The following is a 144179-nucleotide window of genomic DNA, read 5'->3' as shown; positions in this document are numbered from 1 at the left end:
TGAACCCAGTCAAACATCTCTCGAGAGACCTGAAAATAGCAGTGGCGCTCCCCATCCAACCTGACAGTGCTTGAGAGGATTTGCAGAGAAAAATGGGAGAAACTCCCCAAATACAGGTGTGCCAAATTTGCTGCGTCATAGCCAAGACAACTCGAAGCTCTAACCGCTGCCAAAGGTGTTTCAACAAAGTACTGAGTAAAATGTCTGAATACTTATGCAAATGTGATATTTAAATGTTTTATTGTGTATATATTAACTCACATAATTTAATTTATAAGTATGCAATAAGGGGTCTGTAATAGAATAAAAGTGTCAAAAACAAATGTAGACATTAATAAATGCATTTCTATAGCTCCAAAATATGTTTTACAACGGTGGGGAAGTGCCAAGACGTAGCTTCAAATAAGCACCCCCTCTGAAGGTCATCTAGTGTAAATATAAGTCATTGCTGCAGACTCAGGCCAGAGCCATGCCCCATCCAGTAGTGCAGTGGTTCCTGGAGAATTTGGAATATAAATCTTGCGAAAAAGTTCTGGCCCGCCTGGAGAAGGAAAGGTGCCCTGTCCAAAAAATTCTATGAGAAACAGTGACATACACTCGGAATTATATAAAATTATACATCTCATATTGGTCTTTCACAGTCAGGTCATCCCAAGCTGTATTGTGCAAGTAGGCTAATAGTAGGCCAACCATTGAAACCAATACATGAGGCTGTTAACTGAGTCAGAAATTCACAGGTTTTTGATTTTATTATATTCGTTCAGGTTTTTGCTCTCAAAGTCACAATTTTAAATAGAAAAACAATGGAATTTGATGTTCTAAGTCCTAAAAATGCTTTAACCACATAATGAGACCACTTTGATGTCTGGAAATAATCTAAGAAATGTCGATATTTGACTGTAGTTACCATTTAATTTAAGTGCACAGGCACTGTTTGGTTAGCAGTGTTTGTGTAGCACATGATATATAGTTTGCAAAACAAATGGCCACTGGATTGATGCAAATAATCATAACATCATTCTGCCAGGTAGGAATAGAAATTGTTGCCCTCCAATACCCCAGTAAATCTAGAAAATTCCAAGTAGGCGAAAAACTTTGAAAATGATCTAAAATACCTTTTTTTCAGATGTTGAAATCAGGTTAATTTTCGGGCTCTGAATAAAAGTTGAAAGTACGTTTTTTATAGATGTCTGTTTTTGGACCAAATCAAGGCCAGTCCAGACTGGACCAAATCTGAACCAAACAAAGACGTCTATGCCTAAACATCTGCCTCGGATTCCAAAGGTTGCAAATTCTAATCCAACCATTGAAAGTTGTTTTTAGATTTTAGATTTTTGTTTTAAACCTATGCCAAACCTTAACCCTTACCTAAACCATTCGGAGTTAATATTTAACCTTAACATTTCTGGGGGTTAACGACTAAACTTATCCCGAACCTTAAGAATTCTGAGTTAATGCCTAAATGTAATCTTAAACACATCACAATGTGACGTTTGAGATACATGGCTGAATGTCTAATTCGGACCTGAGACTGTGAGAGCTTTTTGTGTTGTGTAAAATAGGCAGTTGCATTGCCTTTATTAATCCTGATCCCTGTGACTATTTGGCCAGGTCAATGTGTCTATTTAAGCTCTTAATATCAGCTACCCAACGTTATGAGGAGTTATCCTGAGCCTATTGTCAATGGGAATCGATGTGTTAACACAGTGGGAAATGCAGAAGTCTTTTTTATTTCGTTCTGATCAGCTCGTCAAAAATAGACTGATACACTCTTGAAACCACTGATCTTGACAGTTTAGCACAAGGGGTAAAACTCATGGACAGCAGTTGTGAGAAGCCTCCATTCGATATTGGCCATTTTACTTTAACCTGTGCTGTTTTTAGGACATGACACTAATTATAAGATGTCAGAGCATTTTATATTTGATTGGGCGCCATTGAGTTTAGGCTATTTGATTGGAGAAACGTGCATGATATAAAAAGTGTCCTTCTGATTACATTGTCATTCATTTTATCTCCAGCCTGTAGGCTACAGAAAATACCATATTCTTCTAGCATAGGGTATATCTGCTACATGATTTATGTTATAATATTTTTTGCTGGAATATTGGTGGAGCGCTGCAGTGATGCGTCTCTCCAGTTCTCTGGAGAACTGTGCTGGGAATGGACAAGCAAAAATATTTTGCACCCCTGCCTTTGAGCGCTCAACTAAAATGTCCATATGCCACTGGTTGAGAGAAATTGTCATTGTTTCAGGCAAAATTCTGTGAGATGTTATGTGTTGTTGGAGGTGCGTTTTGGTCAGTTACACTTGAAAATGCGGCCCTAATCCATCTGCCTAATCTTGCCTAATGTCCGGGCCAATCCATTTTTGTCTACGAAACCGCTTGCATGTGAGGCGCGCATTTTAGAACGGTGTGTTCCTGCAAATTGCATTTTGGAACATTCGCACGTACCACCATGAGCACATTGCTGCCCTAAAACGTGAATAAATAATTGTTTATCAACATTTTAAGCTATACATTCTTATCTGCTCCAAATGCCTTATTAATGATGGTGTATATGCTGTACACCTCCACTACACTACACTACACTACTTTGATGCGCATGGTGGGGATTAAGACGTGAGTATATTCAATGCCCACTGAAAAATAAGTGGGTATAAAGTGTGTACCTGCGTACACCCTTCACTACACCACTGGCCCCATCTAAAAGAGAAAGGGAAAGGGGGATACCTAGTCAGTTGTACAACTGAATGCATTCAACTGAAATGTGTCTTCCGCATTTAATCTAAGACCCTACTTCTGACTCTCTCTTTCGAGCCGTGGCTCAGAAGAAATTTGTGTTTAATCCTGACATTTGATTAAGGATTAGTTAAAGAGACAGATGATTTGTTTGATGTCCTTGCATGGCCCGATCCGCCCATGCCTCCATGCTCCATGCCCTCAGTGACTGTGGGATGTTGTCTGTGACTCCAGCTGAGTATGCTGCTCGGGCTAATGTGTCCCCATGCCATTCGTGATCCCATTACAACATATTGCATTTGTACGTTTTTGTTAGATAGGGTATGATTTCAAAGGGGAGGGCTGTTGAAAATTGATACAGAAGGTATGTGCAATTTAGATATTCAACAAAGATAATCTCTTACAGCAGGTGTCAAAACAAACTGTAGAAGTTTAGAGGCACAATATTTTTAAGACAACTTTTTCAATTCCAACCACAAAAGAGTTAGGCTAACTACAGTACATTTGAATTTGTTTTCAAGAAATATCATGTCTTTTCTTATTTGTATTTTATGTGCATTTTTAAGTGTTCGTACTCAGACCATGTCTAGGTTTAGTAGGCTACTTTCCGGAAGAGTCTGTAAAAAAACATCCAGCCCGCAAAGATAGCAGTGTCATGATTGATGTAACCTCCTCCCCAGGCTCGAATTAAATGACCCATAGACCAACACATAGACAGAGAGAGACCCGGCTGGTGGGCGAGATTATGATAGATGTGACAGAGACAGAAAGTTCGTCGTGCACAGTCAGATGTGAGGCACTAACTTCCTCGTATACAACTAGTACGCACCCTTCAGCTCATTCTATCTGAACTTTAATCCCGGGATGGAAGAGCCGATATAAAAGAAAAAGGAGCGTTTTTCTAAAGAATACAAATAATTCAGCGTTGAGGACCAAATAGCAGAACATACGTGGAATATACAGCTGGTTGGAACGAGGTAACTCCCTCTAATTTGTTATTCTAGACCACTAACCTATACTACAAGGGGAACATGTATACCCACTGATATTCATACCATAGGCAATAAGCATTTCTTAATGAATAAAAGCAGATGACGAACGGATGGGTGTTGTCTTATTAAAGCATTTCCCACCTGTGTAATTCAGTCAGTGCGCTTTAACTAACAGGGTTAACCCTGCATTTAACCATTCGGAATGAATGCCTAAAGGTAAGGTTTTAACCCTATCCCAAACCTTAACGGTGACCTTAACCACTCGGATTGAAAGCCTTAACGTAATGTTTTAACCATATACAAAACCGTAACCCTTAAACCAATGAGTCCTACTATAACGCCAGCGTGTTTGGGACTTCTAACTCCATTTAAAAACCATGTGTTTGAGCTACAGACTTCTAGATTATGCTATTGGTTTGTAAAACAAGGGCGGATCCCGAATCGATCCGGGCATGGTCTTTTATATCGAAATGTCTGTAGATTCTGAATGGTTTAAGATACAGCTATCTATGAAAAGCTGAGACTGTCACGAACACGCACATGTCATCTGTTTTGCTCTAAGACACTCACAAACTATACAGGAGTTGTTAGATCCCTTTCATTTTTTCAAATTTTGTTACGTTAGCCTTATTCTAAAATGTACTGAATTTAAAAAAACATCAGAAATCTACACACAATACCCCATAATGACAAAGCGAAAACAGGTTGACATTTTTTGCAAATGTACTAAACATTTAAAACAGAAATACCTTACTTACATAAGTATTCAGACCCTTTGCGATTAGACGTGAAATTAAGCTCAGGTGCATCCTGCTTCCATTGGTCATCCTTGAGATGTTTCCACAACTTGATTGGAGTCCACCTGTGGTATATTCAATTGATTGGACATGATTTGGAAAGGCACACACCTGTCTATATAAGGTCCCACAGTGCATGTCAGAGCAAAAACCAAGCAATGAGGTCCAAGGAATTGTCCTTAGAGGACCGACAAAGGTTTGTGTTGAGGCACAGATCTGGGGAAGGGTACCAAAAAATGCCTACAGCAGTGGTTCCCAAAGGTTTTATAGTCCCGTACCCCTCCAAACATTCAACCTCCAGCAGCGTACCACCTCTAGCACCAGGGTCAGCACACTCTCAAATGTTGTTTTTTACCATCATTGTAAGCCTGCCACACACACCAGAAGATACATTTATTAAATATAAGAATGAGTGTGAGTTTTTGTCACTTCCCACGAGCCGGGGTTGTGACAAAGAGCTCTTATAGGACCAGGGCACAAATTATAATATAATAATAATCAATCATTTTGCTCATTATTTAGCCATCTTACATATTAAACCTTATTTGTTCATCAAAAATTGTGAATAACTCACCACTGGTTAATGAGAAGGATGTGCTTGAAAGGATGCACATAACTCTGCAATGTTGGGTTAAATTGGAGAGAGTCTCAGTCTTAAATAATTTTCCTCACACAGTCTGTGCCTGTATTTAGTTTTTATGCTAGTGAGGGCCGAGAATCCACATAGGTACGTGGTTGCAAAGGGCATCAGTGTCTTAATAGCGCCATTTGCCAAGGCAGGATACTCTGAGCGCAGCCCCATCCAGAAATCTGGCAGTAGCTCCTGATAAAATTAAATTTTGCACTCGCGTTACCACTCCACTATGTCTTCCTGTCATGGCTTTTGCGCCATCAGTACAGATACCAACACATCTTGACCACCAAAGTCCATTTGACGTCACAAAGCTGTCCAGCACTTTAAAAATATCCTCTCCTGTTGTCCTGGTTTCCAGTTGTTTTCAGAAGAGGGTGTCTTCCTTAATTGACCCCCCATAAACGTAACAGACATATACCAGGAGCTGTGCCAGGCCCGCCACGTCTGTTGACTCATCCAGCTGTAACGCATAGAATTCACTGGCTTGTATGCAAAGCAGTAATTGTTTCAAAACATCTCCTGCAATGTCACTAATGCGTCGTGAAACAGTGTTGTTTGATGAAGGCATTGTCTGTCTTTTTTTGTTTGCATTTTCCCCCAGCATTGTCCCAGCCATGACAGCAGGAAGTATTAAGTCCTCCACAATAGTATGGGGCTTGCCTGTCCTAGCCACTCGGTAGCTCACCATACAAGACGCTTCTAGAGCCTTCTTATTTTAAAGGAACCTATTGGTTTGATACATGTCTTACTAAAAAACTCCTGTGGCTTATTTTTCAAAACGGCATGTTTAGTTTCTAAATGTCTGCGCAAGAGTGAAAGTTTCATTGAGTTGTGAGATAGTACTTTTGCACATATAACACACTGTGGCTGGGGAAAGGCACTACTCCCAATATAAGTGAACCCCAAATCAATGTAGTTCATCATATTTGCGCCTTATCGATGGTCCAACATCTCTGTCTGTTGTTCGGGGCTTTCCCAGGTAAGGGGGTAAAAGCTATTGGGCTGCAAAGCCCCGTTGGAAAATCTAAATGGACTATTTGAAAATGTGAACCACACGCAATGTTTAGGAATAGCCAGTTTGGGAATAGCCAGTTTGGGAATAGCCAGTCTATAGCATTGAAGGTCCCCAAAAACACAGTGGCCTCCATCATTCTGGAAGAAGTTTGAAACCACCAAGACTCTTAATAGAGCTGACCTCCTGGCCAAACTGAGCAATTGGGGGAGAAGGGCCTTGGTCAGGGAGGTGACCAAGAACCTGATGATCACTCTGACCGATCTCTAGAGTTCCTCTGTGTAGATTGGAGAACCTTTCAGAAGGACAACCATATTTGCAGCACTCCACCAGTGGCCAGACAGAAGCCACTCCTCAATAAAAGGCACATGACAGCCTGTTTGGAGTTTGCCAAAAGGCACCCAAAGGACTCTTAGACCATGAGAAACAAGATTCTCTGGTCTGATGAAACCAAGATATAACTCTTTGGCCTGAATGACAAGTGTCACGTCTGGAGGAAATCTGTCACCATCCCTATGGTGATGCATGGTGGTGGCAGCATCATGCTGTGAGGATGTTTTTCAGCAGCAGGGACTGGGAGACTAGTCAGAATCGAGGCAAAAATGAATGGCGCAAAGTACAGAGAGATCCTTGATGAAAATCTGCTCCAGAGCACTCAGGACCTCAGACTGGGGCGAAGGTTCACCTTTCCAAAGGACAATGACCCTAAGTACACAGCCAAGACAACACAGGAGTGGCTTCGGAAAAGTCTCTGAATGTTCTTGAGTGACCCAGACAGAGCCCGGACTTGAACCCAAACAAACATCTCTGGAGAGACCTGAAAATAGCTGTGCAGCAATGCTCTCCATCCAACCTGACAGAGCTTGAGAGGATCTGCAGAGAAGAATGGGAGAAACTCCCCAAATACAGGGGTGCCAAGCTTGTAGCATCATACCCAAGAAGACTTGAGGCTGTTATCGCTGCCTAAGGTGCTTCAACAAAGTACTGAGTAAAGGGTCTGAATACTTACAGTATGTAAATTTGATACTTCAGTTTTAAATTTTTAATACAGTTGCTAACATTTCTAAAAACCTGTTTTTGCTTTGTCATTATGGGGTATTGTGTGTAGAATGATGAGGGGGAAAAACAATTTAATACGTTTTAGAATAAGGCTGTAACGTAACAAAATGTGGAAAAAGTTAATGGGTCTGAATACTTTTCGAATGCACTGTAGATGCAATGCCTCTTCATGGCTTGTAATCTATATTTTGATGGAAACCAGGGGTTTGAACCGGTTCAGGGAACAGAACCGGTTCAAGCCAAGCCCCTTCCATGTCCACCCCTCTCTCTCACTCGCTCCCAATTGTGAAATTTCAGTAGTATCTTGAGCAATAGCACTCTGACCAAAAACATGGACTTACCACCTGCACTGACTCTCTACACCTTAGCACGCGCACGCACACACACACACACATCACAACTGCTGCCACTAGATTCTTATTTATTATTGCTAAATACTGCACAGCTTAAACACTTGACCTTGACATCCCTCTTCCCCAAAACGTGTAAATATTGTACAATAAATTGTGCATTCTCGTATTATACTTATGCTACAATGTTTATTCTATTATTATTTATTATTATTTATTTATTTAACTAGGCAAGTCAGTTAAGAACAAATTCTTATTTTCAATGACGGCCTAGGAACAGTGCCTGTTCAGGGGCAGAACGACAGATTTGTACCTTGTCAGCTCAGGGGTTTGAACTTGCAACCTTCCGGTTACTAGTCCAACGCTCTAACCACTAGGCTACCCTGCCGCCCCGGGTTGTTGTTGCATAATCAAGAAGGAACCTGAAAGTGAGAATTTATTTGGACGGAGTACATCTGTATCCTAAACAACTATTACTCATTCCATAACAAGCTTCTCTATCCGTGCTAATTGGTAGAGTAAATTAATGAGCTATTTTGTCAAAACCGTCGATTTCACAGGCTTTTAAAAAAAATAAGGAAAAGGAACTATATGAATTGTTAGCTCTTTTTTTTTACCGGTTAAGAACACTGCAACGGAACAAAATAAATAGGGATTCTGTTCAGAATGTAAGTTCTAAGCCCTGATTGGAAAGTAGTAATTGTGGATTTTGTAAAAAGAAAAAAAAACATCACACCCAAAACTTGCTTCCATAAGTTTAACATGTTATGTGTGTGTATGGTGCCTGGTTCCATGGCATGGCAGTTTGTGAGAGTACTAGCAGAGGAGGTTTAGCAGTGATGTTTTTCACATGGTGTACACTCCCAGTCCCAGCCGCCCTCCGCCTGCCCTGCAGCAGATGCAATGATAGCGGTTAGTGCCAGAGGCACACATGGCACAGGGCTCTCACAGCTAACTAGATTTGCATCTGTGGGTAATATGATGGGTTACAGGCAGGCAGGCAGGCAGGCAGGCAGGCAGGCAGGCAGGCAGGCAGGCAGGCAGGCAGGCAGGCAGACACAGACAGACAGACAGACAGACAGACAGACAGACAGACAGACAGACAGACAGACAGAGAGACAGAGAGACAGAGAGACAGAGACAGATGGAGGAGGATGGTTGGGGAGTTATTAGGGGCTGATTGGATCAAGTGACGTGGATAGAAAGATGGATGGAGACGATAAGGATGAGGGGGCACTTTCTAAAGAGCAGGGTAGTTCTCTGCGTCTATGGTCTGATCATCACCTCCAGTTAACTTCCTCTGTACAGGAAGTACATGCCATGTGTGTCATGGTTTGATGAGATTAATGGACGATGTGAGTGGTTGATAAGAGGCTGAGGAGGTTTGTAAATGGATGAGAAAGGTTTGGCCAACCACCAGAGACAATTTTTCAAGATACAACACTTGATGGTTTGGAAGAAGCATCTTCTTCTGAGAACCGGAGAGAGAGGTGGGGGGGGGGGGTTCCTATATCTGTAGCCTGGCATACTGGCATGGAGAAGCATAATATGATGGATTGGAAAAGGTTCAATCACAATAACCATTTAGCCTTAAATAGTTTTGCTGCAAGTTCAACTTTAACTGTTAAAAAGAAACTGACCCTGCTGTGACAAAGAGGAATACAGTTTAAATGGAAAGGTAAGTGAATATTTACTCATTTAATTCTGTTAGGTTAGAGTAAGGGTATCTCTCAGAATGATAAACATCACTTCTTCCCTTCATCTCTCTTTCTCTCTCTCTTTCACGCTGACACGTCTCAGTTAAAGGCATTCAGTTGTACAACAGACTAGGCATCCCCCTTTCCCTTTCCTTTCCCTTTCCCTTTCTTTCCCTTTCCCTTTCCTTTCCTTTCCTTTCCTTTCCTTTCCTTTCCTTTCCTTTCCTTTCCTTTCCTTTCCCTTTCCTTTCCTTTCCCTTTCCTTTCCTTTCCTTTCCTTTCCTTTCCCTTTCCTTTCCTTTCATTTCCTTTCCTTTCCTTTCCTTTCCCTTTCCTTTCCTTTCATTTCCTTTCCTTTCCTTTCTTTTCCTTTCCCTTTCCTTTCCCTTTCCCTTTCCCTTTCATTCCTTTCTTTCCTTTCCTTTCCCTTTCTTTCCTTTCCTTTCCCCTTCCTTTCCCTTTCCTTTCCTTTCCCTTTCCATTTCCTTTCCTTTCCCTTTCCCTTTCCTTTCCCTTTCATTCCTTTCTTTCCTTTCTTTCCTTTCTTTCCTTTCCTTTCCCTTTCCTTTCCCTTTCCTTTCCCTTTCCTTTCCCTTTCATTTCCTTTCCTTTCCCTTTCTTTCCTTTCCTTTCCCTTTTGTTTCTTTCCTTTCTTTCCTTTCCTTTCCCTTTCCCTTTCCTTTCCCTTTCATTCCTTTCTTTCCTTTCTTTCCTTTCTTTCCTTTCATTTCCCTTTCCTTTCCATTTCCTTTCCCTTTCCTTTCCCTTTCCTTTTAATACTGCAGCTCATCTGTTTATTTCAACAGAGATGAATAATAAAATGACAGGTCCTATCTCTCTCACACAGACATAGACTCTATTCAATCATAAGAATTACCCCTGTCTAATTTCTCTCTTGTAAATATTTTACACAGACCATATGACTGGTTTAAGTTGAAAAGAAAAAGCTCTTCATGTCACCAATCACCATTAGCAAATGTTTTAACCTGCTGGCCCAAGGGCGGGGCTGCGTGTTTCTAGTTGGGTGTCACTCTGGTGATTATGACTTTGAGCATTTTGTAGCTTTTAAACAGCTGTGTAACAGCACTGTAGGCTTGTATGGGAAATATTACAGTAAACGGTCACCCTCAGAGCATAAGGCAAGTATATCCATACAGTATCTTGTAGTAAACACTTCATAATACATTGACTTAGCACTGCTATGGTGCCATTTTTACACTCTCTCCACCTTGCGTTACCAGTCCAAATGTAGTGAACAGACATTGTATTCTGACTGATATTTTTGAAATAACACATTTTTAGGTTCTTCTACTATGGGCTGTGTGGGGTCCAAGGAGCAGCAGGATCCCAGCAGCAAAGGTGTGGTCAATGATGACTCTCTGAACCAGACTCAGACAACTCACTACGTCAAAGACCCCACCACAGGGACCAAGGCTGTGAGTGAACACCGGGGGGGTATTATTATTACTGCTAGACTCTATTCTGTTGCCAAGAGCAAGATACTGATCTGTAAGTAGGTTTCCTTTGGTGTCTGGGGTGGTCATTACTTCATGTGTGTTAATTGTAAACCCAGCTATCACATCTAGTTCCTTGGAAGTTGTGGGAACAAATGTTTGTAACATGTTGTGTTGCTACCATGCTGTGTTGTCATGTGTTGCTGCCTTGCAATGTTGTTGTCTTAGGTCTCTCTTTATGTAGTGTTGTGTTGTCTCTCTCGTCGTGATGTGTGTTTTGTCCTATAGATATATTTTATTTATGTTTAATTCCAGCCCCCGTCCCAGCGGGGGAGGCCTTTTGTCTTTTGTTAGGCCGTCATTGTAAATAAGAATTTGTTCTTAACTGACTTGCTTAGACAAATAAAGGTTGTTTTTTTTAATGGAAAAATAAATGCCATATGAAAATAAGTAAACATTTAGCCTGTCGGGGAACGTTTAAATTTAGTTCGCATGGAGGTTCTGAGAACATTTTACCCTGGTTCCTTGAAAGTCTTCCTGGGAGGCCTTATTAACATCCTGAGAATGAAAATTGTGGCTTATTTGGAGGTTTTTGAATGACTTCCTTAAAACTTCTTTTAATAACTCTGATAGCTTATTTGGGGTAAACTTTCTTGAACTCCAAGCACAGATAAGACGCATGGACATTACTTGGGCGTTCATCATGCAAACACATTTATTTTTATTGTGACATGGCATCAGTGAGATTCAAACCTATAATCTTCTGTTCTCTATCCATGGAATTAATCCACCAGCGTGGAGCTAGCATGCCATGTTTTTTTAAGCATTCAAAGCTGTTAATTTTAGTCTATTCAAACAAACCCTATTTCAAAGGGAAAAGCACTCAATAAGATCAGGTTTGGCCAATTAGTGGGCGCAGCCAACACACCTGAACACACTTAACAAAATAGAGGATACAGAGAGTTTTGTTGATGCTGAGAATGGAATGTATATTTCTTGTGTTTTTTTATGGAAAGTTTTCTTAACGTTCTCAGAACAATTTGATAACATGACTTTAAATAGAACCGTTATGCTGAAGTACTTGATATTCCCACAGAATAATATTATTTTTTTGTAACATTCTCTGAACTATTTGAGAACATTCCCAATGTCAAACCGATTAGATAATGTTCCTAGAACATTACCAAAGTTGAAATGAAATGTAACCATGTTTAAACTTTTGGGAAATGTTCTGTTAAAGTAATGAAATACTAAGAAAATTTCTGTCAAGTTCCTTAAATGTGCTGAAAATGTTCCAAAGCCAAGCAACTATCCTGCACCAATCCCAGACATTTGTGGGAAGGTTGTATGCAAAATAACTTTAGGACAACCAGGCTCTCTCTAAACTCTAAGAAACATCTGGTTCTCAGAACATTATGTGCTACAGTAGCAGGGATGTGACTCAGGGCTGTTATTTAGAATGAGGAAGAGGAAGTAGCACAACAAACAAGCGCAGAAATGTGTTTGCGATCATTGAACAGACATTTAGTGACTGAATTGAAAGGTCTCTCCTCTATTTCTGTTTTACTTACATTCCTATTTTCTGTCAGTCTATCTCACTCTTGCTTAGACTGTCATTGACCACACATCTCCTTCTCTGTCTCATTCACTTTCTCCCAACCATACTATACTACAACTATAATATACTATGTTCCATACTACATTTCTCATGGTTCTCCTCAAAACTCTAATCTCATATTGTCTTTACAGAACAGAACCATCTCCGTGGCCCCTCCAGTCCTCTCTAATGGTGAGTATAACGCAGAAAAGTTACAGTACTCACATTGCTTACTTGAGTCTGTGATGGAGGAACTATTACTGTATCGCACTGTATTTTGAGCAGCACACTACACACTGTGTGTCTAAAATGGATTACCGTTTGTTGTCATGTAATGAGGCCACATAATGTATGAGGGTGAAAGGAGTGAGCTTGTGTGGGTTGAAATAGACCACTCAGAGCCTGATCACACGGGACAGCAGAGATGATCTCTCCACTGCTATAACAGTAAAGCAGTCAGACATGAAGTGACCCAGGCAAGGCATTGTTGTTGTATTAACAATGTAAAGTTGCACACAATGTCACCCACAAGTCTTTCTTTGTCATATGTGTGCATGCGTACACACACACACACGCACACGCACACACCCACACACTTATGTTCTCTGCCCCCTCCAGGTACTGAGAGCATTGCCATTGCACTGTATGACTATGAGGGTGTAAATGATGGAGACCTGGACTTCAAGAAGGGAGACAAGCTTAAAATCTTACAGGAGTGAGTGTACCTGATATTTACACACAAACAAGATACATCATTGCCCACACAAAGCAATGTATAGCTTACCTATACCCACATCTCTCTCTCTCGCTCTCTCTCTCGCTCTCTCTCTCTCGCTCTCTCTCTCTCTCTCTCTCTCTCTCTCTCTCTCTCTCTCTCTCTCTCTCTCTCTCTAGATCTGGAGAATGGTGGAGAGCACAGTTAATTAGCACAGGCAAGGAAGGCTACATCCCCAATAACTATGTAGCCATAGACAGACTTGAAACCGAAGAGTAAGTGTTTTATCAGTGCACTGTGTGAATAGTTTATTAGTAGAGCTGCTCAAAGGAATCAGTGTGAAATAAATGTACCATCATCCAGGTGGTTCTATAAAGGAGTGAGCAGGAAAGATGCAGAGAGGCAGCTGCTAGCATCAGCAAACAAAACGGGATCGTTCATGATCCGTGACAGTGAGACCACCAAGGGTGAGCAAGTTAAAAAGCTCTTATACATACACACATACAAACAAACGTGTACACATTTAGCAAGCTAACACCCTCTCTCCGTCCTACTACAGGCAGCTACTCCTTATCCGTAAGGGACAGTGATTCCCAATCAGGAGACACAGTCAAGCATTACAAGATCCGTACACTGGATAACGGTGGCTTCTACATCTCTCCACGCATCACCTTCAACAACCTGCAGGAACTGGTCAGCCACTATAAAAGTGAGTGCCAACAGCATGGCTAGACCACCATAATACACAGGGATACACCCATAGAGATAGATAGCCCTCTATAGCCCCACAGTGGAGGTGTCATAATGCACATAATACTGAGAAAACCTTGAGGTCAAACAGGGAAATGGTTCCAATCCTTTTTCCACCATAAATGTTTCCCAAAGGGAATTTTACAAACACTTCAAAATAAGGGCTGTTTGTGTAGGCTTACCCCGGCGTGACGTTTTGATAATCATGTAAATCTCTCTCAGACAATGTGACTTTTATCAATGTACTCTATTTACTCTCAGATTCAAAATGGCTAATTAGCGTCAAAGTAGACATCATGTAAGACTACAAATCCCTGCAAGCTCCTGAACGTCATCTCTAGTTGCCACCTTTGCTAAAATGTATTGTGTAAAAAACTTGCACAAAACAGTTCACAGAATTGTCCATTTAAATACATTTTGACAATTTATTAATTTCTAAATTTAGCTAACATTAGGTAGGTAATCCAGAGATTCTTACCTTTGCCTCGATTCGGCAGTCTCATCCAGATCATGGCATTTGTAGTCCTTTATGATAGCCACATTAGCAGCTAATTAGCATTTCATCTTGGGGGGTAAGTACAGGCAAATATATTGGTAAAAATCACCTTGACCTAGGAAGATTTAGACGGTTATCAAAACTTCACGCCAGGGTAAGCCTACACGAAACACAGCCCTTATTTTAAGTGTTCATAATATCCACTATGGGAAAAATGAATGGTAGAAAAAGGATTGGAACCATTTCCTTTTTCGACCGCTAGGTTATATGGATATTATGACTCATACTGTGGTACTCTATGGCAATGTCCATGCAAAAATCCAACTAGAGCTCTCTATCTATCTCTATGGATTTTATTTTTTTATTTTATTTCACCTTTATTTAACCAGGTAGGCTAGTTGAGAACAAGTTTTCGTTTACAACTGCGACCTGGCCAAGATAAAGCACAGCAGTGTGAACAGACAACAACACAGAGTTACACATGGAGTAAACAATAAACAAGTCAATAACACAGTAGGAAAAAAAAAGAGTCTATATACATTGTGTGCAAAAGGCATGAGGAGGTAGGCGAATAATTACAATTTTGCAGATTAACACTGGAGTGATAAATGATCAGATGGTCATGTGCAGGTAGAGATACTGGTGTGCAAAAGTAAATAAATAAAAGCAGTATGGGGATGAGGTAGGTCAATTGGGTGGGCTATTTACCGATGGACTATGTACAGCTGCAGCTATCGGTTAGCTGCTCAGATAGCAGATGTTTAAAGTTGGTGAGGGAGATAAAAGTCTCCAACTTCAGCGATTTTTGCAATTCGTTCCAGTCACAGGCAGCAGAGAACTGGAAGGAAAGGCGGCCAAATGAGGTGTTGGCTTTAGGGATGATCAGTGAGATACACCTGCTGGAGCGCGTGCTACGGGTGGGTCTTGCCATCGTGACCAGTGAACTGAGATAAGGCGGAGCTTTACCTAGCATGGAATTGTAGATGACCTGGAGCCAGTGGGTCTCAAATCAAATCAAATTTTATTTGTCACATACACATGGTTAGCAGATGTTAATGCGAGTGTAGCGAAATGCTTGTGCTTCTAGTTCCGACAATGCAGTAATAACCAACACGTAATCTAGCTAACAATTCCAAAACTACTACCTTATAGACACAAGTGTAAGGGGATAAAGAATATGTACATGAAGATACATATAGATATGTATTGAGTGCAGTATATACATATGAGATGAGTATGTAAACAAAGTGGCATAGTTAAAGTGGCTAGTGATACATGTATTACATAAAGATGCAGTAGATGATATAGAGTACAGTATATACGTATACATATGAGATGAATAATGTAGGGTATGTAAACATTATATTAGGTAGCATTGTTTAAAGTGGCTAGTGATATATTTTACATAATTTCCCATCAATTCCCATTATAAAAGTGGCTGGTGTTGAGTCAGTGTGTTGGCAGCAGCCACTCAATGTTAGTGGTGGCTGTTTAACAGTCTGATGGCCTTGAGATAGAAGCTGTTTTTCAGTCTCTCGGTCCCAGCTTTGATGCACCTGTACTGACCTCGCCTTCTGGATGATAGCGGGGTGAACAGGCAGTGGCTCGGATGGTTGATGTCCTTGATGATCTTTATGGCCTTCCTGTAACATCGGGTGGTGTAGGTGTCCTGGAGGGCAGGTAGTTTGCCCCCGGTGATGCGTTGTGCAGACCTCTACCCTCTGGAGAGCCTTACGGTTGTGGGCGGAGCAGTTGCCGTACCAGGCGGTGATACAGCCCGCCAGGATGCTCTCGATTGTGCATCTGTAGAAGTTTGTGAGTGCTTTTGGTGACAAGCCAAATTTCTTCAGCCTCCTGAGGTTGAAGAGGCGCTGCTGCGCCTTCTTCACGATGCTGTCTGTGTGGGTGGACCAATTCAGTTTGTCTGTGATGTGTACACCGAGGAACTTAAAACTTACTACCCTCTCCACTACTGTTCCATCGATGTGGATAGGGGGGTGTTCCCTCTGCTGTTTCCTGAAGTCCACAATCATCTCCTTAGTTTTGTTGACGTTGAGTGTGAGGTTATTTTCCTGACACCACACTCCGAGGGCCCTCACCTCCTCCCTGTAGGCCGTCTCGTCATTGTTGCTAATCAAGCCTACCACTGTTGTGTCGTCCGCAAACTTGATGATTGAGTTGGAGGCGTGCGTGGCCACCCAGTCGTGGGTGAACAGGGAGTACAGGAGAGGGCTCAGAACGCACCCTTGTGGGGCCCCAGTGTTGAGGATCAGCGGGGTGAAGATGTTGTTGCCTACCCTCACCACCTGGGGGCGGCCCGTCAGGAAGTTCAGTACCCAGTTGCACAGGGCGGGGTCGAGACCCAGGGTCTCGAGCTTGATGACGAGCTTGGAGGGCACTATGGTGTTAAATGCCGAGCTGTAGTCGATGAACAGTATTCTCACATAGGTATTCCTCTTGTCCAGATGGGTTAGGGCAGTGTGCAGTGTGGTTGAGATTGCATCGTCTGTGGACCTATTTGGGCGGTAAGCAAATTGGTCTGGCGACGAATATGTAGCGAGGGCCAGCCGACTAGAGCATACAGGTCGCAGTGGTGGGTGGTATAAGGTGCTTTAGTAACAAAACGGATGGCACTGTGATAAACTGCATCCAGTTTGCTGAGTAGAGTATTGGAAGCTATTTTGTAGATGACATCGCCGAAGTCGAGGATCGGTAGGATAGTCAGTTTTACTAGGGTAAGTTTGGCGGCGTGAGTGAAGGAGGGTTTGTTGCGGATTAGAAAGCAGACTCTAGATTTGATTTTAGATTGGAGATGTTTGATATGAGTCTGGAAGGAGAGTTTACAGTCTAGCCAGACACCTAGGTACTTATAGAGGTCCACATATTCTAGGTCGGAACCATCCAGGGTGGTGATGCTAATCGGGCGTGTGGGTGCAGGCAGCGAACGGTTGAAAAGCATGCATTTGGTTTTACTAGCGTTTAAGAGCAGTTGGAGGCCACGGAAGGAGTGTTGTATGGCATTGAAGCTCGTTTGGAGGTTAGATAGCACAGTGTCCAAGGAAGGGCTAGAAGTATACAGAATGGTGTCGTCTGCATAGAGGTGGATCAGGGAATCAACATCATTGATATATACAGAGAAAAGAGTCGGCCCGAGAATTGAACCCTGTGGCACCCCCATAGAGACTGCCAGAGGACCGGACAACATGCCCTCCGGTTTGACACACTAAACTCTGTCTGCGCAGCAAGAGCAACATCATTGATATATACAGAGAAAAGAGTCGGCCCGAGAATTGAACCCTGTGGCACCCCCATAGAGACTGCCAGAGGACCGGACAACATGCCCTCCGATTTGACACACTGAACTCTGTCTGCGATGTAGTTGGTGAACCAGGCAAGGCAGTCATTAGAAAAACCGAGGCTACTGAGTCTGCCGATAAGAATATGGTGATTGACAGAGGCGAAAGCCTTGGCCAGGTTGATGAAGACGGCTGCACAGTACTGTCTTTTATCGATGGCAGTTATGATATCGTTTAGTACCTTGAGCGTGGCTGAGGTGCACCCGTGACCGGCTCGGAAACCAGATTGCACAGCGGAGAAGGTACGGTGGGATTCGAGATGGTCAGTGATCTGTTTGTTGACTTGGCTTTCGAAGACCTTAGATAGGCAGGGCAGGATGGATATAGGTCTGTAACAGTTTGGGTCCAGGGTGTCTCCCCCTTTGAAGAGGGGGATGACTGTGGCAGCTTTCCAATCCTTGGGGATCTCAGACGATATGAAAGAGAGGTTGAACAGGCTGGGTTGCGACAATGGCGGCGGATAGTTTCAGAAATAGAGGGTCCAGATTGTCAAGCCAGCAGTCACTGTTACTAAAGCGGATGGTAACAGAGGTAAACAGCCCCCTCTGCTGGCTGCCTGTTCTGAATATGGGCACACGGTCTATATGGCCTCCAGCAGTGTTTACTTTCTATGTGTTTATTAATGTGTGTTAGGTACAGTTAAAAAATACATTCAGTTAATGTCCTGTTTGATTCAGAGCTTTGTGTGTGGATGTCTTACTCTCATTGGATGTGTTTGCTTCCTATAGAGCAGGGAGATGGTCTGTGCCAGGCCTTGACCAGCCCCTGCCTCAGTCCCAAGCCCCAGAAGCCCTGGGAGAAGGATGCCTGGGAGATTCCTCGGGAGTCCCTCAAACTTGATAGGAAGCTCGGGGCTGGCCAGTTCGGAGAGGTCTGGATGGGTGAGTTACTCAAACATTCTGAGAAGGTTATGCTTGGACCATTACTGGGAGATCAGAATAAGTTTTATGTATTCTGAAAAAATCTTGCTTTTTGCGAGCTGTGAACTGAGCATGGCTAATGTGGTTGTCTTTGTGTCTTTTATTGTAGCTACATACAACAAGCACACCAAGGTGGCAGTGAAGACCATGAAGCCTGGCACCATGTCGGTAGAGGCTTTCCTGGACGAGGCAAACCTGATGAAGGCCCTGCAGCATGACAAGCTGGTCCGTCTGAACGCTGTGGTTACAAAAGAGGAACCCATCTACATCATCACAGAGTTCATGGAAAAGGGTATGAACACTACAGTTTGACATTTTGTACACATTTACATTACCGTACTGTACATTTCCTGTCAGTGTATTTCTGTCATTGAATTCTGTTTGTGTGTATGTGTGTGCGTGTTTAGGCAGTTTGCTGGACTTCTTGAAGAGTGATGAGGGCAACCGTGTGCAGCTCCCCAAACTCATTGACTTCAGTGCACAGGTGAGATTCAGCTTCTGTATTTTTTTTCAATCACTGGTGCAATTTTCGCAAGTATGTGGTACATTTTTACAACTCTAAACACACAAAAAAACAAATTCACAAAGTCACTTGGTCACTGCACTAAATCACTCTTTCAATTTGGACAGATATTCAATCTACTGTAACTATCTGCTTTTCAAAATGAAATATTCAATTAACTATAAGATTTTCTTGTCTGCTGTCAAATTTCATATTTTTTTTACCTCAAATGTATCCTTTTACATCAACTTATGTTGGAAGGTAAAACCAAATAATTTATGGGGGTGGCTGTAAAAACATAATCATTCTTTATCAGTGCTACAATGTACTGCTGAAATACCTGGGTTGTGTACAGGATTGGGGAGTAACATATGGCATGTAATCTGTTATATGTAACTGATTACAAAAAACTAACTGTAATCCGTTACGTTACCAGCAAAAAAATTGTAACCAGCATAAAGATACTTTTGAAAAACTAGATGATTACTTCTAGGATTACTTTTAAATTCAGAAAAGATGTTTGCGTAATTAAAATACTTTATGACAACTTTTTGTTTTCTCAATGACATTCAAATCAGCATTGATAAAGGAACAAGTTTTAAGTTTGTTTCGCCTGATAGTCTGACCACTATGATGACACACCAAATGTGTTTGATGGATTGTGGGAAAAGCAGAGGAATAGGTTTCTGTAGGCTACAGTCCAATTTATTATTAGATTTTTTTTTTCAGGAACTCAGTCCAGCTTTCAACTTACTCTTGAAAGTTGATGTAGTACAATGTGTAATTTCGAAATTGGATAGTGAATCATCAGTTTTCCCCTGGTCATGTCAGTCATTGCAGACCTTAGAGAGCTATTTATAACTTGTCAGAAAAGTCCAGATCAACTAGCCCATGTCAGCTAATGTTTTTTAGCTTGGTTTTTTAGCCGATAGATTTTGTAGTAATGTCCGAGTCACTCAAATATCACATGAATACACATTAGACATGGCAAAATCTATAGAATTGTAAGAACATTTGCTATTAAACTGCAACATTTTCTCTGTGCCCTAATGAAAATTGTAGAATTGCAGGAAACAAGCTTTTAACCTGATAGATGTTCTCTCGACCAACAAGAGGGGTCTCGGCCAACAAGAGGGGTGTGAACAGTTCGTGTCATGAACAGTGCTTGTGCCCACAGAAATAGTGTGGCATGTGCGCGAGCAGGGGTGGTGTGGCTGAGCGGGATATTCCCCAATACAGCCTACGGGCGGTACAGATATCACTTAGGCCTATTATTGATATTTACATGTCAATTATATGAATCACACTGCTGCTCTCTCAATTATTCGCGCCTTACGGATTGTGCTTGTTGTGAATGGCCTTTCACAAATGTGTAGGTGTATTTAACCTCAATAATGGTTGAATTGAAGAAGGCTAGGCTAAGCTGCCTATCAGTCATTGTTTATGCGACCTGTGGACAGGCTGTGTAAAATGTGCTCTTGCCACAGCTGCATAGTAGTGCGGATCCTTGCCATGCAATAAAAGTGGTACTGTGCTCCAAACTGTCAAAAATCTCATTTGTGACGATAAAAAAACAGGTCACACTTTATTTGGATAATCCAGATTCTTCAACTGTAGATTCTCTGCAGATGATCATACTATCAACAAACTGTAGATAAGCAACTGCTTGCTAATGTTACAGTTAAAGCCAGGGGGGAATGTGTGAAACCCCAAAGAATGCATAATCAAAAGGTTTTGAACATAATATAGGGGGCTTATCAGTGTACTTAAGAGTTTAGAAAACATACCACGTCTGAAGAATGCGCCATTGATAAAAACCGTAACAATATATTCCACTCGTTATCTGAATTTCATTGATCTACTGTAAGTTGATGAGTTTGGTCAAGCTGGGAGAGAAAGGTTATGCTGTATCAGTTGCCAAGTCACATAGAAAAGGTGATCTTGAACAACAATGCTGCATGGGGTAGAAATGGCCTACACACACCGTGCTACACAAATACCTTTTTACTGTAGCCTACTGCCTTACAATACCCCCAGAATTCCCCTATTTCTGCTCATTTGTTCTACTTATGTACTCTATAAGGATAATGAAACTGTGACACATCCTACCATTAGATACAACAATATGGTTGAAAAAAACAAATGGTTAAAGTAATAGCTGAATACTGTATGGAAAAGTATATTTACCATCCGCTATTCCTTCTATTCAACACTTCAAAAACGACCGTTTGAAAAATGTATCGTGAATTTTTTGCTATTGGATGAAAGGTTAGTTGAATTGGCTAAATGGTGAGTGTATTGGTGACTAAACAAAATGTTATCATGGTATTTCACGTAAAACCAAAATGTGTTCAACACAAATGGATGCCCAAGCAAAGGTTCTGAACATAAGACAGCATTAAAAGTGTTATCAGTTTCGAGTTTTGTACTTAAGAGTTTTGAAAATGCACCACTTACATCTGAAAAATGCACCAAATCGATTGAAAAAACCCCGGTAAACTGTCAGTTCGGGTTTTGTTGAATTGTATGGTTTTATATTCTCCAAGTCTTCTACAGCAGTTCTTTTGCAGAAGGGAAATGAGATACAAAAACAGTGGGACTAATCCCATAACAAAACAAAGGGAGAATGCTTCGGTCTCATTATGTCCATTTACCGACATCATCAAGCCACTCATTTGTGGTCTCGTGCCGATCCTGCCTTTGTTCTGTGGCCCATGTTTCTCCTATTGTGGGTAGCCTTTCAATATTCAAATCTGTCTTTAGCTTGGCAGAAGAAGCTGTGTGGCAGCACATGTTTGTAATCGAATTCTTTATGCCAATGTTTGCCGTTGAACAATTGTTTGCTTTGAATATTTTAACAATATGTTTTACTATGATTATTGACACATTGTATTACAAGGAATAGATGGACACAGTTCAAAATATCAGTTTGAACCTGATCATACAGTATTTGCATTTTTACAACTGTTGCTGCAGATACACAAAGGCAATATAGGGGGCATACTTTTTATTTATTTATCAAATAAAAAGAGGACCTCAGAGAAAAATCAAACGTATAAACGTATGCTTATCTGTGATTATGTATGTTTATGCCATCTGTTGTATGTGGATTGTAGGTGAGAGGTTTGAAAAACTAGGAAGATCTCAAAATGGAATGGAGAGAGAGAAAGACTGAAAGAGCAGGGGAACAGGAAGACATTGTTGGATCAGTCTGTTCAGATTGAAATCTACCATGACAGATTTGGTTATGTTTGTTATATTATTAAGCTGAGATTGGTACACAGATTAGGTTTATCAAGTTCTATAACAGCATATGTCAGTCAATGTGTGTCTATATACATGTGTGTGTGTGTGTGTGTGTGTGTGTGTGTGTGTGTGTGTGTGTGTGTGTGTGTGTGTGTGTGTGTGTGTGTGTGTGTGTGTGTGTGTGTGTGTGTGTGTGTGTGTGTGTGTGTGTGTGTGTGTGTGTGAGAGAGTGGTGAAAAATAAAGCCTGCTGGTAGTTGTAATTTTAAAGGGAACCCAGATGATCCCAGTATGTTGGGAAGGAAATGTTGTCCCAGTTAAGTAGGTATTGGAGTAATCAGTGCTTGTAAATAACATCATTTGCTAATTGAAAGTCAATTATCTTTATTGATATCATTGTTTTTATGACTGCTTATTTTATCATCCTATAGGTGATCCTAAGGGGTAGGCAAAATCCTGTCTCGTAAGGGGAGGCTACTTACTTTGCAGCTTGAGATAGAAAAAAAAAATGAGACGTGAAAACAGCAGATACAGTGCATTCGGAAAGTATTCAGACCCCTCGACTTTTTCCACATTTTGTTACGTTACAGCCTTATTCTAAAATGGAGGGGGGGGGGGGGGGGGGGAATCCTTCATCAATCTACACACAATAACCCATAATGACAAAGCAAAAACAGTTGTAACTTAAAAAAAATTAAAAATAATTATAATTATAAAAAATATACATTTACATAAGTATCCATACCCTTTACTCAGTACTTTGTTGAAGCACCTTTGGCAGTGATTACGACATCGAGTCTTCTTGGGTATGACGCTACAAGCTTGGCACACCTGTATTTGGGGAGTTGCTCCAATTTTCCTTGCAGATCCCATCAAGCACTGTCAGGTTGGATGGGGAGTGTTGCTGCACAGCTATTTTCAGGTCTCTCCAGAGATGTCCGATCGGGTTCAAGTCTGGGCTCTGGATGGGCCACTCAAGGACATTCAGGGACTTGTCCCGAATCCACTCCTGCGTTGTCTTGGCTGTGTGCTTCGGGTCATTGTCCTGTGGGAAGGTGAACCTTCGCTCCAGTCGGAGGTCCTGAGCCCACCAGAGCAGGTTTTCATTAAGGATCTCGCTGTACTTTGCTCCATTCATCTTTCCCTCGATCCTGACTAGTCTCCCAGTCCCTGCCGCTGAAAACATCCCCACAGCATGATGCTGCCACCACCATGCTTCACCGTAGGGATGGTGCCAGGTTTCCTCCAGACGTCACGCTTGGCATTCAGGCCAAAGAGTTCAATATTGGTTTCATCAGACCAGAGAATCTTGTTTCTCAAGGTCTAAGAGTCCTTTAGATGCCTTTTGGCAAACTCCAAACAGGCTGTCATGTGCATTTTACTGAGGAGTGTCTTCCGTCTGGCCACTCTACCATAAAGGCCTGATTGGTGGAGTGCTGTAGACAAGGTTGTCCTTCTGTAAAGTTCTCCCATCTCCACAGAGGAACTGCTCTATCAGAGTGACCATTGGCCTCTTGGTCACCTCCCTGACCAAGGCTCTTCTCCCCCAATTGCTCAGTTTGGCCGGGCGGCCAGCTCTAGGAAGAGTCTTGGTGGTTCCAAACTTCTTCCAGAAATGCTTGGGTACCCTTACCCAGATCTGTGCATCGATACAATTCTGTCTGGGAGCTCTACGGACAATTTCTTCGACCTCATGGCTTGGTTTTTGCTCAGACTTGATTTGACATGGTCTGACAACTGTGGGACCTTATACTGTATAGACAGATGTGTGCCTTTCCAAATCATGTCCAATCAATTAAATTTACCACAGGTGGACTCCGAGTTGTAGAAACATCTCATGGATGACCGAATGGAAACAGGATGCACTTGAGCTTAATTTTGAGACTCATAGCAAAGGGTCTGAATACTTATGTAAATAAGGTATTTCTGTTTTATATTTGTAATTATGTGGCATTGTGTGTAGATTGATGGATTTTTTTTTTATTTCATCCATTTTAGAATAAGCCTGTAACGTGACAAAATGTGGAAAAAGGGGTCTGAATACTTTCATTATGATCCTTTGCCAAGTGAACAAACACAGAAGTATGTTTGGAGTGCCCCCTTTTCTATTGTCTTCTGACATCTAACCATGTCTTTGTCCGTAGATTGCAGAAGGAATGGCCTACATCGAGCAGAGGAACTATATTCACCGAGACCTGCGAGCCGCCAACATCCTGGTCTCGAAGGCTCTGGTGTGCAAGATTGCTGACTTTGGCCTCGCCCGAATCATCGAGGACAATGAGTACACAGCCAGGGAAGGTAAGCATTATCCCCTTGGGGAACATGTCTGTGCCATATAATGGTTCATTAATAACTGTAACATAACAGCTGATTTAGCTAATATTAGGACAGTTGTAGTAGAGAAAGGGAGCTTTTAGATGTGGGTGTGGTTTGGAATTCGAATTTGAGAGAGGGAAGTCAGGGAACAATGAAGAGATATATATATATCATTATGTCAGAGTGAGTTCTGTGGGACTGAATAAATAGCAGAGTTTGAATAGAAAAAGACAAGCTGTATTTTTTATCAGTGACAGCAGGGTGCAGCAGAAGGTAGAGTAAGAAAGCCTACTCTTGTTCCCTAAAAGGAGCAAAGTTCCCCATCAAATGGACGGCCCCAGAGGCAATCAACTTTGGCTCCTTCACCATCAAATCAGATGTCTGGTCCTTTGGCATCCTACTGACCGAGATCATCAGCTATGGACGCACACCATATCCAGGTCAGGACCTGAATGATAACATGTACTCTACTGTACTTGTACTGTATATTAATTGAATGATGAATTCAATTAATCTTTGTCCCCCCTGTAATGATGTGTTTCTGTGCTGGCTCTATCATCTAGGTATGACAAACCCAGAAGTGATTCGCTCTCTGGAGAGCGGCTACCGCATGCAGCGCACCGACAGTTGTCCGCAGGAGCTCTATGACGTCATGTTGGAGTGCTGGAAGAACAAGCCCGAGGACCGGCCCACCTTTGAGTATCTGCAGAGTGTCCTGGAGGACTTCTACACTGCAACAGAGAGCCAGTACCAGCAACAGCCATGATCCAGAATGATTCAGGCAGATACATAACCTACTCTCTCATACTCTTATACAAATGTACATGTGTACAGACAAACCTACAGAGAAAAAAAGGGGATCTGAACATGTTTCAGCTGGTTCCTTATGAAACATGGCATTTACTGTAACTTAGTGAAGTATGACCTAACAAATCTATTACAGTGATTCATGAAATGCCTGAGTGTAAGGCGTTTTCAACATTTGTATTTATTTATATTTAATTTGCATATCGTGTTGGGTGACTTTACCTTCCCTTTCCCTTTGTAGTTAGCTCTGCCAGTCCTGTTTGTTTGTTTGTTTGTTTGTTGTATGAATTAACTGTGCTCTAACTATGTATTTGAATTTGCTTTGCATACACGCCCAGAAAATGCACAAAATGAGAAATAAAAAAAGATTTGTACATTTCCTATGTATGCCCAGGGCATACAGTATATTGGAAAATGTTATTTTTATTCTGGCATATACCATTGAATCACTATAATTCACTGAACAAGCACTGGAGTACAACAGTATAATCTTTTAATTTACAAAACATGTTTCGTCTATTTGGTAAGGTGATTAATTTATTCAAGCCAAGAGTACCTGTCCATTCTCTATACTGAATGCACAATATATACACAAAAGTATGTGGACACCCCTTCAAATGAGTGGATTTGGCTATTTCAGCCACACCTGTATAAATCGGGCGTACAGTCATGCAATCTCCCTAGACAGACATAGGCAGTAAAATGGCCTTACTGAAGAGCTCAGTGAATTTCAACTTGGCACCGTCATAGTCAGTTGGTCAAATGTCTGCCCTGCTAGATCTGCCCCAGTCAACTGTAAGTGCTGTTATTGTGAAGTGGAAACGTCTAGGAGCAACAACAGCTCAGCCGCAAAGTGGTAGGCCACACAAGCTCACAGAACAGGACCGGTGAGTGCTGAAGCACGTAGCCCGTAAAAATCTTCTGTTCTCTGTTGCAAAATGTAGTTCTGTCCTTGAGCTGTTTTTGTCTGTTAATCTTCTGTATTACGTCATTTTTCATGTTCTGTGTGGACCCCAGAAAGAGTAGCTGCGGCTTTCAAAACCGCTATTAAGGATCTTAATAAAATACCAAATACTCACTACCGAGTTCCAAACTGCCTCTGGAAGCAATGTCAGCACAGTAACTGTTCGTCGGGAGCTTCATGAAATGGGTTTCCATGGCTGAGCATAGTGCCAACTGTAAAGTTTGGTGGAGGAGGAATAGTGGTCTGGGGCTGTTTTTCAAGGTTCGGGCTAGGCCCCTTAGTTCCAGTGAAGGGAAATCATAATGCTACAACATAGAATGACATTCTGGATGATTCTGTGCTTCCAACTTTGTGGCAACAGTTTGGGGAAGACCCTTTCCTGTTTCAGCATGACACAAAGCAAGGTCCATACAGAAATGCTGTGTTGAGATCGGTGTGGAAGAACTTGACTGGCCTGCACAGAGCCCTGACCTCAACCCCATCGAACACCTTTGGGATGAATCAGTGCCCAACCTCACTAATGCTCTTGTGGCTGAATGGAAGCAAGTCCCCTCAGCTATTTTCTAACATCTAGTGGAAAGCCTTCCCAGAAGAGTGGAGGCTGTTATAGCAGCACATGGGGGGACCAACTCCATATTAATGCCCATGTGTTTGGGACGAGATGTTCGACGAGCAGGTGTCCACATATTTTTGGTCATGTAGAGTATATACGGTGCCTTCGGAAAGTATTCAGACCCCTTGAATTTTTCCACATTTTGTTACATTACAGCCTTATTCTAAAATGTATTAAATAAATACTAAAATTCTCAGCAATCTACACACAATACCCCGTAATGACAAAGCAAAAACATTACAAAATATTGAAAAAGTCAATGGTTCAGAATACTTTCCAAGGGCACTGTATAGGCTACACAAGGGAATAATGTGAAATATTGTGAGGGACAATGTGACATTTTTAGAAAACGCGATTTTGTTATTTGCTCAGTTTTTTTAACACTTTTTTGTAGGCCACTGTTATCATTTGTTTAGCGTGGCTGAATAATTTGTGTATTGAGGTAGATGCCATAACAATTGACTGCACAGCCATTCAATGCTGGATAGGGGATGTTTTCAGATGAACAATGTTTTTTCTTAAACAAAATGCTTTTTGATATTTTGTTATAGATGCTTGTAAGTGCAATAAAGAAAATTAGTTGAAGCCAGACTCAGTCCTAAATAATCAAACTTTTTTTTCTTGTTTAATATTTCTCAAAATGGATATGTGAAAGCTTCATTTGCCACTTGTGTCTCCAAGTTTTTACGAGTTATACGTGCAGCAGCTACATTTACAAATTGCAGATCAGATTTCTCCAGGTAATTATGACGTATGATATTGAAAATTCTTCTAGCACACTTTGTAGGCCTACAGTCTATTACTCTGATCCATCCACAACTACAGCAACACAACAACATGACGAATAGGCCTATCTACAGGCCAAAATAAAGGAAACACCAACATCAAGTGTCTTAAAAGGGCATTGGGCCACCAAGAGCCAGAACAGCTTCAATGCACCTTGGCATAGATTCTACAAGTCTCTGGAACTCTATTGGAGGGATGCGACCAGTCCTCCACAAGATATTCCAGCATTTGATGGTGGTGGATAACGCTGTCTCAGGCGCCTCTCCTGAATCTCCCATAAGTGCTCAATTGGGCAGAGATCTGGTGACGGAGACAGCCATGGCATATGGTTTACGTCGTTTTCATGCTCATCAAACCATTCAACGACCTCTTGTGCCCTGTGGATGGGAGCATTTTCATCCTATGGGGGCATAGCCATGGTATCCAAAATAAGGGCCTGCCCAGCAATTTTATACATGACCCAAAGCATGATGGGATGTTAATGTTACTTAGTTAACTCAGGAACCACGCCTGTGTGGAAGCACCTGTTTTCAATACACTTTGTATCACTTATTTACTCAACTGTTTCCTTTACTTTGGCCGTTACCTTTATTTCGCTGTCATTATGAATTAGACTCATTATACATGAGAGTTAAGTGATACAGAATGCGTGTGGTAACGGTTCATATACTGTAATATTGGCTCCTGGATGTCAGTCCTTCTGTCCGTCTGTCTGTCTTTGCGACCGCTGATGATGCGCGGCAGTACAGATTTGAAAACACCGGCGGGTCTGATACTGAGTTGTTTTGATGGCGCTATCTTGAGTTCCTGAATGAAGTGGGAATTGGGAACATTTTCTACTTGCTATAGCTGGACCATGTTTTAGACTCACGACTAATGCCAGCATGCTGCTGTGGACAGTGCCAATGAAAGTCCCCAACGTAACCTGTTGTTCTGATGGCGAAATGTCAACCTCAGGATTATCATGTTAACCAATTTTCAATGTACACAAACCTTGTATAAAATATGTTGAATTTGTACCTTTGAAACAGCTTCAGATCTTTAACGCTATATCCATTATCAGAATAAACAATAGGCTAGACAGCACCTCCTACTGGAGAGTGGATCTATCTACAACCACCACTTTCATCTCCCATCCAGGGTTTTAACTAAGCCCTGCTTAGCTTTAATGTTTGTTGCTGACTATTACCAATATTCTGATGTGATTGTATAGGCATCTCCATTTCACTATTCACTGTTGCTATTTTTTAAACAATAGTAACCCTGCCTTTACAGGCAGTTCATCATTGAAAATGGATCATTTGATTCAATGCAATTCCCTGCCTCCTGCAAATCAAACATGTTTTTAGAAATCAGCTTTTTGATCTCTGCATATACCAATATTCTGTACTCTGGAGCAAAAAATCAGTGGGATCATGGCACTTGCTTTCTCCTTAAAATTCGATGTTGTGATAGGTCTACCCTGAACCAATTTTATCCATATATAGGCCTATTAAAAAACAGTATAGATATAGCCGAGGGAAGGCCTGAGGGAGATAGGCAAAGTTGGGGGTACTGGGGAGGAGTTGATCAAATATTTTGGTAGCTTAACTACAGACAGTTTAGATCTTCTCTTTTCAGAAGTAGGTTAGTCATCGTTTGCTTTCTCCCGTGATTGTATTTATGAAATATTGTAAAAAGGCCAGAATCTGAATCTGGATCTATCGCCTATGGGGGGAACATGTGTATGGCCATTGTTTTGGTTGAATTCCACTCATATCCATTCCACTTTACTGCTGTGGTGACAAATATTTTTACATCCTCCAGACCATAATGACCAAAAGTAGGCCCTGGGCATGCAGTGAAGATACATTTCCTGCACTTGAATAACCCTACTGAATAACCCTACTGAATAACCCTACCTAACTTACTACATTTTCTCATGAAGTAGGTCGATTTTAGATTCTTCAAAGTAGCCACCCTTTGCCTTGACGTAGGCTACATTAACTGCAACGTAGGCTATGTCACCTGGGCATAGCCTCGAAAGAACCACAACAAGCAGTTGCTTTTATGTTGGCAATGTTTTGTCTCGAGAAACAAGCATGGTGTTATTGCCGGCCATGTTTCTATTGGTCAGTCACTGGGATTGGCTCACTACACGATAAAGGCTAAATATTTCTGACACTGTCAGAACTTTGTCGGAGCTTGTTACTTAAATCGGCAGACCTAGACCCTGTCACATTGAACAAGCCAAGATGTCCGACAATTGTTTAGAACCTAAGAATTTGCTGACAAGGACCTCCCGAGTGGTGCAGCGGTCTAAAAAAAAATATTCAAAAAAAGGCACTGGATCACAGTGCTTGAGGCGTCATTACAGCCCCGGGTTCGATCCCAGGCTGTGTCACAGGCGGGCGTGACCGGGAGACCCATGAGGCAGCGCACAACTGGTCCAGCTGGGATTTCCTTGTTTCATTGCGCTCTAGCGACTCCTTGTGGTGGGCCGGGCACCTGCAAGCTGACTACGGTAGGCAGTTGTACAGTGTTTCTTCCGGCACATTGGTGCGGCTGGCTTCCGAGTTAAGTGGGCAGTGTGTCAAGAGGCAGTGCAGCTTGGCAGGGTTGCTTTTCGGAGGATACATTGCTCTCGACCTTCGCCTCTCCTGAGTACGTACGGGAGTTGCAGCGATGGGACAAAACTGTATCAATTGGATATTACGAAAAGGTGTAAAAGTACATTTGAAATATATATTCATATACAGTTGAAGTCAGAAGTTTACATATACCTTAGCCAAATACATTTAAACTCAATTTTTCACAATTCCTGGCATTTAATCCTAGTAAAAATTCCCTGTCTTAGGTCAGTTAGGATCACTACTTTATTTTAAGAATGTGAAATGTCAGAATAATAGTTGAGAGAATTATTTATTTAAGCTTTTTACAAATCTGTCTATTCCAGCAACAACAGTCATTTATAACATTAGCAATGTCTACAGTGTATTTCTGATCAATTCTGTTATTTTAAATGGACAAAAAAATAGCTTTTCTTTCAAAAACAAGGACATTTCTTAGTGACCCCAAACTTTTGAACAGTAGTGTATAATGTATATATATATATACATACTGTATATAAATATTTGCAGACAACGGGACATTTTGCTTGGGACGGCAAAATTGTGGCATGAGACGGCTTAAATATATTTATATATTTATATTTATATTGTCTGTGCGGGCCTTAAATCAAGGTTTGTGTCCTAACTGACACCCTATTCCACATTTAGTGCACTACTTTTGACCAGGGTCCTTAGGACAAAGACCCTAGATTTTTGTTGCTCCCAGAACAGTTGGTCACGTCAGTCTCTTTTGATAAGAGTTCTGCCAAGTGGGTTTCAATTATGTTAAATTTTGTTTGTTTGCTCTGGAGTTCAACTCATGTTTGTGTTGTTGGTTGGAGGGGGTCAACGTGACCACACTGGTCAATATTTTTTATACTGTCCCACTCCCACCATGCCTAATGGTTTTGTTGATATGTTTGCATCAACCAATGGCAGCACTACAGCCGTTTAACATTAGGTGAATGAGGTTATGTTTGGACTACAGCCAAGTGCAGTAGAGCAATATGAAGTGCGAGAGATAAGAAGTCATTCCGATGTATGCAGTGGGATATAGTCTGTTTTGGTAATGTATTGTTTTGAAAACGTGATAACCATTCTCATAGATATTGTCTTCCACTTCCAGCTTTGACATTGGGGAGCTCCTTCGAATGTTCTTGAATGTTTGAATGTTCTCTGAAGTTTGTCCCTACCAGCTGCTCTTACATACCTTATGAGAAGAAACTAGTGTGTACAGCTTTGAGACATACAGTAGTAGATGCACTGTTCATATTTCACACTATTGAGCCTGGAAAGCAGCATGCTAATCATATAACTCTTTCAACTCCAAATGGCCTATTTAAAATGCTTCGAATGATTTCACAATAAATACATTCTGTTACAACTTCTGTTTTTGTGTTCCCCTGTTGAACTGTGATTGCATATGATACAAGTAGAGTTGAGGAAGTACACACTGTTGTCAATTATTCCCTGTTCACAGGCATTTTTCCAGCTGCACTTAAAATGTCCTTAGTGTTTGAGTTTTTGCTTGTAAGCAGGAATCAGGAATATAGAGTTCTTGTCATACTTGCCAAATGGAGGGTGAGCTTTATATGCATTTCTGTGTGTGGAGTAAAGCTGATCTAGAGGTTTTTGTTCGCATCTAGTTGCGCAGGTGACATGCTGGTAAAAATGAGGTGAGGACAAATTTCAGTTTCTCTGCACTAAAATCACCGGCCAATAGGAGCACTGCCTCTGGATGTGTATTTTCTCGTTTGCTTATGGCCCTTTACAGCTTATTGAGCGTTGTCTTAGTGCCAGCATCAGTTTTTGGTGGTACATAGACAGCTACGAAAAATATAGATGAAAACTTGCTTGGTAAATAGCGTGATTTTTTGGGGCTCTCGAGTAGTGCATTGATCAACGTACAGCATCTACCAAATAAGATATTTCCCAATGATCCATGTTGATGTGACGTGGTGTGCCCAATGAGAAAGCATTACCCATTGTGACTCCCCTGTGGCTGTATTTTCTATTTCATCAACATTATGAAGATCTTTGTGTTTATCCATCCGATTCTGGTTTTCATAGACCAACAGGCATAACAAAAAAAACTTTAGAGTATGTGTTGTTCACTCCAGTTTTATCGTGACCCAAAATAGCCCCAGAGGTCTACAGCAAAACTTAATTTGACCTGGCAGCCTCCATATTTAAATGGTATAACTTATACCACTGGACCAAAATAGACTAATGACATCCAGCATGCATAGTTTCTGTCTAGGAATGCAAGGATACATCTACTTTACGTATAGCCTATACTCACTTAACCTCAAAGATCTCCACCAGATCAATATGCAGAACATTTGCAAAATCTATCAAAAATAAGGGGTCATGAATGAGTACATTACAAGTAGGCGCACATTTACTTAAAAAAAAAAATGTATGATGGACATGTATAAGGAAATTTACTAAACATTTTGTATGAGCCAAATAATTTAAAATGTAATTTTTTGGTGTTTCAAATTCATAATGAATTAATGTTGTACAGTATGTGTGCTCCCCCTCTACAGGGAATACAGTTAGAAGGCCTATAGGCACCAAGGCCTACTGGGAGTGGCAGAATGGAAGCACACACTAGTTTGACCATACCATGAAATGCTGACCTTTGTTTTTTTACATTTTAGTTACACCTTAAATCAGAACGTCTCTTTATTTATTGACATTTTTGTAAATGTATGATTTTTCAACTTAAATTCAACTCTGGACATATGTCAAGACGATCATTTCATCATTATGGCTAAAGGATTAGGATGGAAATTGTATTGGGACAATTATATTGGACAGTTTAGCCACTACAACTGCAGCAGTTTAAAGTCAGATGCACCGTCACTGCAGCCAGTTCAGATGCATAATAACTCGAGTTAAATGGAGTAAGTGACCAGTTTAAGGTTTCCGTGTTTAAATAAACCTTTTTGCATTTTCAAGAATGTTGGATATCTGGGACATCCTTTCTTCCAGCCTTAGTCTCTAGGTGATCTTGTACAGTACAGGGGCCTATTCACTGGAAACCAAATGGAAGCAGGCCAAAATGAGGAGGGACAAACCTGAACTTCTCCAATAAGACATGCACATTTTGTTGCAACTGGTTTTTTGTGGCAAAAGGTTTTACGATGGTGTGCACTAATGAATACACCCCAGTACTACATCTACATTTAGAATAATGAACTCTCTGCAGTCCCGTCTGTCTAAAGTTCAAGTCCCCAAAGGTTTAGCTGAGGTATGGGACCGGGAAGTATGACATAAGTATGAGGTAGCCCAATTGCAGCAGAGGGTGCTTCATCGCAAGAGGGGAGTTTTCTACACACAGTGTGAAAGAAGAGCCACGCTGACAGTTTTAGGGTTAGTACCTATAGGCTAGTATAGATCACATTTTGCAAACTCAGCATTGAACAACTGACACTCATAATTCATCCTTTACCAACTGACAACTCCAGGCTAGTATTGGCATGTTTAATGGGTTTCACTGAGTAATGGAAACTGGTGGAACAGACATTTCTTGTGTAATCTTTCCAGGAGACATCTGTCAGTGGGTTCACAGTGAGTTCATGCTTATGTAACATGGTTCCCGGGTTCCCCTCTCCACTATCATGTTCATCTGGTTTCCTAGTACCCTGGGGGGTGGGGTGGTGGTTACCATATAGGACTTGGTGCAGGTTTCAACATATTTCAAGCATGTGGCCTGCCCCATGCTTTTACACAGAGTGCAAATTATACCGTGACATTCAGGGGCCTCCATTTCTTCCATTGGACCTCCTCTGTGTGCATGTGAAAAGAATGTATGGGCCTAATAGTAGATGTCGTTTAACAGTCAAATGTTTTATTACCTTTTAATTTGTCATGAACACAACCAGTCATGATGTTCTTATTGTCAATCAAATCACTTCGAAAAGAAGGCTACCTACACCTGTTCTTCCACTCCAAAATAATTCCAGCATCCAGAAAGTGTACTGTGCAGTAGCACCATTTAATGTAAAGAGACATCTGTTACAAACCACCAAAAAGTTTAATGACATTCGGCAATTGTCATTGGGTCTACACTCTTGCAGCCTGAATTAAATGATACATCTTGCCGACAAAAGGACCTTTTCTGTAGAAATAAACATTTGGACACCAGAAAAGGGTTTGTAATACGGGACCAGAGACAGAAGAGGAAGTGAGATATCCCACTCAGTTTATTTCTAGTTCAATGAAAGTCAATGAACTAAGTAGACCAGACCCAGCCCGTAATGCATTGGTGTCTATGGAAGATACACCCAGTAAAACAGACCAGAACAATATATATTTTTTTCAATGGTAAAAGGCCTGAGTGAACCATCTTTGAGACTATCCAGGCATGACAAATGCAGCCATGGAGAAAATGTTTTTAAACAGTGCACATAGGTAGGGGTGTTTCATTTGTAATAAGCTTTTATTTTAAAAGAATTCTCACTAGCAGTACAAATAGCATAGATAGATAGATATCTATCTTAATTGCAGACTGGTTAAGTTAGAATTATTTGGAGACTCCCCCCAAAGTTAGATGTTGCATTTAGGGGGACTCTTGTCTCATTCAGGCGGTCTGAGACCCCCCTGGGCCCTCCATAAATCACATTAAGACAGACCCTTTTCCTTGCATGAAGGAATCTTAAGATTAGACCGAATGACTGAGCTTCAGAGTAAGGAGATATCCATTGCCAGACATAACTGACCTGAGACAGGCTTTCACTATCTAAAACCCAGGGGAAGACTCCTACTACCCCAGAACAGTTGGTCATGTCGGTCTCTTTTTGATAAGAGTTCAGCCAAGTAGGTTTCAATTCTGTTATTTTTAGTTTGTTGACTCTGGTGTGGACTCTTGTTTTTGACAGGAGGGGGTTGAATATTTGGATTCTGTGCCACCATGCCTAACAGGGTTCTATTGAAATCATGTTGGCATCTACCAATGGCAGCAATATGGCTTATATTTTAGTCATTTAGCAGACACTCTTTTCCAAAGTGACTTTTGGGAGAAATAAGGGCATATCGGCAGATTTTCCAACTTCTCGGTTACTGGTCCAACACTCTTAACCATTAAGCTACCTTCTGCCCCTCAGGTGAGGAATACAGTTGAAGTTTACATACACTTAGGTTGGAGTCATTAAAACTTGTTTTTCAACCACTCCACAAATTTCTTGTTGAAAAACTATAGGTTTTTGGCAAGTCAGTTAGGACATCTACTTTGTGCATGATACAAGTAATTTTTCCAACAATTGTTTACAGACAGATTATTTCACTTATAACTCACTATCACAATTCCAGTGGGTCAGAAGTTTACATACACTAAGATGACTGCCTTTAATGAGCTTGGAAAATTCCAGAAAATGATGTCATGGCTTTAGAAGCTTCTGATTGACTCAAATGATGTCAATTAGCCTATTGGAGGTGTACCTGTGGATGTAGTTCAAGGCCTACCTTCAAACTCAGTGCCTCTATGCTTGACATCATGGGAAAAATAAAAAGAAATCAGTCAAGACCTCAGAAAAACAATTGTAGACCTCCACAAGTCTGGTTCATCCTTGGGAGAAATTTCCAAAAAGCCTGAAGGTACCATTCATCTGTACAAACAATAGTACGCAAGTATAACACCATGGGACCACGCAGCCTTCATTACCGCTCAGGAAGGAGACGAGTTCTGTCCCCTAGAGATGAACGAACTTTGGTGCAAAAAGTGAAAATCAATCCCAGAACAACAGCAAAGGACCTTGTGAAGATGCTGGAGGAAATAGGTACAAAAGTATCTATATCCACAGTAAAATAAGTCCTAAAAATCGACATAACCTGAAAGGCCGCTCAGCAAGGAAGAAGCCACTGCTCCAAAACCACCATAAAAAAGCCAGACTACGGTTTGCAACTGCACATGGGGACAAATATCATACTTTTTGGAGAAATGTCCTCTGGTCTGATGAAACAAAAATAAAGCTGGTTTGGCCATAATGACCATCGTTATGTTTGGCGGAAAAAGGGGGAGGCTTGCAAGCCAAAGAAAACCATCCCAACCGTGAAGCACGGGGATGGCAGCATCATGTTGTGGGGGTGTTTTTCTGTAGGAGGGACTGGTGCACTTCACAAAATAAATGGCATCATGAGACCGGAAAATTATGTGGATATATTGAAGCAACATCAAGACATCAGTGAGGAAGTTAAAGCTTGGTCGCAAATGGGTCTTCCAAATGGACAATGACGCCAAGCAGACTTCCAAAGTTGTGGCAAAATGGAGGACAACAAAGTCAAGGTATTGAAGTGGCCATCACAAAGCCCTGACCTCAATCCTATAGAAAATTTGTGGGCAGAACTGAAAAAGCATGTGCGAGCAAGGCACACAGCAAGGAATAATCCACTGTTATTCTGAGACAGGGAATTTTTATAGGATTTAATGTACATTTAATCCTTTGGTAACTTAATGCTTAGACTCCAGGCAAGTGCAGTACATTTTATGTAGGTTATAGGCCAGCAGGCTCAAGAGATAAGTTGTTCCAATGTATGCAGTGGGATATGGTTTGACTTCACATCGGCCACAGGGGCAGTGATACATCTGTCTAGAAGGATCATCCAATCCCTTTCTGACAAGTCACAGGCTTATGTTCCAAGGGGAAATCCCTAATGTGTGCCATCAGGTGGTGAGATCCCATGGACTTTGTACTAACCGTTATCATGCAAAAAGGTATAGCTGAGTAAACCAGTGGCTCCCGCTCCGCAACCCCACACCAAAAAAAGTTGGTCAGTCTAGCTTTAAAAACTTACTCTTGAAAGTTATAATAGAATGCACGAGGTGCAATTACAAAATTGAGAGCCATTTATAACTAGCCCAGGTCAGTTGACGGTTTTAGAAGATTTTTGTTTGTTTTGCCGATAGTGATAAAAATGTGAACTCAAATATCACATGAATACACATTAGACATGGCAAAATGTATAGAAATGCAAGAAAACGTGCTTTAAAAACACAAAATATTATTTGCACCCAAGACAAAATGTATAGAATTGCAGTAAATAAGCTTCAAATGTGCTAAATGTTCTCCACCAACAAGAGTGGTATGAACAGTTTGTCTCCAGAACAGTGTTTGTGCCCATAGAAATAAAAATGGGGTGTGCGCACAAAGGGGGCACAGGATGTTCCCAATACTGGAAGGAGTGAAAAGGCTTGGGAACCCCTGGTGTAAACCACCATGTACACATCAGGGAGAAAACAATTAAATGAATCACACATTGTGCTGGTGGCAATTGAGCATTGCAACATGTAAAGTATGCTTGTTTTTTAATTGACGTTGCACAACGGTAATAAATATAAAACAGAGAAAGACAAAATATAAAAGCAGTGAGGTCACTGCTTAAATGCTTGTTAGTTAAGGCCTCAGGTGACATCTTAGCAGCAGCTCATAGTGTGTATTATTTTCAATTATTGTCTATGGCAGATTACAATGGTAATCACAAATCAAGTCTGTCGATGCTTGTGTGTTCTGGTAACCCTGACTCGTCAGGAGAAATATCCTTGTATTTCTCAATTTAAACTTTGGTTTAAAAGAGAGTTTAGTCTTATGAAATGCTCTAGTCTACAGCGCTTAAATTCACATAATGAATAACAGTTTCCAATATACCACCGTTCTCACCCTCAAGTACATACATGACCAAAAGCATGTGGACACCTGCTCATCGAACATCATTCCAAAATCATGGGCATTAATATGGTGTTGGTCCCCTCTTTGCTGCTATAACAGCCTCCTCTTCTGGGAAGGCTTTCCACTAGATGTTGGAACATTGCTGCAGGGACTTGCTTCCATTCAGCCACAAGAGCATTAGTGAGATTGGGCACTGATGTTGGTCGATTAGGCCTGGCGTGCAGTCGGCGTTCCAATTCATCCCAAAGGTGTTCGATGGGGTTGAGGTCAAGGCTCTGTGCAAGCAAGTTCTTCCACACAGATCGAGAAACCATTTCTGTATGGACCTCGCTTTGTGCATGGGGGCATTGTCACGTTGAAACAAAGTTGGATGCAAAGAATTGTCTAGAATGTCATTGTATACTGTAGCGTTAAGATTTCCCCTTCACTGGAACTAAGGGGCCTAACCAAACCATGAAAAACAGCCCCAGACAATTATTCCTCCACCAAACGTTACAGTTGGCACTATAGATTGGGGCACATAGCGTTCTCCTGGTATCCGCCAAACCCAGATTCGCCCGTTGGACTGCCAGATGGTGAAGTGTGATTTATCACTCCAGAGAACGTGTTTCCACTGCCCCAGTCCAATGGCGACAAGCCTTACACAACTCCAGCCAACACTTCACATTGCACAGGGTGATCTTAGGCATGTGTGCGACTGCTCGGCAATGGAAACCCATTTCATGAAGCTAGAAGTAGTTTGGAAAATGGTAGTGAGTGTTGCAACCGAGGATTGATGATTTCTACACGATATGTGCTTCAGCCCTCGGCAGTCGCGTTGTGTGAGCTTATGTGGCCTACCACTTCGCGACTGAGACATTGTTGCTCCGAGACGTTTCCATTGCAAAACAACAGCACTTACAGTTGACCGGGGCTGCTCTAGCAGGGTAGAAATTTGACAAAATGACTTGTTGGAAAGGTGGCATCCTATCACGATGCCACTTTGAAAGTCGCGGAGCTCATCGGTAAGGCCATTACAGTACTGCCAATGTTTGTCTAAGGAGAATGCTCGGCTGTTTGCTCCATTTTATACACATGTCAGCAAGGGGTGTGGCTGAACTAGCCAAATCAACTACTTTGAAGGTGTCCACATACGTTTCGATAGATACACCAAACACACAATTAAAATGGTTTAAAAATTACAAAACGTTTCCCTGTGTTACAATGCAGTCAGAAAGTATTCAGACCCCTTGATTTTCCCACATTGTTACAGCCTCATTCTAATTGATTAAATTGTTGTTTTTTTCCCATCAATCTACACACAATACCCCATAATGACAAAACATTTTATTTTTTTCAAAATTAAAAATGTATATAAGTTCAGACCCTTAATTCAGTATATTGTTGAAGTACCTTCGGCAGCGATTACAGCCTCGAGTCTTCTTGGGGATGACGCTACAAGCGTGACACACCTGTATTTGGGGAGTTTCTCCCATTCTTCTCTGCAGATCCTCTCAAGCTGTCAGGTTGGATGGGGTGCGCCGCTGCACAATCATTTTCAGGTCTCGCCAGAGATGTTTGATCGGGTTCAAGTCCGGGCTCCGGCTGGGCCACTCAAGGACATTCAAAGACTTGTCCTGAAGCCACTTCTGCATTGTCTTTGCTGTGTGCTTAAGGTCATTGTCCTGTTGTGAAGGTTCACCTTCATCCCAGTCTGAGGTCCTGAGCGCTCTGGACCAGGTTTTCATCAAGGATCTCGCTGTACTTCGCTCCGTTCATCTTTCCCACGACCCTGACTAGTCTACCAGTCCCTGCCACTGATAACCATCCCCACGGCATTAGGCTGTCACCATGCTTCACCGTAGGGATGGTGCCAGGTTTCCTCCAGACATGACGCTTGGCATTCAGGCCTAACAGTTCAATCTTGGTTTTATCAGACAATATAATCTTGTTTCTCATGGTCTGAGAGTCCTTTAGGTGCCTTCTGGCAAACTCCAATTGGGCTGTCATGTGCCTTTTACTGAGGAGTGTCTTCTGTTTGGCCACTCTACCATAAAGGTCTGATTGGTGGAGTGCTGCAGAGATGTTTGTCCTCCTGGAAGGTTCTCCAATTTCCAGAGGAACTCTGACAGAGTGACCGTCGGGTTCTTGGTCACCTCCCTGACCAAAGCCTTCTTCCCCAATTGCTCAGTTTGGCCAGACGCCCAGCCCTAGGAAGAGTCTTGGTGGTTCCAAACTTCTTCCATTTAAGAATGATGGAGGCCACTTGGGAACCTTCAATACTGCAGACATTTTTTTGGTACCATTCACCAGATCTGTGCATCGACACAATCCTGTCTCAGAGCTCTACGGACAATTCCTTCGACCTCATGGCCTGCTTTTTGCTCTGACATGCAGTCAACTGTTGGACCTTATTTAGATGGGTGTGCCTTTCCAAATCAAGTTGTAGAAACATCTCAGGGATGATAAATGGAAACAGGATGCACCAGAGGTCAATTTCAAGTCTCATCACAAAGGGTCTTATGTAAATAAGGTATTGCAGTTATTTTGTTTATAAATTTGCAAATATTTTTTAAATCATGTTTTTGCTTTGTCATTATGGGGTATTGTGTGTAGATTGATTAAATACAAAAAAGGATAATCCATTTTAGAATAATCCAATAACGTAACAAAATGTTGAAAAAGTGAAAGGGTCTGAATTGCTTTCCAAATGCACTGTATTCATTCACTGAAGTACCTCTTGATTAAGATCCATCCTCCAGATAATATATATATATATTTTTTTTACGTATATTTTTTAAAAGTATATACTGTATGGTATAATACTGTAGTTAAGTACTTTGTGGTGTTTGAGTGAAAAGTTATCGAAAGCAGGACCAAAGAAAAAAAAGTTGCTCAGTTGGTGGCTATCGCCATGGTTACTTTCCAGGTTGTTCCTTGTCGGATTGCTCATCGTTGGGTTGCTCTGCAGGTTGCTCCGCGGGTTGCTCCTCCGGGGGGTTGTCAAGCAGCTCAAACATATCATCGATGACCTGCCACAAGCAGTTGTCCAAAGGGAAGTCGTTGTCCACCAGGTTGACAAGGAAGTAGTTGTCGTGGATATACTTGATGATCATACGTGATGGGGACTCGTCTTCGTACAGCTTGGCCCACTGCTCGATCCACAGGGCAAAGGCCTCGTCCTATTAAAAGAAGGCGAGAACGATTAACTCAACACATTCCAGAAGGGGGGGGGTGTTCAGGCGTGGTGCTAAAGATTCATCTTTACAGCTCTGGTAACTGATACAGCTTGCTGATGAAGTTACACACAAAATTCTGGTTTTGAAAAGGCTTCACGGGAGGTTGTGTCAAACGCTCAAGCTCATAAAGATGTGGAGGGTTCAAAACTGTACTTCAAATACCATACTCCACTAAAATCTCTTTAAAATGTTAGAGAACTAAATGACAACCATTCCACGAACTCATCTGAGTCATGGGCACAGTCCACAACCAGAAACAACTCCGAGCACACTTCATCTTGCTGATAGGCGTTTTCACTGAACTGCTTACACCTATCCAGTTGCTGTATATCTACACAAGTGCATAGAGGGTAATGTTCCTGGAAGGGGCCCAGTAGGTTAATGAGATGACCTTTGACCTTACCTTCCAGTACAAGAAGCTGACTGGATCCACCACGGTGGGCTGGACAATCTCCCTGCCGGGGAAGATGCCCCATGTCACAGCGTTGGGTTGCATGTCATGGGCGTTTGTAGTATTCTGACCCTGTAGATGGATACAAAAATCAGCCAGTAGATCATTCTAGCAAACTGTTCCAATTCACAAAATATGTGTAGATGTAATGCCTGTTGTTGAGAACTTACGTGAACGTTGACGATGTGGTAGTTGACGCGAGGCTCGTACTTCTTTAGCACTTTGAGGAGAGCGGTGACATTTTCGCTTGAAGTGAAAAATTCCAGATAAGCCTGTTGGATTTGTAAATGTGGCACAGTAGAAGGTTCATGTCATCTCATGATTGGTATGTATGTGATACAAGAACTGATAAGTTTGAAAAACCTTCACTGCCGATCAACAATACCACAACAGACTGATTTATTCATGCACTTTCATTTCTAGGAAAGATTGATTCACAACCTACTCTCAATAACATAAGAAAAACTGTGACCGCCTTAATTTTGCTAAACCAGTAGTAATCCTTGATAATTCTAAAGGATTTATGGGTATTTATAAATAGTGTTCCAAGTGTACATCTACCTGCCCACTCCTTTTACTAGGCCTACCTTTTATTTTTGGGAAAACGTTACTTTAAGCATGCAGGTACAGTAATATAAGCATGTATGAGCCTTTATATAATAAGACATAATTGGTCATCCCCACAACCAAACCACAGACGCCGAACTTTACCTTCTGGAAGACGTAGCCACCAGGGGGGCCCCAGCCCACGATGGGGTCTGAGGAGGGCTTGCCGTTGATGCTGGGCTGGGAGTTGATGGTGAGGACTCCCCTGCGGTTTACCTTGTCCAGCTCGTCCTTCAGCAAGTTGGTCTCCGGGGCCAGCGGGTCGTCATTCCACGGCAGACACATTACCTAGAAGACGAGAGGTCAGGAGACATCAGCCGAGCAAAGTGCAAGTCAAGGGTTTAGGTTCTTGTTTTAAGTGGTTGTTGTCATAATGCACATGGTTGTATTTATGAAGCGCCTAATGAAAGAAAGTTAAGGTTTCAGTTTCGGTCTGTTTTCACGCCAAAGTGTAGAGGTCAAGGTGTCACCTTGTGTCCGGCAACATTGGGCTGGGCTGTGATGTAGCTGGTGAAGACCTCGTAGACGCTCTGCTCGCTGGTCAGCTCCTCGCCCCACATCTTCAGCAGGGCGTCCTTGGACGACTTACTCTTAAGGTAGAACAGGTAGTAATCATTGAGTTCACCAAAGGCCGGAGATGACGAGTTTCCCCTGAAATAACACAGAGCCAAGTTGACAAGACCTGGGGACATTGCCTGTTCACTGATTATACAGTACTTGTTCACGTTATACATCCCTGATTCACATCACAGTATAGCTTGGCTCAGTCCAGTAGTGTGAAAAGGCCTTGAATCAACAACATAATTTACACCCACAAACTAGCCAAGGTGATAAATTGTGGCCACAAACTTTCTGAAGTTTTTCTCCAGCTTTGCTCACCATCGTCCATTGGGGAAGTCATCCCAGTCCTGTGTTCTGTAGATATAGCTCTTGGGTCTGGAGGCCCAGAAAATGGGCCGCACGTCCTCCACTTTGCGTTTGGGGTGAGCGCTCACCGCCCAGGGGAGTGTCCGCCTGGCAATCCAAGTAGACCCCAAACCCTCCATCAGTACTAGGAACAGGCAAGACAGCGCATATTCCATTCTAACACCTAGCCAGTTAGAAATTACTTCACATGGTGAAATCTTTGTTAAATGTTCCAGGTCTAATGAAAGTGCTGTAATACACACATGATTACAAAATGGTACCCACACTACGTGTGAAAACATGACAGCTCAGAAGTCGAACATGCCATTAGTTTTAGGTTTTCCCCCTAAATACTGGGTAAGCTAAATCAAGCGCAACCTAAAGTGTTTGAAAGATAACCAATCTAGCGCAATTGACAGACCTGGGGTCCTCGATCCACAGGCCCAGCTGCCGCAGTACCTCCATGGTGGCTACCTCGCGGTTCAGCGTGTAGAAGTGGAGGCCCGGCACCTCGCCGCTCTCCAGCAGCACGCGGCACATGCTCACAGCCTGCTCAATGCCGTAGTTGCGGATGGCCGCATCGTTGTCCTTGATGGGCTCGATGACCTGCATGATCTCCTCGGGCACCTCCAGCTTGGACAGTTTGACCAGCTGCCTCAGAGACTGGTAGCCCTGGAAAACAAATCCTACTGGTTCAGGTACTGACAGAAAAACAAAACGTAAAGAGCAAATGTCTCCATACAACTGATGTACTCTCACATTGCAGACACGAAAAATAACTAATGACACACGTCACGGTGGGAGTGTTACATTTCTGTATTGACTGGCATCAATGTAGAATTGATAAAAATTCCAAGGGACAATGGTCCAATTATGAGAAAAAAATTGTTTTGAATAGCACTGAGCGTACTTGGTCATTTGTTACATCTTTGCTATCACATTAGAAAGAATGTTCTGTTCAAAAAGACTACCCCTCCCTTTAAACCTTTGACAAATGTAGCCTTTGATCACTCCACACACAAACATGACATGTTTTTGTCATTTAGTAGACGCTCTTATCCAGAGCGACTTAACAGTAGTTAGTGCATTTATTTACATCCCCCCACCCACCCGACCCCCAGTTTAGGCCCATATCCAACAGTACCTGGATAGGGAAGATGCCTGGTAGGATGGGGCAGGTGATTCCTATGGCCCTGCAGTCTCTGACAAACTTGAGGAAGGTGTCAGCCCGGAAAAAGAGCTGGGTGATGATGAAGTCGGCGCCAGCGTCCACTTTCTCCTTCAGATGTCTCAGGTCCTCGTCGTAGCTCTCCGCCTCCGGGTGGCCAGTGGGGTAGCCTGCCACAATGAAAGGGTTTTAATGGTCAGTGTGTGTGTGTGTGTGTGTGTGTATGTGTGTGTGGTCACATTTGTGACCAGTTTCAAGAAGCTAGGCACACATGTCACACGTCACTACCTCACAGGAGATGCATTTTACAAAACATATGTGAACTTTCATGTGCCTTATTAACAAACTTGTATGCCATCTGTAAATAAGATGTTTTTATTACGAGCCTATTTGGTTTAGCCACGGAAAGATACAGGAACTTACCCGCTAGCCATGATTGGCTGAGATAATGGATGGGCTGGACATGCCCGAGAGAGGAGTTTGGATTGTCTGCCATGTAGCATGCTTCGGTCTATAACATGAGTTGCTCAGTATATGTGGATAATCCTTCCTACCGTGGCATTTTTTTTAAAGATATCATGAAGAACTGAAAGTGTTGCATTGCGGCCCTGAAGTTAATAGCTACTACTTTGATGGACATGCCATTATGTCTCTCTAGGACTAATCAAAAAAATTATCAGACTATGAAAAAATCCCTGATTAGGGGGGGGAGAATCATTGAAGTCTTCCCCCATCACTGTCATCAGAAGAAACGTCAATTAACAGTATTGTCACAGAAGAAGTTGACAGATTTTTGAAATCAGTGGAATGCACAGATATTAGTTACTCATTGTCAGAAAGCCATTTCTCATTGCAAGTTAAAGCCTACTGTTAGGAGGGTGTGAACGATGCTGAATCGGCGTAGACAAAGAGCTCTCCAGTATGTGTACCAAAACATTCAGGAGGGCCAGTTTCTCAAAAGTGGGGATACAAATAAATACATTTTGATTCAAAACGTACCGGCAACACAGATGTCAAAGTAGTCATCAAACTCGCAGCGTATGTGTTTGACTAAGTCTGTGGCGTAGTTGAAGCCCGCTTCTTCCTCTTCCCAGTCAGCCCCCATAGGATCTATAAAGAGATCAGGAAAACATGGGGTTTACTGGGAATTTGTTACAATGAGTCCTAGCTAGTTAGCCAAGACTCTTGAAAAAGAGACGTCATCTCAATGAGAAAAACCTGGAAAAATAAGGTTCACTCAGACTCGGCGATATGTGACCACGAGCATAAATGCAAACCAAGAATATTGAAGAGTGAATGATGCAAGAGGCTCCAATGCGAGTGACAGGACGAGAGCTTGAGCAGCAATGTGAAGATCATGCCGAGTGAGAGTGATGCAACAGGCTGCAATCATGCATTCAAACAGAAACTTCTCTCCAAAATATCAGGGTGACCCTCAAAACACACAAACATTCCTACAAATGGACCAACCTTGCTGTGTAAAAGTTGTCCCTAGGATCAGCTCACCCTCCCCAAATCCTAACAATAACAATTAAAAGTGGAACTGACAGCATTTTAGCAACATAAAATCTTATTCAAATCTATTCATGTTAAGCTTTTTTTTGGTAGTATTCTGAGAAGTGAGCACTGATATGGTCATTTTTCACTATGTTTGAAATTGACAGTAAGGCATGTGTAAGAATTCTAGAGCGATAGAGTGGGAAAGCGACAGTTCATTTCACAATTCATAAGGTACTTAAGTAAATAAAACGTCAGTCTTGTTCAGGAGCCAATCTGAGCTACAGTAGGCCTATATGCAAATAAGTATTTTGCCACATGGCCTGCCATCATTCACTTTGAAGTGGACTGTTTGTCTAACGGCAGTAGCAACAGCGCAACTTTAGATCATTAGAAAGTGTTCACAAAAAGCCACAAAATACACCTGAAAGGATTAAGACAGGTCGATTGAGATTTTTTTAATGCACACACATATTCAAAAGTTTGGGGTCACTTAGAAATGTCCTTGTTTTAGAAAGAAAAGCACATTTTTTTTGTCCATTAAAATAACTTAACTTTTTTTTAGAAATACAGTATAGACATTGCTAATCTTGTAAATGACTACTGTAGTTGAAACAGCAGATTTTTTTAATGGAATATCTACATAGGCACACAGAGGCCCATTATCAGCAACCATCAAGAACCCATAAATCTGCCCATCTTTAGACTAGTTGAGTATCTGGAGCATCAGCATTTGTGGGTTTGATTACAGGCTCAAGATGGCCAGAAACAACATCAGGAAGTCCAGGATCCAGTTGCAGAGGGAGGTGTTTAGTCCCAGGATCCTTAGCTTAGTGATAAGCTTTGAGGGTACTATGGTGTTGAACGCTGAACTCTAGTCAATGAATAGCATTCTCACGTAGGTGTTCCTTTTGTCCAGGTGGGAAAGGGCAGTGTGGAGTGCAATTGAGATTGCATCATCTGTGGATCTCTTTTGGCGGTATGCAAATTGGAGTGGGTCTAGGGTTTCTGAGATAATGGTGTTGATGTGAACCATTACTAGCCTTTCAAAGCACTTCATGGCTACGGACGTGAGTGCTCCGGGTCTGTAGTCATTTAGGCAGGTTGCCTTCGTGTTCTTGGGCACAGGGAATATGGTTGTCTGTTTGAAACATGTTGGTATTACAGACTCGGACAGGTTGAAAATGTCAGTGAAGACACCTGCCAGTTGGTCAGCACATGCCCAGAGCACACGTCCTGGTAATCAGTCTGTCCCCGCGGCCTTGTGAATGTTGACCTGTTGAAAAGGTCTTACTCACGTTGGCTACGGAGAGCGTGATCACACAGTCGTCTGGGACACCTGATGCTCTCATGCATTAGCCCTGTATTGGCGCTTTGCCTGTTTGATTGTCCGTCGGAGGGCATAGCGGGATTTCTTATAAGCTTCCGGGTTAGAGTCCCACTCCTTGAAAGCGGCACCTCTACCCTGTAGCTCAGTGCGAATGTTGCCTGTAATCTATGGCTTCTGGTTGGGGTCACTGTGGGGGACGACATCCTCGATGCACTTATTGATAAAGCTAGTGACTGATGTGGTGTACTCCTCAATGCCATCGGAAGAATCCCGGAACATGTTCCAGTCTGTGATAGCAAAACAGTCCTGCAGTTCAGCATCTGCTTCATCTGACCACTTTAAAAAACATGTTTGTATTAAATAGACCGAGTCACTAGTGCTTCCTGCTTTAAAATTTTGCTTGTAAGCAGGAGGATATAATTGTGGTCAGATTTACCAAATGGAGGGCGAGGGAGAGCTTTGTATGTGGAGTACAGATGATCTAGAATTTTTGGTTGCACATTTAACATGTTGATAGAAATTAGGTAAAACTGATTTAAGTTTCCCTGCATTAAAGTCCCCGACCACTAAGAGCGCCACCTCTGGGTGAGCGGTTTCCTGTTTGCTTATTTCCTTATACAGCGGACTGAGTGCGGTCTTAGTGCCAGCATCCGTCTGTTGTGGTAAATAAACAGCCACGAAAAGTATAGATGAAAACTCTTGGCAAATAGTGTGGTCTACAGTTTATCATATGATACTCTACTTCAGGCGAGCAAAATCTATTGACTTCCTTAGATTTCGTGCACCAATGGTTTACAAATATGCAGACCCCAGATCGGTGACACCACACAATCCTGTCTGAGCTCGACGGATAATTCCTTCCACTTCATGGCTTGGTTTTTGCGCTAAAATGCACTGTCAACTGTGGGACCTTTATAGACAGGTGTGTGTGCCTTTCCAAATCATGTCCAAGCAATTGAATTGACCAAAGTTGGACTCCAATCAAGATGTAGAAACATCAAGGATGATTATTGTAAAAACAGGATGCACCTGAGCTCAATTTCAAATCTAAGGAAAGGGTCTGAATACTTATTTACATAAAGGTACCTTTTAGTTGTAATAAAATTGCAAAACATTCTAAAAACCTGTTTTTGCTTGTCATTATGGGGTACTGTGTGTAGATTGAGGAAGAAAACATTTAATTAATTTTAGAATAAGGCTGTAACGTAACAAAATGTGGAAAAAGTCAAGGGGTCTGAGTACTTTCCGAATGCACAGTACCAGTAAGAAGTTTGGACACTCCTACTCATTCACTATTTTCTACATTGTAGAATAGTGAAGATATGGAAAAACACATATGGAATCAAGTAGTAAGCAAAAGCGTTGAAAAATGTAACTAAATTTTACATTTTAGATGAATCTTCAAAGTAGCCACCCTTTCCCTTGACAGCTTTGCACACTCTTGGCATTCTCTCAACCAGCTTCATCTGGAATGCTTTTCCAACAGTCTTGAAAGAGTTCCCACATATGCTGAGCACTGAGCACTTCCCACACTGCTGAGCTGCTTTTCGTTCACTCTGCGGTCCAACTCATCTCAATTGGGTTGAGGCCAGATGATGGTGGAGGCCAGGTCATCTGATGCAGCACTCCATCACGCTCTTGTTCAAATAGCCCTTATACCGCCTGGAGGTGTGTTGGGTCATTGTCCTGTTGAAAAACTGTACCACTAAGCCAAAGCAGATGGGATGGCGTATTACTGCAGAATGCTGTGGTAGCCATGCTGGTTAAGTGTGCCTTGAATTCTAAATAAATCACCAGCAAAGCATCCCCACCTCCATGCTTCACAGTGGGAACCACACATGCCGAGATCATCCGTTCACCTACTCTGCGTCTCACAAAGACACGGAGGTTGGAACCAAAAACAACCTCAAATTTGTTCTCATCAGACCAAAGGACAGATTTAGGACAGGTCTAACATCCATTGCTAGTGTTTCTTGGCCAAAGCAAGTAAGTATCTTCTTATTGGTGTCCTTTAGAAGTGGCTTCTTTACAGCAATTCGACCATGAAGACCTGATTCACGCAGTCTCCTTTGAACAGTTGATGTTTAGAGGTGTCTGTTACTTGAACTATGTGAAGCATTTAGGCTGCCATTTGAGGCTGGTAACTCTCATGAACTTATCCTCTGCAGCAGAGGTAACGGTCTTCCTTTCCTGTGGTGATCCTCATGAGAGCTTGATGGTTTTTGCAACTGCACTTGAAGAAACTTTCAAAGTTCTTGAAATGTTCCGCATTGACTGACCTGCATGTCTTGTTTCTCTTTGCTTATTTGAGAGCCATAAGGAAATCAGTCAACTGAAATACATTCATCAAGCCCTAATCTATGGATTTCACATGACTGGGCCTTGGAGGGCATGGGCCCACCATTGGGGAACCAGGACCTGCCAATCACAATGAGGTTTCCCCAAAAAGGGCTTTATCACAGATTGAAATAGTCCTCAGTTTCATTAGTTGTCCGAGTGGCTGGTCTCAGACAATCCGGAAGATGAAGAAGCCAGATGTAGAGGCCCTGGGCTGGCGTGGTTATACATGGTCTGCGGTTGGGAGGCCGGTTGGACATACCGCCAAATTCTCTAAAACAACGTTGGAGGTGGCTTATGGTAGAGAAATGAACATTCAATTCTCTGGCAACAGCTCTGGTGGACATTCCTGCAGTCAGCATGCTAATTGCACCCTCCCTCAAAACTTGAAGACATCTGTGGCATTGTGTTGTGTGACAAAACGGCACATTTTAGAGTGGCATTTTATTGTCCCCAGCACAAGGTGCATTTGTGTAATGATCATGCTGTTTAATCAGCTTCTTGATATACCACACCTGTGAGTTGAATGGATTATCTTGGCAAAGGAGAAATGCACACTAACAGAGATGTAAATAAATTTGTGCACAAAATTTGACAGAAATAAAAACTGTGCATATGGTACATTTCTGGAATCTTTTAGATCAGCTCCTGAAACACGAGAGCAACACTTTACATGTTGCATTTATATTTTTGCTCAGTATACATAATTTAGCCTATTTGCCATGTTATGACTGACTTGTTGTCATGCCAAATCAAATCAAATGTATTTGTCACATACACATGGTTAGCAGATGTTAATGCGAGTGTAGCGAAATGCTTGTGCTTCTAGTTCCGACAATGCAGTAATAACCAACAAGTAATCTAACTAACAATTCCAAAACTACTGTCTTGTACACAGTGTAAGGGGATAAAGAATATGTACATAAGGATATATGAATGAGTGATGGTACAGAGCAGCATAGGCAGGATACAGTAGATGGTATCGAGTACAGTATATACGAGGTGAGTATGTAAACAAAGTGGCATAGTTAAAGTGGCTAGTGATACATGTATTACATAAGGATGCAGTCGATGATATAGAGTACAGTATATACGTATGCATATGAGATGAATAATGTAGGGTAAGTAACATTATATAAGGTAGCATTGTTTAAAGTGGCTAGTGATATATTTACATCATTTCCCATCAATTCCCATTATTAAAGTGGCTGGAGTTGAGTCAGTGTCAGTGTGTTGGCAGCAGCCACTCAATGTTAGTGGTGGCTGTTTAACAGTCTGATGGCCTTGAGATAGAAGCTGTTTTTCAGTCTCTCGGTCCCAGCTTTGATGCACCTGTACTGACCTCGCCTTCTGGATGATAGCGGGGTTAACAGGCAGTGGCTCGGGTGGTTGATGTCCTTGATGATCTTTATGGCCTTCCTGTAACATCGGGCGGTGTAGGTGTCCTGGAGGGCAGGTAGTTTGCCCCCGGTGATGCGTTGTGCAGACCTCTACCCTCTGGAGAGCCTTACGGTTATGGGCGGAGCAGTTGCCGTACCAGGCGGTGATACAGCCCGACAGGATGCTCTCGATTGTGCATCTGTAGAAGTTTGTGAGTGCTTTTGGTGACAAACCGAATTTCTTCAGCCTCCTGAGGTTGAAGAGGCGCTGCTACGCCTTCTTCACGATGCTGTCTGTGTGAGTGGACCAATTCAGTTTGTCTGTGATGTGTATGCCGAGGAACTTAAAACTTGCTACCCTCTCCACTACTGTTCCATGGATGTGGATAGGGGGGTGTTCCCTCTGCTGTTTCCTGAAGTCCACAATCATCTCCTTAGTTTTGTTGACGTTGAGTGTGAGGTTATTTTCCTGACACCACACTCCGAGGGCCCTCACCTCCTCCCTGTAGGCCGTCTCGTCGTTGTTGGTAATCAAGCCTACCACTGTTGTGTCGTCCGCAAACTTGATGATTGAGTTGGAGGCGTGCGTGGCCACGCAGTCGTGGGTGAACAGGGAGTACAGGAGAGGGCTCAGAACGCACCCTTGTGGGGCCCCAGTGTTGAGGATCAGCGGGGTGGAGATGTTGTTGCCTACCCTCACCACCTGGGGGCGGCCCGTCAGGAAGTCCAGTACCCAGTTGCACAGGGCGGGGTCGAGACCCAGGGTCTCGAGCTTGATGACGAGCTTGGAGGGTACTATGGTGTTGAATGCCGAGCTGTAGTCGATGAACAGCATTCTCACATAGGTATTCCTCTTGTCCAGATGGGTTAGGGCAGTGTGCAGTGTGGTTGAGATTGCATCGTCTGTGGACCTATTTGGGCGGTAAGCAAATTGGAGTGGGTCTAGGGTGTCGGGTAGGGTGGAGGTGATATGGTCCTTGACTAGTCTCTCAAAGCACTTCATGATGACGGAAGTGAGTGCTACGGGGCGGTAGTCGTTTAGCTCAGTTACCTTAGCTTTCTTGGGAACAGGAACAATGGTGGCCCTCTTGAAGCATGTGGGAACAGCAGACTGGTATAGGGATTGATTGAATATGTCAGTAAACACACCGGCCAGCTGGTCTGCGCATGCTCTGAGGGCGCGGCTGGGGATGCCGTCTTGGCCTGCAGCCCTGCGAGGGTTAACACGTTTAAATGTCTTACTCACCTCGGCTGCAGTGAAGGAGAGTCTGCATGTTTTTGTTGCAGGCCGTGTCAGTGGCACTGTATTGTCCTCAAAGCGGGCAAAAAAGTTATTTAGTCTGCCTGGGAGCAGGACATCCTGGTCCGTGACTGGGCTGGATTTCTTCTTGTAGTCCGTGATTGACTGTAGACCCTGCCACATGCCTCTTGTGTCTGAGCCGTTGAATTGAGATTCTACTTTGTCTCTGTACTGACGCTTAGCTTGTTTGATAGCCTTTCGGAGGGAATAGCCGCACTGTTTGTATTCGGTCATGTTACCAGTCACCTTGCCCTGACTAAAAGCAGTGGTTCGCGCTTTCAGTTTCACGTGAATGCTGCCATCAATCCACGGTTTCTGGTTAGGGAATGTTTTAATCGTTGCTATGGGAACGACATCTTCAACGCACGTTCTAATGAACTCGCACACCGAATCAGCGTATTCGTCAATATTGTTATCTGACGCAATACGAAACATGTCCCAGTCCATGTGATGGAAGCAGTCTTGGAGTGTGGAGTCAGCTTGGTCGGACCAGCGTTGGACAAACCTCAGCGTGGGAGCCTCTTGTTTTAGTTTCTGTCTGTAGGCAGGGATCAACAAAATGGAGTCGTGGTCAGCTTTTCCGAAAGGAGGGCGGGACAGGGCCTTATATGCGTCGCGGAAGTTAGAGTAACAATGATCCAAGGTTTTTCCACCCCTGGTTGCGCAATCGATATGCTGATAACATTTAGGGAGTCTTGTTTTCAGATTAGCCTTGTTAAAATCCCCAGCAACAATGAATGCAGCCTCCGGATAAATGGATTCCAGTTTGCAAAGAGTCAAATAAAGTTTGTTCAGAGCCATCGATGTGTCTGCTTGGGGGGGATATATACGGCTGTGATTATAATCGAAGAGAATTCTCTTGGTAGATAATGCGGTCTACATTTGATTGTGAGGAATTCTAAATCAGGTGAACAGAAGGATTTGAGTTCCTGTATGTTTCTTTCATCACACCATGTCACGTTAGCCATAAGGCATACGCCCCCTTCCCTCTTCTTACCAGAAAGATGTTTGTTTCTGGCGGCGCGATGCGTGGAGAAACCCGCTGGCTGCACCGCCCCTGATAGCGTCTCTCCAGTGAGCCATGTTTCCGTGAAGCAAAGAACGTTACAGTCTCTGATGTACCTCTGGAATGCTACCCTTGCTCGGATTTCATTGAAATTGAAATGCATCGATCTATTCTGCCAAAAATGCCTTCCTCTACATCATGAAATTTTGAGTAAACTAGAACCACATTATTTTTTATTTCTCAAGTCAGTTTTGTAGCATAAACAACGAATTTGATATATTTGACTGATATGAATTTCGGTTTCAGAGCTGCAAAGTAATTAAAACACTGTTAGTTCCACTTTAAGAAAATAAAAGTGAAAACCGACCTTAGAACTGGGTCTGGGTACAATGTCACCCTAGTCCATGCAAAAAGTCCCTACCTCCTCTTAGAGCCATGATGTTCTTCAGGCCAAGGCGCTTGGCTTTGCTCAGGTACCCAGTGATCTTCTCCTTGGTCTGGTTGCAGCAGGTCAGGTGCAGGATGCTCTCCAGGCCACAGTAGTTGACCGCTGTGCTGGCGATCATCATGGAGGAGGTCTCCTTGTCCGAACCCGGGTCCCCTGCCGGATGCCAGGTAACGTCTATGAAGAGGGGCCCCCCTGAGCCCATGCGATCAAATCTGAATTGGGATAAATGGGAGAGAAATTTGCATTGACTAGCAGGTGATACATTTCAACAGGTGATAGTTTTCAAACTCAAAACTAAGTGCTGAGTTACTAGAACAAGCCAAAGCCAAAGCTTCTGCTACATACCTAGAGATGAGGTTGACAGCTCCACTTGCAGTGCGAGGGGGGAAGAACTCGAGGGAAAACCAGTGGTCGCCCGACTCCGTCCGGTGGCGCATCTTGTCCCGTAGCCTGTCCGTGCGGTCGGTGTCCAACACCGGCGTCGAGGAGCGAGAGCTTTCCTTGGAACTCTCGCAACCGCTGTTGCTCGCGCCACTTGAGTCGCTTTTGCTGCATGTTCGCCATGTGTCTTCGACTCTCTGCACCAGATTCACCATGCTGCTACAGCCAAAAAGTGTTTGAAGTTTGGGAGTCAAACTATCACGAGTTAGAGAACTTCAGTGTAAGCTCTCTCACTCGCACATACACACTGAAGTTCTCTCTCACTCACACACGCGCGCGCGAAAACATGTGAAACTGAAAGACACGCTAGCCAGCATGTATTACTGTTAGCTAGCTAGCTAACGTTATCCACTGAACAGAATAAACAAAGCAGTTAACGTTACAAAGATGTTAGCTAGCTAGTTAACGTGAGCAATCATGCACAACAAATGCATAACTAACTTACCCGTTTCTCTCAATTCTTCCACAAAATATTTTGCAGGCGTAACGTTAGCTAAATATTCTCACAGGCTCGCCTGCTTTGTGAGCTGCTACAACGTGCGACTGGTTTTATATTCCTCGTCCTGCTCCAGCGCCTGGGCAGAGGGGGAGATAGCCGATTAAACGAAACTCCATGATTTACAATGGAGTTGAGAAGTGCAGGAGTACTGGAGCTCCGGCATCACATAATGAGGTGTTTTATTTCAGTGCTCAAACAATAGCCCAATTAAACACGAGTCACAACTTTGTTATGTGTGCTAATCTTTGGGTGCTTAAATAAGACGTTTTAAAACAAAAATATAATTTTATGTGAGGTCAGAGCTCCAGTCCACTCACACTACTTATAGCACAACTGCATCGTAATCGTTGAGTTTAGTCGGCTAAAAGGGGGAGACAGACGATGACTATGAAAAAATACGCCTCGATCACACCGAAAGTGTTTAACGTTTTGGTACATACATGTCGAATGTAATGCTGTGTTGCAGTGCGTTATGTGTGGTGCATAGTTGGATTTATCGAACGTATGCATCACATTGTGTGCATAGATGGAATGACAAATAATGGTAGCAGATGTTGCATATCATTTTTGCACTGCAGGTGTGATCGAGCCGTTAATGTCAAAATATTTGAATTTACTAACCAAATATGGAGTTTGGCTGAGCAATTATCTTCATTTACTGCCGTCACGCCGGTATGTACTTCCAAAAAAGGTATAAATAATGATGTACAAGCAACCGGAAACAATGTCTTGTCTGGAATTATGTATGTAGTGTCTTGTCTGGAATTATGTAGTGTCTTGTCTGGAATTATGTAGTGTTTTTGACCAAGTGCGCATGCGCCAAATCACTCATTATTGACAGGTAGGCTGATCCAGCAGCAGGATAGTCAAAACCAGCAGTATGAGCATGAAGGTAGGCAGAAACTGCTTCTGAAAACGTCAGTTTGCCACTTTCACGAGGTTGGAGTAGTGTTTAACTACTTAAGACATTGGACAGTGGCGATTTTAGCATGAATCTTGGTGGCGCAAAAAAAAAGTGGGATGCATGCCAGCAAAGCCACTACACAACACAACACAACACAACACTAAACAATACATTCATTGCACTATAACGGTGCCCACAAGCTGTTAAGGCCTACATAAAGCTGTCCCAACAGCAGAGTCACAACACCTTACCACTGCAAAACCTGGCTCTAAAACAGATTATAGGCTATTTGTGCACCACCAAGTTAGAACAGTAGGCGAAATGAAGAGATGAAAATAGACCAAATGATTAGAGTGAGGCACATTGAACGCCGTGTGGTGTTCTGAGAAGATTTGGCATGGCTCCTCAGATCCTCAAAATGCACCATCGAGAGCATCCTGGCGGGTTGCATCACTGGTATGGCAACTGCTCGGCCTCCGAAGACAAGGCACTACAGAGGGTAGTGCGAACGACCCAGTACATCACTGGGGCCAAGCTTCCTGCCATCCAGGACCTCTATACCAGGCGGTGTCAGAGGACTCCAGCCACCCTAGTCATAGACTGTTCTCTCTGCTACCGCATGGCAAGTGGTACCGGAGCGCCAAGTCTAGGTCCAAGAGGCTTCTAAACAGCTTCTACCCCCAAGCCATAAGACATCTAATCAAATGGCTACCTAGACTGGCTAGCCCCATCACCACAGAAAGCACTGAGCTAGGCTGAAACACCTGCATTTTGGAGCTGCCTTACTCAAGAAAGCAAAAAAGAGACCACGTTTGTGTGGCTTTATTAACTCAATTACATGTTTTTATATTTTTTACATTGTTTGCAAACTGACATGGAACAGTGGAATAGAGATACTAAGTGCAGGGATTTTTTTAAAGTACAGAGGAAAGTCCGGGAGGGGAGGACGGCAGGAAGGGACAGAAGAGAGGAGGCTATTTTTACAAGATTAAGGGTGGGACACATCAGGTTGAATAAGACCTTAAATGTGATAGGAAAGTATCCAACAGGAAAGTGTGATTATTGCCTGGAATCAGAGACCGTGGAACATGTATTGCTACCATGTGGGCCGTATCAGAGGGAAAGAGAGATGCTGAGATCTAGTATGAGGGAGAAGGGGATACAGGAAATTAGTTAAGAGTATATTGAGCAGTACGTTATTAGATATTATCTCAAATATTTTGTTATTTTTTTTAAGAGTAAAGTGGCTGGAAGGTCGACTTGAGTTTCTCCTTGTCTCTGGCCCACACTCCAGTACAGTAGGTGGCGGTAATGCTGCATAACGTTGGATGCCAGCTGCCAATAAAACCCACCGAAGTACTTAATCGTAAACTAGTCCCTCCGGTCTTTGTTCACATGACATTGTGGGAGGTGTGGTGCTGAAGAGACAACAGCGAAGATGGCGAGCTGTGGGAATTGCTTATGTTGTCAATGCTGCTGCAGGGATGAAGAGACCCGCACACCCGAGGAACTGGTATGAGATAATTTACATAATGTGTTTAAATGCCTAAATTTGCATAATATTTTGTGCGAGATTTCCAAGAAAAAAAGAAAAAGCCTGTGTCCTGACTTCTTCGCCATGGCTGGGGAAAGCTAAACCCTTTTCTGTTGTGATGTTCTCATACGCATGACTTAGTCGCTTTGGATAAACGCATCTGTTAAAAATGGCATATATTATTATATAATAGAAGTTTAGCTTGCTAGCTGTATTGTATGATAGCTAGATAAATGAAGAAATATTGAGTTAGACTATGTTTGCTATTTTGCTGTCGGAATAGTAATAGGCTGAATAAATGTTTTGGAGGAAATGTGTACTGAGTCAAACTAAACAACATGATTTGACAGTGGTTAGAAACTAGGCTGATTATTAGCCACTGGCACTACACTAGCTTGATGCTTGGCAAGCACAACCCATTCCATTTATCAAGAAACATTGTATGATCATGATGTTCATTGTTTAAGAGGCCCTTGTCAAACACACTGAAGAAGTGTATGTTGAAAGAGAGTTAAAACATCTAGCTGTTAATTTCCCTCAAACTATTCACAGCCTTGCACGATGACCCAGGAAGAAAACTCTGCAAACAGCTTGCTCCTTTGTTGGGGGTATTACTTATGTGGCACTATGTGTAGTAAGTGCCAGCTATCTTCTAATGAGGACTGGAAAGCAGTACTGCAATAACCTTATTTGTCAGACATAGTTCTGCATTGTTTAAAAAAAAATATTATTCATGCATAGGGCCTAATGTCAATGTCACGTTCTTCAAACATCTCATTTCCAGACTATTCTTGGTGCAACTCAAGATGAGGAGGATGAGATCCTTCCAAGGAAAGATTATGAGGTGAGAAAGTCCCTTAGAAGCAGATGAACATCAAGATGTTGGCTTGACAATGGAGTAGGCAAGAGCACAAACAGATCGAGGTAAGGCCGATCTACACAAATACCTAACATGTCCTTTCATGCTATTGTTATGCTATTACAGTCGACTCCTGAAAAATGCAGTGTCTTGGGACTGTTGGGATGGCGTGCGCTAAACCAAAGCATGCAGTTATCAGGAGCAATTCAAAAGGGACAACCAAACTATAGTGCACTTCAAGAGTTCGCACTTATCTGAAGTGCACTTATCAGTAGTCTTCCTGTACTGACCAAACCCTCATTTTCAGAAGTAATGTGCATGCTCATAATCCCTCTGACAATTCGCTTATTTTCAAAACTGCTGTTTTTTTTTCTAACTGTGGGATAGTTCTTTACATTTTATTTGCTTGTCTAGTGGTATCATATTAGAATTGTCCCAACTCCTACTGAACTTCCCTGTCCTGTGTCATTTAGCCAGTAGCTGCAGGCTTGGGAATCCCCGAGATCAAGAGCTACCTGAACGGAGTAAAGATACCCGGAATAGTCCAACTACGTACTTTCCTCTGCAAGGCCGTCAGAGTCCTCTTCACCGTAGTCTGAGGTACTTCAACATAGATGGAACTGGGTCGTATCCACTAGGCACCAAACAGACTGCAACAGACTATCTGAACTTGTCCAATAGAACGGTTCATTTTCGTTTTCTGTTGCAAAACATTTTACTTCGGTGTGGACTAATGAATACGACCCTGACTTTCCAGATGCAACCATTATAGGATTAAACTAAAAGGAATCCAGTACCAATGCGTCTGTTCCACCTCTGACTACGTGTTTGATCCTTCAGGTCTGTTTGTGGGGAAGGAGGGTCCAATGATCCACAGCGGAGCCATCGCGGGAGCCGGCCTACCTCAGTTTCAGAGCATCACTTTCAAGAAGATCAACTTGGACTTCCCCTACTTCCGCAGTGACCGGTACAGGGACACACTCTACTAGTGTACAGTGCTAAAAGCGCAGTAGTTCATAAGTTAAATGTCTGTGCTTAATCTTTATTACAGGGACAAGCGGGACTTTGTGTCGGTAGGGGCTGCGGCCGGGGTGGCTGCTGCGTTTGGGGCACCTATAGGGGGCACCCTCTTCAGCCTGGAGGAAGGCTCCTCTTTCTGGAACTAGGCACTCTCTTGAAAAGTGGTAGGTCGATGGACACGCATACATATGTACACACACAGGCAATTTATCTGTTAGTTGAAGTCATTGTAAGTCAGTTGCTGCTCTGAGGTACCCCTCTCTTCCTGTGTCTCCCTCCCCTCAGCTCTTCTGCTCCATGTCGACTACATTAACCCTTAACTTCTTTCGCTATGCGATAAACTACGACAAATGGGGTTCGTTCCAGCTACCCGGCCTGCTCAGCTTTGGGAGAGTTCAAGGTACAAGCACTCATTCACATGCACAGACATTGCTTGTTCATATTTGAGGTGTGAGAGTATTATGTGGGTATTTTTGTAGATCCGCTATGAAACAAGCAGACAGAACTGGAGTCTATCAAATGACTTGCATAATTTATTATCCCCTTTTACTCAACAAAAATATAAACACAACATGTAAAGTATTGTTCCCAGGTTTCATGGGCTGAAATGAAAGATCCATGAAATGTTCCATTTGCACCAAAAGCTTGTTTCACTAAAGTTGTGTACAAATTGGTTTACATTCCTGTTAGTGAGAATTTTCCTTTGCCAAGATAATCAATCCACCTGACAAGTGTGGCATATCAAGAAGCTGATCAAATAAGCATGATCATAACATGGTTGCACCTTATGCTGGGGACAATAAAAGGCCACTCAAAAATGTGCAGTTGTGTCACAACACAATGCCACAGATGTCTCAAGTTATGAGGGAGCATGCAATTGACATGCTGACTGCAGGAATGTCCACCAGAGCTGTTGACAGAGAATTGCATGTTCATTTCTCCATCATAAGCTGCCTCAGAGTTACCAGCCTTAGAAATTGCAGCCCAAATAAATGCTTCATAGAGTTCAAGTAACAGACACATCTCAACAACTTTTCAGAGGAGACTGCGTGAACCAGGCCTTCATGGTCCAATTGCTGCAAAGAAACCACTAAAAGACACCAATAACAAAAAGAGACTTGCTTGGGCAAAGAAACACGAGCTTCATGAATCATGGAGGTGTTGTGATGGTGTAGGGGGGTGCTTTGCTGTTGACACTGTTGGTGATTTATTTAGAATTCAAGGCACTCTTAACCAGCATGGCTACCAAAGCATTCTGCAGCGATTTGCCATCCCATCTGGTTTGCGCTTAGTTGGACTATCATTTGCTTTTCAACAGGACAATGACCCAAAGCACACCTCCAGGCGGTATAAGGGCTATTTGACCAAGAGCGTGATGGAGTGCTGCATCCGATGACCTGGCCTCCACCATCACCTGACCTCAAACCAATTGAGACGGTTTGGGATGAGTTTGACCGCAGAGTGAAGGAAAAGGAGCCACCAAGTGCTCAGCATATGTGGGAACTCCTTCAAGACTGTTGGAAAAACATTCCAGGTGAAGCTGGTTGAGATGATGACAGCTTTACACACTCTTGGCATTAAGGTAAATGGTGGCTACTTTTGAAGAATCCCAAATATATTTGTATAAGTTTAACACTTTTTTGGTTACTACATGATTCCATATATGTTATATATGTTATTTCATAGTTTTGATGTCTTCACAGTTATTTTACAATGTAGAAAATAGTAAAAATAAAGAAACACCCTTGAATGAGTAGATGTGTCCAAACTTTTGACTGGTACTGTGTGTGACACACACACACACACTAATTGGAAGACTTGGTGGGAAACATTACAATTAAAAATACTGTATACTATACAGATAACTGTCAAAATAATGGAAACACTATTGGAAATGAGGGATACAATGTATATCGAAAGTAGGTGCTTCCACACAGGTGCATCCCATCATTTGCTTAGGTTTCATTCTATTATACTAGTCTATTATACTAAACAAAAACATAAATGCAACAATTTCAAATATTTTACAGAGTTACAGTTCATATAAGGAAATCAGTCAATGGATAAATTAATTAGGCCCTACTTTGATTTCACATGCCTGGGAATACAGCTATGCATCTGTTGATCACACATACCTTAAAAAATAAAAGTAGGCGAGTGGATCAGGAAACCAGTCATTATCAGGTGCAAACACAATTTGCCTCATGCAGCGCGACACATCTCCTTCACATAGAATTGATCAGTCAGGCTGTTTATTGTGGCCTGTGGAATGTTGTCCCACTCCTTTTCAATGGCTGGGAAAAGTTGCTGGATATTGTCGGGAACAGGAACATGCTGTTGTACACGTCAATCCAGAGCATCCCAAACATGCTCAATGGGTGACGCCATGTCTGGTAAGTATGTTGGTCATGGAAGAACTGGGACATATTCAGGTTCCAGGAATTGTGCACAGATCCTTGTGACATGGAGCAATGCATGATCATGCTGAAACATGAGGTGATGGAGGCGGATGAATGGCATGACAATGGGCTTCCAGGATCTCGTCACAGTATCGCTATTGTGTTAGTTGTCCGTAGCTTATGCCTGCCCATACCATAACCCCACCACCACCATGGGGCACTCTGTTCACAATGTTGAAATTACAAACCACTTGCCCACACAACGCCAAATTCTCTAAAACAATGTTGGAGGCGGCTTATGGTAGAGAAATAAATATTAATTTACAGCTCTGGCGGACATTCCTGCCATCAGCATGCCAATTGCACGCTCCCTCAAAATTTGAGACATCTGTGGCATTGTGTTGAGTGACAACCGCACATTTTAGAGTTGCCTTTTGTCCCCAGCACAAGGTGCACCTGTGTAATGATCATGCTGTTTAATCAGCTTCTTGATATGCCACACCTGTTGAATGGATTATCTTGGCAAAGAAGAAATGCTCACGAACAGGGATGTAAACACATTTGTGGGATCTGTTATTTCAGCTCTTGAAACATGGAACCAACACTTTACATTTTGCGTTTATATTTTTGTTCAGGTTATTTTGGCTACCATGGCTTTGCCCCCATAGGTGGACAATACCCCCATCCACAGGGCATGAGTGGTCACTGAATCATTTGCTGAGCATGAAAACGATGTGAACCATATGCCATGGCCATCTCAGTCACCAGATCTCAGCCCAAATGAACACTCCTGCAGCAGTGCCTGAAACAGCATTTTCCACCACCATCATTAAAACAAATTATGGGATGTCTCGTGGAAGAATGGTGTCGCATCCCTCCAATGGAGTTCCAGACGCTTGTAGAATCTATGACGAGGTGCATTGAAGCTGGTCTGGCTTGTGGTGGCCCAACGCCCTATTAAGACACTATGTTGGTGTTTCCTTTTATTTTTGCAGTTACCATTATGTATATAACATTTTTTTCCTAATCACACTGGACTTAAAGTGTATCGTCCAATCAACTAATCACTCCAATCTTAATTCCATGTCCACAGACTAACATATCTTTCCCAATGCACTACCATTATATTATTTCTCCCAGGACACTACCATTTTACTATTTCCTTTTGCAATACATCCTTATAAACCGAGTGCACAAAACATTAGGAACACCTGCTCTTTCCATGCCGTAGACTGACAAGGGGAAAGCTATGATCCCTTATTGATGTCACTTGTTAAGTCCTCTTCAATCAGTGTAGATCAGGGGTTTCCAACCTTTTCTAGCATGAGAGCTACTCTAACGCCATGCCCGAACCAGACGCGCAACATCGTGCGCAAATTGATTCTGGCCCCCCACACCAAATGCGTTCACAACACGCAGGCTGAAATATTAAAAAAAAAACTCTTAACCAATTATATTAATTTGGTTACAGGTCGAAAAGCATAACATTTGTGGCAATTTAGCTAGCTAGTTTGCAGTTGCTAGCTAACTTGTCCATTTTAGCTAGCTTGTTGTTGCTAGCTAATTTGTCCTGGGATATACAGTTGAAGTCGGAAGTTTACATATACCTTAGCCAAATACATTTATACTCAGTTTTTTTTGCAATTCCTGACATTTAATCCTAGTAAAAATTCCCTGTCTTAGGCCAGTTAGATTCACCACTTTATTTTAAGAATGTGAAATGTCAGAATAATAGTAGAGTGATTAATTTCAGCTTTTATTTCTTTTATCACATTGCTAGTGGGTCAGAAATTTACATACACTCAATTAGTATTTGGTAGCAGTGCCTTTAAATTGTTTTATAGCTTGGGTCAAACGTTTCGGGTAGCCTTCCACAAGCTTCCCACAATAAGTTGGGTGAATTTTGGCCCATTCCTCCTGACAGAGCTGGTGTAACTGAGTCAGAATTGCACACACTTTTCAGTTCTTCCCACAAATGTTCTATAGGATTGAGGTCAGGGCTTTGTGATGGCCACTCCAATACCTTGACTTTGTTGTCCTTAAGCCATTTTGCCACAACTTTGTTAGTATGCTTGGGGTCATTGTCCATTTGGAAGACCCATTTGCAACAAGCTTTAGCTTCCAAACTGATGTCTTGGGATGTTGCTTCAATATATCCACATAATTTTTCTCCTCATGATGCCATCTATTTTGTGAAGTGCACCAGTCCATACTGCAGCAAAGCAACCCCCACAACATGATGCTGCCAACCCCCGTGCTTCACGGTTGGGATGGTGTTCTTCGACTTCCAAACCTCCCCCTTTTCCTCCAAACATAACGATGGTCATTATGGCTCAAACAGTTCTATTTTTGTTTCATCAGACCAGAGGACATTTCCCCAAAAAGTATCTTTCCCCATGTGCAGTTGCAAACCGTAGTCTGGCTTTTTTATGGCAGTTTTGGAGCAGTGCCTTCTTCCTTGCTGAGGTGCCTATCAGGTTATGTCTATATATTACTCGTTTTTACTGTGAATATAGATACTTTTGTACCTGTTTCCTCCAGCATCTTCACAAGGTCCTTTGCTGTTGTTCTGGGATTGATTTGCACTTTTTGCACCAAAGTACGTTAACCTCTAGGAGACAGATTGCGTCTTCTTCCTGAGCAGTATGACGGCTGCGTGGTCCCATGGTGTTTATACTTGCGTACTATTGTTTGTATAGATGAACGTGGTACCTTCAGGCATTTGGAAATGTCTCCCAAGGATGAACCGGACTTGTGGAAGTCTGAGGTCTTGGCTGATTTCTTTGGATTTTTCCATGATATCAATCAAGTTTGAAGGTAGGCCTTGAAATACATCCACAGGTACACCTCCAATTGACTCAAATGATGTCAATTAGCCTATCAGAAGCTTCTAAAGCCATGACGTCATTTTCTGGAATTTTCCAAGCTGTTAAAAGGCACAGTCAACTTAGTGTATGTAAACTTCTGACCCACTGGAATTGTGATACAGTGAATTATAAGTGAAATAATCTGTCTGTAAACAATTGTTGGAAAAATGACTTGTGTCATGCACAAAGTAGATGTCCTAACCGACTTGCTAAAACTATAGTTTGTTAACAATACATTTGTGGAGTGGTTGAAAAACAAGTTTTAATGTATTTAAACTTCCAACTTCATCTGTACTTCCAATGTGTTTTCCCCAGAAGGTGCGTAAACTGTTGTGGGAAAAAACTCCAGATTTACATTTACTCTTCACTACAACACTGTCAAATTGATTGGATACGGGAGCTTTATGTTTCTGACAGTTTGTGATGGAACGCATGAAGAAATTGCATGTAGCGTACTTTCAGAATTGCTTTGCGAGCTACGCACAGATAGGCTGTGAGCTACTGGTAACTCACAAACTACCTTTTGGACCTCTCGTGTAGATGAAGGGGATGAGACCGGTTAAAGAAGGAGGTTTAAGCCTTGGGACAATTGAGACATGGATTGTGTATGTGTGCCATTCAGAGGGTGAATGGGCAAGACAAAATATTTAAGTGCCTTTAAATGGGGTATGGTAGTAGGTGCCAGGCGCACCGGAGTGTGTTTAAAAACTGCAACACTGCTGGGCTTTTCACACTTAGCAGTTTCCTGTGTGTATCAAGAATGGTCCACCACCCAAAGGACATCAAGCCAACTTGACACAACTGTGGGAAGCATTGGAGTCAACATGGCCCAGCATCCCTGTGGAATGCTTTCGACACCTTGTAGAGTCCATGCCCCGAGGAATTGAGGATTTTCTGAGGGCAAAAGAGGGTGCAATTCAATATTAGGAATTCGTTCCTTATGTTTGGTACTTTACTGTGATGTCTGTGATATTTTAACTAGTGTATTTTACTGTGATTACTGTCTTGAACCTCTCTATTTGTAGCAGTTCTACCAAGATTGCCCTAAAAAGAAATACTTTACCTAAGTGTATAATTTCCCATTGATTGATTGGTCTTTTTCAGCTCTAACAGTACTATTTGTAGGTTCATCTGAACACAGACATTGACTTAACCACTACTGGACCTGGCTCCAAAACCGAGCCAGCGAAGGACAGTAAGAAAAAATATGATCTATTGGTTATGTTCACTCGTGGCAGTCTGCACCGGTCTGACTCTTCAATAGTTGTCAAACCTCTCACCCTTTTTAACGATTTTCTAGTAGTCATTTTAAGCCTGGCATGGCTTTTCATTGGAGGCAAATGTAACAGTGTTGCTTCCGTCCCTCTCCTCGCCCCGACCTGGGCTCGAACCAGGGACCTCAACAACTGCCTCCAACGAAGCATTGTTACCTATCGCTCCACAAAAGCAGCGGCCCTTGCCGAGCAAGGGAAACAACTACTTCAAGGTCTCAGAGCGAGTGACATCACCGATTTGAAACGCTATTAGCGCGCACCCCGCTAACTAGCTAGCCATTTCACACCAGTTACACAGACAAACCAATGAATTCCTTTCTCTTTTGAGTAATTGCCTCTTCCATTTTTGTGGCAGAGCTGCGATGTGGGTACAGTGTTTTGTATGTGGCTCTGTGTGTGCATATGATGATAAAGTGACTTGAGTTCTACACCTCCATGTATGTCCATCCCTCTCCCTCCCCCTCTCTCACAGTGTTCAGATGGGGATAAGAAGTGCCACCTGTGGACTGTGGTTGACCTGGCCTTCTTTATCCTGATGGGGGTGGTGGGAGGGCTGCTAGGGGCCTTCTTCAATTACATCAACAAGAGGCTGGACAAGTACCGCATGTGACATGTCCACCCCAAGGCCAAGTTTGTCAGGTAACTGCTGGGAAACACACATTCGTGTCATTTATCTTTCATCTCTTATTCTTCCTCTACTCCCTCTCTAGGGTCCTGGAGAGCCTGCTGGTCGCCATGGTGACGACGGTGGGGATATTCGTGGCGTCCATAACGTTGGCGAATGTCGCGACTTGGCCTCCCCCACAACCAACAACAGTACAGCGCCGGTACGTTTGGTAGAGCTGAACTTCGTTTAAAAAAAAAGTGAAGCATATAAAAAAAGAAAGTTATAAACAAACTGTAACAGTTTTCTTGTGGTGAAGGAGAGGTGGACCAAAATGCAGCGTGGTTTTTATTCATGGTTATTTAATAAAAGAAAACTATACGTGAATAGACTAACAAAACAATAAACGTGCGAAAACCTAACCAGCCCTATCTGGTACAAACACAGAGACAGGAACAATCACCCACAAAACCCAACACCAAACAGGCTACCTAAATATGGTTCCCAATCAGAGACAATGACTAACACCTGCCTCTGATTGAGAACCAAATCAGGCCAAACATAGAAATAGACAAACTAGACATGTAACATAGAATGCCCATTCAGATCACACCCTGACCAACCAAAACATAGAAACATACAAAGCAAACTATGGTCAGGGTGTGACACAAACATAAAACAATGTCATAATCATCCTGAAACAAGCACTGAAAGCATATTGGAACACAGCATGATCATTAAAAAAAACTATAATCAAACAAAAGCCATCCTTAAAAAGTTTGTCTTGTGTGTTTTCTATTGTCTCTCTGACATCTTTCGGCAGATTAGTCGCCTGTGTTGAATGACTTAAAATGTCATTGATCCCAACCCTGCTAACAAGGGGGGCGGTTCAGGAGGGTGCATTGTTAAAAACCAATGTAATTGTCTGTCATGTAGAATAGAGAATCCGGTTAGCTCGGCTCATTACATTTCTATCTGCAACGTCATTGAACATACCCCAGTTTCAACATTTCTCTTAATTGAACATACCCAGTACCACTGCTCAGTTGGTTGAGCTGTGTAGCAACTTGCTTAGTGTAAATGAACCAATTAATCTGGCAGAACACACTCCCACTCCAGTATTACACAGTCACTGTGTTAATATTTCACGTTTCAACACTTTGGCTGTGATCTTTGGTATATTCCTTACCAGTCTCTCCAGGCCTCCAGTCTAGTGTACACTCAGGTCCTTCAGAAGTGGAATTTTGCATTTTTAATGGCTCCCACACTGGACAGACATTTTGCAGTGCATACAGGTAAGAATATATAGTTAATAGTAATAGTATAGTTAATAGTAATAATAGTTATTCTGTCCCAACAAGACGTACAACGACATGGCCACTCTGTTCTTCAACTCTCAGGAGGTGGCCATCCACCAACATTTCCACCAGGACGGTGATACAAGACCTGACCTAGGATCAGTTTGACATTTTAGATCAGGGTGTCCCAATAGGCGGCCTGTGGGCCAAATTCGTCCCATCGCTGAATGTAATTGGGGACCCCTATTTTAGGCCATAACAAATGAGATACCTCTCCCTATACTTTCAATGCATTTTTCAGAAAAAGGTGGTCAACCTGCGTTTACCCACCACCAGACCTACAGTGCCAGTAGCCTACCCTCTTAGCCGAGGCAATTTTACACACATGAGCACACGCAGAACAGGTAACCTACATTCAATTTAATAGACCTAGATGAGATGAATCAAAACATGTGTACACCCTAGTTCATGAGTTGAATGCTTGGAATCTTCACATATGTGACGTAAAACTCTACCTTTCCTTACAGTGATGAAATTTATGACCGTGTTATTTGTCATTATTAAGCATTTAACAATTTAATTCGAACATTGAACTTAAACCCTGTCTGAATCCTGGATCTTGGAGGTCTCGGAAAATGCACTGTAAGTGTAACTATGCCTACCCAATAGTTAATTGTGCTTCGCAATGAAAACTGTTGTCAAGGGTACACATATACAAAATAATGTAGAACTATGCCATTGCAAAATCGAATGCTTCTAACCCGAAAGTCAACTACTGTCATTAACATATACTTGTTGAATGGATTGGATGCGCATTGGTCTCGAGCTGAAGGCTAGTTGTCTAGTGTTATTGTAGACCATGATCAGCTGAGCCAGGAAAGAAAATATTAGATTATCTACTTCTTCTTGCCACAGACGGCACGGAGAACACGAATACCAGAAATACAAAGCAATGAGCGCTCTAAACAGCCGACTGACAAAAGCAAACAATTATAAGTCAACGGATAAATCTAATGCATTGGAATAAAGGCTATTTTATCAAGGACACATGGCAAACAAATGGCGCAAATGAGGAAGTGCAAAGGAAAATCTATGCGTTTTTAAAGGAGCTCAGCTGAGGCTGAAATTCAGCAATACTGAGTGGACAGCGCGACTGTGGAGCCAGCTATAGAATTATACAGTACCAGTCATGGACAGGGAGACAGTTTGTGCAGCCACGTAGAAAGAAATCATTTAAACCATGACAGAGAAGTGGGGGTGTTCGTTTCATTTGAAAGCTTTTATTTTCATATTTACCACTGTAAAACTAATTTATCCTTGGATCGTAGACACATAGGAGAATGGTTCAATTAGCGTTATTTAGAGACCACCCCAAAGTTTGACTTTTGTTGCATAAGGGGAGCTCCCGGGTAATTCGCACCCCGGCCCCTGGTCTCACCCCCTATCCATATACACACTGAAAGATATAAATGTGCTTGTTTCAGTGTGATGGCTATACTTTAGTCAATCATTATACTGAACATAATGAACACCTCTGTGGCCTGCTATATATTTATCCTCAGGAGTGAACAACTCTGCAGTTCTGCTAGCTTTTTTTTCTTCTTCTCCCTGGCACTTTCTGTTACTGCTGTGGTTGTTTTACGAGGTAGAACATCAGCAGGAATGAGGCCCCTGAGGACTCGGCTGGAGTTGTGCAGCCCCTGCTGTATTGACCCTCCTTGTCATGTGACGTGTAATTTACTGTGTTTCCTGTCTGTCTCTGTAGGTACTTTCAGCCCCGCTGAACACGCTGACAGTGTTCTTTGTGCTGTGCTTCCTCTTAGCGTGCTGGACGTATGGTGTGTCGGTTGCCCAGTGGCCTCTTTGTGCCCTCACTGCTCTGTGGTGCCGCTTTCGGACACCTGGTGGCCAACCTCCTCAATATGTAAGGACAACGTTCTGATAATGTTCTAGAAATGCTAGGCCAACGTTCTCACAATCAAATGTTCTCGAAATGTAAACCCAGCGTTCAGATAATCTGTACTCAAATATGGAAGGCCAACCGTCTCATAGCAAAAGGTCTATGAATGGTCATGGTGTATATCAGAGTCATATACATGTAGCTATATACTGCTCTGGTTTATATGATTTGAAATCTGTTGGTTTGGAAATCTCTCACCTACTTTCCCAGCGCCAGTATTTATAAAGTATAGTTTTGGCTCTTCTCATGGAGTGTCTATCACTTGGAAAGTGAAAAATGCTTACAAATGCAACTTTTTAGAGATGACATCCTCTGAGAGGGAATCTGCTGACTGGACATGTTCTCTCACTGCCTCTCTCTCTCTCCCGCTCTATGAGTTTCTCTCTCTTCAGCCCACTTCTACTTCTTCCTCGGCTTTGTCAGACTTGGGTATTTTCAGTTATGCTCAACTGAGGGTAATGACTGCTATGTGTCTCACTAGGATGTCTGTGGGAGAGAGTTATCTTAACTGGCTGCTTATTCCAAAAAAGTTATCTTTATAGTTATTGGTTCATGGATTAGTTTTGTGTTTCTAGGAACAAGAAGATAATGCAATTTGAGTCGACACTGCTAGAAGTAAGCCTGAGTCTTATGCATGCTTTTATGCTCACTTCCTGACACTGCTCTTCCTGATTGGCTCCTTTGGCTGTCCTGTTGCCACAGCAACCTGGGTATAGACATCTATTCCGGGACCTTTGCTCTAATTGGAGCAGCTGCCTTCCTGGGAGGCGTGGTCTGGATGACCATCAGCTTGACTGTCATTCTCATCGAATCAACCAATGAGATTACCTACAGCTTGCCCATTATGACAACCCTCATGGTAAAGTACACTTCATTGATTTGAACTTACATTCACAATTTAGTGCACTTGTGTCAGTGTTGGTGCTTACAGGATGGTGTGTGTGCTCAGGTGGACAGGGGATTTCTGCAATAAGGGCATCTATGACGTCCACATTCATCTGAGAAGAGTGCCAATGCTGGAGTGGGAAATGGAGATGGACAAGTAAGAAACAAATACTATATTTATGATAGTAAAGATCAGTAGTCATTAAACAGACACTTGTATCCAAATTAACTTCAAGCTAACACGTTTCTCTTCAGTATACACATACAGTATGCTGCATGGCCCTTTTACAACTTTAGCCAACTGTGTAATCTGCTGCTGTGTTCAATTCCAATTCAAGTCACTCAATTCAGGAAGGGCAAAAAAAATGTTCTTCTTCTAAATAAACACTTGATATAAATAGCTTCTTCTTTTCAGTTTCTTGAAGACCTTGAAAGTAGATTACCTTTTTTTCAATGAATGAATTTGGACCCTAACACGGGCACGTATGTGTCTCTCGTTTGTCTCCCAGACTGACAGCCAGTGACATCATGGATCCCAACCCGACGTACGTGTACCCCTACACGCGCATCCAGTCCCTGGTGAGCATCCTGCGCACCACCGTCTACCACGCTTTCCCCGCGGTTACCGTGAACAGGGACAACGAGCACAAGTTCATGAAGGGCAACATCCTCATCAGCAACAACATTCGCTTCAAGGTAGGAGCCAGGGCTACGTGCAGATAGAAATGTCATGAATCGAGCCGACATGATTTCTTATTCTAGATGTTAGAGGTATGTTTGTTCCACTTGTTTCTATCTGAACCTTTCACAAAGTTTTGTCCTGGGGTGTAATCATATTTCGCAGACCGTAGCAAAATGTTTGGCCTTTTGCAAAACTCATTGCAATGGAAACCGTTTACTGAACCAAACGGAAGCAAATGGTGGGGGGGAACTACCTGAATTTGTCCAAAATAAACTAGTTTTCGTTGCAAAACGTTTTCCATTGTTCCCGTTTTTGCAACAGACCAAACGTTTTTGCTACTGTCTGCAACTAATGAACCCCCCCTGCTGAAGGTGCCCTAGCCATACCACAAGCTGCCACCAGGGGGAGTCAGAGCTCTGTTATACTGTATAATGCATGGGCTGGTGCCATCTACAGTACCTTAAAGTATTCATACCTCTTGATTTATTCCACATTTTTTGTATTACAGCCTGAATTTACCATGGATTAGATGTTTTTTCTCTCACCCATCTACATACACAATAACCCATTTTGACAAAGTGACATGTTTTTTTTATTTTTATGTTTGCAAATATATTGAAAATGAAATACAGACATGTAATTTACATAAGTGTTCACACCCCTGAGTCAATACTTTGTAGAAGCACCTTTGGTGGCGATTACAGCTTTGAGTCATATTTGGTATGTCTGTATCAGCTTTGCACATCTGGAATTGGGGATTTTCTCCCATTTTTCCTTGCAGATTTTCTCAAGCTCTGTTAAGTCAGATGGGGACAGGCGGTGAACAGCCATCTTCAAGTCTTTCCACAGATTCTTGATGGGATTCAAGTCTGGACTTTGGCTGGGCCACTCAAGGACTTTCACATTCCAGCGTTGCTTTGGCTGTATGTTTGGGGTCATTGTCCTGTTGGACTGTAAATCTTTGCCCCAGTCTAAGATTGTTTGCACTCTGAAACAGGTTCTCGTATGCCTGTATTTGCCTTCATTCATTGTTCTATTGTTCTATGCTTACCTGTCTCCCAGTCCCTGCCGCAGAAAATAAGATATTTCTGTATTTTATTTTCAATACATTTGCAATCATTTCTAAAAACATATTTTCACTCTGTCATGGGGTATTGTGTGTAGATGGGTGAGAAAAATATATTTGATACATTTTGAATTCAGACTGTAACACAAGAAAATGTGGAATAAGTCAAGGGGTATGAATACTTTCTGAAGGCACTGTATAAGCCTGTTAATTTGGCCCTATTTGTAGGTTATCGTTCCTTTCCTTCTTGTAGTGTTGTTGATTTTAAAGGGCTGTGTAAATCACATGGGATTTACTGATTTGACACGATTGGATAGGCAACAACAAACATTCTATCTCTGTCAGGGCAGTGGTTATATCAAGGGAATGTAGGAAACAGGGATGCACAGACAGTGAGTTGTTCATGGTCTCTTGCTGTAAGAACCTTTACACTAAATCAACAGGAAAGTTGACAATCCATGTCTCAATTGTCTCAAGGCTTAAACATCCTTCTTTAACCTGTCTCCTCCCCTTCATCTACACTGATTGAAGTGGATTTAACAAGTGACATCAATATGGGATCATAGCTTTCACCTGGTTTCACATGGTCAGTCTATGTCATGGAAAGAGTAGGTATTCTTAATGTTTTGTGTACTCAGTGTATATCTGTTTAGTCTTCTTGATCAATTTGCAGTCTACAAATGATTGGTGATTATGTTCCGCCCCCGACCATCCGCTCAAGAAGACATTGACCTGCGGTTGAATCTAGTTGATGATCCCTGATGTGGGGCTTCAAATCAAATCAAAATGTTATTGGTCACATACACATTTAGCAGATGTTATTGCGGGTGTAGCGAAATGCTTGTGTTCCTAGCTCCAACAGTGCAGTAGTATCTAACAATACACACATCTAAAAGTAAAAGATTGGAATTAAGAAATATATACATTTTAGGATGAGCAATGTCAGAGTGGCATTGTCTAGAATACAGTATGTAAACATTATTAAAGTGACTTGTGTTCCATGTCTATGTACATAGGGCAGCAACCTCTAAGGTGCAGAGTTGAGTTACCGGGTGGTAGCCGGCTAGTGATGACTATTTAACAGTCTGATGGCCTTGAGATAGAAGCTGTTTTTCAGTCTCTCGGTCCCAGCTTTGATGCACCAGTTCTAACCTCGCCAACTGGATGATGGCGGGGTGAACAGGCTGTGGCTCGGGTGGTTGATGTCCTTGATCTTTTTGGCCTTCCTGTGTCATCGGGTGCTGAAGGTGTCCTGGAGGGCAGGCAATGTGCCCCCGGTGTTGGGCATACCGCACCAACCTCTGGAGAGACCTGCGGAAGCAGGCGGTGCAGTTGCCATACCAGGCGGTGATACAGCCCGACAGGATGCTTTCAATTGTGCATCTGTGGAAGTTTGAGGGTCTTAATGTATACATCGGTACATCTTCTTTGTTTCCTGTGAGAAGTGGAGAGATGCCCATTCTTTTTTAAGAAGAGTGCAGAGTTACCTAGCAGACACACAATGCTTGACTACTAGGTGATGTGTCCAAACAGATACTATGGTATGTTCTAACCACTGAAGTCATAACCATATGTTAGCACTGATGTCTTTACCCCATTACTGCAGTCATAAACCAGGTAATGACCCATCCTCTATTTAATTAACAAGCATGTTTAGAAGGAGAAGCATGTGTAAGGGAGTGTGTGCAATTATTACTGTGAATTGGGGCACCAGTCTGTTATGGGACAGACATTGTATTTTAAGGCGACCTGACTTATTTTAACAATACATTTATAAGACAACAATGAAAATACTAGGAATAATATGGATTCATCTGAAGGTATAAATTATTATATTATTAAAATAAGAAGACCACACAATCCCTTTATACAATCAATATTTGAAGACGCTAATCAAAATATCTACAAAACATAATGAAAATTATCATGGAAATAGGTAGTAAAGGGAATAGAATGAAATATGAAAAGCTTAAGTATAATGCTTAGTGTATGGGCGCTTCAGTTCCAATTCCTGTACCAGATCTTATTTAGGGGCTTCATAGCAAAGGGGGTGAATACATATCCACGCACCACAGGGCATGAAAGGGATAACGAATCCCGTTGTTTGTGTCGTCCATTTCGGGGAAGTACCTGCGTAATTGCGCTAACTCAGGCGCTTCACTAAATCACATTTGACATTGTCCGTAAACTTGAGTTAGTTTGCACACAAAAAAATCATACAATGATGGAAAGACCTGTGTGTTTTCCTTACTAATGCAGACAGAGAAGAGCTCCAACTTCTTAACCATAGCCTCAATTTTATCCCGCACATTGCATATAGTTGCGGAGAGTCCCTGTAATAGATTCAAATCATTCAGGCAAGGAAAAACATCTCCCAGATAGGCCAGTCGTGTGAGAAATTCATCATCATACAAGCAGTCAGACAAGTGAAAATGGTCAGTAAAGAAAAGTTTAAGCTTGTCCCTCAATTTAAAGAAATGTGTCAATACTTTGCCCCTTGATAACCAGCGCATGTCTGTATGTTGTAAAAGCGTTACATGGTCGCTGCCCATTATTGCATAATGCAGAAAATACACGAGAGTTCAGGGGCCTTGCTTTAACAAAGTTAACCATTTTCACTATGTCTCCCTGTCATGGTTTTTGCGCCATCAGTACAGATACCAACACATCTTGACCACCAACATTCATTTGACGTCACAAAGCTGTCCAGCACTTTCAAAATATTCTCTCTTGTTGTCCTGGTTTCCAGAAGAGGATGTCTTCCTTAATTGACCCCCCCATAAACATAACGGACATGTATCTGGGCTGTGCCAGGCCCACCACATCTGTTGACTCATCCAGTTGTATAACGCATAAAATTCACAGGCTTGTATGCAAAGCAGTACCTGTTTCCAAACATCTCCTACCATGTCACTAATGCATCATGAAACAGTGTTATTTGATTAAGGCAATTTTTGGGCCTTTTCCCCCAACATTGTCCCAGCCATATCCACGGGAGCAGGAAGAATTAAGTCTTCCACAATAGAATGGGGCTTGCCTGTTCTAGCCACTCGGTAGCTCACCATATAAAACTCTTCTAGCCCTTTCTGATTAATGGTATGTTGCCCCAAATCAATGTAGTTCATCATATTTGTGCATCTTCGAGGGTCCAACGTCCCCGTCTGTTCGGTGCTTTCCCGAGTAAGGGAGCATTAGCTCTTTGGCTGCATCAGTTCACAACTGTCAGTGTACATGCTAGCTGGGTTAGCGATCTTTCAAAAAAATCCTTGTTAGTAAGGATTACCTACACATACTGTGCAGCTCATGTTATAGACAGATGCTACATGGCAGACCAATCTGATCTCATCTCTCGGAATGTCCAGCCCATCCATAATCTCAGCCAATCATGGCTAGTGGGAAGGTTCCTGACTTTTTCCATGGCTAAACCAACTACGCTCGTAATTTAACACTTATGTGTTTACAGATGGCATACACATTTTTAAGGCACATGAAAGTTCACATGTTCCAGAAGGCATTTCTGACAAAAAAAGCATTTTGATCAAAAAATGTCTCCTGTGAAGTAGTGACGTGCGACATACGCCTAGTTTCCCGAAACGAGTCACACATTTCCACGCTGAGGTTGGACTAATACTGACTTTAAAAAAAATTATAATGCCCTTTTAGTGTAAGAGCTGTTTGAAAAGACCATCTGAAATTTCAGGCTGCTTTGGTCAGATGGAGTTTTTGCCTGCCTGTGTCATCACTAGGCGGTAAATTAGTTAATATACCAATAAAGGGGTTGCAGTTGCATCACAAATCACCTAGCAACCACACCAGACACCGTGTTGGAAGACCAGAGTCAGTCTGGTGGAAGTCCTCCAATCGTCCATATGGCTGGCTGCGTTTTTCTACCACCAGAAACTTCGGGAAGATTGCCCATTATTAAGGACCCAGAAAACAGATGCAGTTGGAGAAGCTATTCAAGTAAGTAAATATATTTTGAAAATGATAAACATTATTATTAGCTAAACTTGTCAGAGAAGGGGAGTAGGTTACTCAGGATAGGGCATGTACCTTTGTGGGAGGACATTTTGAAAAGATTCTTCAGTTCCAGTCCTTAGCAACAACAAAAAAGACAGATATAGCAATGTAATATTCAGTACTCTCTGATTGAGTATAATGAACCCCATTTCTTTGTGATGTTTTCTGTCTTCAGATACAGAGAGCTGTGAAACCCTGTCTGCAGATGAAGAGAAAGGTCCCAATGAATGTCCCAAAAGAATGAGGGTACATCTTTAGCAAATGTTTTAAACAAAAATACAATTAAAAGACAATGTATAAAGCCTATTACAACTGGAGTAGGCCAACCCTGCTGGGTGTGCACTCTTCAGTTCTAGCCCAGCACTAACACACCTGATTTGATTTATCCTACCTAATTAGTTGATAATCAAGTGTGCTATTGCTGGGTTGGAATAGAAGTTTGCTCACCAGGTAGATCAGGGATCAGTGGAGCGATGTTGGCTACCTCTGGTATTGACTAGAGCTGTGTTCGAATACCCATACTAACATACTGTATACTTCATACTTAATGAGTACTTAATACGTTCATTTTAGTATACTGTAAATGAACAGAATGCTTTCAGTTGAGCGTACTAGCTCTTTGCCGGTCTACCGGAAGTTTATGCTGTTGCTGTGCAACCTCTTGCTAGCTAGTTAGCATAAATTACTAGTTAGACATTTTACGACTTCGGGTGTGTTCTTAAATTCAATGTGAAGTGCCAGAGTGAGCTCGTAAAGTTAAATCATTGTCCGTTTGTAAATTCAGAGTGTTTCGCTCTCGGAGCACACACTGGACGAGGAGTAGGGTTGATTTGAGCGTTCTGACCTTACAACGGCACCCAAGCTAACGTTGGCTATGAGACCACTCTGACCATTTTACTCACCCTAGCAGAAATGGCTAGGCAGTTTATGTTATCCAGAGCGTTGGTGACTAACTATGCTGCTGGCAAAGCTTTTATGCCTTTTTGCCGACGTTACACCGGCCAAATTCAACGGGTGTTGAACGCTCGTAAATTCATTATTCTGCGCTCTGGTACACTCAGACGAGAAGATAGCCAGAGAGAATTTACGAAAGCACCCCATTTTCTTCAAACCTGAAAACGATGGGAAGCCACACCCATTTCCTAAATAATTGCATTATGGACCCTAAAGTACAGAAATATTGTCCTCTGTGTGTATACTTCATATTTAGGCAAATTTAAATACGACATCCGGGAACTCTTGGCATACTAACTATAATCGATACTATGACCAATAAGCATACTATATACTCAATTCATGTCACAAATAGTACAGTTATCATGCGTATTCGAACACAGCTTTTGTTTCCCGTATGCTTTCGTAATAATAGCCTACTTGTTACTGAGATGTCTAACCTTTGAGTTAGCCTTTGAGTTAGCACTTTGAAATGATATGTAATAAAGTGCTGATTCTTTGAAGGTAAGTGTATTGTGAACTATTATTCAAGATGAACTAGTCAATGTTGATTCATCAAAGATCACAATCCTGCAATAAAGAGTGGAAGGAATATGTCTCATGTGTTTGTGTTGTATTCTCAAATGAACATTACCTTTTTGTTCAGTTGTAAGCTCTCCAATTAGTTTTGTCACTCAGGATGTCAGTCATACCCATTTCGCAGCTGATAATGGCACGCCAATGCAGCAGTGGTTCCCAACTCCGGTCCTTGAGTCCCCTCAGCGGCATACATGTAATAGCCCCAGACAAACATACCCGATTCAACTAATCATCAGGCCCTCATTGGAGGGCCTGATGATTACTTGACAAGTTCATTGGAGGGCCTGATGATTACTTGACAAGTTCATTGGAGGGCCTGATGATTACTTGACAAGTTCATTGGAGGGCCTGATGATTACTTGACAAGTTCATTGGAGGGCCTGATGATTACTTGACAAGTTCATTGGAGGGCCTGATGATTACTTGACAAGTTCATTGGAGGGCCTGATGATTACTTGACAAGTTCATTGGAGGGCCTGATGATTACTTGACAAGTTCATTGGAGGGCCTGATGATTACTTGACAAGTTCATTGGAGGGCCTGATGATTACTTGACAAGTTCATTGGAGGGCCTGATGATTACTTGACAAGTTGAATCAGGTGTGCTTATCCGGGGCTACAATCAAAATGTGTAGTGTTGGGGGTACTTGAATACCAGAGTCGGGAACCACTGTCCTACAGTCTGACGGCATTAGCCTTATGGGCATTTGCAATGCACCCCATGACATTGTGCATCTGAAGCAGAAAATAGCTTACCTCACACATTGTTTACATAATACGCTGTTGAGCTATATGTTTTCAATTAAAAAAACAATACCAGTAGACAATGTATATTAGGCTCATCATTATACTAGATCTTGTACATTCCTTACGCTGATATGAAATTGTTTAGTGCAAATCCAACCCCAGTGAAATGTCAAAGCAGGAGATTGGATCCTTAGCATAAAAACAGACACAACTACTTCTACAAAGTTCAATGCCAGATACGTTTCTCCCAGAAGGTCTGACTGGCACTTGGAGGTATCTGACCTCAGGATAAGACCCAGATGCAGACAGTTAAAATCACAGAAGTTTATAAACAAAATGGGGAAGGCAAAATGACAGGTCAAGGGCAGGCAGAGGTTGGTAATCCATTGCAAAGTCCATAAGGTACAGAACGCAGGCAGGCAGAGGTCAGTAATCCAGTGCAAAGTACATAAGTTACAGAACGGCAGGCAGGCAGGCAGATTTTGGTAATCCAGTGCAAAGTCCATAAAGTACAGAACGGCAGGCAGGGTCAGGGCTAGGCAGAATGGTCAAAACTAGAAAACAGGGACTAACGCGAACCGGGGTACAGAAAAACACTGGTCGGCTTAAAAGGACAAACTGGAAACAGTCAAACAGAAAACACAGGTATAAATGCACAGGTGATAATGGGGAAAATGGGCGACACCTGGAGGGGGGTGGAGACAAGCAAAAGACAGGTGAAACAGATCAGGGTGTGACAGGAGGTGCCACTGATAATGAAGATGGTTTGCCTAAGACTACAACAACAATTACATTGTCCGCTAAATGTGTTTAAATTGTAAAAGAAAGAAAGAATAGTTAGGCTGTAAGAAATCCTTTTATTTAGTAAGACAAGGTGCTCTCTCCTCATGGCACAACCGAATCATTCAGATTGACCAAGGCACAGCAAATGAAAACCATTTTGTCTAACTGAGGGATGTCTCCTTTCATATCTGGAAAAGGGCGAAATAGTAGAAGTGGAAACTGATGCTGCTGCAGCATTGCTCATCTTCACGGTGGGAATCTGGTCGACATGGGCTTCTTGATAGTCTGAAATGTGTTGATCAAAGGCCACATTTTCCCTGTGCAAAGGAAAGAAAAGAAACATATTTGATATAGCCTGTAGGCCTATTTATTTATTTATTTATTTTAACCTTTTTTTATTTAACCTATGCCACTACACGCTCAGCCATGTACAAGGATTAGATTCAGTTATATTAATTTTCTGAATAAATCATGACTATCCAATCATCACATTAGGAATAGTAGGCTTACATTAGTCTGCAAATGTATTGATAGATGCATGCAATGCTTTATTATAAAGGAACATTTTTATGGTGGAAAAAATAGCTTCCCCAAAACTTGAAACTCATGCGCAGCCTATGAGAGAGACACATGCTAATAGCTAGACTACACGCTATTAGGTAGCTAATGTTGGCTAACTTAGTCTTGTTGTAATCACCTGGTTAGCATAACATCTAAACGAAACTATAAATCGATCAGACTAACCAGTGATGAAATGTTCGGAACAGATCCTGTGCTGACAGTTGTCTGGGTTCAGGTCTTGACTGACAAAAAGGTTTCTTTGTTTTTCAGACAGTTCTTGAGTCTTATCTTCTTGGTGTTTCATGATTACGGGTAATCTGTTTTTCCTGCCTTGTTAGAGAAGCCAAATACTGAACAGAAATTGACCATGGTGATGAATCAACTAGTTTTAGGCACTGTTATCATGCAGCTTGGGGTAACCACTCAGCTGTTGTTGTTGGAAGAATTGACGTGGTGATCTTCCAACATGGCTTCCAGGAGGCGTCATACGCAACCTGGCAACCCTCTATAAGAAAGAGTTCCAAATAATAGCTAGTTTTCAGTTTTCCCCTCCTCACTCAGACTAATCCCAGACAGTCCTACTGTAGCTAATTCTTTGCTTAAGAAATTGCTTTTTGCTATGAAGCAATTATTAGATTTCTTTGACCATTTTCATTGAAAACAACCACAGTAATGTACTTAATTGTTACCCAGAAATGATTTGCTATTGAGATAAAAACAACTGCGTCGAACCTTTACTTTATTTGGCACTTAATAGCCACTTACAACGAGCTTGTCGTGGAATACAAGAAATGGGGGGGTGCATACCCTCATCCACATTGATGGGTCCACAGTGGAGAGGGTCAAGTTCCTCAGTGTCCTCATCACTGAGGAATTGGCACCAGCACAGTCGTGAAGGCACCTCTTTGCCTTCAGTAGGCTGAAACGATTTGGCATGCCCCCTCAGATCCTTAGGAACTTTTACAACTGCACCATCCTGACTGGTTGTATAACCGTCTGTTATGGCAACTGCACCACTCTCGACTGGAAGAGAGTGGTGTGGATGGCCCAGCGCATCACTGGTGGTGAGCTCCCAGCCATCCAGGGCATACATTCCATGCGGTGTCTGAAAAAGGCCCAAAAAATTGCCTAAGACTCCAGCCACCTCAGACAGACTGTTCTTTATACTCCCTTCCGGCAGGTGGTACCAGTGCATCAAGGCTCAGACCAGCAGACTCCTAAACAACGTATCTCCTGGCCATAAGACTTTTAAATGGATAACTACTGCTCTCCCTCTCCCCCAGACTATCCACACGGACTCTATGCCCATCCACTGGTCTCTACCCACTCAAGACGCACACACCTTAGGGCTGTTGCGGTGACCGTATTACCGCCACACTGTCAGTCATGAGTCATGACTGCAGTAAAATTCTAAAAAAGCATGCCCAGGGTGCATGAAAGGAGATTACCGTGCATACATACAGCCCTAGGCGATGCTGTTGGTTCATTGATTGTGCAGGGCGGCTTACAGGTAGTCTACAATTATAGTGAATTTGTATTTGATTTTGAATAGCCTATTAATAAGGATTTTTCTATATTTTCATAGTTAATTGGGTGGCACATTGCCTTTAGCTATACAGAATATCTCACCACCATGTGTTTCCATCTCCTCTCCTTTATTCCTTTCTTGAGCGTGCAGAGGGTCTGTCAACAGTTAAGTGAAATATGTTTTGTTGAGTTAAACATGTTACTATCGATGTTCCCAAACAGATTTCACTTGGTTTCCCAAATTAAGCGCTAGGTAGCTGCAGGAACAGGGTTGGAGAGTCCATGTCATAGAGAGTTTGGGCAGAATATCACCTGTCGGGCAGCGAGAGTATGCTCCTCAAACAGTGGAAATAAGTGTTGTTATATTTATTTCTCAGCTGCTCATATGAAACACAGGTCTGCTATAAAACTGAAGTAGCCTACCCAGCATCATTGAAAAATGGACTGGTGGGAAAACTCATGGCCTCCATTCGCCATTTGAGGAGATTCAGCTGACATGTATTCTTCCCCTGTTCCTGTCCATTTGGTAATGGGCCATTCTAAATCAAAACTGATTTTACACATTAGTAAAGTCCAGATTAAATTGAGAATAGTCTGATGGGTGAAAATATGATCACTTGGTGAGAGAACAGTGTGTGCAGCCTGGGGCAAGAAACACAGCGTAAACTTTTTCTGCAACTTTCTCAAATCATCAATATCCTATAGTTGCATCGTGTTGCCCATTTATGTTTGGATTTCTAAAACATTCTAAGGTTTGTATCAGTAACAACTACAGTTGCCAAATAACTCTAAATCTAGCGTGTAGGACCTGTTTCAATAGATCACTTTTAGCTCAACATAGCCACTTCATATGCACACTCGCTCCAGAAAAATATCCTTTCTGTTTTATTCCGTTTCAAGTCATCTTTAGTCAAGTAAAATCATATAGTATCAAATAATGGCACGGGACTTATAAGCATATCTTGTCAGCGAAATGAACAAGCCTAGAGCTAATGGCATGGACCATAGCCAGATACTATACAGTAGGGAAAATAAATTTTTTGGGATACATTTTTTTGGAAAATACATTTTCTTCATACTATAATGTTCCTTTAGACCTGACTAAAATAAAGAATGGATTTATTGTGATGTTCTATATGAAATTGATTTATTATGCTTTTTTAAATGTAGATGTTCCAAAGGTGCGCATCAGCGGCTTGTATGTAGCTTGTATGTAGCTTGTATGTAGCTTGTATGTAGCTTGTATGCTTGAAGGCCTGGAGATGCTAAATGTGTGTTTATGTTAATTAACGGTCAATTACCTTGAAACCGGCATTCTTTTGCATGACAATAACTGACAAAATGTCATGACTGCCACAACTCTAACACACCTTCACTGTCACTCTTACTCACATGCACACACACATACTCACATGCGCACACTCACATACTGTACACCCTCAGTCACACAGTCATTACTGACGGCACACACTTTCGCTTTTGCTAGAATGATTGTTGATTAATCAACACCCACACACATTGCTTTTGTTTTTTCTTCCTCTTATTGAAAGTTAAGCATTTAAGCATTTCACTGTACTTGAGCATGTGACAAATTAAACTTGAAACTACTATAGTAATTTTGTAGATGGGAAAATGTGTCTTTGTTATGAAGTTGAACATGTGCTCTTTATGACAGAATGTTAAAATTAGGTGAAATCAAGTTAGATTTCGTTTTTTTTTTTTATCAACTTCCAATTCTGAAAAGACACCAAATTGGCGGAACAAACCTTATATGATTATGTCTTGGTCAATATATGTCTTGGTCAATATGTAAACATATGGCTTCTAAGTCTTGATGTAAGTCTTAATGTATACATCGGTACATCTTCTTCGTTACCCGTGAGAAGTGTGAAGATGCCCATACCTTCCCGTTCCCAAGAAGAGTGCAGAGTTACCTACGTAGCAGACACACAATGCTTGACTACTAGGTGATGTGTCCAAACAGATACTATGGTATGTTCTAACCACTGAAGTCATAACCATATGTTAGCACTGATGTCTTTACCCCATTACTGCAGTCATAAACCAGGTAATGACCCATCCTCTATTTAATTAGCAAGCATGTTTAGAAGGAGAAGCAGGTAAAACATAGATAGTTTCCATTAACTGTGATGAGTCAGTCTGGTGTTTTTTATTTGGAGAAAATGTTGTGCTGACGTGTGTTTCTGTGTGTATCTTTCCAGACACGTGCCCTACCCTAATCTGTATCCAGACTAGTCCACTAAGCGAGGAGTGGACCATGGAAGAGCGCTTCCGACCTCTGACCTTCCACAGCATCATCTTTGCGGTCCCAGTTGGTCAACCTGCTCATCCGTGGCGTCTGCTACACAGAGAACCAGTCGGTTAGTGTTCCAATCCACTCCTCATGAGGGTCGTATTAGTTAGTGATGGGGAGGAAACATTTACACAAAAGATTATTGCGAGATTATCTTAATCTTATCTTGATTTTAATCTTCTTTTTATATGGTGAGCCAACATGTTTTCAGCACTTTCATTTCCATGACTGCTCAAAACTTGTTTACTCATGACTCTTTTGTTCCTCTGCAGCAGACATGTAGTGAGCAGTATGTTTGAACATCGAATCACAATAAAATCAGAGTATCGATTCGCAGTATATAAAATAGTGTGACATAAAGAATCGCAATACATATAGTTTCTCATCTAAGTATTGTGATAATATCATATTGTGAAGTCCCTGGCAGTTCTCAGCCCTAGTGTTCATTAGGCACCAAATGGAAGAAACTGTGGAGGAACTACCTTCACTCTCATTCTTGTTCTCTTTTGCAAAACGTTTTGCTACATTTTGATACTTTGTGCTATGCACTAATGAATATGACCCAGGAGTAAGTCAGTGTGTCTAGGGGAGAGAGGAAGTGAAGGAGTGTCTGTGTTTGTGCACTGTTCTCTTTCACTGTATGTCTGTGCGTCCACATAGAGTGCCACGCAGCCCAGACTGTCATACGCTGAGATGACTGAGGACTACCCCTGTTTCCCAGGCATCCACAACTTGGACCTGGCTCTCCTCAACCCCCGCATGATAGTGGTACGACCCAGTCCATCACACAGGAGCTGTGTTGTTAGACTTCAATGCAGCTTCTTATACTATCGATCATAATCTGTTGCTGAAAAAACATATGTGTTATCTGCCATATCATGGATTGAGAGCTACCTATCTAATAGAACACAGAGGGTTTTCTTTAATGGAAGCCTCTCTAACGTAAACCAGATAGAGTGTGGTGTTCTTCAAGGCAGCTGTCTTGGCTCTCTACTGTTCTCCTTTTTTGCTAATGACCTACTACTAGCATTGAATATAGCCTGTGTGTCTATGTACGCCGATGACTCAACATTATACACGTAAGCTACCACGGAAGTAAATCACTTAAATCCCTAACAAAGAGCTGCAGTCATTTTTAGAATGGGTGGCTAGTAATAAGCTAGTCATAAATATATCGAAAACTAAAAGCATTGTATTTGGGACAAATAATTTGTTAAACCCTGAACCTCATCTAAATCTAGTTGGGAATAATGTGATCATACAGTCGTCCAGAAGAGCTGGAAGTAATTTAGCATAGAAGTAATTTAGCTCATCTGGTAGGTTTTTGTCACTGGGCAGCTCGTGGCTGTGCTTCCCTTTGTAGTCTGTAATAGTTTGCAAGCCTTGCCACATCTGACGAGCGTCGGAGCCGGTGTAGTACGGTTCAATCTTAGTCCTGTATTGACGCTTTACCTGTTTGATGGTTTGTCGGAGGGCATAGCGGGATTTCTTATAAGTTTCCGAGCTGCCACTCATTGAAAGTGGCAGCTCTACCCTTTAGCTCATTACGGATGTTGCCTGTAATCCATGGCTTCTGGTTGGGGCATGTATGTACGGTCACTGTGGGGATGACGTCATCGATGCACATATTGATGAAGCCAGTGACTGATGTGGTGTACTCCTCGGTGCCATCGGAAGAATCCCAGAACATATTCCAGTCTGTGCTAGCAAAACAGTCCTGTAGTTTAGCATCTGCTTCATCTGACCACTTTCTTATTGATCAAGTCACTAGTGCCTCCTGCTTTAGTTTTTGCTTGTAAGAGGAATCAGGAGGATAGAATTATGGTCAAATTTGCCAAATGGAGGGCGAAGGAGAGCTTTGTAGGCGTCTCTGTGTGTGGAGTAGAGGTGGTCTAGTTTTTTTCCCTCTGGTTGCACATTTAACATGCTGATAGAAACTAGGTAAAACTGATTTGAGTTTCCCTGCATTAAATACCCCGGCCACTAGGAGCGCCGCCTCTGGATGAGCGTTTTCCTGTTTGCTTATGGCCGTATACAGCTCATTGAGTGTCGTCTAAGTGCCAGCATCGGTCTGCGATGGTATATAGACAGCTACAAAAAATATAGATGTAAACTCTCTGGGTGAATTGTGTGGGCTACAGCTTATCATGACATACTCTAACTCAGTTGATCAAAACCTTGAGACTTCCTTAGATTTCGTGCACCAGCTGTTGTTTACAAATATACATAGGCCGACGCCCCTTGTCTTACCAGAGGCTGCTGTTCTATCCTGCCGAATAAGCTTAAAACCCGCCAGCTGTATGTTAATCATGTCGTCGTTCAGCCACGACTCTGTGAAACATAAGATATGACAGTTTTTAATGTCCCGTTGGTAGGATATACATGCTCGTAGTTTGTCTATTTTATTATCGATTGATTGTACGTTGGCTAATAGGACTGATGGTAAAGTTAGATTACCCTTTCGGCGACAGATCCTTACAAGGAACCCCGACCGCCGTCTTCTCCTCCTGCGAATGCCGGGGATGAAGGTTTGTCGGGTGTCTGGAGTAAATCCTTCCCGTCCGAATTCCTCCAGTACGGGGTGAGTAATCGCTGTCCTGATATCAAGAAGCTCTTTTTGGTCATAAGACACAGTGGCAGAAACATTATATACAAAATAAGTTACAAATAACATGAAAAAATATACACAATAGCACAATTAGTTATGGGTTCGTAAAACGGCATGCATCTCCTTCGACGCCATTATATGGTCAAGTGCTGCATAGAGGGACATAGGCAAATTACAGTTGACCCAGAACAGAGCAGAATATCTGGCCCTTAAATGTACACAGAAGACTAATATCAACAACATGCATATGAATCTCTCATGGCTCAAAGTAGATGAGAGATTGACTACTGGTCTTTGTGAGAGGTATTGACATGTTAAAAGTACCGAACTATCTGTTAAATCGGTTAACACACAGCTCAGACACTTATACATACCCCACAAGACATGCCACCAGAGGTCTCTTCACAGTCCCCTAGCCCAGCACAGAGGCTAGCAAACACACAGTACTATATACAGTTGAAGTCAGGATTTTACATACACCTTACCCAAATACATTTAAACTCAGTTTTTCAAAATTCCCTGTCTTAGGTCAGGTAGGATCACCAATTTATTTTAAGAATGTATGAATGTCAGAATAATATAATTATTTATTTCAGATTTTATTTCTTTCATCACATTCCCAATGGGTCAGAAGTTTACATAATCTCAATTAGTATTTGGTAGCATTGCCTTTAAATTGTTTAAGCCATTTTTCCACAACTTTGTAAGTATGCTTGGGGTCATTGTCCATTTGGAAGACCCATTTGCAACCAAGCTTTAACTGATGTCTTGAGATGTTGCTTCAATATAACCACATAATTTTCCTACCTCGTGATGCCATCTATTTTGTGAAGTGAACCAGTCCCTCCTGCAGCAAAGAACCCCCAACAACATGATTCTGCCACCCCCGTGCTTCACGGTTAGGATGGTGTTCTTCGGCTTGCAAGCCTCCCCCTTTTCCTCCAAACATAATGATGGTCATTATGACCAAACAGTTCTATTTTTGTTTCATCAGACCAGAGGACATTTCTCCAAAAAGTACGATATTTGTGCCTATGTGCAGTTGCAAACCGTAGTCTGGCTTTTTTATGGCTGTTTTGGAGCAGTGGCTTCTTCCCTGCTGAGCGGCCTTTCAGGTTATGTCGATATAGGACTCGTTTTACTGTGGATATAGATACTTTTGTACCTGCTTCCATTAGGTACAATGTTTTGTTTGATATGTTTTTATCTCTGTTTGGACCTCATTAAGACTATTTGTTGCCTTGGCAACAGTTTATGGGGATCCACATTATAGTGGTACGACCCAGTTAATCATTATGGATGTGTGACATCTCTTTATCGAGTCAATACAATGGACAATGCGTAAAAGGGAAATTATTTTTCATCTTTCCCTTTCAGGACGTCACCCCGTACATGAACCCGTGCCCCTACACAGTGTCCCCAAACACGCATGTGTCTCAAGTTTTTAACCTGCTCAGGACCATGGGCCTCCAACACCTGCCTGTGGTCAATGCCGTAGTAGAGGTGAGTGTTACTGCAAAGGGTTCCTCAACTTCCGGTTTCTACTTCCTGTTTAATCTCTGTGGACAGGGTTGTATTCATCAGTGAACACCGTAGCCAAACGGCTTGCAATTGAAAAGCAAAAGCAGTGTTTCTTGTTGGACAGGTTCAAATAGCCCCCCCTTTGTTTCCTTCTGTTTGGTACCTAGTGAATTACAACCCAGATTTATAATAACAACCATTCACATCGCAACATGTCTCTGTTGGTCCATCATAAAGACAGACACACCATAGACTCATTTCAAGTACTTGACACAGTATGTATTAAATGTCCATATTGTTCAAATTTAAACCGGCATGAATTATCAACATTCTCTCTGACATAAACGCAGCTTCAAGCGAGTAACTCAACTTATTTTATCCGTCAAAACGAGCTCTAGAATTTTATTTTACCAGTACATAGAAGCACTAAGCAGAGAAATTGCTTTCTCCATGAACTACTGTAGCTAATTAATTATTTTTGAGAGTCTGTCTAGAGTAGAGGAAGCAATTTGCTCCATGATGTCCCTGTCTGTACCTTCTCTTTCAGATTGTGGGAATAATCACACGACACAATTTAACCCAAGAGTTCCTTTTGGTGAAACTCAGACAGCACTACATCACCATTTGAGCTCCAGAGTCCAGTCTTTAAAGCCGACAAGAGCCGCCTGCGTCTTGCTGTCCTTGGGACACAATCCCCCCTGTAACTGGACCTGTACCATGCTTTTCCATGTCTTATCCATTACACACACCCAACCGCACGGCATCCATTCTCTGTATGAGATAATAGGCACACACCCCTTGTAATGAAGCTGGTGACTTTTGTCTGCTGCAGAGCCTTCCATCACCCAAAGATGTCCTCCGTGTCCCAACACATTTCCATGCTTTACCAACCAACCAACCAACGATTCATCATCATTATCACTGTAGCACTTTTGTTTAGATTTCTGACTGTATTTTTTTTATTTTATGTTTACTGTATATTTAGATGTTCTATTCTATATATTTGCACTAAAACCATTTCACTGTTCCGCCAGGGCTTCGATCAAAGTAGGCTCATCAAGAGATCGAGATTAGGGACCATTTCTAATCAAGGAATATGTTTGTGTTAACACAAAAATATGTAAAGCTGAACAACAGACCGTTGTTCTCACAAATATTCAGCCAACAGGGTTATGAGAGTGGAATGGAATCGACAAAAGTTTATTCATTTTATTTTTGTTATTTTGACTAAATATGCTGGGCCAAGGAAGGCTCAGCATATTTTCTAGACAGAAAATGGTGGATGTCTCTTTGTCAGTATTAATCCTTAAGAGTCTATTGGCGTACCCGTGTGTCAATCTATGTAACATAACAAAAATACCCCCATCAAAATCTGTCAGGTTAAGCTAGAGATATCAGTGTTTTTGCATGGGCTGCGTAACAATCCACCACATCCGCCTATGTCAGGCATTCCGCGTCTGCGGTTGAAGGTGGCCGAGCTACAGCTGTGTTTGTCAGACCATGAAACATCCTGAAAATCGGTATTGTCACAAAAATGTCTATAGCGTCCGAATGGTTTGGCCTGCAAACTCTCACAAACACTATTGTGTTCTCCGTTTTGCTCTACGACCCAACCACAAGTGTCACGGGAATCGTCTGAAGGTAACTCATACAAATGAATGGAAGTAGTTTTGTGCCAACAAAAAATGGTGGTAGTTTAAAGGTAGAATCTGCAATATGACATCATCACATGACTCAAGGGATGGTGTAGATTGGGATACGTCAGTAATGGCTGTCTTGTTAAGTTGATGTGTGTAAGTAGGAAGTTGCCCCACTGTGTATGGCGCTGGTACTTATTGCGCGGCCTGCAGACTGCATGCCCTTAATTTGCATCTCGCTGTGATTTTCTTATTTTCCATGCATAAATACATAACAATGATACAATTTCAATTCAATGTGTTTAATGCAGGCTTGAATCACTTCATTGAATAAATCTATTGCTCCCTGGACGGCAGATAGATGGCAGTATAGCACAGCTGTTGGACAGAAAGGCCAAAATAGAATGTTTACCGAAATAGAACGCAGCTGCTCAGCTCCAGTGACCAATACATATCAGTTTGCTACTAGCTAATTTTGCAGACTGGTTGACATGGATCGATTTATTGGACGGACAAGTATTTTTTTGTACTGCATGATGGGACTAGCTCACTTTGTCTTATTTGCCAGAAGGCAGTCAATTGTTTTAAATGAGCAAATTTAGAGCGACATTTCCAGTCACGCCATGCCCACCTTTAAAGTACCACCATTTTTTGTTGGCACAAAACATATCCGTCACAAAGCAACCTCAGAAACAACAAAATAGCTCAACTCAAAGGACAGCTCAAAGCACAACAATAAATGATGGACAGATCTAGCACTGTTGCAGAGAAAACGACAGAGGCAACATATGAGATTGCTTGGATACTCGCGAGAAACAAGAAGGCCTTCACAGACGCGGAGATTGTCAAATAATGTTTTTTGGCCTCACCCAAAATATTGTATGCTGATTTCACAAACAAGGAAGCTATTTTAATACAAATTAAGGGACTGAAACTCTCAGAATTGACCATAACAAGACGCATAGAAGCGAGGACATCGGTAAGCAACTGATTACCGACATATCCGTGGCGCCATGTTTTAGTATTGCTCTTTACGAAAGGACTGATATAAGTGGCATTGCACAATTATGTGTTTGGGTCCGCTTCCCTCAAAACGAGTTATTCAGAGAGGAACTTCAATGTTTACTGCCCCCTCAGGGCAAACACAAGGAGAGGATATTCTGAAAGCCCTTATTACATTTGTTGCTGATAATAATATTGACTGGTCAAATCTGGCATCTGTGTACACTGACGGCGTCCCAAACATGCGAGGGAAGGAGAAGGGACTCATAGGCCTGATAAGAAAGTGAGAGGATATTCCCAAATTTGTTGCATTTCATTGAATCATTCATCAAGCTCTTGTGGCTAAACTCAAAGACTGTGACTTACAGAATGTGATGCAGCAAGTCGTGCTCGTGGTGAACATTATTATTGCGAGGATTCTGAATCACCGGCAATTCTGCGAGTTGCTGGAGGAATACCAGACAATACGGCAATTTGATATTTTGCAATGAGGTGAAATGGTAGTCTCGTGGCAGTTTTAGAATGATTTCTCTCTCTCTTCCCTCAAATCTGTGAATTTGTTGTAAGCAAGGGGAGAGAGGAGCCAGAGCTGGATGTTCCACAGTGGATATTAAAGCTGTCTTTTTTAACTGACATCACCTGCCACCTAAACACGGTGAATCTCCAACTCCAAGGGAAAGCTAAATGCATGTGGTCACAGCATTTCAAAATAAAATCACCACACTGTTCATACCTGACAGACAGTTTGTTCATTTCCCAAAACTCAGAGCAGTCACCACATCCAACCCAGACATACTGCAACATTTTAGCTATGATGCATTTGTGTGTGTGTTGGAAGAGTTGAAGTTGGAGTTTGAGTCAAGATTCAAGGATATCATGGAGTACAAGGAGTTTTTCAACTTCATTGAGAACCTCTTTCATGTGTCATCCAGTGTCATCTCTGACCCCAGTCATCACAGCCCTCTGTACTGACCGTGCTGGAATAGAGAGTGAGATAGTGGAGCTGCAGTGGAGCTGCAATGACACATTTCAAGGTGAACTAAGATCAGGTTTTACCCATTTCTGGAGCCTTGTGTCAGACACAGAGTATCCACTTCTGAAGCAGTGTGTGCAAAAGGTGACATCAGTTTTTGTCAGCGTTTATTCATGTGAAGCAACATTTTCAACAATGAACATTGTGAAATAAAAACGGAGAAACAGACTGACCAATGCACACCTCGATTGCCTCAAAAGGATAGCAACAATAGACTATACATTTAGAATGAATTCAGTCAAGGAGCAGAAGGGCCATTTTTGCTCATCCAACTACTGAGGTAACCCTTAATATGGGTCTTATACATGTGATGTAGCCTATTTGATGTGTGTATGTAAATATTTGTGATGTGCTATACATCAAATCAATTGCATGTGCTCTATTTCTCTGAATTTGCTCTCAATTGATAATTGATCATATTGGAAGAAAAAGTACAACAAATGAAAGATCTGTACGGCCCTCTGAATGATTGTCTCAACCCAAAGTGGCCCCCTTACAAAAAAATGGTGAGTAACACGGGTATGGTGGTATGGTGGTATGGTGATGTCATATGGCAGAGTCTACCTTTAACATGTGACTAAACATGATGATGAGGCGAGTGCAGCTTCTCTATGCCTTCTAAACAGTGTGGATAGATGTAAAGATAATCAATTATGACAAACCATGATGACACATATTTATACACTAAGTATTCTTTGTTGTATTTGTGTGATATTTTTTGCTAAATGTTTTATTTAAGATTTTTTTTTTTTTTTTTTAATTTTTACTTGCTTCATGTATTGTGAATGGATCACATGAAATGGCGTTCATTACATTTGGTCTATAACAAGACGGACCGATGTTAATCTGGGAAAAAAATACATTATTATTCTTTGTGTCATCGCCATAGCGTGGGTTTCAAAATGTAAGGGTAATTTTCCCAAAACCAGGGAATTTTGGGTAAGTTACTGGAATTTTGCAACCCTAGCCATAACACACTTGTTATTTTAAATCAATGCTTTTGTCAGAGGAGGTTGGTGTGAGGAGCTGTAGGAGGATGGGCTCATTGTAATGGCTGGAATATAATTAATGGAACGGAGTCAAACGTGGTTTCCATATGTTTAATGTGTTGGATACCATTCAGATTTTTTTCCATTCCAGTCTTTACAATGAGCCCGTTCTCCTATAGCTCCTCCCACCAGCCTCCTCTGGTTTTGTGTATCATGCTACTTTATATCCACACTAAATGTTGTGTCTCTGCATATGACATGCCATCAGATGAGGTTGTATGACAAATGGTAAATGCGCTACGCTTAGTTAGCGTTGGGACCAGAGGGATCCGTTTCTTTGCCCAAAAAATATTATGGACACACCTGTGTTTAGTACGTCTGCTGTGGAGGTTTAGGCATTGCTCTGAGCTTGTTGAGAAGTTTGTGAAAGCTTGACAAATGTAGGAAAGCAAGCCCATGGCAAACACCATAGGTCCCTTGAAAAGAGCAAGGAGAGACCTCTGTCTTCTGCCTTGACATTACTCTTCAAAATAAAGGTCTCTTTGTTTTGTAAATCATTCAAATGTATCCACCTTATTTTTGTATAATTATCACTGTAGAAAATATGTTTTAGAAGATATAATACAAAAGTGTATTTTCAATGATAGCATATTATATAGAGAGATATATTGTCATAGTGCACAACTTCACCTTTCCAATGCTTGAGTTGTCCAGACTCCCTGTTGCCTGGTACTAAAATGACATGCATGGTCAGGCTGGCTGTGTAAGGTGTTCTGATGTGTCGGATACGGAGGGATTGCACAAGGTCCTGGTCCCAGTTTTCCACATTTGACTGGCTCTGGGAACCTAGCCCACACTTATAAGCTACCAATTACCTATCCGGCAAATCTTCAGTGGAAAAATCCTCCCCGGGTTGTTATTCCATGGACCATCGCACCTGTTCTTATCACTGGGATCACAGTCACTGAAAAGTCCAGGAGTCAGTTGCGGTGCCACTTTACGGTTTACAAGTGATCCTGACACCGTTAAGGAGAAGTCTCCAGGCACATCATTTGTGTTTGATTAGTTCCTGCACGGCTCAGCTGCTCCTCCTGAAATTGTAGCACCTTCTCTCAATGGGTCGTTGCCATCTGTGGTGATCCTTCACTGTAACAGACTACCAGAGTCTAATTCATAAAGAGTAACCCAACTTGACATGAGTGAGACTGGAGTGACAGGGCTTCGCTTTAGCGTAACCAACACTGGCGTCCCATTCATGCTGCCTGTCAGAATACATCCCCACCAGACACTCCACACTGTAGCATTTTTTATTAGTTATGAATGAATCACATCTTTTATTTGAGGGTGAGATGGTTTGCCTAGAAGGCCAGCATCCCGGAGTCACCTCTTCACTGTTGACGTTGAGACTGGTGTTTTGCGGGTACTATTTAATGAAGCTGCCAGTTGAGGACTTGAGGCATCTGTTTCTCAAACCAGACACTCTAATGTACTTGCCCTCTTGCTCAGTTGTGCACTGGGGCCTCCCAGTCCTCTTTCTATTCTGGTTAGAGCCAGTTTATGCTGTTCTGTGAAGGGAGTAGTAGACAGCGTTGTACGAGATCATCAGTTTATTGGCAATTTCTCTCATGGAATAGCCTTCATTTCCCAGAACAAGAATAGACTGACGAGTTTCAGAAGAAAGTGCTTTGTTTCTAGCCATTTTGAGCCTGTAATCGAACCCACAGATGCTGATGCTCCAGATACTCAGTCTAAAGAAAGCCAGTTTTATTGCTTCTTTAATCAGAACAACAGTTTTCAGCTGTGCTAACATAATTGAAAAAGGGTTTTCTAATGATCAATTAGCCTTTTAAAATTATAAACTTGGATTAGCTAACACAACGTGCCATTGGAACACAGGAGTGATGGTTGCTGATAATGGGCCTATGTACGCCTATGTAGATATTCCATAAAAAAATCTGCCATTTCCAACTACAATAGTCATTTACAACATTGACCATGTCTACACTGTATTTCTGATCAATTTGATGTTATTTTAATGAGAAAAAAAAGTGATTTCATTTAAAAAAACAAGGATATTTCTAAGTGACCCCCAACTTTTGAACGGTAGAGTGCTTCCTGTAAGTTATTCTACAGACATATAGTACCAGTCAAAAGTTTGGACACACCTACTCATACAAGGGTTTTTCTTTATTTGTTCTATTTTCTACATTGTAGAACAATAGTGAAGACATCAAAACTATGAAATAACACATATGTAATCATGCAGTAACCAAAAAAGTATTAAACAAATCAAAATATATGTGTGATTCTTCAAAGTAGCCACCCTTTGCCTTGGTGACAGCTTTGCACACTCTTGGCATTCTCTCAACCAGCTTCATGAGTCACCTGTAATGGATTTCAAATAACATGTGTGCCTCGTTTAAAGTTAATTTGTGTAATTTATTTTCTTAATGCGTTTGAACCAAACAGTTGTGTTGTGACAAGGTAGGGGTAGTATACAGAAGATGGCCCTATTTGGTAAAATACCAAGTCCATATTATGTCAAGAACAGCTCAAATAAGCAAAGAGAAACAACAGTCCATCATTACTTTAAGACATAAAGGTCAGTCAATATGGAACATTTCAAGAACCTTGAAAGTTTCTTCAAGTGCAGTCGCAAAAACCATCAAGCGCTATGATGAAACTGGCTCTCATGAGGACCGCCACAGGAAAGGAAGACCCAGAGTTACCTCTGCTGCAGAGGATAAGTTCATTAGAGTTAACTGCACCTCAGATTGCAGCCCAAATAAATGCTTCACAGAGTTCAAGTGACAAACACATCTCAACATCAACTGTTCAGAGGAGACTGCGTGAATCAGCCCTTCATGGTTGAATTGCTTTGCTGGTGACACTGTGAGTGATTTATTTAGAACTCAAGGCACACTTAACCAGCATGGCTACCACAGAATTCGACAGCGAAATGCCATCCCATCTGTTTTGGGCTTAGTGGGACTATCATTTGTTTTTCAACAGGACAATGACCCAAAACACACATCCAGGCTGTGTAGGGTCTATTTGACCAAGAAGGAGAGTGATGGAGTGCTGCATCAGATGACCTGGCCTCCAAAATCACCCGACCCCAAACCAATTGAGATTGCCAAGAGTGTGCAAAGCTGTCATCAAGGCAAAATGTAAAATATCTTTAACACTTTTTTGGTTACTACATGATTCCATATGTGTAACTGCATAGTTGTGCTGTCTTCACTTTTGTTCTACAGTGTAGAAAATATTTTAAAATATTTTAAAAAGCCCTTGAATGAGTAGGTGTGTCCAAACCTTTGACTGGTACTGTATGTAGCTGGATAGTTGAAACTAAAATCTTGAGTCCACAAATGTTTTCTGTTCTACTTACTCTAACAATAGCATGTGTCATAATAGTATCACAAGTCATCACAAGAGTGGTTCACGACTTAAAAGAGTTGCCATGACTTCAAATGTTAAGTTGTCTCAACATGTATCTTATAATGCAACTAAGTTGACATAAGAAGGTAACTCATCCGTTGAAGTTAAAACGAGTACACATGTTTTTCTGTGTACTGTATACATCAACTAACTGTACTACAGTAGCTACGTCTTTCAGGACGGCAGCCTAGGCCGCTCGAGTTCCCGATGCGGTCCATCCTGGCTCCGAAGCACCCTGTGAAAGCTTTACTCCTGGTGGCCATGACCAGGTCCTGCAGCCTGCTCCTCTGACTCTGCACCCCGCTGTAGCTCCCTTCTGCAGCTGGCTCCCATACGTCTGAGAGCAGAAGCCTCTGTGGGGCCTCTGGGGCCACGTCTCACCCTGGGCTAGCCTGACTGTGTTCGTGCTCTGGGTTGGCGCCCTCGTAGTCCACCGCAGCCAAGGTCTCCTCGAATCGCTCCAGGAGATTCTGTACAACAGGGAATTGGCATGGACGTCCCAATATTTCATGACTTGATTAAGTTGCAGTATCCTGGGCACTGTTTTGGACATCTACCACAGACAAACAAGTTCCTGAAGCCATTGACATGGAGGCGATTCAAAATGTATTTACCTTTAAATACAAGAAACCTTCATTTCAAAAGAACTTTTTTTTTACTTACTCAAAATATGGTTTTGAAGAGCGCATATTAGGTCAGACATTTTGTCTTTGACTAGCTGTTGTTAGATCACAAAAGTTTCCAGGCCATTTGTCAAACAACCATCCATCAATCTAATTCAACACAACTTTATTATCAATTATATCAGGGACAAAGAATCAGTGTGCCCTACCTACATCAACTGACTGGACTGGTAGCTACCTATCTCCAATTGGGCCAAATTGCTAGCAGGGTAGGGTCAGCCCAACACATGGACTGCCACATGGAGTCCCCATGAGGTGGCCTTCCTCGCCATGCCTGATGCAGTTTAGGTTCTGGTTTGTTAGTGCTAAGGCGGGTTGTTAGCCAAGCACGCTCTTATATAGGCACTTAGACATAAACACACACACACACCCACAGAGGAGACGATCTGGTGTCAGTGGCTCATCATTTTGTGCATTGTCTGAAGTGCATTCTGACACCTCTGTCTGATAAGGCTGCTGGTAAAATGTAATTTTAAGTGGTGGCAGGCTGGTGACTGATGTGTGTGTGTGAGAGGATACTCATGGTAGGGCCCGGTCACACAAACAGCAGTCTTTTTGGCCTGCGCTCAGACATGGCCATGCGTTGCCGGGAATCCATCCGCTACACAAATACTTGGCATTTGCTCTCGCCACAAACCCTAAATATCCATAGTGGGTTAAAAGCATGCTCTGCTAGTCTATATATAGTGGGGGTTTATTCATGAAACATTTCTCCAGGTTAGAATATGTGTTAGGGAATGTTGATTGCATCATACTGGCTTACTTGGCAAACATAACATATATAAAGACATTACAAGACATGACAAGGCAAAAATACGCAATTAATAAGTGTTAGGTATGGTCCTAGGAAGCCTGTAGGTACATTCAATAACCTTTAGCTCTGTCTAAATGGTGTGTAATCCACACCTTTATCTGAACAAACACTTACATTGGCCTAGTTTAGAATGGTTAAAGCATCCTTAAAAGAAGCAGAATATCTTCCTTTGAGTGTGTGGACCCACTTTATAGTGTTTTCTCTTGGAGGAGTTTCCTAATTGTCTTGCATGGCCCAAGAGAGAGAGAGACCTATGAGAGGCAATGTATGACTTAATTAATCTTGAGTGGTGGTATTTACGAGTCGTCAATAATAAATAGTCGACTTGTGTTGTGGCAATAGTTACCAGGCCCTCCTATCAGTATTGTGGTAAAGCATGTGAATTGTCTGCTAAGGGGACTGTGGTTGGGCATTCACTGATATATGGATGAGAATCTTGGGTGCTTAAATATCAGACTACATATCTCATGTCCTATCCATGTCTGGCCAGAGTCATGGGTTTGTCAACGTTGTGAAATCATGGAACTATTGAACCAAAGTATAAAGTTACACGTCAAAAATACGTCTGGATGAGTCAGAGGGGTAGCCGAAGACTATTTCCCGAGCGTTCTCTCTCCATGGTGCTGAAATAACAATAGCAGTGCCGAAGACGGTGTTGAAGCAAACCTCGAATTTGAGGTTTATTCCTTGTGATTTTACTTACAACCAAGTTGTCACTTCTGCCCCCCCCCCGCGCTTGGTGGCGCTAGGCTGCCCTGCATCACGCACTCCCATCATCCATTACACACACCTGCCTTCCCTCGTCACGCGCATCAGCGATATTGGACTCCCCTGGACTCACTCATCACCTGTTATTTCCTCCCCTATATTTGTCAGTTCCCTGCTCTGTTCCCCGCTGCTGTATTGATAGTTTTTTGTTTGTGTTACTCGTTTGCTGACGCTGTTCCCGTCTCGCTCCATGTCCATTCTATATTAAATGTTTTATTCCCTGTACTTGCTTCGTCTCCCCAGCGTCAACTCATGTGACACAAGTCGTTTTTATTTGCGTCTCCCGTAACGTATTGTTCCGTGTGTTTTTATTGTTTTGTGAGGGTCACCCTGCTAGGTCTCTTGTGAGTTAGTGGGCTATGGTCAGGTCATCCCAATTTGATAATCACCTGACTCAGTTTGGCTTATGATAGGCCTATGAATAGGATCCCAAGGGGTTTAGGCAAACTTCACATCTTCACATCTTTTCTCATTGATTATTCAGCCTGAACCTATGACTTAGGCAGTCTGTTGTTTTGAATAATTCATTTTTCCTAATGGATGGTATAGAAAGTAATTTGACAAAACATTTCATGAGCAATTGTAAACATTTATTGTACACCAATGACACCATATAAAGAAACCTCTTGCATTGGTTCAAATAAATATATTGGCAATAAACAAAAATGTAATAAATTGAAAATAAATAGGTAGCCTACAGACTATAAATAAGAATACCCCTTGGTAAGTATTGACTTTGCTGTTCCAGGTAATGTGTAAGACTTCATCTTCTTTTTGGATCTGAAAATAGAGAAACAAGAAATTAGCCAACGCAATTTTGTCTCTCAACATAACTCTCACAATGGATATTAGTCAACTTAACCACGCAGTTTTGGAGTCGACTACTTGGACCCTATTTGATTAAGAGATTTCGTCTGATGCACAGTAGTCTATGATATTAACCTTAACTATACCCACTGTATTTGCCAACCGTGTTGCATCCAAGAGAGCTCATTGAGCCGATTCGGTCTAGCCTTCGCCCGAAGCAGCCCGAGTATCTCTTCGATGTTGAGTCGTTTCGGACAGTTTTCAGGTCCCGAGCCGAGAGGAACTCTCTTATTGCGGATTTGTCGAGTCGGTTTTGTTGTTGCTCACGCTCATCCTCTGCAACCATTGCGATGGCTTCGTGAGTCATGTTGTCCAACTTTTCTGTGGCGACCCGCTCGACCTCGCTCCGCTCAGGAATGGACTCTCCAAGTCGATGGAGAAGTACCTAAAATGCCAAAAGCAAGTTTCAACAAACGTTTTCAATGGTGTCTATCCTTGGGCTTTAACGTATAGGAAATATGAACTACATGATCTATCCACAACAATATCTCTCAAAGGCGTAAGAATGAGCCTATAGGCCTATAGCCTTAAAGGGACTCACCTTTAAGACATCCATGTCGTCATTGGTCAGTAACCCGTTGTAGACAGGATATGCGCTGAGCAGCGGCAGATTTAAGAACAGGATAAGGCCAAAAAGAGGAATGTTGAAGAGCTGCATTATTCTCTTTCTTCTTCAGTGAAGGTGAAGTGGTGTGTGAAGCTTATTGATTTTCTTCGCAGTTGTCGTTGTTTCTACACACCTACCGCATGGTCTTTTATATCTAGTCTGACACGCACAGTTATGCGAGGAATTGGAGTTGCATGCCGACACCTGATTGTGATAACAGTAGCTGTCGGAAGCAGCTCCTTTTAAAGCTTGTCTTCCTAGATAATGGGGCATACCCATGACATAGGCCTAGTCAGTTCAATCCTTTCTTTAGAAACACACGTTCATACATTTTCTTGTAGGAGATTGTTGACTTGGAGTAGGCCTACAGGAAGTCATAGGCTTAACACGGGCTTTGCCAACAGTGTGCCGCTGTCTCGCATTGAGGCTTGTTTATTGTTACTAAATGTGGTGATATTCACAATTAAGTCATTGTGAAGTTCTTAGTAAACCTCAATGATTCAATGATTCAATATGTCATAAGCCTATATGGGTTTTAGGTAAACTATATGCATAAAAGTGAGTTTAATGAGATATACCCAGGGGTGGACTGGGACAAAAATGCAGCCCTGGCATTTCAGCCACATCTGCCCGTATCACTGCATGCGCCCACACAGGCAGTAACGCTACTGACACATAACATAGGCAACTATAGTACACCTTTTCTCAACTTCTACTGTACCAGTGACCGGTGAAACATAGTCATCCTTTTTTAACCAGCTCATATTTTAAAACAAATGCAACATGTAAAAGCACCACTACAACTCACCACTATAACTCACCACTATAACTCACCACTATAACTCACCACTACAACTCACCACTATAACTCACCACTACAACTCACCACTACAACTCACCACTATAACTCACCACTACAACTCATCACTACAACTCACCACTACAACTCACCACTATAACTCACCACTACAACTCACCACTATAACTCACCACTACAACTCACCACTACAACTCACCACTACAACTCACCACTACAACTCACCACTATAACTCACCACTACAACTCACCACTACAACTCACCACTACAACTCACCACTACAACTCACCACTATAACTGTGTCGCTGTTGCCTCCCTGTCTGTCTCTGCATCTTCTCTGCTATGCTCTGTCTCTGTCTGTCTCTCACTCTGTCTCTGTCTCTATCTTTGCTTCTTCTTGTGCTCCTCTGTCTGTCTGTCTGTCTGTCTGTCTGTCTGTCTGTCTGTCTGTCTGTCTGTCTGTCTGTCTGTCTGTCTGTCTGTCTGTCTGTCTGTCTGTCTGTCTGCCTGTCTGTCTGTCTGTCTGTCTGTCTGTCTGTCTGTCTGTCTGTCTGTCTGTGACTCCTAAGTGGTAATTGCTATTACATACACTATAGAGCCAACATATTAAGGAACTGGCAGTGCATCTGTGTCTCTTTGTTTTCTTCCTACCTCCACTGCACTCACCTTTGAGTTGTCTCTGCTAAACCTAGCATCCTTTCCCACAGCACTGGCACCAGAAGACCAGGGGACCACACTGCCTGTGCTGGGCAAGCAACATCCTAGTTGTGAATGAATAAACACATTTCTTAGATACAAAATAAAGATTACTGAATAAATGCCAACTAGATGACCATTGGTTCATAATACCTTATGAAAGTATATAAGTGCCTGGCTGTCATACACGTTCTCCCCTAATTACTGTTACATATATACTATAGAGCCAAAATATCAATAAACGGACAGTACATGTGTCAGTGTGTGTCTCTCTCTATCTGTCTGTGCAGTAACACTTTATTTTAAGGGTCCATAACAAACAAAATATAAGACATTTACAAACCGTTTGCTCACCATTTATTAATCATTATTCCCACATTTGTAAATGTTTGTAAGCTAGTTATTCACACATGTAAATACACTTCCTTAAACATCCTGTGTTGTGTGCTTGATATTTTACCAGGTACAGCAGGAATGTCTACCAATGGCATACCATATGTTTGTGAGAAAGTACACTGGTCAGTCAAAACATTTAGCAAGTACTTATAAAGTATAAATACCACTCACCTTAGATTAGGCACTGCAAAAATACTTCAGTATACATACAGTACATTAGACAAAGAAGAAAATCACTGAATCAATCAGTTATAGATGACCATTGGCTTATATAATATCTTATAACAGCCTGACTACATATTTCAATTAGTGCATGTCAAGTGTTAACCCCTGTACACTTAGTTAATGTGTGCTGGGATGAAGCGGACACAGAATCTCTTGTCAGAAACACACTTTATTGAATTACCCTTATAAATTGTTTAGTGCATTCATGTTTCCCCATATATCTAGTAATTCATTTCTCCTAATGTCACGCCCTAACCATAGAGAGCTTTTTATTCTCTATGTTGGTTAGGTCAGGGTGTGACTAGGGTGGGTCATCTAGGTGATTATATTTCTATGTTGGCCTGGTAGGGTTTCCAATCAGAGGCAGCTGTTTATCATTGTCTCTGATTGGGGATCATATTTAAGCAGCCATTTCCCCTTTGTGCTTTGTGGGATCTTGTCTAGGTATAGTTGCCTGTGAGCACTACTTTGAGCTTCAAGTTTAGTTTTTTTGATTTATTGTTTTTTCTTTGAGTTTCTTTTCCTAATAAAGAGGATGGAAAGATACCACGCTGCATCTTGGTCCACTCCTTTCAAACGAGCGTGACAGAAGATCCCACCAACAACGGACCAAGCAGTGTGCCCTGGAGGAAAGTCAGGAGTGGAGGACATCCTGGACGTAGGACGAGATTACCACGCTGCATCTTGGTCCACTCCTTATAATGATCGTGACACCTAAATGTATACGTTGCGGGTCAAAAGTTTTAGAAAACTGTCACGACTTCCGCCAAAGTCGGCTCCTCTCCTTGTTTGGGCGGCGTTCGGCGATCAACGTCACCGGCTTTCTAGCCATCGCCGCTCCATTTCTCATATATCCATTTGTTTTGTCTTGTTTCATACACACCTGGTTTTCATTCCATAGTCACACTACATGTATTTAGTCCTCTGTTCCCCTCCATGTCTTTGTGTGTAATTGTTTATTGTTAATGGTGTATGTTCATGTGCTATACTTTTGTTTATTGTTCATTGTTTTTTGAGCACTTAGATGTCATTTTGAGCCTATTTTTTTGACCAGAATAAAAGTGTGCCTGTTTACTCTACTCTGATCTCATGCACCTGACTTCGCCTCCCTTACACAACCTTAACATAATTACACACTCTACTATGGAGTCAGCAGGAGCAGGTATCCCGGTTAGAGGAGACGAGGAGTGTGTCCAGGAACATTCCGCTATGTTACATCATCTTGGTGCCATGATGGATCGTGTTGTCCAGACTATGGACCGCTGGGAGAGACAGGAAGTCTCCCCAGTGCCTCGACCAGCGCAACCGGGGTTACCTCTACCCGTCCTGTCCAGAGCCAGTCCCAGTGGGATGCGTCTCTCCCTTCCCAGGGAGCATGATGGGACGGCAGCACAGTGCCAGGGATTCCAGTTACAACTGGACCTCTACCTGGCCACTGTGCACCCAGCTCCCTCAGGAAGGGAGAGAGTGTCTGCCCTCGTCTCATGCCTCTCAAGAAGAGCTATGGAGTGGACAAACGCCGTGTGAGGAGTTCACCCGTCGCTTCCGCGCCGTCTTCGACCATCCGCAAGAAGGTAGAGTGGCTGGGGAACGGCTCTTCCATTTGAGGCAGGGGACGAGGATCGCCCAGGAATTTGCTCTGGAATTCCGGACCTTGGCCGCTGGAGCAGGCTGGAACGACAGGGCCCTCATCAACCACTATCGGTGCAGCCTGCGCAAGGACATCCAAGGTGAGCTGGCCTGCAGGGATGCCACCATCTCCTTTGACCAACTGGTGGATTTGTCCATCCAGGGGGCTCTGTCGGTGCCATCTTCCAGCACCCCCGCTCCAGTGCCCATGGAGTTGGGAGGGGCTGCGCGTAGGGAGACTGGAGGAGGAGCCATCACGTGCACCATCTGTGGCCGCAGAGGGCACACTGCCGGTCGGTGCCGTGTCGGTTCCTCTGGGAGTCGAGGCAACAGGCAGGGCACTCTGGTGTCACCCCAGGTGAGTCTGAACCACACTCATCCAGAGTCCTCTGTTGACCACGTGTTTGTATCTGTTTGTTTCCCTGATTCCCCCCCCCCCCCCCCCCCGCATTCCCAGCATAAGGCACTTGTCAATTCAGGCGCAGCATTGAATTTTATCGACAGAGCGTTATCCCTTAGTTTAGGGATCCCTATTATTCCTGTAGTTAGACCTTTCTTAGTTCACACTCTGGATAGTCGACCATTAGAGTCCGGGCTAATCAGGGAAGCGACCATCTCCCTTGCCATGGAGACGCAGGGGGGTCACGAGGAGAAAATCAGTCTTTTCCTCATTGACTGTCCTGCGTTTCCCGTGGTACTAGGCCTTCCCTGGTTGGCTCAGCATAACCCCAATATTTCCTGGCAACAGAGGGCTCTCACGGGGTCGTCGCGAGAGTGCTCGGGGAGGTGTGCAGGAGTTTCCATTGGTGCTACTACGGTGGAAAGTCTGGACCAGGTCTCCACCGTGCGCATCCCCCCAGATTATGCCAATTTGGCTCTCGCCTTCTGTAAAAAGAAAAGACTCAATTACCACCTCATCGACTGGGGGATTGTGCGATAAATCTCCTGGCAGAAGCTGCGCTTCCCAGGAGTCACGTGTATCCCCTGTTGCAAGCGGAAACGGTGGCTATGGAGACATATGTTTCCGAATCCCTGCGTCGGGGGTACATTTGGTCCTCCACTTCACCCGCCTCCTCAAGTTTATTTTTTGTGAAGAAGAAGGAGGGAGGTCTGCACCCGTGCATTGACTACCGAGGCCTAAATCAGATCACGGTGAGGTACAGTTACCCGCTACCTCTTATTGCCACGGTGATTGAGTCAATGCATGGGGCGCGCTTCTTCTCGAAACTGGATCTCAGGAGTGCGTATAACCTGGTGTGTATCCAGGAGGGAGACAAGTGGAAGACAGTGTTTAGTACCACCTCAGAGCATTATGATTACTTAGTAATGCCTTATGGGTTGATGAATGCTCCATCAGTTTTCCAATTCTTTGTAGACGGGATTTTCAGGGACCTGCACGGGCAGGGTGTAGTGGTGTAAATAAATGCTTCACAGGGTTCAAGTAACAGACACATCTCAACATCAACTGTTCAGAGGAGACTGCATGAATCAGGCCTTCATGGTCGAATTGCTGCAAAGAAACCACTACTAAAGGACACCAATAAGAAGAAGAGACTTATTTGGGCCAAGAAACACAAGCAATGGACATTAGACTGGTGGAAATTTGTCCTTTGGTCTGGAGTCCAAATTTGAGATTTTTGGTTCCAACCGCTGTGTCTTTGTGATAGGCGGTGTGGGTGAACGGATGATCTTTGCATGTATATTTCCCACTATGAAGCATGGAGGAGGTGTGATGGTGTGGGGGTGCTTTGCTGGTGTCACTGTCTGTGATTTATTTATAATTCAAGGCACACTTAACCAGCATGGCTACCACAGCATTCTGCAGCGATACGCCATCCCATCTGGTTTGGGCTTAGTGGGGCTATCATTTGTTTTTCAACAGGACAATGACCCAACACACCTCCAGGCTGCGTAGGGTCTATTTGATCAAGAAGGAGATTGATGGAGTGCTGCATCAGATGACCTGGCCTCCACAATCCCCTGACCTTAACCAAATTGAGATGGTTTTGGATTATTCTGACCGCAGAATGAAGAAATACCAGCCAACAAGTGCTCAGCATATGTGGGAACTCCTTCAAGACTGTTGGAAAAGCATTCCAGGTGAAGCTGGTTGAGAGAATGCCAAGAGTGTGCCAAACGGTCATCAAGGCAAACGGTGGCTATTTGAAGAATCTCAAATATAAAATATGTTTTGATTTGTTTAACACTTATTTTGGTTGCTACATGATTCCATATGTGTTATTTCATAGTGTTGATGTCTTCACTATTATTCTACAATGTAGAAAATAGTACAAATAAAGAAAAACCCTTGAATGAGTAGGTGTTCTAAAGCTTTTGACCAGTAGTGTATACTGTTGTTCTTTTCCTTTTTTGCCAGTGTCATGAGTATTTACTGTGAGCAAGGTTAATTATGTGTCTAGGAAATATTGGTCAAGTTGCATTGTAGCACATTTCAGTTTCATATTGAAATGCAGTAATTTATCCTTTTGCAATCCTCCAAGTGGATGCGATGTTCAGGTGCACATGAACACTTGCTACACTGACGAGAATTTCCTTATTGTAATGCATCCTGTGTTTGAAGTTCAAAAGTCTGTGAGCTCCATATCTTGTCTGTCATGTATGTGCTTAATGGGAGCACGGGTGGGTGCTCGGCTCCATAAGTTATATGTTTTGCTGCTGCTTGTTGACCTGCAGGACTATCATTATTAAATATGTATTCATTAATTGAAATTATTCCTGTTTTGATGATAAGCCGGGAATGTTTAAGATGCTTATTAGGACAAAATGTGTAAATGTGGGTATGATGAAAATGCCTCTTACATGATTTAATGCCATATTTGGGTAAAGAGCTCCATGGTTAATGGTATAGGCCATGGGTGTAAAGCTATACCTGTTTCACCTGAGGGTTTCAGTTATGTTCAAGCTCTGGTATGTTGAGCTGTGTGGGGAGGCTGTCCCTAGCCTCTATAATCCAATCTGTTATAGTTGGTTTGGCAGGATAGGCGTGATTGAGGCTTAGGTTTTTGATTTGTATTCAAACCTGTATTTTGAATGTTTATTTTGTAAATACCTTTTGTGGATGATTGAAATATTAATTGGATTTCTCCATTCACCTGGAACCACCTTTCACTGATAATAAACTGGACACTGTTTTGCACCTGATCCTGCTGCCTCCTGCTAATTACTGCGCTTAAGGCTGCTCCAACATCTGGTCCCTTTCGCATGTGCATTTTAGTACATTTGAATCATTTAGACATAATTTAGCTAATGTGTGTGTCTAAGGTGTGGTGTGTCCTGGGCCCTGGGCAGATGCTCTCTCTACAGACCTACCACATAGATTTTTAAGTTGGACTTCTGTTGCGTAATTAAATGGTGTCATATCGATGTAGAATAATAAGACTACTGCGTCTGTCACATTCTTGTATCTGAACTTGCAAAAAATGTTTTAGTGTCAGTAACTTTACTTTCCAATTCTCTGGTCCAACAGCAATAGTTGGGCTTATAATGAGAACAAATCCATTAACTGTGTCATACTACTTGACTACAAGAATGCGAAATATTGTTGATAGATCGTTTTATCATAATAATCCTCAGATTATTTGGACCTCGTGTGCTTTCATTGCAGCGCATAAACTATTCCTTGTATTGCAGTAAGTAGTTCATTAGAAGGTATGACTTGAATTGATCTCATTATCTTTCTCTCTGTGTGACAACTAATGTGACCAACTATGGAAGGCTGTAATGTATTTAATTCATAAGAAATATATAATTGGATAATTGATATGATAATTAAGAAAGGTTCCATATCTAATAATTTATTACAAATAATGCCCTCTCACAACATGATCAAACATATACATCGATTTGATACACACAAGTGAACAATACTGTACAGGTGTTCAACACATAACAAAGGCGTTGTATTAGGCACTTCTGGAGAGTGCGATTAGGAATCAAATTTTCCTTTTCGTGGCAGAAATACAATATGCATGTCCAATTGTCACTGACAGTCTAGAAACCAACCAACACAGAAATTAAAATATTTAATTTAGCATTTAGTTTTAATATCGAAATTATTTAGTATAAATTCGTTTATGAAATACATATTTCTCAGTTTAGGACTATTGTTTGAAGGGGGAAAAATGCATTCCCCAGAATGCCAGGGAGAGTTCCACAGAGGTCAGACAATACGCAGTTTTTTTGACGTCCATGAATGGGTAGGCCTACTTTGTTCTTCAGTTCCCAAATATTCTCTTCTTGTTACCTGCAAATACAAATTCAAATCATATAATAATCAACTGATTAATTTCATTTTTTTGTGGTTATATTGTTGTCGAACATCACTATGCAGAAGTTCAAATCATAGCCCTAAATTATACCAATGAATAATTAATATACAGCACTTTCTTGATTATAATAATGTAATGGAGTTAATATCGATGTGTGTGTGATCTTGCAACAACCTTTATGTTATGTCTTACAATAGACAGAGCTATGCGTAAAATCAATTCGTGCGTAAAGCCAATACATTTTACGCATACCTTTTAGCCCCAAAGTATGGACTTTTTGCACACACATTGACATGATACTACATTCTTGTGCTTATTTGTACGTTTTTTAAAGGCATTCCACTCAAATAATTGCCTTCGAATATACCAGTCTTGGCGTTATTGCACCCCAGTCCGCTCCACGAGCCGATTCTCTCAATCCGGTTACCGAAACAGCTGTTGAACGATTTGGCCGTCCTCAAACCGATTAGATCTTTCAGGCGTGACACCACAGGGCTTTCGGGGGCAATTATTTTGGCTGCGTTGATTACCATTCTCTCCTTCTGCCCCCGGATCGCCGCGGGCGAGTTCTCAATGTCCTCCACATGGGCTGCGACCACGTCCTCAGACTCTGACGGATAAACGTCATTTTCCTCGTTAACCGTCAACTTGTCCTCGAGCCGCTGGATCAGGTCCTATAAGTGAACAAATGGCGCGTATTAGTGTCACATAGCCATAACGTATTACTCTGAAAGGTGATTTTAATATAGAATATAGGCCTGTGCGCATATAATGTATGCTGATGTCACCAGTTACACTTTGTCTGCCGAAATGACACAATTCTAAGAACTTAAATGAACTTGATTGCCTTTTTTTTATGTTTTTGTACTGCTTTGTACTGTATGTCCTACCTTCATATTTTCCAACTCTTGAACATTCCTACTGGCATATAGATTTCCCCAGCTCACACTGTGCGTCATTATTAATACGATATATCCAATGAAAATATGAAATTTTGCCATTCCGATAACAATCCACTGTGGTCTTTTTGAGGTGTTCCAGATATCCCGTTCAGTGTTTTAATGACGGGATGACTAGGGGCCCGTTTTATGTAGACCCCTTGCTTATGTAGACCCCTTCAGATAGTAGCTTACTTATCAAGGACTGCATGTTATGACATAATTCAGCTTGACATTCCGTCGCCTTGGCAGTGATAAGGGAGCAGGATTGTGTGCGACGCCCGGACCGACTGCCTTTTAAGATAATATTTTGTTTGGACCATTATTTGGACTGGATAGGCTTATTTTCTGTAGAGTCGATGGTAGGCTGTTGAGGTGTCATGTTTATAGTTTGTCTTTGGGGGTGAGAGGAGGAAGAGGATGAGGATGGGGATGGGAGATGAAGAATAGGTCAGGTGGAGGATGGAGAGGTGAGAAGGAAGTTGCTATAGGCTACTGACCGCTGTTGGCAGCTATGATGATGATATTGGCAAGTCAGAAACAGATGCTTCACTTGCTTGAGTGAGGAGAGCGTAAATCTTGGTATGCCAGACCATGATTGTAAAAAAAAACGGAGACAATGAAACTCACAACAAAGTAATTTATTATGCAAAATATTTATTTCAACGCATTAGGCTACAATCTATCGCAAGTCTGCACGTTCTTTTTCTTACAAGAAAATAAATAGATAAATACATACAACAATAGTATATTATAGCAAGGGACAAAAATGAAAATTCATCAGTATACAGTTCTAAAATAATAACCATTTAAATATTCCAAATGCGAACCACAAATTTAAATACATCTCATCACAAACGCCATTGTAAACTCTCAGTCGAGACTTTCTGAGGTGAAGAGGTTCATCCTTGTTGAAGAGTTCAAGTAAGGGTCGTTTCTTGTGCTCTGATCAACAGCCCAAACCCTGCAGAAACAACACAAAACATAGAGCTGGTCTTGAGAAAAAATACTGCATTTATTTGATAGTTCAAATAAAGTCATTATAATATAAATTCAACTCCAACATACTGTAGCGACAGCTTGAATGGATAATCCCATTCGGTTAGATTGAAGCAGAGGATAACTATACCTGTCCTTTAGCATCCAAGCCCACTGAATGACCCAATTCGCTCTAGCCTGACGCCAAAGCAGCTTCTCAGTCCACCCTTCTTGAACCGGCTCCACGAGCGCTTGGGGGTCGTCATAATGTCATTGAGAAGACGCGCAATTACGTCCTCCTTTCCCGTCAGCGCAGAATTCCTTGCGTCTTCGGAGTCCCAAGGAGGCACCTCTTCCGCGATGTTCTCTGTATTCAAGTCTTTCCCATCCACCCCCATCTCCTCCGACGCGTAATATGGTAAACGACTCTCCTCCTCCAGAAGCTGTTTCAAGCTCTAACGGAGAGAAACCATGGAATTATTAACCTCAATGTCACTTAAAGCCACTTGAAACAGTCTTTCATTAATTACAATAATATATATATATATACACACACATCATATATATATATATATATATATGAATTGGTGGAATAAGAAGAACAGAAAAATAGCAATGATCAAGAGAGTTTGGCACATGACGCACCAGCTTACCTGTAGGTTTGACATTGGGTTGGCTCCGACCAAGTTCACAAGTACAAGCGCAGTTAAACAGAAAAATGGGATATTTGAAATCATTTTCATGTAGTTCGTCTTCTCCCCTTCGCTCTGTAGGTAGACCAAATCCTTCCTCTTGCCTGTTCGCCTTTGGCAACTAAACGTCACCAGGTGCGCTTTTATACCTGTGCGTTTCGTCACGGAGGCCCAAGAAAACATGAACCGTGATTAATCTAGAGAGGAGCAGACAATGCTGTGGGAGTGTGTAGCTAATTCGACTGGATCTCCACCTCAATTGACATATGCCTAAAACTGTGACGCCAAGAGGGCTCTACCCAATTACCCCTGTCTCCATACCCGTGTCAAGAGATGCATAAAGGGGACTATACCTCCAGCTAAACGTTTTATATGTCTCTGTGGTTCATTTGAGATGATGCTGTTGTGTGATGCTTTCACAAGGAGAGACAGTGAGACAGACATACTAACAGACAGACAGCCCTCTGGGCAAAAACTGGTTGAATCAATGTTGTCATTTCAACCCCCCAAATCTATGTGATGACATAGAGAGGCAGCCAGACAGACAAACAGGTAGAAAGGCAGACAGACAGAAAGGCAGACAGACAGAGAGGCAGCCAGACAAGCAGGCAGGCAGGCAGAGACAGATAGACAGGCAGAGACAGACAGACAGACAGACAGACAGACAGACAGACAGACAGACAGACAGACAGACAGACAGACAGACAGAGACAGACAGGCAGGCAGAGACAGACAGAGACAGACAGACAGACAGACAGACAGACAGACAGACAGACAGACAGACAGACAGACAGACAGACAGACAGACAGACAGACAGACAGACAGACAGACAGACAGACAGACAGACAGACAGACAGACAATCTGAGTCCCAATGCAGTGAAGTGGAGCAAACAAAGAATAAAGAAAAAACTAAAGAGAAACTTGTTGATACTATTATATGACCTTGAACAACAAAGTGAACAACAAAGACCTTGAACAACACTTTATTATATTTATTTCAAATTAAGTGATTGTCATTCATTGAATAGGCTACGTACAGAAAAGTTGGTATTGGGAGTTATTTCACAACCTATCAGTGTCTCTTTTCAGTCTCTTTTCAACTTTTATTGAACAAAAATTGATATCCAGGACCTGCTCAGGGACAATAGATATGTGTGTATATACAGTTTTCCTATTTGGCATTGTGAGTTACCAAAACTCTACATGCATTACAATCATTCTGATACGTTTTGTCATCTCATCCACAGGAGTGAATGGAGTTTACACATCACGTTTTTATCAAGCTCAAGTGATCCTAACATTGCTTCTATAACCTCCTCCACTCCTATTCAAGTCTTGCATTTGTTCTGACATACTTGTTAAGAAGCATATGGATGTACAGCTGTTACTCCAGGCTGGTTACATTTCTCTAACTCAGTCTTACAGACAGAAACTAAAACAAGAGGCTCCCACGCTGAGGTCTGTCCAACGCTGGTCCGACCAAGCTGACTCCACACTCCAAGACTGCTTCCACCACGCGGACTGGGACATGTTTCGTATTGCGTCAGACAACAACATTGACGAATACGCTGATTCGGTGTGTGAGTTCATTAGAACGTGCGTTGAATATGTCGTTCCCATAGCAACGATTAAAACATTCCCTAACCAGAAACCGTGGATTGATGGCAGCATTCGCGTGAAACTGAAAGCGCGAACCACTGCTTTTAATCAGGGCAAGGTGTCTGGTAACATGACCGAATACAAACAGTGCAGCTATTCCCTCCGCAAGGCTATCAAACAAGCTAAGCGTCAGTACAGAGACAAAGTAGAATCTCAATTCAACGGCTCAGACACAAGAGGCATGTGGCAGGGTCTACAGTCAATCACGGATTACAGGAAGAAATCCAACCCAGTCACGGACCAGGATGTCCTGCTCCCAGGCAGACTAAATAACTTTTTTGCCCGCTTTGAGGACAATACAGTGCCACTGACACGGCCTGCAACGAAAACATGCGGACTCTCCTTCACTGCAGCCGAGGTGAGTAAGACATTTAAACTTGTTAACCCTCGCAAGGCTGCAGGCCCAGACGGCATCCCCAGCCGCGCCCTCAGAGCATGCGCAGACCAGCTGGCCGGTGTGTTTACGGACATATTCAATCAATCCCTATACCAGTCTGCTGTTCCCACATGCTTCAAGAGGGCCACCATTGCTCCTGTTCCCAAGAAAGCTAAGGTAACTGAGCTAAACGACTACCGCCCCGTAGCACTCACTTCCGTCATCATGAAGTGCTTTGAGAGACTAGTCAAGGACCATATCACCTCCACCCTACCTGACACCCTAGACCCACTCCAATTTGCTTACCGCCCAAATAGGTCCACAGACGATGCAATCTCAACCACACTGCACACCGCCCTAACCCATCTGGACAAGAGGAATACCTATGTGAGAATGCTGTTCATTGACTACAGCTCGGCATTCAACACCATAGTACCCTCCAAGCTCGTCATCAAGCTCGAGACCCTGGGTCTCGACCCCGCCCTGTGCAACTGGGTACTGGACTTCCTGACGGGCCGCCCCCAGGTAGTGAGGGTAGGCAACAACATCTCCTCCCCGCTGATCCTCAACACTGGGGCCCCACAAGGGTGCGTTCTGAGCCCTCTCCTGTACTCCCTGTTCACCCACGAATGCGTGGCCACGCACGCCTCCAACTCAATCATCAAGTTTGCGGACGACACGACAGTGGTAGGCTTGATTACCAACAACGACGAGACGGCCTACAGGGAGGAGGTGAGGGCCCTCGGAGTGTGGTGTCAGGAAAATAACCTCACACTCAACGTCAACAAAACTAAGGAGATGATTGTGGACTTCAGGAAACAGCAGAGGGAACAGGGGGTATCCACATCGATGGAACAGTAGTGGAGAGGGTAGCAAGTTTTAAGTTCCTCGGCATACACATCACAGACAAACTGAATTGGTCCACACACACAGACAGCATTGTGAAGAAGGCGCAGCAGCGCCTCTTCAACCTCAGGAGGCTGAAGAAATTCGGCTTGTCACCAAAAGCACTCACAAACTTCTACAGATGCACAATCGAGAGCATCCTGGCGAGCTGTATCACCGCCTGGTACGGCAACTGCTCCGCCCTCAACCGTAAGGCTCTCCAGAGGGTGGTGAGGTCTGCACAACGCATCACCGGGGGCAAACTACCTGCCCTCCAGGACACCTACACCACCCGATGTCACAGGAAGGCCATAAAGATCATCAAGGACATCAACCACCCGAGCCACTGCCTGTTCACCCCGCTATCATCCAGAAGGCGAGGTCAGTACAGGTGCATCAAAGCTGGGACCGAGAGACTGAAAAACAGCTTCTATCTCAAGGCCATCAGACTGTTAAACAGCCACCACTAACATTGAGTGGCTGCTGCCAACACACTGACACTGACTCTACTCCAGCCACTTTAATAATGGGAATTGATGGGAAATGATGTAAATATATCACTAGCCACTTTAAACAATGCTACCTTATATAATGTTACTTACCCTACATTATTCATCTCATATGCATACGTATATACTGTACTCTATATCATCGACTGTATCCTTATGTAATACATGTATCACTAGCCACTTTAACTATGCCACTTTGTTTACATACTCATCTCATATGTATATACTGTACTCGATACCATCTACTGTATCTTGCCTATGCTGCTCTGTACCATCACTCATTCATATATCCTTATGTACATATTCTTTATCCCCTTACACTGTGTACAAGACAGTAGTTTTGGAATTGTTAGTTAGTTAGACTTGTTGGTTATTACTGCATTGTCGGAACTAGAAGCATAAGCATTTCGCTACACTCGCATTAACATCTGCTAACCATGTGTATGTGACAAATAAAATTTGATTTGATTTGATTTGATTTGGATCCCAGTCAATGAAGATGGAGTTATGATCTCTCCTCTCCTCTCCTCTCCATATCTGTAAATAGTTACTCAGTAAGGCAGTGTTTTTATTTTTGTTTCTCTCCCTATCTTTGTAGGAAAGTCCAACCAGTGTCAATCAAGAAGTCATGAACACATGTTGTTTTCCCCCTATGGAGAAGTCTGCAGAAAATACCTTGAAACTAAGAAAATAAGAAAATAAGAAAAAAAAAAATAAGAAAATGTATTGAGATACGTCTTGGACAGTGTTTTAAAGATGTCTCTCTAGGCCTTCAGATACCAACCTTACATTTAATACTTGGCCAAAGAGTCAGACATTTGCTGGTCTACTGTTCAGTAATCCTGTCTCATGCAAAAGATACTGTTGAAAACAAATCAAATCATGATTGCCCTTGTATCCATGGATACAGAAATGGATCTAGCCTCTATAACAACAATGCCTTAAGGCTGCTTCTACTTTACGTTATTGAAACATAAAGTACCAAAACTGGAGAAAGCATCTATGCTATTATGATATTCCATAATATAATACTTTTCTATACTGTTTGAACTGACTTTTTTTTGGCCCTTATTGCTGAAATGTCCAATGTAGAGAAGAGTTGAGAGTTCACATATTACCAGTGATTTGTCATTTCAAAATGGGAAATCTGATGATGAATGTAACTGTATGGATCTGTGATGATGCTGAAGGCTTGCAGTTCACGTTCATGAAAAGAACACAATAGAAATACATTTGCCTATGTTTTCATGCAACTTTATACATACACTACCGTTCAAAAGTTTGGGGTCACTTAGAAATGTCCTTGTTTTCCATGAAAACATACTTGAAACGAGTTGCAAAATGAATAGGAAATATAGTCAAGACGTTGACAGGGTTATAAATAATGATTTTGAATTGAAATAATAACTGTGTCCTTCAAACTTTGCTTTTGTCAAAGAATCCTCCATTTGCAGAAATTACAGCTTTGCAGACCTTTGGCATTCTAGTTGTCAACTTGTTGAGGTAATCTGAAGAGATTTCACTCCATGCATCCTGAAGCACCTCCCACAAGTTGGATTGGCTTGACGGGCACTTCTTACGTACCATACGGTCAAGCTGCTCCCACAACAGCTCAATCATGTTGAGATCCGGTGTCTGTGCTGGCCACTCCATTATAGACAGAATACCAGCTGACTGCTTCTTCCCTAAATAGTTATTGCATAGTTTGGAGTTGTGCTTTGGGTCATTGTCCTGTTGTAGGAGGAAATTGGCTCCAATTAAGCACCGTCCACAGGGCATTGCCAAATGGAGTGATAGCCTTCCTTCTTCAATATCCATTTTACCCTGTACAAATCTCCCACTTTACCACCACCAAAGCACCCCCAGACCATGACATTGCCTCCAACATGCTTGACAGATGGCGTCAAGCACTCCACCAGTATCTATCTGAACATCTCAAACTTCATCTGTCCATAACACTTTTTTCCAATCTTCATCTGTCCAGTGTCTGTGTTCTTTTGCCCATTTTAATCTTTTCTTTTTATTGGCCAGTCTGAGATATGGCTTTTTCTTTGCAACTCTGCCTAGAAGGCCAGCATCCCGGAGTCGCCTTTTCACTGTTGACGTTGAGACTGGTGCTTAACGAAGCTGCCAGTTGAGGACTTGTGAGGCGTCTGTTTCTCAAACTAGACACTCTAATACACTTGCCCTCTTGCAAAGGGTTTTCTAATGATCAACTAGTCTTTTAAAATTATAAACTTAGCTAACAACGTGCCATTGGAACACCGGATGGATGGTTGCTGTAATGGGCCTCTGTACGCCTATGTAGATATTCAGTAAAACAATCTGCCGTTTCCAGTTACAAAATTAATTTGCAACAACAACAATGTCTACACTGTATTTCTGATCAATTTGATGTTATTTAAATGGACAAAAAAAATGTGCTTTTCTTTCAAAAACAAGGACATTTCTAACTGTATTAGATGCTAGTATCTGTATATCCACCACATAATAGTACAGAACAACCCTAAACATTAGCACACACAAAATACAGTATTTTAGTGCTAAGGCTACTGTAGCTGTGTTTAATCAAGGCTACTGCATGCACCTATTGTTCATTATTCACACACACACACACACACACACACACACACACACACACACACACACACACACACACACACACACACACACACACACACACACACACACACACACACACACACACACACACACAGTACCAGGTTCAGATCCGTTGGCGCTGTGCATTGTTTATAGGATGAAGCACTGATGTGCTAATTAAAAACGTTAATGAGGGGGAACCCCCGTTAGCTGGAACAGACACATTCTTCATCAGAGTGACAGTGTATTGTTTTAAATGTCACACAACGTAACTAGCTCTGGGGTAGTTATGTCGCTCATGTTCCGCTATAGGTTAATGTGGTTCAAAAGCTGTAGTGATTTAGAAAAGGCAAATGAAACACATGGTTCGATAAAACTGGATTGTATCCTCTATGGCTTTGTATTGCCATTTGAGAGTTGACACATCTTTGTTTCCAACTGTGATGAAACGTTGACGTCATTCATTTTGATTCATAATTACACTGAGTATAAAAAACATTAAGAACACCTGCTCTTTCCATGACATATACTGACCAGGTGAACCCAGGTGAAAGCTATGATTTCTTCTTGATGTCACTTGTTAAATCCACTTCAATCAGTGTAGATGAAGGGGAGGAAGGAGACAGGTTAAAGAAGGATTTTTAAGCCTTTAGACAATTGAGACATGGTTTGTGTAAGTGTGCCATTCAGAGGGTGAATAGGCTAGACAAAATATGTAATTACCACACCAATTGGTATGGTGGTAGGTTTAAGGCACACCAATTGGTATGGTGGTAGGTTTAAGGCACACCGATTTGTGTCAAGGAATGGAAAACGTTCCTGGGTTTTTCCACGCTCAACAGTTTCCCGTGTGTATCAAGAATGGTCCCCTACCCAAAGGACATTCAGCCAACTTGGCACAACTGTGTGAAGCATTGGAGTCAACATGGGCCAGCATCCCTGTGGAACGCATTCGACACCTTGTAGTCCACGCCAGAACTAATTGAGGGTGTTCTGAGGGCAGAGGGATTGTTCAACTCAGTATTAGGAAGGTGTTCCTAATGTTTGGTATACTCAGTGCCTTCAAACTATTAGCACCCCTTTTCTATTTCCGCATTTTGTATGACAGTGGGATTCAAATGGATTTAATTGTCAATTTTTGTTAATGATCTGCACAAAACACCATGTAATGTCAAAGTGGATGAACAAATTCTAACATTTGTTTAAAAATGTATGAAAAATAAAACACTGATATAACTTGGGGGGTGAGTGCAATTCAATACTGAGCAAGGTGTTCTTAATGTTTTATACCCAGTGTATAATTGTATTATATTTTAGCTTAGAGAGAGAGAGGGTGGGAGACAGAGACACAGAGAGAGAAAAATGTCAACCTGACCTCGTATTTTTCAACAATTAAAAAATGTGAGTGTTTGGCCTGCCAGGTGCGACTTTTGAAAAAGTTGAGTCTGATGAACGGTCTTGGTGTTTCAAACCCCTGAAAAGTACATTATAGGCAGATGCCCTGAGACCTAAGTCAATTTGGCATGATAGCTCCTTGTGCCAAGAGGCTGGTGAATTGTCAATTAGTCCCCCTCCACCTCCAAACTGTGTGCCCCACATCCGAGGCGGCGGGAGGTGGTGGTAATCGGGCTAATCGCTCATAATTTGCCCTTGGTCTCTCTTCTCACTAGGGTAGTGTGTGAGTGTGCTCTAGGTTGTGGGGTTGTTTGGAACAAGCTTCTAGTCTACACACATGCATGCGCACACTTACACATATAGGCACACACATACATACCACACCAACACACGCACACACACGCAAACACACATTCACACGCGCACACTATTTCCAATGGAAGTGAAACTTCAAAACAGGAATGTGATTTTCAGTAGACAGATTCATTTGTAATTTCCCCTCATGTTCTATTACTAATGATCCACCCGCTCCGACACTTGAATTAAAAACATGACAGGACGAGAATGGGTCGAGAATTTGTCACCTGATTAGGAACAGAAAGAGGCGGACGAGAGACAGCCACTGAACCACGGATGTTCTCAACTAACGCAGTCTGTCAGCACTGTCCTCTCACTCTTCCGACACACACTGATTATCATAGAGACATTGCTAAAGCGCAGCGGGAAGAACACTCATTATCCCCGATTCACTGGATGTATACCAAATGAGACCCTATTCCCACTACTGTTGACCAGGGCCCATACGGATGAGGAATAGGGTGCCATTTAGGATGTAACTACTGTCTTTCTGAGAAAGGCTTTGTTTGAATCCCTGTCCACCCCCACACAGGAAATTGTCCAGTTGAATTTTCATTGTAACATTTCCAGTGTCGATTCAGGAGTTAAATTCACTCTGTAAGAGTGAATTTAACACTCAGTGGTGTAAAATAACACCCAGTGTTGGTGTTAATAACTCGAGTTATTGTTTTACACTGTGGAGAGTAAAACAGCCACATCAAAACCACGCACATCATTATCATATTTCTCAGCATGCTCTATTGCAGGTAAAACGTTTAGTATTGTTTTTTATATCTGTGTCTTTGCATATACAGTTGAAGTCGGAAGTTTACATACACTGAGGTTGGAGTCATTAAAACTCGTTTTTCAACCACTCCAGAAATGTATTGTTTAACAAACTATAGTTTTGGCAAGTCGGTTAGGATATCTACTTTGTGCATGACACAAGTAATTATTTACAGACAGATTATTTCACTTATAATTGACTGTATCACAATTCCAGTGGGTCAGAAGTTTACATACACTAAGTTGACTGTGCATTTGGAAAATTCCAGAAAATGATGTGATGGCTTTAGAAGCTTCTGATAGGCCAATTGACATAATTTGAGTCAATTGGAGGAGTACCTGTGGATGTGTTTCAAGGCCTATTTTCAAACTCGGTGCCTCTTTGCTTGACATCATGGAAAATCAAAAGAAATCAGCCAAGACCTCAGAAAAAAATTGTAGACCTCCACAAGTCTTGTTCATCATTGGGAGCAATTTCCAAACACCTGAAGGTACCACGTTCATCTGTACAAACAATAGTACGCAAGTATAAACACCATGGGACCACGCAGCCGTCATACCGCTCAGGAAGGAGACGCAATCTGTCTCCTAGAGATGAAAGTACTTTGGTGCGAAAAGTGCAAATCAATCCCAGAATAACAGCAAAGGACCTTGTGACGATGCAGGAGGAAACAGGAATCAAAAGTATCTATATCCACTGTAAAATGAGTCCTATATCAACATAACCTGAAAGGCCACTCAGCAAGGAAGAAGCCATTGCTCCAAACCTGCCATAAAAAAGCCAGACTACGGTTTGCAACTGCACATGGGGACAAAGATCGTACTTTTTGGAGAAATGTCCTCTGGTCTGATGAAACAAAAATAGAAGTGTTTGGCCATAATGACCATTGTTATGTTTGGAGGAAAAGGGGTTAGGCTTGCAAGCCAAAGAACACCATCCCAACCGTGAAGTACGGGGGTGGCAGCATCATGTTGTGGGGGTGCTTTGCTGCAGGAGGGACTGGTGCACTTCACAAAATAGATGGCATCATGAGGGGGGAAAATGATGTGGATATTTTGAAGGCATCAGTCAGGAAGTTAAAGCTTGGTCACAAATGGGTTTTCCAAATGAACAATGACCTCAAGCACACTTCCTAAATTGTGGCTAAATGGCTTAAGGACAACAAAGTCAAGGTAATGGAATGGCCATCACAAAGCCCTGACCTCACTCCTAGAGAAAATGTGTGGGCAGAACTGAAAAAGCATGTGCGAGCAAGGAGGCCTACAATCCTGACTCAGTTACCTGACCAAACCTGACCAAAATTCACCCAACTTATTGTGGGAAGCTTGTGGAAAGCTTCCCGAAATGTTTGACCCAAGTTAAACAATGTAAAGGTAATACTACCAAATACTCATTGAGTGTCTGCAAACTTCTGACCCACTGGGAATGTGATGAAAGAAATACAATCTGAAAAAATTACTCTCTCTACTATTATTGTGACATTTCACATTCTCAAAACAAAGTGGTGATCCTAACTGAATTTTTACTTGGATTAAAAGTCAGGAATTGTGAAAAACTGAGTTTAAATGTATATGGCTACAGTGTACGTAAACTTCCCACTTCAACTGTACATTGGCTGATTCATCTTAAGCTACAAAAAGATAAATAACATACATGTTTCTAAACTAATCCCAATCAGTTAGTTAGATTTATTGCACCTGTTACTGAAATGGTTGTTCCAGTTTAAATGGTTAAGGTAGTCTTCTTATCAACTTTCCTCATCCTGACAGTCACTCTGAATGCAGGTTGCGGGTGAATACACATTCCAACTGTTAACCATCCTGTAGGTGGAATCTGGGTCGATTCCAGTAGGGAATACACATCACTTTGCAAGCCATCATAATAGGACTTGCAGGCTTGATTTGGGATGCAAACCAGGAATTTCCGAACACCTCTGTGTTAGGGTAAAACTAGCCCATCGAAGTAAGGTCATTTGATATATGTCTTGTATTGTCATAGATTTTAATGATAGCATTTGCCTAGATACTCAGTTGGTGAAAGCGATAGGCCTTTCAAATGAAATAATTCAATAACCATGTCTCTGTCACTCACAAATACAGTCATGGGTGTTAAATATGCAAATTAGGCTCTATTCCATACAGTGTTAAAACAATACTCCCAAAATGATTTACTGTAACATTGCAGGTGTTCATTTCTTGCACTGAGAAAGTGTTACAGTGTCAGCACTAAGCAAAATGAGTCCAGTTTACTCTAAATCAAGTGTTATGTTTTACACTGTAGGTGGTATGTAATTACTCTACAGTAGAGCTATGCAAACACCACTGTCAAGCTAATTTTAACACTTTAAGAGTTGAATAGGGAGTATATTTGAGTTGAATAGCTAATTTTAACACTTTCAGAAGTTTTATTTTCACACCAGTTCAGTGGGACTCATATGTTCACTGAAAATAGTGTACATTTAGCACTTTCAGAGTGATTTTGTTGTGTACTTCCATATCCCTTTTAAACAATCATTAATGAAAATGCTAAAAAAAAACCTGTCGAAACCTTTTCAAAAATAACTAAGGTAATTTGAATGACTCTTTGACCGTACGGCATGGGCAGGATATTTTGAAGACAGTATCAGTATTTTCGGCTATGAATTGAGGGTATTGCTCACGGCACTTGTAAAATGATTGATTCACCACTGGGGGATCATTAGCTTGGCTGTTGAGGTGATCTGGTGGAGTGTGTGTCTGTGTGTGTGCGTGCGTGGGTGTGTTCGCATGTGTGTGATCATGATCAGGCGATTCCCTGATCCACCTCTACGCAGACGACACCATTCTGTATACTTCTGGCCCTTCCTTGGACACTGTGCTAACTAACCTCCAAACGAGCTTCAATGCCATAGAACACTCCTTCCGTGGCCTCCAACTGCTCTTAAACAGCTAGTAAAACCAAATGCATGCTTTTCAACCGTTCGCTGCCCGCACCCACCCGCCCGACTAGCATCACCACCCTGGACGGTTCTGACCTAGAATATGTGGACAACTATAAATACCTAGGTGTCTGGTTAGACTGTAAACTTTCCAGACTCATATTAAACATTTCCAATCCAAAATCAAATCTAAAATCGGCTTTCTATTTCGCAACAAAGCCTCCTTCGCTCACGCCGCCAAACTTACCCTAGTAAAACTGACTATCCTACCGATCCTCGACTTCGGCGATGTCATCTACAAAATAGCTTCCAATACTCTACTCAGCAAACTGGATGCAGTCTATCACAGTGCCATCTGTTTTGTTACCAAATCACCTCATACTACCCACCACTGCGACCTGTGTGCTCTAGTCGGCTGGTCCTCGCTACATATTCGTCGCCAGACCCACTGGCTCCAGGTTATCTATACGTCTATGCTAGGTAAAGCTCTGCCTTATCTCAGTTCACTGGTCATGATAACAACACCCACCCGTAGCACACATTCCAGCAGGTATGTCTCACTGATCATCCCCAACACCTCATTTGGCCTCCTTTCCTTCCAGTTCTCTGCTGCCAGTGACTGGAACAAATTGCAAAAATCGCTGAAGTTGGAGACTTTAATTTCCCTCACCAACTTTAAACATCAGCTATCTGAGCAGCTAACCGATCGCTGCAGCTGTACATAGTCCATCTGTAAATTGCCCATCGAATCTACCTACCTCATCCCCATTCTGTTTTTATTTTATTTCCTTTTCTGCTCTTTTGCACATCATCATATGCTCATTTATCACTCGTGTTAATCTGCTAAATTGTAATTATTCACTCCTATGGCCTATTTATTGCCTACCTCCTCATGCCTTTTGCACACACTGTATATAGACTTTCTTTTTTCTGCTGTGTTATTGGCTTGTTTATTGTTTACTCCATGTGTAACTCTGTGTTGTTGTCTGTGTCACACTGCTTTGCTTTATCTTGCACAGGTTGCAGTTGTAAATGAGAACTTGTTCTCAACTAGCTTACCTGGTTAAATAAAGCTGAAATAAAAAAATGAAAGTGTGGGGTTTTGTGTACAGTATGTGTGTGTGTGTGTGTGTGTGTGTGGCTAGCCTCTGAAAGGCCAGGGATAGAGAGGTGTGTGCACTGACCTCATAATGGAATGGCATTTTGCAGGGCAGGAGATATGACAGGACTCAAAAGACAGGTATTTGTTGGACATATCACCTCAATATCAAAGACGCAGAAATGCAAACATATCCTCTAGAACATTAATATATGTGATTAAATACTTCCAGGTCAAGGAGTTTTTCCTCACCATGTGACTCATGTCATCTCATTGTTTCTGAGTTGGCCAGAATGTGTCAGCGGTTAGTGCCTCTGACCCCAGCACATATGCCAGTTGGCATTGGTTCGAATCCGGCCCACTGCCCTTTGCGTGTCTTAAACCTATCTTTCCAGCCTTTATCCTATCCTGCACAGTTACATCACACCCCGTGGTTTAACATAGATAAGGCTATTTTAACGTCAGAGACCTCCTCGCATATATATTTGGCATTAGTTCATGCTATTTTTTTTTATTGTGTGTCGCTTAAACAAGCCCAGTACAGTTTTCGAAATGGCAAAAACGCTGTTGTAAGGTTAAATATATGCTAGATTTGGATGCGTAGATTAGAATTTCCTAGTCCTCAGATAATTCCCGTTTTTTTGCTGAGAAAATGTCAGACGCAATCTGAATTCCATTGGGGATCCATTGGAGATTTCCACAAATACACCAGGTGAATATTGACAGGCCCACTTTATACACGTTGCTTCACCACACAACAACAACATAAAAGATCCATTTCAATGTACCGCTTTTACAGTCAATGACCAAATGTGCCTCCAAGACATTCTGCGCTGGCACACGAATCCAAAAAGAGCTATTTTTTCAAGATCATTAAAATCTCTTTAATGCCTCTTCTTCCCAACACTGACCCCCCGTAGCTCACTGACATATATCAATGACGTTACCCCGGGCCACACGCACCCCTGCCGTGGCTAATGTCAGAGGAACCATGCGCAGTAATGATGAAAACACTGTGTCCACTCTACGTAAGCCCCAGGCTACTTTCAGACTTTTCAGAGGTTGCCAGTTTTCTCCTCAGAGAGGGGAGTCAGGCACGGTTGGCACAATGTGTATAGAATTTTTGTAAAGGTGTAATGTGAAATTGTTTTTTTAATGGCTTAAAAAAACTCACCTGAAAGACATTTACTGTGTCCCTGTGGTAACGCATTGGCTCGTTATCAAAGCCCAGTCCACAGGGTTTCAAACTCATGAGTAATTAGCTATGAATTCTGGCTTTTGCTGTTGACATGACCTACTATGTCTGGGCTGGTGGCTTTGCATGAAACCCACCTGCGACGTCATCCCGTACAAATCTTTGAAATTATATTTTAGAATTTTATATTGTGCACCAATATTGCATTCTAAAAGCCTGTTATATTAAGTGACCTTTAATATAAACCACATGTAGAATTCAATACATCAGATTTGTAGTAATAATAATATCTCGCTGATATGAAAGATAAGGTCCTTATCCTTCCGAAACTGTACCACAAGTGAAGCGTGCTAATGTTCAGACTGACCATCAGGGCGCTTAACAAAACTGTACAGAAGACACCTTTGTCCAATGACTATTATGTGTAATGTAATGGCACTGAGAGCCATGATCAAGGGCTACCCTCAAGGCCGCCCCGCTCATTAGGCAGGATTAGTGTTGGTCCCATGTTTCATGAGCTGAAATAAAAGATCCCAGAAAGTTTCCATACGCACAAAAAGCTTATTTCTCTCAAACTTTGTGTACAAATATGTCTATATCCCTGTTAGTCACAATTTCTTATTTGCCAAGATAATCCTTCCACCTGACAGGTGTGGCATATCAAAAAGCTGATTAAACAGCATGATCATTACATAGGTGCTGGGGACAATAAAAGGCCACTTTAAAATGTGCAGTTCTGTCACACAACACAATAACACAGATGTCTCAAGTTTTGATGGAGCGTGAAATTGGCATGCTGACTGTAGAAATGTCCACCAGAGCTGTTGCCGTAGAATTGAATGTTAATTTCTCTACCATAAGCTGTCGCTTTAGAGAAATTGGCAGTACGTCCAACTGGCCTCACAACTGCAGACAACGTGCAACCACGCCAGCCCAGGACCTCCACATCTGGCATATTTTCTGTAGCGTACAGGCTGGAGATAAAATGAATGACAATGTAATGAGACAGACACGTTTTACATCATGCAGGTTTCTCAAAAAAAAACTAAATGGCATCCAATCAAATAAAAAATGAGCTGTCATGTTAACAATCAACGTATCCTACAAACAGGACAGCTCAAAGTAAATTGGACAATATGGAATGGACAATCACAACTGTTGTCAAGGGGTTTCACCCCATTGTCATGATCAGTGGTTTCAAGTGTGTATCCGTCCAAGCTGATCATAGCAACAAAACAAAAATACTTCTGCATTTCCGCTGTGTAAACACATTGCCAATAGGCCCACAATAACTCCTGATAAAGTTGGGTAGCTGATATTCAGAGCTTAGTCAAATTCATTAGTCACAGGAATCAGGACTAATAAAGCCAATGCAATGGCCTGTTTTACAAATGTTGGGTCTACCACATGGATGGGCATTCATATAATTCCTTTGGGGAGACATGGTAGGCTATACCCCAGTAAACATGAGATGTTGTCTTTTGGACTTCTTTTTTGGTCCTATCCGGACCAGACATCTTTTTGTTGGTGTTTTACAAATGGTAGGCTTAACACAACAATTTCAGGCAACATTTTTTGCTCTCACCTAGTGTGGCAGAGAGTAATGTCAACTGGCCCTGGCTCATTTCAAGGAGACAAAACACGAATCCTTCCTGAGCAGTATGATGGCTGCATGGTCCCATGGTGTTTATACTTACGTACTATTGTTTGTACAGATGAACATGGTACCTTCAGGCGTTTGGAAATTTCTCCCAAGGATGAACTGAGGTCTTGGCTGATTTCTTTTGATTTTCCCATGATGTCAAGCAAAGAGGCACTGAGTTTGAAGGTAGGCCTTGAAATACATCCACAGGTACACCTCCAACTGACTCAAATGACGTCAATTAGCCTATCAGAAGCTTCTAAAGCTATCACACCATTTTCTGAAATTTTCCAAGCTGTTTAAAGGCACAGTCAACTTAGTGTATGTAAACTTCTGACCCACTGGAATTGTGATACAGTGAAGTTATAAGTGAAATAATCTGTCTGTAAACAATCTGTCTGTAAACAATTGTTGGAAAAATGACTTGTGTCATGCACAAAGTAGATGTCCTAACCGACTTGCCAAAACTATAGTTTGTTAACAATGCATTTGTGGAGGGGTTGAAAAACGAGTTTTAATCACTCCAACCTAAGTGTATGTAAACTTCTGACTTCAACTGTATATGCAAAGACACAGATATGAAAAACAATCCAAAAACATTTACCTGCAATAGAGCATGCTAGAAAATATGATAATCGGCATGGTTTTGATGTGGCTGTTTTACTCTCCACAGTGTAAAATAATAACTCTAGTTATTAACACCAACACTGGGTGTTATTTTACACCATTGAGTGTTAATTTAACTCCTGAATCAACACTAGAAATGTTACCTAAAGCTATAGTTTGTTAACAAGAAATTTGTGGAGTGGTTGAAAAACAAGTTTTAATGACTCCAACCTAAGTGTATGCAAACGTCCTACTTCAACTGTACGTACAGTCACTGTGGGGACGTCATCAATGCACTAATTGATGAAGCCAGAGACTGATGTGGTGTACTCCTCAATGCCATCGGTCGAATCCCGGAACATATTCCGAGGGAGAGTTTGTACGCGTCTCTCTGTGTGGAGTAAAGGTGGTCTAGAGTTTTTTCCCCTCTGGTTGCACATTTAACATGCTGGTAGAAATGAGGTAAAATGGATTTAAGTTTCCCTGTATTAAAGTCCCCGGCCACTAGGAGCGCCGCCTCTGGATCAGCGTTTTCTTGTTTGCTTATGGCGGTATACATCTCATTGTGTGCGGTTTTAGTGCAAGCATCGGCCTGTGGTGGTATGTAAAAAGCTTTAAAAAAAATACAGATAAACTCTCTAGGTAGATAGAGTATCTCAAGATAAGCTGTAGACCACACTAACTCAGGCGAACAAAACCTCGAGACTTCCTTAATATTAGATTTCGTGCACCAGCTGTTTAGAAATATGTGACTCACCATCTGGATTTGGTCTTATGTAGCAAGATTTGAAAGGGTGTTTTTTTACATTGGATAAAAGTAGAGACCCAGGGCTACAAAATTGTATATCATACACTACAGTTGAGGAACAATGGGAAAGTAATTATACTTTGAAAGTTGATAAACTTGTAAACTCACATTTTAAAAAATGGTCTTTGAATGTTTTGGTATCTAGTGAAGAGCTCTTCTTTGTCTACACCCTGCTGCGCCTTCTTCACAATGCTGTCTGTGTGAGTGGACCAATTCAGTTTGTCTGTGATGTGTATGCCGAGGAACTTAAAACTTGCTACCCTCTCCACTACTGTTCCATCGATGTGGATAGGGGGGTGTTCCCTCTGCTGTTTCCTGAAGTCCACAATCATCTCCTTAGTTTTGTTGACGTTGAGTGTGAGGTTATTTTCCTGACACCACACTCCGAGGGCCCTCACCTCCTCCCTGTAGGCCGTCTCGTCGTTGTTGGTAATCAAGCCTACCACTGTTGTGTCGTCCACAAACTTGATGATTGAGTTGGAGGCGTGCGTGGCCACGCAGTCGTGGGTGAACAGGGAGTACAGGAGAGGGCTCAGAACGCACCCTTGTGGGGCCCCAGTGTTGAGGATCAGCGGGGAGGAGATGTTGTTGCCTACCCTCATCACCTGGGGGCGGCCCGTCAGGAAGTCCAGTACCCAGTTGCACAGGGCGGGGTCGAGACCCAGGGTCTCGAGCTTGATGACGAGCTTGGAGGGTACTATGGTGTTGAATGCCGAGCTGTAGTCAATGAACAGCATTCTCACATAGGTATTCCTCTTGTCCAGATGGGTTAGGGCAGTGTGCAGTGTGGTTGAGATTGCATCGTCTGTGGACCTATTGGGGCGGTAAGCAAATTGGAGTGGGTCTAGGGTGTCAGGTAGGGTGGAGGTGATATGGTCCTTGACTAGTCTCTCAAAGCACTTCATGATGACGGAAGTGAGTGCTACGGGGCGGTAGTCATTTACAGTGCCTTGCGAAAGTATTCGGCCCCCTTGAACTTTGCGACCTTTTGCCACATTTCAGGCTTCAAACATAAAGATATAAAACTGTATTTTTTTGTGGAGAATCAACAACAAGTGGGACACAATCATGAAGTGGAACGACATTTATTGGATATTTCAAACTTTTTTAACAAATCAAAAACTGAAAAATTGGGCGTGCAAAATTATTCAGCCCCCTAAAGTTAATACTTTGTAGCGCCATCTTTTGCTGCGATTACAGCTGTAAGTCGCTTGGGGTATGTCTCTATCAGTTTTGCACATCGAGAGACTGAAATTGTTTCCCACTCCTCCTTGCAAAACAGCTTGAGCTCAGTGAGGTTGGATGGAGAGCATTTGTGAACAGCAGTTTTCAGTTCTTTCCACAGATTCTCGATTGGATTCAGGTCTGGACTTTGACTTGGCCATTCTGACACCTGGATATGTTTATTTTTGAACCATTCTATTGTAGATTTTGCTTTATGTTTTGGATCATTGTCTTGTTGGAAGACAAATCTCCGTCCCAGTCTCAGGTCTTTTGCAGACTCCATCAGGTTTTCTTCCAGAATGGTCCTGTATTTGGCTCCATCCATCTTCCCATCAATTTTAACCATCTTCCCTGTCCCTGCTGAAGAAAAGCAGGCCCAAACCATGATGCTGCCACCACCATGTTTGACAGTGGGGATGGTGTGTTCAGGGTGATGAGCTGTGTTGCCTTTACGCCAAACATAACGTCTTGCATTGTTGCCAAAAAGTTCAATTTTGGTTTCATCTGACCAGAGCACCTTCTTCCACATGTTTGGTGTGTCTCCCAGGTGGCTTGTGGCAAACTTTAAATGACACTTTTTATGGATATCTTTAAGAAATGGCTTTCTTCTTGCCACTCTTCCATAAAGGCCAGATTTGTGCAATATACTGATAGACTGATTGTTGTCCTATGGACAGAGTCTCCCACCTCAGCTGTAGATCTCTGCAGTTCATCCAGAGTGATCATGGGCCTCTTGGCTGCATCTCTGATCAGTCTTCTCCTTGTATGAGCTGAAAGTTTGGAGGGACGGCCAGGTCTTGGTAGATTTGCAGTGGTCTGATACTCCTTCCATTTCAATATTATCGCTTGCACAGTGCTCCTTGGGATGTTTAAAGCTTGGGAAATATTTTTGTATCCAAATCCGGCTTTAAACTTCTTCACAACAGTATCTCGGACCTGCCTGTTGTGTTCCTTGTTCTTCATGATGCTCTCTGCGCTTTTAACGGACCTCTGAGACTATCACAGTGCAGGTGCATTTATACGGAAACTTGATTACACACAGGTGGATTGTATTTATCATCATTAGTCATTTAGGTCAACATTGGATCATTCAGAGATCCTCACTGAACTTCTGGAGAGAGTTTGCTGCACTGAAAGTAAAGGGGCTGAATAATTTTGCACGCCCAATTTTTCAGTTTTTGCTTTGTTAAAAAAGTTTGAAATATCCAATAAATGTCGTTCCACTTCATGATTGTGTCCCACTTGTTATTGATTCTTCACAAAAAAATACAGTTTTATATCTTTATGTTTGAAGCCTGAAATGTGGCAAAAGGTCGCAAAGTTCAAGGGGGCCGAATACTTTCGCAAGGCACTGTAGCTCAGTTACCTTAGCTTTCTTGGGAACAGGAACAATGGTGGCCCTCTTGAAGCATGTGGGAACAGCAGACTGGTATAGGGATTGATTGAATATGTCCGTAAACACACCGGCCAGCTGGTCTGCGCATGCTCTGAGGGCGCGGCTGGGGATGCCGTCTGGGCCTGCAGCCTTGCGAGGGTTAACACGTTTAAATGTCTTACTCACCTCGGCTGCAGTGAAGGAGAGTCCGCATGTTTTCGTTGCAGGCCGTGTCAGTGGCACTGTATTGTCCTCAAAGCGGGCAAAAAAGTTATTTAGTCTGCCTGGGAGCAGGACATCCTGGTCCGTGACTGGGTTGGATTTCTTCCTGTAATCCGTGATTGACTGTAGACCCTGCCACATGCCTCTTGTGTCTGAGCCGTTGAATTGAGATTCTACTTTGTCTCTGTATTGACGTTTAGCTTGTTTGATAGCCTTGCTGAGGGAATTGCTGCACTGTTTGTATTCGGTCATGTTACCAGACACCTTGCCCTGATTAAAAGCAGTGGTTCGCGCTTTCAGTTTCACGCGAATGCTGCCATCAATCCACGGTTTCTGGTTAGGGAATGTTTTAATCGTTGCTATGGGAACGACATCTTCAACGCACGTTCTAATGAACTCGCACACCGAATCAGCGTATTCGTCAATGTTGTTGTCTGACGCAATACGAAACATGTCCCAGTCCACGTGATGGAAGCAGTCTTGGAGTGTGGAGTCAGCTTGGTCGGACCAGCGTTGGACAGACCTCAGTGTGGGAGCCTCTTGTTTTAGTTTCTGTCTGTAGGCAGGGATCAACAAAATTGAGTCGTGGTCAGCTTTTCCGAAAGGGGGGCGGGGCAGGGCCTTATATGCGTCGCGGAAGTTAGAGTAACAATGAGCCAAGGTCTTTCCACCCCTGGTTGCGCAATCGATATGCTGATAAAATTTAGGGAGTCTTGTTTTCAGATTGGCCTTGTTAAAATCCCCAGCAACAATGAATGCAGCATCCGGATAAATGGTTTCCAGTTTGCAAAGAGTCAAATAAAGTTATTTCAGAGCCATCGATGTGTCTGCTTGGGGGGGGATATATACGGCTGTGATTATAATCGAAGAGAATTCTCTTGGTAGATAATGCGGTCTACATTTGATTGTGAGGAATTCTAAATCAGGTGAACAGAAGGATTTGAGTTCCTGTATGTTTCTTTCATCACACCATGTCACGTTAGCCATAAGGCATACGCCCCCGCCCCTCTTCTTACCAGAAAGATGTTTGTTTCTGTCTGCGCGATGCGTGGAGAAACCCGTTGGCTGCACCGCCTCGGATGGCGTCTCTCCAGTGAGCCACGTTTCCGTGAAGCAAAGAACGTTACAGTCTCTGATGTCCCTCTGGAATGCTACCCTTGCTCGGATTTCATCAACCTTGTTGTCAAGAGACTGGACATTGGCAAGAAGAATGCTAGGGAGTGGTGCACGGTGTGCCCGTCTCCGGAGTCTGACCAGAAGACCGCCTCGTTTCCCTCTTTTTCTGAGTCGTTTTTTTGGGTCGCTGCATGGGATCCGCTCCGTTGTCCTGTTTGTAAGGCAGAACACAGGATCCGCGTCGCGAAAAACATATTCTTGGTCGTACTGATGGTGAGTTGACGCTGATCTTATATTCAGTAGTTCTTCTCGACTGTATGTAATGAAACCTAAGATGACCTGGGGTACTAATGTAAGAAATAACACGTAAAAAAACAAAAAACTGCATAGTTTCCTAGGAACGCGAAGCGAGGCGGCCATCTCTGTCGGCGCCGGAAGTATACTAGGGCGCCTACATTAGCTAGGGAGTCAGCCAGCTAACGTTAGCTAGCATGTTAACAGTACACTTTAGCTTAAGACATGTAGCTAGCTAGCTAAGTAAACATAGAACCTAGCTAGGTAAACAACTTGTAAGATCACACACGTCACGTAACATTAGCTAATGAGACAGCCAGCTAACGTTAGCTAGTTAAACAACAATGAACATAGTGCCAAATCATGTCGTTACACCCTGTATGAATCTACTGGGAGCTAACCAAACAGGTTCAATGTTTGCTAGCTAACATTAGGTTCCAACTACCAAAGCAAACGGTTCTGGGAGAACAACACTTATGCAGCTCCACTACACGATAATACATTTTAAAAAGCCGTGCTCGACAGGATTACCAACACAGACTGATCAGCTCAAATAGACAGAAGTTCTCTATATGGCAGACCAACCCGAACTCCTCTCTTGGCATGTCCAGCCCACTCAGTATCTCAGCCAATCATGGCTGGTGGGAAGGTTGCTGGCTTTTTCTGTGGCTTTATCAACAAGGCTTATTCTCACTTTTAGAAGAACAGTTACCTTTTTAAAGCAGAGAAGCATTAAGATATGTATGCAGGGCATGGAACACTAAGCACTGAGAAGTAACAGTGATCTCTCCTGAAATTGTAATACCTTTTCACTGGTCCTGGGTAAAAACCACTCAGTACCTGATACTGGTAGGCAGTAAGAAATCAAGACTCTCCTTTCCCTCAGTAGGTTCTGTTGTAAACTTATAAACATTGGACCCGTTTTAGAGGACGTACGTGAAACAATGTCACATAATATAATATAGCAGTCACAGAGAGGTGTGCATATGACGTAGATGGCAGCAAGGTCTCTGTGAGTCAGCACCTGGGGGCAGGAGAAAGAGAGAGACAGAGAGAGAAGTAGAAACAGAGAGAAAGAAACAGAGAGAAATAGAGGGAGAGAGACAGAAAGAGATGTATAGAGGTAATACAAGAGCGGGCTGAGAGAGGGCCGTCATCAAGCTGTCCCCCTCGTGACACCTTTATTATCAGGGCACTGCCAGTGAGTGTGGTATGACACAGAGGCGGTGTGTGTGTACTAGGTGGAGGAAGTATTAGAGGGGGCGTCGGAGGGAGGATTAGAGATGGAAAGGTAAAGGCCCATCTTGACTTCTTTGAGAGCCTTTTCTATCAAATGGCTTAATTTGTTCAAGTTGATCGTTGGGACACGTTACTGTGGTATGAAGTATCAGCATAATAAACGCAGGTTGACATTTATTGTCATGAGTGCTGTTTTGGTGAGATGGCTACCATGCTGGGAACAGCATGAAGCAAACTGTGTGTGACATGCACAGATACTGTATGTGACTGTGTGAGAGCAAAGTGTTGCATTTCACTCGTCTCAATATCCTAGCCTATTTATTGATGATAGGCCCTGCTTTACTGAAGTTGCGAAACATTGCAAGCCAAGAAATTGCGAGATACAGCATTATTTTGCTGATAGATAGCCATAGTGCGCGGTTCTGACTCCGTCTGCCTGGTGGCCGACCTGCCTAAACTGTGCCCCTCCCCTCTCTCTCTGTCCCTGGCTAGCTCACTAAAGATTCAAGTGTTTGTGTTCTCGGAAGTACGACAACTAATCAGTCTCCTCTGTTCCAAAAATACTGAATCTTAGGAGTCGATTCCTAGTGGAATCGAATCTTGACACATAGAAATGGGAGCCGTCATACAAAGAGTAGAGGAATCAATTACTTTGGAGTTGACCCTCCACCACTACGTCATTTGAAAAATGGCAGAGAACGGCAACCGCCAGCAGAGTGAAGTCCTGTATGGAAGTACATTGAGAAGTTAAATGAGAAGGAAATGCAAACTTTGTAAGATGGATTTGAGGTACAGTAATAATAGCAGGGGTTGGAACCGATTCAGGGAACAGAACCGAAAACCGGTAAATAAATAGATAATGCCTATGATCACAAGATGCCCAGCGCTTCAAGCCAAGCCTCCTCCTCCACTCGCTCTCTCTTGTCTTTCCTTCGTGCATGTAAACACTTCACTGATCTATAGCTTGCCTGCTCCATAGCATAGTATAGTGATTTAATGTCAAACTAAATCTAAAATAATCAGTTTAAAAAGGAACAGAAAGAACCAGTACTTTTTGGGGGGATTGAACCGGTTCAGGACTTTATTTTTGTTCCAACCCCTGAATGGTAGCACAGGTGCAATGCACCGAGACTCAAACCGTTGCTGGCAGCAGCACAGCTGCAATGTGAATTCAACATGGAATTGTATGACATTTTCTTATAGTTTTAATGTAAAACTCTAGATGGCAGTAGAAGAAGAAAATGTACTAGTTCAAAATGGAGATGGCCTAAATAGAGCTCAATGACGAGTTTCCCACCAGTAATTACCAGTTGGAGGTCCATTCAAATATATATTTTTCCAGTCATATTTGGTAAACATAGAGCATGATAGAGATATAATCTTTATATCTGTCCCATTATGACGTATGTGAGCGCACGGGCAGCGCCATTGAGGCCCTCTCCATTTTGTAGTAGTCATTTTCTTTTTCTCGTACAAACTGAAAGAGTGCATACTGCCAGCTAAAATGTGTTGTTTGAATAGGTATAAAGCAAAGGTTGGGGATTTACTGCCACCTACAGTTACAGAAAGTTTGCTCAGGAGTATAATTCATTGGCTGATCCCTCCTGATGGAATCATGTGATCCTTCCTTTACCAATAGGAAGGCCCACCCAGTTTACTACTTTAAAATGGTGGTCCTTTATCTAACTCTATGGTGGTAAATTCCCACTTACCACTTGATTCCGAACATGATTACGAACGCAGCATAAACTCAATATTCTTATGTCACCAGGTCCAGTCAGCCAATCAGATGTGTTGTTTATACACTTAGCTCAGTTATTGAGAGGTCAGATGTCAAGTCTCTGGCTGCTGCTAGCATTAATTTAAGTAAATGACAAGCTTGGCATTCAAAAAGGCCCCGATTGCTTGCAATTCATTGTTGGGCCATATGACAAGAGCTTCTTGTAAATATCACCTCTCATCAGCAGGTGTTCATATAGCGGTCATGGGAATCAACTGGTTAGTCTCATTGGGATAAAATGTATATTTTTCATTAGGGAACTATAGTGGATGGCTAAGTGCTAATGTGAATACATAGATAACGTGCATTCAGATTGTTGTATCCCGATCTGAAAAAGGTTCAACTTATTTTAGCTAGGGACAAGACTTTTTCCTATGTATCCTATGTCCCCATCTTTGTTAACCCAACTGTCACCGTGTCACTTATGCCTGGCCTAGACTGGATTGGTGCTGCTGTGCCTCTGTGTGTGTGTGTGTCAAACCGGGGTCTCTTGCTAGTCAGTTCGTCAGATTTCTGCCCTGCTTGAGCAGCTCCGGTCAACTGTAAGTGCTCTTATTGTGAAGTGGAAATGTATAGGAGCAACAACGGCTCAGCCGCGAAGTGGTAGGCCACACAAGCTCACAGAACAGGACCGCCGAGTGCCGAATAGCGTAAAAATCGTCTGTCCTCGGTTGCAACACTCACTACCAGAATGCATAGTGCCAACTGTAAAGTTTGGTGGAGGAGGAATAATGGTCTGGGGATGTTTTTGTGGCAAAAGTTTGGGGAAGGTCCTTTTCTGTTTCAACATGACAATGCCCCAGTGCACAAAGCGAGGTAAATACAGAAATGGTTTGTCGAGATTGGTGTGGAAGAACTTGACTGGACTGCACAGAGCCCTGACCTCAGCCCAATCGAACACCTTTGGAATGAATTGGAACGCCAACTGTGTGCCAGGCCTAATCGCCCAACATCAGTGTTATTGCAGCAAAGAGGGGGGGGGGGGGGACCAACTCCATATTAATACCCATGATTTTGGAATGAGATGTTCGACGAGCGGGTGTCCACACACTTTTGGTCTTGTAGTGTAGTTCTGGACGCAAATCTGTAATCAGAAATTATTGGAAAATGAGGAGGGCTTAATGTGCACATATAAACAGATATGTCAGTCCAGCTTGAACCAAAAATAATACTCTTACTCTCACAAATGATTTTATAGGTTTCATTTCAGTGCTGCTCAACTCAGGCTGTTCATTTTCAGAATCCTGAGAAGGATCAAGTTTTGTTTTAGGATAAACAGAACTACAGCCATTTAGTAATGCACCCTAAGCTCGTACATTAGCAAAGGGCTCAAATTTGATCAAATTGTGCCCTCTTGTGGCATATTGACAGAACAACTTCCACCTTGATAAACTACATGATTCATACACATTACCTGAATGCTCGCCGGTCAGTCTCTCTCCCTCTCAATATGAGGAAGGTGCTCCCAATGTTCAGTATACTCTGTGTATATTTGTTTCTACTGCCCTTTTGAATAAAACGTAATTTATTTCAAATGTTGTAATTGTAATAGCGTAGTGAATTGTTGTTCTCAGGGCACCATTGCAAATTAGATGTCACGCCCTGGTCTTAGTATATTGTGTTTTCTTTATTATTTTGGTCAGGCCAGGGTGTGACATGGGTTTATTATGTGGTGTGTTTTGTCTTGGGGTTTTTGTAGGTATTGAGATTGTGGTATAGTGGGGTTGTCTAGAAAAGTCTATGGTTGCCTGGAGTGGTTCTCAATCAGAGGCAGGTGTTTATCGTTGTCTCTGATTGGGAACCATATTTAGGCAGCCATATTCTTTGAGTGTTTCGTGGGTGATTGTTCCTGTCTCAGTGTTTGTTTGCACCAGATAAGGCTTTCTAGGTTTTCACGTTATGGTTATTGTTTTGTTCGTGTTTATTATTTTATTAAACATGCATCAAAATAACCACGCTGCATTTTGGTCCGCCTCTCCTTCACCGGAAGAAAACCTTAACATTAGACCCTGTTCTCAATGGGTTTCCCTGGTTAAATAAAAGTTAATAAAACAATTAAAATAATACCATCCTTGACAGAACTTACACTTGACAAGCTACGTTATTCATACACAGTACCATCCTTTATACAGCCAGTGTTTCATTAACATGATTTCTGAACTCAAAATCCACCCTTAGCCGCTATCCGAACTAGGCACTGCTGTAGATCTTAGGTTAAATATGGAGTATTTGCTTTGCCATGCGGGAAGGGTGGAATTTTGGCCATATTGCTTATTCTTTTCACATCTACAGTGCCTGTATTCAACAGTGCTGATCTAGGATAAGTTTTGCCTTCAAGATACAATTAATTATGATTATATGGACAGGGGGAACCTGATCCTAGATAACCACTCCCACTAAGATGCTTTTTGAGGGATTAGCCTACGTGATATTTGTTGTCCTCAGTGTGGATCAAGGAGAAGAGGCCAATTCAGACTATTGAGATGTACCCTTCAACTGGAACTTTTTTCCACTTTGAGCAGCCTACAATTATCTTCATTTGATGGTCAGGGTTAACCCTGTTGGAGCAGTGGTTGGCAAGTTAGCAGCATTGCACTGGTTGTTACAATATATTAATTCCTAAAAGTCTAAGCTGTTGGGGGGTGGGATCATTTCCCTATTTGATTTTAGGACCCCTTTTGGTATCAAAAAATATATAAAAAATGTTACGATAAAATATTGAATTTCGCCTTTACTACTATTGCCCATAGAAACACATTCATAAATGGCAACAAAAAAAAAGACAGTAAAAAAGTAAAGCATAAGGAATAAGGTTTTGAAGTGTCTGGCCTATAAGTAGAAGTTTTTTTTTTTTTTACACACATTTAACCCCTTTTTTTTAGTAGGTACAAAACTACCTTCATACTTCCATGTATTTTTTCAAACCGGTACAGGCTACCTTCATGATGGTCTCCGCTTCTTTCGTCTGGTGTTCATATGAGAGTCTCATCTTTCCAAAGAGTGGTCTTATTAGTTTGTAGGCCAAAACAACGTTTTAGTGAGAAGGGAGATTTTCGGGATGTCTCATGGTCTGACAAACAAGGCTGCAGCCCGGATATCTCTAGCTTAAACTGACGGATTTTGAGTGGGAATTTTTTATTATGTTACTTAGATTGACGCACCGGTGTGTCAATAGACTCTAGGGAGTTTTAACTTGTATCGTATTGTATTCTTTCATAAATGCAATCACATTCACCATAGAAATGTCGCTCCCCTCCAGTGTCTTCTTCTTGCGGGCAAGATTTGGGTTCCAGTGACACACCAGGCTGTCCTTCTGAACACTGTAGTTCTTGTGTCCGATCAGCCAATATGTGTTATTTGTCCCTTTACTCTGAGAGGGGAAATGCTGTTTTATTTCATAACAGCTCAAACACAAATCACAGTAAGGATTAGAAAACAGGAAATTCAACCCCCCCCCAACCCCCCCCCCTTGCTTTGAACAGAAATCTCTCACGCACTTATTAGAGGTAATCTGATGACTTTTGACTTGTAAGTTAATTAGCTAGAGAGTTTGGATGGGTCCCAAATAATTATACACTTCACCGGCACTCTGGGAAAATCCACCGGGTCTATTGACAGTTCATTACACAGTACCTCTCCCCTCTATGTCAGTGTGAGGACAGTTGACCTACTAAGTATCCTAATGATGTTATAATGTTCAGTAGATTTAATAAATGAGGTGATGATCATGCTGTCAAACTGTAACTTAGTCATTCAACAGTCATGATGTGAGCTTCTCCATTCCACTTCGATGGAGACAGTATATAGAGGACATGAATAGCCAATGATTTGCTCAGAGTAATAATAGTATTTTAGTGGCTGAAACTAGACATTTCTCCAAAAAGCAATATATATATACACATGTATATATATATATATGAAAAAAAGTATAGGATAATTTGGTTTTCCCAAGGAAACTATTATAAGGTTTGCTCTATTCCCAAACAGTCTCACCTTCACGTCGGTCTCTCCTCTCAGATGGAGCTCGTAGACACAGTCCTTCATCAGGGCCAGGTAGGTGGCTGAGCTGGCGTGGATCCTCTGAGCTGACACAGACACAGACACACACACAGCATTGGGAACAGGTGCCTGCATACTGTACTGTATGTGTGTGTGTGTACACCTACGCAGGCTAGTGGACTCCATTCTGGAGGTGTGTTGACAGTATCTCCAAACAGGCCGTATCTGGGCATCTTGTCGCTGACAATACCTGCTACACATGGACCTGGAGCAAGGAAAGCAAATGAAGAGAAAGACAAGCTTGCTATACCATATTTGACTCACTGATCTTTACATGGGCAATAACGCCATACAATAATCCCAAGTTATAAAAAGGCAATCAGGTTATAGACGTATAACAAACCTACCACCACAATACACATGCAATGTATATTACCACACATGAAGTTCCCTCTCAGGAAATAACATTTATTTGAATTGAATTCAGTATTGCTTGCATACACAAACTGTACGTCTCAAAACTCACAGCATCTGCCTGTTAGGTGAGATTATCAGGTACTTTGCAGCACCCAAAACCCTTATGTGATATGATTTGAACATGGGTATGTGTGTGTTTTGTCACCTGTGTGTATTCCTGCGCGAAGCTGTGGGGTATGGCCACCTATCTGACAGCTGGCACCAAGTCCAGCAACATTTTGGCTCTCGTCAGCGTGCTTGTCCCCGTTCCTCTCAGGCAGGCCACTCACCACCATGTAGGCATCGTCTATCATCTCAACCTGGGGGACCAAATACAATGGGTCCACTCATGATCAGGCCATGTTGGATAGATCAAAAACATCCCAATACGTACACACAATTTTGTATAAAGTGATGTATAGGCCATGCATACTGATTAGTCTGAGTCTGATAATATGACTCTCTCTGTATGTTGCTGGTAACAGCTGGTAATCAGATAATGGGACAGGGTGTACCAAAATGAACGAATGGGAGGGGAAAACCCCAATTCTGCATTAGATGACCACTTCTCAGTATGGATGTTGATATTTGTTCAGTTTTAACTAAAAAGTATGTTCTAAATAGTATGCTGTATGGTTAGTACACCGTGTAGGGTGATTCCATGCTATCACAGATTGTTCTGGCAATTCTTACATAAACACTTCATTGGGAGGAAGGATGTTTAACATGCTTTTTACATTTTTACGATTTTGGAGAAAATCATAATGAAAGTGTCCATTTTAGGCCCTTTTTTTTTAGAACCGTACGGACATCTTGGTGTCATTATACTACTTATAGTGTGCTCTAAGATATGGAGTTTGTCTTGATTCTGAGAAATGAACTATGAACAAATTCAACATTTGTGGTAGCAGGATTACAAGATGTTATATTTATGAAATCTTTCCCTTTCTGAGTTAACTGAGAGGAGTCTTTTTGAAGCTTGGGCTGGCAACTGTTAAAGAGATGGCTTACACTCTAGCTTCCTGCAGTTAGTATGGATGTGTGGTCAAGGGAAATGAGATTTGCTAGATAGCTTGGGCTGACAATGACTTGGTGATAACTACCTAAAGCTGGCATTCTATAGACAAGATGTGGTGTGTGTGTGGAACCCGAGATAGAGATAGTCTGAAAGAGTCTAGAACAATACCTCATTGTCTCATCTTCCTGGCATCTGGGAAACTAAGTTGGGTTGGGGGTATAACACCATCCTGTGTGGATAACCAAGGTGGCTTAGGGGAGTTGGAACCAGTCTGACTTAGCATTTTTAAGTCCTATATAAGGTCTCTGTTTTATCATTATCAGTTAGGCTCTCGGCCCAACAGTCTTTTCATAAATGCAATAATGAATCGATATTGAATAAAAATGATTGTTTGAAGAAATTCCAAATCTCACTCACTTGAATAGAATATTCCACCACACATTACAAATATTATTATGAATTACGTTTTGGATTGTGCTTATTTTTTAGACATTGTTTGAAACAATATACTCTTCAAAACACATCAAATTTTCGAAGGAATTTTTCTATTTTATACATATAAATTGACATAGGTAATTAACCAATGAGAGTCGTCCTGTATGATTGCTCATTCAGCAAATCACCAGCAGAGGGAGTTCCTTTTGAATCCATTTTCCCATTCACTGTGTCGATGTTGCTCATACATGGGACATTACAGGATTTACCCCAGTGTTTTACCTAAAAGGCTCAGATTTGTCTGTATCCATATACGCAGGATGGCACCTGTGTTTCACTGGGCCATGGCTTTGGTGGATCTGCTCTCACTTGGGGCCAAAGCCAGGCCACTGGTACTTTTCAGCTGCCATTTACATAAATGGCTAACTGTGAACTAAAACACCTTTTCACAAAGCAACTGTTTTGATTATCTAGAGGTTGTTTAGTCCTCTCTATCAGCCCTAGCACAATTTCCCTAGTATAACATAAGGGTGTATACACTAGTGTAACACTGGTGTTCAGTGGTGATTTTAGCATGTAAATCTTGGTGGGGTAAACTCAACTATTTTGTTTAGATGCATGCCAGCAAAGCCACTACACAACACTAAACAATACATGAATTGCACTATAACGGTGCCCACAAACTGTTAGGGCCTACATAAAGCTGTCACGACAGCGGAGCTTTCCTTTCAGCATCATGGAGTGAATCCTTACCACTGCTACACCTGGCTATCAGTGGAGCCTCATCTGGCATCAAAACAGTTCATTCAGCCTCATTTACTGACTTTTTAGAACCATAGCTGATATGGCCGACTTGCTTAAACAAATGTGGTTTCTACTGACTCCTTGCGGATTTTTGTAAACCAATAAGAACATTTGTCCTTCAATAATAACAAACACCAAGATGAGTTTGGACTTTTGAACCATTCACAAGGATTATTACATTTATGTTCAATCATTCATAATGTTTGTTCTTATATCATTAACACTTAGCTTCAAGTATAAGCAAGTGCAAGCAAACTAGCTGTGATGAGGTAGGACTATTCGTTCAGCACTTTTAAAATGGAAACCGACAGAAATTCAAATAGATTCAGATAGAGAGAGAGACGTGGTTAGCCTACCATTTGAATTATTTTATTAAGCCTATGTGGTCTAAAAAGGAAGGAAAATAATCATGAGGATACACGTTTATAGATAATATACCGACGCACAGACAGCACATTGGGCGAACACAACAACTCTTGCAATATCAACTGTAATTACATGGCTCTATTACTGAACTTTTTGTTGAAAACAAATATTTGAATGGGAAGAGTGTCACTGGGAAACATGGTTACAGACCCAACAACACTATATAGAATCCGCTCCTCGTGAAGAAAAGCACGAGCTAATTTATACAGCAGCATACAATACATTTTTGTGCTGTGTTCACTTGAACAGGAAGGTGGCGCGGTGATTCTTCTTGTGGGCAAGTTTTGTCATCAAATATACATGAATATGTAAAATTATATTTCAGAATGTAGCAATACTCCACTGTAAAATGGTTGTGGCTGTTTTGCTTCCACTGGTCCTGGGGAAAAAGACATGAATTCTACCCAGTAGCAGTAAATTTGAGCCAAAAAACCTGTCGGCCTCTGCCAAGAGGCTGAAACTTTTTTGTTATATTTATCAATGGTGTCAATCATTTCGGACCACACTAGTTTCAGTAAGTAGTAGGCAAGAACGAGTCCAATCCAATCTACATGTAGGCTACACAGTCCAGTCTTAACTTGTAGACGTCATAGGAGTCGATGCGAGTGTCGAGCACATGTACAGATTGTTCAGCATCCCCATGACTCGCAGAGGGGTGCAGGAGGCCGAGATAGTGGTGAAACCAACAATATCAGAGAAGAAAATAGTGACCTGTATAGAATGACAGGAAAAACAAGATGCCTCTCTTAATTCATCATATGGTAAATTGTGCGTGCAAAGTATGCTGTGCATGTGAAGTACATGTATATAGTTGACTCCATTGTGATTGAAGTCTCTTTTACAAGACAGACAGTGGACCAAAGTAAACATGGGTAAATGGAGTAAGAGTCATTTGTAAGTGTACTGTACAGTTCTATTGTATACTTATATGGTCTCTTCGTCTAGCAGCTGAATAATGGGGGTTCCTCAGGAATCTGTCTTAGGACCTTTCCTCTTTAGCTTATATGACCTTCCTCATGATGTTGATAGCCAAATGTATGCAGATAATATTGTGATTGTGTTCCATTTTGAGAATGTTACAAAGCTGGGACTCAAAGGCTGCATTTAGCAGCCCAATTCTGATATTTCTTCCCACTAATTGGTATTTTGACCAATCAGATCAGCTCTGAAAAAGATCTGATGCGTAAGATCTGATGTGATTGGTCAAATGATCAGAATTGCGCTGCCTGTGTGAACGCAGCCATAGAAGCCTGTGTCAAAACGGACCACATCCCCTTTGGTAGCCAATAGCCCTGAGCAAAGTGCTTTTGGCCCAGCTGGTTCAAGCCACTCAATAAGATGGATGCAATTTTCACCCATGTAACCTGTTTTATCTCCTAATGAATATGGAACACCGTAATTACAGGTAATCATGACAACAATAAGAGCAAATAAACCAAATGTAAGGGTTCATTCAGCACATTGGTTTGGTGATTTTGACAACCAATCTGGTGCAGGAGGTCCTCGGTCAGTTGTCTCTGGCGCTTCAGGTCCTCGGTCCTCTCTCGCAGGCTACGTGCAAAATTCTGGGTCCACGCCGTCATCTGCTTGAAGGACATCAGCACCAGTGGTTAGATCAGGCAGAGTGATCTGCTGGCACCACCCCGGCCAGAAGACCCACATGGGTGTCCCTCAGGGCCTGGAAGCCAGTCTGAGAGCCTGTGAGGACGCCCACTTTGACCACCATGTCAGATGCTGAAATCTGCCAAGGGGCAGAGACGAAGACGTATGCGTTGACTTCGAGGCTGTTGGTCAGGTTGAGCTTTAGGTGAATGTTTTCCATCCAACAGTCATGCAGTGTTTCTGACGAGAGCTGGGCAAAGGCTAAGCGGCTCAGTGCGTGGATCCACTTCTCGTGAAAGTCAGCTTGGGTTCCAATGGAAGAGAGTTCACTGAACTGGTGATTGAGTTCCAGGAATGTGACTATCAGTCTCAGTGAGAGGACATCTTTCCAGTCTGAAAACTTCTTGACCTGACTAATGTCCGGGAGTCTGACAATCGTCAAGGAGAACACAGGCTTAACTAGTAGAAAGAGGAGGAAGGGAAGCGCTACTAAGGTACACAATAGTACATTTTGGTAGACAGAAGGTGCTCTTTGGTAAAAAGGGTAAATTGGTCATCAAAAAGAAAGGAGGAACAAGACACTTCATATAATTAATTAAAATGCCTTTATTTGTAGGGCATGTTCAATAGAAACAAAGTTTTAAAAATCCGACATATTTCGGGTGCATGGCCTTCGTCAGGGAGTACAAAGAAATAATACAATGTCCTCTTATGAACAACTTTTCCAATTAGCCCTAATTAGAAGAGGGTGTGGTTACAAAATTGATTGGACACACATAGGAAGCAATATTATACACATTATGGGGAGCTGATGACAGCAAATTGACCTATCACGAACCTACAGGAAGGGTGAGAAATCCAGGCCACTAAATACCCTGGTTGAAAAACAGATATGGATTTCTCACCCTTCCTGTAGGTTCGTGATAGGTCCATTTGCTGTCATCTAGTGGACATTTTGCTCAATTGCCCTCAGCTATGCTTAGACTGTTGTTGTTCATGTTTTGCTGTGTTCTAGTGTACTATTGAATATATTGCTTTCTTATTCTCAACACTTCTCCCAGTCATATTTAAGGTTAGAACTACCTTTCTAAGAGTTCTGATACTTCTAGCTTGGAGTTGTATTTTTATGATAACATAGCTACAGTATTTCACTTTTTAACGTGTATAGTATTGCTTACTAGGTGTGTCCAATCAATTTTGTAACCACTCCCTCTTCTAATTAGGGCTAATTGGAAAAGCTGTTCAAAAGAGGAC

The 144179-nt window shown here is 42.2% G+C and overlaps 4 protein-coding genes and 1 pseudogene across 7 annotated transcripts; 2 read left to right on the top strand and 3 right to left on the bottom strand.

Moving 5' to 3' along the window:
- Positions 1 to 3400: 3400 nt before the first annotated feature.
- On the top strand, positions 3401 to 27611 carry LOC110532244 (tyrosine-protein kinase HCK). Of its 2 annotated transcripts, none has more exons than XM_021615968.2 (13): positions 3401 to 3721; positions 10588 to 10721; positions 12489 to 12528; positions 12955 to 13051; positions 13231 to 13326; positions 13415 to 13518; positions 13611 to 13760; positions 18382 to 18534; positions 18683 to 18865; positions 18981 to 19057; positions 24465 to 24618; positions 24945 to 25076; positions 25200 to 27611. In XM_021615968.2, the coding sequence occupies exons 2-13, from the start codon at positions 10599 to 10601 to the stop codon at positions 25400 to 25402; spliced, it is 1512 nt and encodes a 503-aa protein (XP_021471643.2). In that variant the 5' UTR covers positions 3401 to 3721; positions 10588 to 10598; the 3' UTR covers positions 25403 to 27611. The 2 variants fall into 2 exon arrangements, with proteins under 2 accessions (XP_021471643.2, XP_036844080.1); XM_036988185.1 differs by lacking the exon at positions 3401 to 3721 and adding an exon at positions 3756 to 3952.
- A 13210-nt stretch (positions 27612 to 40821) lies between these two features.
- Positions 40822 to 55430, bottom strand: LOC110532243 (methylenetetrahydrofolate reductase). Of its 3 annotated transcripts, none has more exons than XM_036988182.1 (13): positions 55272 to 55430; positions 54597 to 54726; positions 54056 to 54310; positions 53684 to 53922; positions 45413 to 45523; positions 44390 to 44583; positions 43667 to 43917; positions 43219 to 43353; positions 42810 to 42990; positions 42445 to 42627; positions 41904 to 42005; positions 41686 to 41805; positions 40822 to 41225 (listed from the first exon to the last, which is right to left on the bottom strand). In XM_036988182.1, exons 3-13 carry the CDS (start codon positions 54304 to 54306, stop codon positions 40962 to 40964), a joined length of 2031 nt encoding a protein of 676 aa, XP_036844077.1. In that variant the 5' UTR covers positions 54307 to 54310; positions 54597 to 54726; positions 55272 to 55430; the 3' UTR covers positions 40822 to 40961. The 3 variants fall into 3 exon arrangements, with proteins under 3 accessions (XP_036844077.1, XP_036844078.1, XP_036844079.1); XM_036988183.1 differs by having other exon boundaries at positions 54056 to 54307; XM_036988184.1 differs by lacking the exon at positions 54597 to 54726.
- Positions 55431 to 58417: 2987 nt separating this feature from the next.
- LOC110531190 lies at positions 58418 to 92834 on the top strand (annotated as a pseudogene).
- A 5722-nt stretch (positions 92835 to 98556) lies between these two features.
- LOC110533018 (brain natriuretic peptide) lies at positions 98557 to 99600 on the bottom strand. The gene is made up of 3 exons (XM_021617148.2): positions 99392 to 99600; positions 98941 to 99235; positions 98557 to 98763 (listed from the first exon to the last, which is right to left on the bottom strand). Exons 1-3 carry the CDS (start codon positions 99506 to 99508, stop codon positions 98747 to 98749), a joined length of 429 nt encoding a protein of 142 aa, XP_021472823.1. The 5' UTR covers positions 99509 to 99600; the 3' UTR covers positions 98557 to 98746.
- A 7427-nt stretch (positions 99601 to 107027) lies between these two features.
- LOC110533017 (ventricular natriuretic peptide) lies at positions 107028 to 108638 on the bottom strand. Its single transcript, XM_021617147.2, has 3 exons — positions 108401 to 108638; positions 107878 to 108184; positions 107028 to 107485 (listed from the first exon to the last, which is right to left on the bottom strand). Exons 1-3 carry the CDS (start codon positions 108509 to 108511, stop codon positions 107457 to 107459), a joined length of 447 nt encoding a protein of 148 aa, XP_021472822.2. The 5' UTR covers positions 108512 to 108638; the 3' UTR covers positions 107028 to 107456.
- Positions 108639 to 144179: the final 35541 nt, after the last annotated feature.

This window comes from Oncorhynchus mykiss, chromosome 9, assembly GCF_013265735.2.
Source record: "Oncorhynchus mykiss isolate Arlee chromosome 9, USDA_OmykA_1.1, whole genome shotgun sequence".
NCBI lineage: Eukaryota > Metazoa > Chordata > Actinopteri > Salmoniformes > Salmonidae > Oncorhynchus > Oncorhynchus mykiss.
Note: the sequence above shows the minus strand (reverse complement) of the source record. Positions and strands in the feature narration are given on the sequence as shown.

Bases quoted from the DNA above. Each gene is read 5' to 3' on its own strand.
- LOC110533017 (XM_021617147.2), bottom strand. From the start codon at position 108,511: ATGGCAAAATTTCATATTTTCATTGGATATATCGTATTAATAATGACG. The intron at 108,185-108,400 runs GTAGGACATACA...GTTCACTTATAG, and splicing joins AAGAGTTGGAAAATATGAAG to GACCTGATCCAGCGGCTCGA. The intron at 107,486-107,877 runs GTATATTCGAAG...TTGTATTTGCAG, and splicing joins GTGCAATAACGCCAAGACTG to GTAACAAGAAGAGAATATTT.
- LOC110532243 (XM_036988182.1), bottom strand. From the start codon at position 54,306: ATGGTGAATCTGGTGCAGAGAGTCGAAGACACATGGCGAACATGCAGC. The intron at 43,918-44,389 runs GTACTGTTGGAT...TTTGTTTTCCAG, and splicing joins CAGGCATCTTCCCTATCCAG to GGCTACCAGTCTCTGAGGCA. The intron at 42,628-42,809 runs GTGACACCTTGA...CTCGTCTTCTAG, and splicing joins CCAATGTTGCCGGACACAAG to GTAATGTGTCTGCCGTGGAA.
- LOC110533018 (XM_021617148.2), bottom strand. From the start codon at position 99,508: ATGCAGCTCTTCAACATTCCTCTTTTTGGCCTTATCCTGTTCTTAAAT. The intron at 99,236-99,391 runs GTGAGTCCCTTT...TTGGCATTTTAG, and splicing joins ACGACATGGATGTCTTAAAG to GTACTTCTCCATCGACTTGG.
- LOC110532244 (XM_036988185.1), top strand. The intron at 13,519-13,610 runs GTGAGCAAGTTA...GTCCTACTACAG, and splicing joins TGACAGTGAGACCACCAAGG to GCAGCTACTCCTTATCCGTA. The intron at 18,866-18,980 runs GTATGAACACTA...GTGCGTGTTTAG, and splicing joins CACAGAGTTCATGGAAAAGG to GCAGTTTGCTGGACTTCTTG.